Below are 115529 nucleotides of genomic sequence, written 5' to 3'. Positions count from 1 at the left end.
ACAGAAATGAGAAATGTTGCCCATAAAATAAAACATATTTTATTTCAGTTAACGTTTATTTTATTTAAAGTATGCAAAAATGTTTTTATGGTTTTAGTTTTAATAAACAACAATAACCCTGAATAAGAGTTGAAGATTAGAACGACTCCAATTTTATTTCTATTCATTTGTCAATTTTTGTTCGGCAAATTTGTACTATTTGTTTTATTGGTTTGCTTTATTTTATTTGTTTAATGTCTGAATTAATGTCCGCAGTTAACCAAGTCACCAATGTACCATGTAATTTTTAAAAGAAAAAGCTTTACATAGTGCAATGTAATGTGGCCTCTTACCCTTTTCATTTCTCTTGATATCCAGTCTCTGTAGTCCTGTTTATGAGCACTTTGGCACTGATTCTAGTCACCTCTCTTCGGCTGGTTTCCTAGACGCAACCTGATCCGGACAGAGTCTGACTAGCTGATAATGGAGCTGCTGATTAGAGGATATGAGTCTAGGTTTTGATGCAGGTGTCAATCCTTCACTCTAACGCTGTACCACAGGCAGAGCGCAGATGGGTGTAATGTCCCAGAAGACACAGCTTGATCATAGCCCTGCAGCTCTTCACTGCCAATGTTACATTATTATCTTTAGATGGGGGTAATTTCATGCGTGGGTTTAAACATCCAAAATTAGGCCCATACCATGGCCTATTTATAGGCAATATGCTTGATAAAATAGCCATAAAAAGGATTAGGCAACCTTATCCAAAAATACTCACTTTCATGTTCCAAAACCATAGGCTATGACTTTATTTGCTAATAGGGGTAGTAGGGCACTATTGACTAAACCCAGTAGTCTAGATAGGCTAATGTTATATAACATATCTATAAAATCTGTTGTTTTATGGGCTACTAAACTGTGGTTGTCATACTCACTAGGTGTTAATAAAGGCAAGATTGTATATTTAACTACTAGGCGGGCCTACTGTGCTCTATTAAAAATGTGAAATGTTTTGAATCGGATACTGCTACAATAAATTGTATAACATTTTTCGGATATATTCCTTATTATCTTTGAAAATTCCATATAAAAACTGAAACCGCCAATCTCTTTCATAAATTGCATTTTTCGTAATTTATCAAAGATCAACGATCTCTTCTGTATTTCTGGGCAGGCACAGGTTTAAACAGCCCGCCCCGCTCACGCTTAAGGACCCCTCAGCATCCGAACATGGCGGCGGTCACAAGGCTGTGCAGTGTCCTCCGGTTGTCATTTGAAGGTGCGTTTTGATTAGAACTCTTGTTGAATTAACTTTTTTTTATAACTCCATTGAGCGTATATCTTATGTTTCGTGAGAGATGATGTAATGAGTGTATAGATTATAAGAGGTTTGAAGAAACACTAGTGTGAACTTACTAGCGGTCCTTTGCAAGAGCAGAAGAAATCTATATTTTTACAGTATATGGAAGAAATATGATGATTTGCCTTATTAAAATCTTGTAGTAATACACAACTCTAAAACGACATATCATCATATAGGTAGCATAAAATATCTGCCCTAAATAAAAACCACCCTAGACATCCCGGCCAGAACTGTCTGTCAGACCACTGATATTATGGGTTACTACGGTAGTTATGTGTCATGTTATTGTTCAATTGTTATATTGTGTACACTGTGTCTTATTTATTTTATTTTAAATATGAAGTATGTGATGATATTGTGTGGAGAACTTCATGTAAGCACTGCAGTTGCTTAGTATGGAAAGTTTTCATGTGATGATAATATATACTACGACTAGTGTATTCAATAGAGCCGTTTCAGAAAATTTGATATCATATCTTTGGGCTTCTTTGTTTTTATCAGAAGAATAATTTAGTAAAATTAGTCGCTTTAACCTTAGAGCGAAAATGACTTCATTACAAGTTACTTAAAAGTCATTTTTTTCCAATACAACTTGAGTAAGTCCTATTCCCAAGTTCACAGACCAGGCTTAAAGGGATACTCCACCCTGAAATAAAAATTTTGTCATCATTTAGTCACCCTCAAGTTGTTGCAATGAGTTTCTTTCCATTGATGAAAGTCAATGGTGCCAAACAACTGTTTGGTTTAAATCGTTCTTCAAAATATCTTCCTTTGTGTTCAGCAGAAGTAATGGCGCTTTTCCACTGCATAGTACGGTACGGTTCGGTTCGGTACGGCTCACTTGTGGTGCTTTTCCACTGCATGGTACGGTACAGTACGGTTCGCTTCAGGTCGCTTTAAATGGTACCTGGTCTGTTGAGGTTCCAAGCGTACCGTACCGGTGCTAAAATGTGACGTGAAACACTGCAGATCACTGATTGGTCAGACAGAATCGTCACTACCAGCGTCACTACTAGCGTCGTGGATTTGCGACACGAGACACGAGACACTTTTTTAGCAGTATTTTGTTTTGCTGCCATCAGCCTCATTTTAAACACATTTTTCCGTCTAGCAGTTAAAAACAACCACATACCGAGAATCAGGAACACCATCCCCTCGATAGTCTCCATTGTTCCTGTGTTGTGGGTTTGAAAATGTGGCGCTTTTAAGATGATGTCATGGCAGTAGAGGCGCGCGCAAATAACGATCAGTCCCACACACTTTGAAGGGGTACTACTGCAGTGGAAACGCAAAGCGAGCCGAACTGTTCCGCGCCGAGTCGAAGTGTACTGGGCCGAACCGTACCGTACTATGCAGTGGAAAAGCGCCTTAAGAAACTCATACAGGTTTGCAACAACTTAAGGGTGAGTAAATGATTGGGTGATGTAAATTTTTGTGTGGAGTATCCCTTTAAGCCTAGTCCCATACTAAAATACATGTTTGAGCTGTCTTTACTTGTAAGCAATCTTGCACTATCTTAAAATGTGTCAGTGCCACAGTTTTGTCTCAATATGAACATCAGTAATGTTTTTTTTTCTAAGCCATGTTTTTAAAAGCTACTTAAATGTCCTAATTTAGCTAAAGCTTAATCCTGACTTAAAGGCACACTATGTAAGATATTTGGATCAAAATATCCCAAAACTACTAGAACAGTGTCATTAAGTGTACTTGCATTATCCGAAATGTTTCTAAGAATGTTTAAATCCAGAGAAATAATCAGTTTTAACCAGGATACGCATGTCCATGTGTCGCCTATCAATTACATAACCGATACCCTCAATTTCTGTTTACTCGATTTCCGTTTTATCTAGAAACCATGGAAACAGAAAAGACGCTTTAATATATTATGTGTTTTATTAGACAGGTGAGCAACTGTTTGGATACATTCATCGGCCAAAAGCTATTGTACAGCTCAACACAGCTAGTCTTTTTGTTTAAATCTTGTTTTCTTGACTTACTATGAGAACCATATTTACCATGCTCACGATATAGCTCACTGCAGCAAGTTTGATGCCGACCGAACGCACAGAGTAGCATTATAACAACTTTCATCACAGTCAAGTGTATCTAATATGATAAAACAGCGCTGTGTTACCTCACATACGCATGACCAAAAGAAGCGGAAGCGGTCGCCTGCTGTATAATAAAAGCTCCACTGCTCTCTCAAGCTGTATGTCCGGCTTGTCTCTCATTAGCAATCACTCCAGCGGCTTTCGTAATGTTAATATCTTAAATACATTACCAGTCATCCATGAATATGATTTCTGCCCGTGGCCTGTCGCATTCTCCACAGGCTGTAGAGGTGAAGACAACCATGATTCAGCGAAATCAAGGCATCATCAAGCTACGCCTTTGTTTTGAATAGTCGACCTCTAGTGGCAAAAAATAACTGTAGCATAAAAACAGGAGTTTCAATGATTAAAAGTGGGTGCATTGACTTTTTGTGACAAAGGTCAGACCTCCTGTTATGATGCAGATTTTTTTGAGGTGCACTTTTGTCATAAATTCATCAATTACTCTTCCTACATAATTTTTAATACGGAACAGGTGTAGAATATTTATTTAGAAGTCTTAGACCTTTCCAACAATATATAATTTGTCATAATTAGATTAAGATTTAATAGAAATATAGTAAAGTAAAGTTAGGCGTCCCGGTAGCGGGACGGTGACAGTTAAGGGTTAAGTAGGGGTATGTCCATGAGCTCAGGGGCTCCAGTTCGTCCTCGAGCCCTGTTTTAGCCTGCCCAAAAAATACAGAAAATAGCAATGGTGAAAAACTGTTTAACGGTCTAACAGAAACACAATTCAGTACATTACATCAGTGGTTCTCAAACTTTTTCAGGAGGAGGCCCCCTTGTGTAGGGTGAATCCTTTTGTGGCCCCCCAAAGGAAAACTCATAACGAAAACATCCTCAAACGTACAATTTTACTTACAAATTTTAGATTGTACCAAAAACAAATGAATTTGTACAATGCTGGAACAACAGTTCTGTTTTTAGCTTTATGTCTTTGAATATACAAAATTAGTTAAATTGTACATTTCATTAAATATAACATTTTTTTTAATAAAAAAATGGTTTTGACAGTTAACAGTAATATTTTCTGAAAAGTGCAACAAAAGTATTGAATACTGAACATTTGTGATGTTCATAGTAAAAGATAAACACTGAAACATTAATTTGCTTATTGTAAAAAAGTGCATTAAACTTCTTACATTAAGGTAGTAAATGACAGTGGCTCAAGTTTGGTTTTCAAATTTGAACAGCAATCTGTTTTTTCAGCAAAAAAAAAAAAAAATTCTACTCTACTTAAAGAAATACTTTTTCAATATAGAAGACATACAATTTTGTACAAGTTTTACAATATAAAAGAAATCATGCAATGCAGATTTCACATAGGACAATCCAAACTTACATACAGGTAAAATAATTTTTTTAAATAATTTCATATTCTAGAATTTCTTTGCGGCCCCCCTAGCGCCATCTAGTGGCCCCCCAGGGGGCCACGGCCCCCAGTTTGAGAACCGCTGCATTACATCACAGTTCACAGTCTTTGTAATATGTTTGCATATGCATTTCTAACATTTATATTGCGTTTATAATTTTCTTTTTTTATATAGAATTGCCTTTACAGGGACTTTAACAATGAGGTTTCTTTACAAATATAAATTGTTTTTTCGTTGACTTTAACTAGCTTCTTTGCATGAAGAACAACATAGTGATGAAATGTTTGTCCATTTAGGGCTCCTGTAGAAAGAAACATGTCAGTGCAAAATGGCTATTTCAGGGGACCCGCGCTGTATGTAGATAGAAATGGCTTATTCTAAGGTGATAAAAACATAACGGTTCATCATATAAGGTCTTTATACACCACTGAAAGCATAGATATTGCCTCTCTATCAACAGATCCTCCTAAATATTGCACAATGCACCTTTAAAAGACAACTCCAGTGCAAAATGAACCTTTGGTCTAATAGCACATTGGTTCATTGGCACATTGGTGATCTTCTTCTGTGGGGGTGGTGTTTTAACCTCTTTGACGTCATAGTTCCCCACTTTGCTGAGCCTGATGTCAATAAAAGCTTTTATTGGACTAACAAGGACGTTTTCAGTTTTGAAACTTGCGGGATATTCTTATAATATGATGACCTCTCAGATGTCAAAAGCTCAAGGAAAATTTGATTTCTCAGTTCATCACCCCTTTAAGAAATGTCCTGTCCTCTTGTCTCTCGTCAACAGGTGTCGGAGCACTGAGAGCTCTAGGGGATGGTGCTCACCTCTCCCACCTGGCAAGACGCAGTCCCACCCAGTATGCCCCAGTCACTGCTGCCCTGCAGCAGAACAGACATTCAAGCTTCTTCAACAAATGTAAGCATGCTATGATATGCTTTGTTTTGATGATTTTAGATTATCCCTGCCTGTACTGTACCATAAGTTGCACAATTGACAAGTTTCCAATCCTCATAGCGCAAAACATCTCGGGCCACCTTTACAAAGAATGTAAAGCCCCTAGATATTGTGAAATGGTCTGTAAAATCATGATACATTTTTATTGGTATTAATTACATCATATGTTGTTCATTCTATTAATTATTCATTTACATTTTTTTTCAAACATCAGGTTTATTTTTCCAATCTACTGGTCACAATTAAAACAAAAACATCTGCTTAACAGCCCCTTTATTCTAATACATGCAACATCTCTTTTGCTTGTATGCTTTCATAAGGACCTGCTGCTTGAGACATGAACGGTTTTTCATTAAAATTGTGCAAGCTTAAGAAAATAATTATAAAGAAAAATATGTGTGTGATTTTTTTTTTTTGTGTGAAAAAAAAACTTTTTTGTGTGTTTAAATCTTTTAGAACTGCATAGGGATTTGCCTTCAGCATCTCTCTTGCAGATGCTGTGGTTTAGTCTACCAGCATAAGTGTGTTTTTGAATGCTTCGGTTTTATTTGCGTTAGTGTTTATTGGGGATGTTTGGTTGTCAGATAGAATTATGAAATTTTTTGAACTGCTTTTGTTGGAATCGGATGCTTCATTAGGCCTGGCAGGCCTCTCGGTCTCATCTAATTAAGTCCTAATTAAATCTAAACAACATCAAACAACTCCCAATGTCCCAGATTACCCAAACCCTTGACACACGCACACACACACAATATGGATAAAATATAATTCTTGCATGGTAAAACCAACAACTGAAGTTACATTTTAGTGTGCACTGTGCAGTTGTTAAATACATAGGTTAAAACCAAGGGTTTTAGGGATACCAAGGGATTATTTATTCTTCACCTTATTTGAGCATTTTCGGGTGCTAATAGACTGTTAGTGATGTGGCTCTAGGTGTGTGTGATTTATTTTTTTTAATTCACATCCATTTATTCCCTTAGTGACAGCAGATGAGCTTTGGCGGGGTGTCTTAGCCGAGTCCGGTGCTGGTGGCAGAAAGGGAAGAGGAAAGAGAACCAAACGTAAAACGAAGAAAGATCTCAACAGAGGCCAGAACCTTGGAGAAGGTACATCTCAGTTTTGATAAATTTAGTACTTCTGTGCTAAAAACATTTTCAAATCTTACCTGACCCTTATTCAGTTTTAATAGTAGTGTACATGCCATGGCCATTTTGCCACTCCAAACAGGTGGTTTTAGCTACTGTTGGCTACTTTAAGACTTCTAAATTATCTCTGTTATAATTGTCTAATCCTCACCATTGTAGTTGACATTATCATTAATCAAACACTGTATAAGCATTAATAATATACATGTGTGGACAAGTAAATGCTGACGTACCAAATTTATGGACCTGTTTTTGCAGCTTACAAATGATCTGAGTGAACTGAGTGAGCTTGTGTAGTAAACTTTTAAGGCAATGTATGTCATTTAGAGCCGTGCTATTATGGATAAATTGAGAATCGCAATGTTTTGTCTAAAGGGGTCATGAACTGGCTTTTGAAATTTTATTATATTGTTGTCTGAGGTCAACTTATGACGTTCGCTTGGTTTTTGCATTAAAAAACTTCAAAATGAATAAGTAATAGTCTATTTTGTACCCAAGTTTTGAGCCTACCTGAAAAACGCTCGGAGAAATTGTTTTGAAAACGTCCAATGTTGTAAAATGGCAACTGGAATGATTCGCCCATACATGTTTAACCCAAAGTCCGTGTTTTGCACCATTCCTGTCAGATCCAATATAGATGGCACAGCACCGTTCTTTAATCTTAATCGGTCTGCTAATCCAGTCTTGTTTACAAAGCAATCCTCAGTGAAATGAAGCGAACGGACGATGATGTTTTACCCTCATCAGCTGGAACGTCATTAAAAATAAAGTTTAACCATGCAGTCCTATTGGAATCCAGAGGAAGCTTATGCAGCCACTGTCTTCTTCCACAACCAGGCACTGCACAATATTTTGTATTGATTGTATTGCACGATTAATCGAAATAAAACCGCATATGATTTGGCAAAGGCTGCGATATTTTTTGGCCAACTTTTCTATAGAGTGCAGTTGATCGGTAGTAAATTCTGCTCCATTTGAACGCCAGACACACACCGTAAATCAATGACGAGCTGCACGTAAAAGATAATCGCAGTCTTTGTGAAATTAGTTACTGTCCCAGAATCTAGAGTGAGAGAGCATGCCGAGACTGTGCTCCAAACCGCATTGCACGCACGGAGGAGAGGGAGAGAGCAAGAGACCCTACCTGCGTGCCTCATGAAGCGCATGTAAGACAGAGAGTATCCTGATTGGCCGGTTTCAGCTTTAAAAAAAAAAAAAATTTAAAATCGAGAATCAAATTGAACGGTGAACTTAGAATGGAAAATGTAATCGAATCAAGAATTTGGAGAATCGTGACACCCTAGTAAATTGCGATTTAATCATGCAGCTTGTTTCGTTTCCGGATAATTTAGCATTTTCGAAGTCACTTGTTGCTACCTACTGGTGTAATTGTAATTTAAACAATCTTTATTTAAAGTGTCGAGTTACTTTCAAAATGTGATTTACTCTCACTATCGTAGACATCAGTGTTTATGTGTTTGAAAAGACTGTTTGTGAAGACGTTTCATACCTATACACATGACAGCTGTTCTCTCTGGCTCAGTGGCAGCACCAACACAAAAAGTTTGCTGTGATCATACTTGTCAAAAGTTTAAAATTCATTAATCATATAGCCGAATCGTCGTCATTTAGGAATAAAAGCATGTGGGTGTTTGAATCAAGATTGTGATCTTTTAACGATTAATCATGCAGCTCTGGTCTGCATAGGACATCAAACATTAATGAAAATGCTGTTTAATAATAAACTAAAAAAAAAAACCTACCTTTATTACCAACAGCAGATTTGGTTTTCTCTGGACAGATTTAAGGCCAACACTAGATTTAAAATGGCTATAAACAGCAATAACCATTAGCTGTCCATTTCTTGAGGTGTTTGCGCCCACCATTCCAGTTAATGAATATCAATCACGGCTTCAAGTTTAGAGGTTTATATCTGCCGTTGGAATCTAACCTTCTTCTAAGCTGACATAACTAACTGACTGCCACAGTTATCGAGTGGCATTATTTACTTTCACTTAAAAAGACCTCAGGGGAATCTATCGATTTATTTTTCTCCCTCTCTCACACTTCCTCATGGAGGCTTTTCTTGAAAGAAAGTAGAAACCTATAGTAATGTTAAGTGCATGCACTTAAATCGTGTCTTGCGTCCTCTTCAGGTCGTGCTGGATACCTGTGGCCTGGTCTGAATACTCCGGTGTATAAGGATGGGTCTGTCCAGAAACCCTCGCAACGGGGAGAGGCAGAGCAGAAGGAGGTGGCAGCAGCCCTGCAACTCCAGAGGGATGAATGGGAAAAACGCAGGAAGACCAAAATAAAGAAAGAGAGAGGCTGGACCGGCTACTCCTGGGGTGGGATAAGCCTGGGCCCGCTGGATCCGGGGCCCAACGGAGGTGTGTGTAAATTTTTTGATTTGTCCCATTCTACTGACAATTCTTGGTCAAGGAGATGTATAGCTGTATACTTGATTTATAATGAATGTATTTGAAATGGGCAAACACTTTTTTTTAATAAAAAGGGTGTTTACACAATCTTTGACCATGTAGTAAGATGTATCTATACGCTTCGGTTGCTTTAACACTCAGACACGGCGAAACGAGATGCAGAAAGTGCAATCTCTTTGTAATTTACACAGCTGTTCATCTCTGTTCTGCCGCTCATCATCTTGCCGCGTAAATGTATTTTCTGCCATCTGATTGGCTGATGGGATGTAGGTGCAATCTTCAGTGGTCGTGGTGATGGATTGCCCAGCGACGGAGAGGCATGGAGTCTAAATCATGTTTAGATCTCTTCCAACAACTTCTCACCCCTGAGTCACAACAGCAACACCTCCTCCTTTAAATCGAGGAAATATGCTTGTCTCTCACAGGCAAAATGAAACGCCTCTAATGAGTTATTGCAGCAACAGCAGAGCCCTGGGGTTAGAGGTCATAACGGAACACTCACCTAATCTCATTTAACGTGTTTGCTGTCCCTGATGAAAAACAAAAACAGGCTATGTGAGCCCTTTTCACGATCTCAACCTGTGCTAATGACCTTTGGTGTTTATCATTATTTATAACAAGTTGTGACTGTGCTTTGTCCCTTTTTTTTTTCTTTTAGAAACTTACGAAGATTTTGACTCGCGCGTCATAGAGGTGAGTACGAACAGAACCATGTATTTTGTAAACATGAAACTGCATGCGTTTACCCCCCCCCCCCCCCTTAATTTTTTTTAACATTTTTGTAGTTTATAAAGGCCATTCTACAGATGAATGTTGTAAATTAACTTTTTTACAAACACTATGATCTTTGTGTTGTATCTGTCCCTGTTGAAATAAACCATAAATAAATTCATGGGTGAAAGGGAAAATACTTAATCAGGATTTGATTGGATTGTGAATTGTTATAAGTTAATATTGTTTTCCCGTACCTATGGCAAGAGATTGAGTTTTTGTGCTGGTTTGGCCTTTCTGGTAGATTTATCTACACGATATGCTGCATCTTGTTGTTGTTTATTAGAAACAAAAATGTTAAATTGATCAAAAGTGACTGTAAAGACATTTCTAATGTTACAAAAGATTTGTCAAATTCTGTTCTTTTAAACTTTTTATTTATCAAAGAGTCTTGAAAATATATAGTCACTGTTTCCACACAAATTATCTGTTTATAATTAAAGGAGAACTCTGGCGCAAAATGAACCTTTGGTCTAATAAAACATCGGTACCTAGTCAATCGTTCTCTGAGATTAGTTTTCATGATAATCGAATGTAAAGAGTTTTATCTCTAAAAACTGTTTAGCCATATAATGCTAGTACTGGGGGCATTTACTAAGTAAAATCGCTAGTTTATACAACTAACAAGGCTCAAAATAGCCCCACAGTAACATAATGAGGGTCCATACATGCAAAAAAACTAAGCATTGAGAACTATGTAAGTGTATAGACCGTTTAATAAGATACTTTGTAAAGACAGTTCACTTCATGAATATAGACAGGAACCATCTTAGAAAATAGTCTCTAACTATTAATCGTCGTTCATACAGTTCAGAAGTTCACTGAACTTCATACAGTTCAGCTCACTCAGCACAACGTTCGTGGTTTGACTTGGTGTGACTGTTTTCCAAAGATGGCGCCGCCTGTATACACAAAGTGAACTGTCTTTATAAAGTATCTTCTTAAACGGTCTGTACACTTACAAAGTTCTCAATGCTTCGTTTTGCATGTATCGACCCTCATTATGTTACTGTGTTAGTGTGGGGCTATTTTGAACCTTGTTAGTGGTATAAACCAGCAATTTTGTTTTACTTAATAAATGTCCCCAGTACTAGCATTATACGGCTAAACAGTTTTTAGAGATAAAACTCTTTACATTCGATTATCATGAAAACAAATCTCAGAGAACGATTGATTAGGTACCAATGTTTAATTAGACCAAAGGTTCATTTTGTACCGGAGTTCTCCTTTAAGCAGGACAATTACTTGATAAAAGTAAGAAATGTTTCTTAAGCAGCAAATCAGCATATTAGAATGTTATCTGAAGGATTATTCGACACTGAAGACTGGGGTAATGGTGCTGAAAATTAAGCTTTGCCATCAGAGGAATAAATGACATTTTAAAACAAATTTAACACTTAGATTTTCCCTTGGCTTCTTTTCACTGAAGTAGTCACAGTGTATTTTTGGATTGCTTAATCCACAAAGGATACACACTGTGTTGCCTTAGAATTGCCAAAATGAAGTAAAATTCTTCAAGAGGCAGCATCATTTTGCCTAGTCCCTACTATTTGGAAACAGCCTTTATGTTGAGAAAATGCCTTAAAATGCTGCCTAGAAAGGTAGCTAAATAGAGCTAGTGAGATGATGTCAAAAAGATGTTCTTTGGAGATATTTGCAACATTACATCTTTTTTGAATTCACAAGAATCGTGCTTATTGTTTGTTGTGTGTATCTCCCTCGTGTATGTGATTTCATGTGTGTATTTCAGAGCTTTTGAACCACTCTCTTATAAACTCCTAAATGGGAGGCAGTCGTTGCACAAAATCTGCTCGGCACAAAATTATCATGTAGTGTGTAGTATCAGGAGAATTATCTAATTATACACAACAATGAACATTTGATAAACAAATCTCTGTATAGAGCCCCTGGCTGGCACCACAAGACTCATTTGGCAGAGAAATGTTGCTGAGTTTAGAAAGGAAATCAGTACAACAATTCACCTCAGGTCCTCTGCTCTCTTTCACTCTTTTTGCTCTACTGCATTCTCTGTCTTTCTTTTGTCCTCTGATTCTTTCATTTACATAAAGCCTTGTTTGCAAAGAAGTGGACAGCTTTACAACCAAAGCATTTGAACACTGCAAAGAATCAAAATGAACGCTGATGATTTCAGGGAATCGTCCTCTTTTCTCTTTTTCTCATTTGCTGTGTTCCAGAACCTAGTGATCTGCCTCGTTGCTGTGGTAGATTCCCCTTAAGCACCTGCCCTAAGTTAACCTGGGGCGTCTCTTAAACTTTAAAAAATTTTGTGCAAGGTGGAAACGTACTTACTTGGTGTTAAATTAATTAATTCGATAATAACTGAATCAAATCCACCTTGGATTTTTTTTCCACTGTGCTTGTTACCATTCATTATAGGATTGCTTACTCTATAAAGGTTGCTTGCGATGCTGCCAAAAGGATGTATTTTGAGAGGTTGCGTAATTAAGTTTTTGAAACAGAATTCACGTCAGGAATGTTGCTGTGATGCCTTAAGAAAAGAAAAGAACTATTCTGTTGCTCTGTCTGGTCCCATCTCTCTCGTACAGTCATTTTGATTGATGTTTTAGGGCCACTGGCAAAAGTGACTAGAATGAACCACCACAGACTCTGAGTCAGACCCCCTCAGTCTTTTGCAGTGTCCAGCACATTAGCTCTGAGTCTGGAGAACAACATATCGCATGTGACCGGGCACATGGTGGCGTGTTGTCCTCGCGTTACCCCCAGAGCTTATGAGAGAACCCAGTACACACACAAGCGAGATTGCACAGAAATTACGATTTTTTTTTTTTTTTTTGCTGTTCTCCAGGACCTCCATCTCTGTGTGGATGCAGATTAATTTGAAGTGGTTTTGAAAATCTTGGTGACATTATCTGACATGAATTTAAAGTGCTGCGCTTTTCCTTTCCTCCATCTTGCAGTCTCTTGGGTGTCCTAGACATGACACAAGTAAAGTCTGAAAGAGCCCAAGTACTTATAAAGCCACATTAATTACGCCAAATAATTCCTGTAAACCCAAGGACACACAATGTCTGCCAAGAGGAAGGGAAGGGAGCCATGGTGCTCTAGAGCGGATGATACATGGGCAAGACTGAGAGAGCGAAACAGACAGAGGAGGGCAAGAGAAATGGCTGATAGTTAAAGGATGGTGATAAAAAGATGGTTATGAAGATAAATTTAAGCAAGAATTTTACAGTTTAGGATCTCATATGCAGTTCATCATCACATTCCCCTTTACTGCATCTTACACACCATTTCACAGTCACACTTTACATTGTCAAGTTAATTACGTTGTTATTGTCATACTACTCTTTAGATGCATTTACACCTTAAAATTGACTGTCTAATGCATTAAAAAAAAACTTACAAACAACCAATTTTAGATGTAGCAAGGCCAAGGAATCTGCAAATAATGCGTTTTAACTTTCGTTACAATTATTTCTGAATTAAACAAAATAATGAATGTTACTATAAGAAATATTACTCTTTGTAAAATTTTATTTTTTCTTTAAACAAAATTAATATAACAGTAAACATTTTACAACAGTAAGAATAAAATACTAATTCATTTCTGTTTTCATTTTGTATTGTTGTTGTATTTCCAATTGCAGTTGTAACCTGGTTAGTTTAATATATATATATATATATATATATATATATATTATAAGTTTACATTTATATATAAATAATATTCCTGAGCTGCAAACAGAGAAGGAGTGGTTGCATTTCAATGAAATTATAATTGCGGGTTAGAACAACGGTTGCAGTGATTGCATAATAACATGACCTAGACCAAGTACAGCTAATAAGCAGATGTGTACAGTTATGCGTCTATACAAACTTGTCATTATTTTGAACTGTTTGTGTTCAGTATTCCTTCAGATGAACAAATGTTTTGCTTTTACTGAAGGTGGTGTGTATGTTTGTCTAAGCAGTCTGAACAGATGGCATGTGTTTCAGCATCACACTGACCAAATGCAGGTGGGAGTCTCCCCCACCCATCTCTTCCTCTTTTTTTAAGTAAACATTGTTGTTCTTTTTGTCCCCTGTCATCATTTTTGTTTAGTGCTTCCATTTGAATAGCACTGTGCGCCATTACTGAGACCTCAGTGATCTAGAAACCGAGCAAATGACTACAGTGGATCTTAGTGTCACCAATCATTATCTCACACTTACTTAGATCGCTATTATAAAGTAGTCACATGTATTTCATTGGATGCACATATGCAGTGGTTCTCAACCTGGGAGCATAGAGATGCAGATGGGTTTGTGGATGATAGTTTACACACTTGGATTCTAGAAATAATTTATCGTTTTAAATAATATTTATCATTTATCGATGTTACTGGCATGCATTGCGGTAAAAATACTAAGTAGTAAAATTTGTTAATCTTAAGTGTATGGATCATTTGGGGTCAGTGTGATCTTAAGCCCTAAGTTTTGCAAGTTATGCACTTGTAATGAGATCCCAAAGTGTAGATTTTAATTGAAGTTGGATTTCAAAAAGTGACAAAGGGTTAAGAATCACTGATAAACAGGAAAAAAAAAAACAGCTGAATATGTGAAATTGAATGATACTGAAGATTTAGGACCACCCTTGGCTATCGTATTCATGTGAGCCACCATTGGCTGAAAATTTGTAACAATTGGCACAAGAGGGATGAATACAGTTTTTTATTTAGCGGTTTAATATAGAGATGTTAAACTCCCTTGTATTTGCATGCAGAACTACATCTTGTAGTAATGCTTTATCCTCACACAACCATCTCTATTTAATTATGAACTATATGAAAGCCAAATGAACCATGCAGTGTGGATAAACCATGTAAAGTATCATCTGTCGGTATAATACTTTATAATAAAAAAGAGGAGACTACTGCAGCTAAGGTTTTAAAGCAAGGCTTTCTTGCAGAATATGACGAGTATGTATCAACACAAATATAATAATGAAACAAGATATGGCACTTCAAAGGTTCGCTGGCTGCTGGTTTAGGACACAATCAGCTATACAACTTTTGTGCTTGAGGTTTGTGAACAATCCACCCTATAATGTCCTCTGAACATGTTTAGTTCTTGCCAGTGGGTGGCTTTTTCTTTCAGCACAAAGATCTCATCGTATCAATAATACTCCTACAGCAAACCTTACATAACCCATTTCAGTAAAGAGCGGGAGAAAGAATGCTTTTATTCTGTATTACTTTATACTATACAATTACACACAAATCTACAGCCTAGAGTGTGTGTGAGACGACGACTGCAAAATAATAAGGCTTGCACCTTGGAAACTATTTAATGGATTGCGTTCTCGATCCACCAAGTCGTGAGCTTAGAATTATAAGGTTCTATCTCCACTTTTGGTCGAAATTGAGTTTTTGACATAATCTGATCCATTAGGTGTTTATTAATGCCTGTGTGGTGTTATTTTTGTAAAAAAAAAAAAAAAGATTAATAGATAAAGCTATAATAGAAGATTATACTACATAACAGTTTTGCCTGCTAGGATGTAAAAACTTTGATGCTCAATATCTCAGCACTACCCTAAACGGAGATAGAACCTTATAATTCTAAGCTCACGAAGTGCTGTTGTTGTGCGGATGAGCGGCCGGATCGCATTAAGGGTTTTCTGTTAATATAGTGTCGTGTTAGTGGCCCCTAAGTTCATAATTTATGATCTTTACAACAGAAGTGAATCAATCAAAACTAAGTTTAGCTGTACAATAACTTTTATTATAGAGCTGCTGTAAAGCTGCTTTGAAACAGTCCATAATGTTAAAAGTACTATCAGAGGCGTCGCAAGGGCTGTGTGAACTGTGCAACCCCACAGGGCCTCACGCCACTAGGGGGCCTCACAATCCAGCCGGGTTCCACCCCCCCAATACCCACATACCCCCCCCCAGCCATCTATATATTTTTTTTTTTTTTGATGTGTAAATTTCATCAGGTGGAAAGCACTTGCTAATGGGAGTGTTTTCAGAGCACCCTAGTTTCATAGGTAACAGCCAGCCTGTCTTCAGAACACCCCCCTTTTTTTTGGATTAGCCCAAGCCACTGGAGACAGATTAAAGAAAGTACTAGAAGGCCTTCGTCTTGTGGTTTGAGTATTAATTTAATGAGCGTTTAATTTACTGTTAGTCCTCCTTTACCATGTCAAAGACGTCAGCAGTGTGGTAGAATTTTACGAAAATAGATAATGGAAAAAAAGTCGAATGCAAAGTTTGCTTGAATCACATTTCAAGGCCTCGCACACACCCCATCTACGACGGCACTGAGCACTATTAAATGAAGGTGACTTGACTTGCAGTATTTGACATGCGTTTGAATCATGGTTTGAATGGAGCATATATTAGCCTTTTCCAATGGGTTTGTACTGCCTCCTGCTGGTTGCTTTAAGGAAGTACACTTAACTGAAATTGAGCCCCTGCAGCTATTGACCATCATATGTGATGTTTGTTATTTGATTGACAGCTCAAGAGTGTGTTTAATGTCACAGCCAAAGAGAGCAGGAAGAGATCCATCAGTGCTCTGGTCGCTGTGGGCAATGGAAATGGAGTCGCAGGTAAATCCGGACACATGCACCTTTAATGATGATTCTCTAGGCTGAATTTCTTAATCTTAATTTTTTGTTGTTTTTCAGCATTTTTAGCAATAAATTCACTCATTCAATCCATATCATAAAAATGTATTATTTATAAACAAAATATAAGATTAATAATATAATAATGTATAAATCAAACATTATATTATGTTATTAATAATAATAACTGTTGTTGTTTTTAATATATTATTTATATCACACAGTAAATGGCTTATCTTTTTTTGCTATGTATTTTGGATATTGTTTTTTTCTGTTATTGCTAGTCTATGAGCTTGAACTAATATAATATATTATCAATAAATATTTATTTACACTCTGCAATTCCTGCGCTTCATTTAGTGAGAAAGCCTTGTGTGTTTACAGCAGGTGTTCTTTGTTAAAGTAGGCTCAACTAGTTGTTAAGACAACTCACTGACTAGTTTTGAAAATATGCACTTTTGCACTTCTTAAGTCTGGAGTATATGGAACAATGCAGTAGTTTAATATGAGGCTGGGAAAAATAAAATGGCCATAATCGGTGTCAATGAGCTTTTTTGTTCTCTGCAGGGTTTGCACTGGGGAAAGCAGCAGACAAGAACACCGCACTTAGAAAAGTAAGCCACAAGTCACATGCATACATTATTTCACGCCCACCCAAAGTCACATAACGGACGCTCATTGCAGGCACAATTCTCCTCTCGAACGACCTGAGGTTAAATTACTTGATTGAGGGCACAATAAAGACAGAACTGGGCTGTGAGCTCAATAACTACTCAGTTCCCATGGCACACTTTTGGCACACAAACAGATTTGAACCTTTAGCATTTCAGTGTTCGAGCTACCAAATCAGGTTACAGTGAAATCATCTTGACATTAAATATGATGCTTTGTTTCACAGGCAAAGAACCGAGCCATGCATTATCTCTACTACATCGAGAGATACAACAACCATACCAGTGAGTCACACTCTACTCTGTGTGCGTGTGTGAGTGTTACACACGTGTGTCATTGTCTATCACTCCTGTATATGTGCTTTTGTGCAGTTTAAGACGATTCTAGTAAGGATTCTACTGTCGCAGCATTTATCATTTACATATGTAGTTTTATGTTTGTATTTTGAGAGCCTCTTTTTTGGGGGGTGAGTGATGTATATCAAATTCATAACACTTTCACATTGATTTTGCTGGCAATATGAAATTAAGCAATGTCATTAATATTAATATTCAATTTTAATTTTTTTTTTAATTAAAACAATTTATCAGTTGTACAATAATGCAAAGAAAATGGTTACCTCATTTAAAAAAGAAAACTATTTTCTAAATAGTCTATTTTGTATTTATTTTACTAAAATTCCAAAGCATTTACACACAGAAAAATATTTCTATTTCAATTAAATTCTTTTGAGATCCTGAAATTTTATTTATTACAAAAATATTAAGCAACATGACTTTTTTCAGCATTAATAATGAGAAATGTTTAAGCAGCAAATCAGTATGTTAAAATGATTTATGAAGGATCATGTGACACTGAAGATGGGAGTAATGTTGCATTCAACTTTGTCATCACAGGAATAAATTACCTTTTTAAAAGTTACTGAATGGAAAAGTTTAAATATTTCACGATGTAACTGTTTTACTGTATTTTTAAAATCAAATTCGGTTAGCATAAGACTTTTCAAAAGCAAAAAAAAAAAAAACTAAACTTTTCAACAGAGGTTTATACTCGAGCAAGAAAGTGTCATGACTGAGTTTGCAGAATCCTCTTTCTTTGTGTTGTCAATGTCTATCTTTTCATCCTCATGTGCAGTATATCATGACATGGAGTCAACGTTTAAAAGGACCACACTCAGAATGAAGAAACAGAACAAAGGTAACTCGCACACAATCAATCATTGTTAGCAATTATTGTCAAGCAAATATATCAGATTTCCCTTCATGTCTAGTCTGAGCCACAAATTGAAATTAAGATGTTCGTTATTTGAGATGGAGTTATGAGTTCAGCTCTGATGTGAAAGCCCACGTCTTACCTCTGACACTTAAGAAATAAAACCTGGCGGGAACTGTTATGATTGGACCTGGAACTCGTCTCGCATAGAACCTGATCTGCTACCTTTCCCATCTGTAGACTGTCTTGTAACGCGCGTTTAATGTTGTTCTTGAACACAGCCGTGGGATCACACTTACTCTGGATGTCTGTTCTTTTACTTTCTCTCCTCCAGTGTTAATCTCACCCATGAAAATGTCAATTGACTATAAGGATTTTTAGATTTCAAGATAAAACTAGTTAAGCAATGTGAAGATAAACAATTTGAATAAAAATGTACCATTAATGAAAATGCCAAGATAAAAAATAGCAAGGCATTAATAATGCACACGGTTTGTAATGTACTACCTAACCACATATAATGGTCTTAGTTAAAACGTACTCCCAAAAAATGTAATTCTACCATCATGATGTTATTCCAAACCTGTTTGACAATTTTTTTTTCTTTGGAATATATTTTGAAGAATGTTGGTAATCAAACCAACATTTTGGTTACTGTTGACTTCCACTGTATGGACCAAAAAAACAGACCTGAAACTGTTTTGTTACCCACATTATTAAAAAGATCTTCTATTGTGCTCCAAAAAAGAATGTAAGGCATAGAACGAGTAAATGATGACAATTTTAATTCTGGATGGACTATCTTTAAGTTTTTTTTGTTAATTTAAATTGCGCTATTTTAGTCTCAATAAAATGACCTGATATTTATGAACATGACCATATTGACAAAGTCTTGACTAAATTTTGTTTTCAAAAGTAAAAAAAAAATTAACTAAATAAAAGCATGTAAAAAGATATTTACCTTCTCCCTCTATTTTTTTCTCTCTATCAGGTTATGGTCTCCATTGTCATCGGGCAGTGATCACTCTCTGTAAACTGATAGGGATAGAGGATATGTACGCAAAAGTAGAAGGTTCGGTCAACCTCCTCAACATCACCAGGGCTCTGTTCCATGGCCTGGCCAATCAGGTGAGAGATAATAACAGTACCATCACCTATAAGATCAGGGTTTGTACACATGTCAGTGGATTGTTTCATACAGTGATTGTGATTTTGCCAAGAATGGTGTGTCCCTGCATCAACGTCTTTGGTAGACTATTTACTGATTATTTGGTTAAAATATAGCAATGTTTACTTGTTGAAAAATACTTGCCATTGTTGTCATTTTAATGATAATATTTAACTGGTTATTAAGATTACTGAGATTTAACTGGTATATGTAAATGTTGACTAATGAAATTTTGGCGTTGTAATCACCTAATCCTACCCCTATTAATTACCTCTAAAGTCAGAGAGATATTATGGGTAAATAACAATGTTGTTTAATCCCCTACTCCATTCTTTACTCTTACACTAAAATCAGATTGATGGTTGATGGGAATGTTGTTCCAAGAACACGTGGTGGCGCCAGTCATGTATTTGATAGTGTGTAAGCTGTCACAACAAGATTTATTGTGTAATCTGAAAGGCTACTTCAAATGTGCAATCAAAGCAAAAAAAGTGCTAGTATACTTTCTCTCCAGTGGTTGTGGTTATTGTTTTTACTCAAATGATGTTCACCTGCAGGCTGCATTTGTGCTGTTTGATAACCCTTTTTTAAAATAACGGAAAGCATTCAGGCTAAATCCATGTAATTCCAGTCATCACTGCAATCCCGAGTCCTCTCTCATTGGATCCCAGAAGAAGTGGGAATTGTGCCGAAGGACACTCTAAACTGGCTTGTAACTGACTTTCTCTCCCCTGTCCCTCTATAGGAAACTCATCAGAATCTATCTGATAAAAAGCAGCTGAATGTGGTGGAGTTCAGGGCCGAACAGGGCCCTCTGCCCATCGTGGTGGCGCGACCGCAGCTCGGCGCCCGTAAGGAACCTGAAGCCGAGACCGATGTGCCTAACCCACGTCTGCACTGGGCTGATGTGAAGGCAGCACAGGGTGTTAAGAGATCAGTGTGGGCAGGGGTTAAAAGGACCATCTGGTGATCTGAACTGGGATGTCCTGCTAAAACGCACTGCAGGCTGACTCTTGTATTGAACTGACAACCGTTTGCTGGGAAGAGTGTTGGGGCATGTCATATGTGCTTGGATTGGAACCATGCTGCGAAACTACCATTTCACCAAACAGTAAAAGTCCAGAAGTAGCTCCAGAAATGTGTTGATGTCTCCATACACATGTATGAGGAGCGTGGAAGTGAATGCAGACTTTGTTCTCACTTACCTAGACATGACTAAAAACTGTAAATGCACCAATAAATCTACATTAAAACCCCTTTACATGTCACCTTTAGTGTTTTGTATAAAAAGCTTACCAGCTGGATGTGGGATTTTCCCTACATTACTAAAGTTCAGACACTTGAATGCTACTCTCAAAAGCTGATCTCACTTTAATAATAAAGAAAAGGAAAAAAATACACTTTACAAACTGCAATCAACATAAGTAAATATTGAGACCGTGTGACTGAGTTAATTTCCCGGTATCAAAATGCACAATTTATATAGTCATATTTACAGGCCAAACATTACCTGCCTCCGGAATTAATTACACAGGGAATTATGTCTAGTTTGTTTTCTTTTATTAAAATATCATGTCTTTCATAGTGTGCAGTAGCTAAATATAAAAAAAAAAATGTGTTTCTGTTACAAAGATACAAGACGTATACAAAAAACCCCTCATGTTTCTTCATCTGCATCTACACAGGGGGGAGTCATACAGATACCATTTTAAAAAGTTTCCCTTCTACCAAATATAAGAAAGCATCATCATTACAGAAGCAATAAGGTCAGAATAATCTATGAAAAGTGTAAATGGGATTATTCCATCATGATTGCTGTGGTTTTTGAGTAGAGGGTGCTCAGGACTGACCCCTGAGATTCTTCTCTCTCAGCCCCCAATAGTTTTACAATGTTTTTTAAATTGTCAAAATTATTTCCTTTTGATCAGATTCGTTGATTAGAAGGATTTCCACCGCAAAGCAGAAAGGATGCAGTGGATGAAGTAAAGCAATGTGGCAATATAAGAGAACACCTGAAGGAGAGAGAGGGGAAAAGGTCAGTCAAAAATTTGATCTTTAAACCGCTTTAAAAGTCCTTTTAAAAATAAAAAATGCCCATGAATTTTGGGATTTTCTAAAGATCACCTTTAACAGTGTTTATAAATGATTAGTGTTCCCTCATCCTCTCCTCCCAATTATCCGAAGCCTGAATTTTTTTGTCCAGAATGCTTATATCACTTCATTTGATATTTATTCTGTTTTTTAATGCATTTTTTGGAGATTTTTGTAAATTAAATTACTAGATTTTATCAATAATATAATTTAAGCACATTCTTCACATTATTACAACTTAAATACAAAATGCAATTATTTGTAGTATTTACTATGTTAATTTATTATGCAAAGAATTGTTATAACAACTTGACCAAAAGTCTCACACTGAGTGTCTCTGCTGAAAAAAAAAAATATTATTTCATGATCCTTGCCACTAGATGGCCTTATAGCTCTATAGAGCACACACTGTTGTTCAGTATGCATTCGGGTATGTTTTTAAACATTAAATCATTTTTAGTAAAGTTTTAGCATTTTTAGTTTTAATTGTGAGCCTTTTTAGGTTTGTTGTTCTGCAATGTGTTCAAATCTAACCTCTTCATACCTGTGTGCAGTCTGGATTGTGACTGATTGATTTTTTATTAAAAAACAACAACAACATCATTGCCCCGATTATATGAAAAAAAAAAAAAAAAAAAAACTATTCAACTTCAACATATAACAACAAAGTGTGTGTATTTTGTGCTTACCACAGCTGCAATGTCGATTTGATAGTACCTAAAGGGATAGATTCCTGGAGTGGCTAATTTCATGCCGATGGTCACATAAGCCAGGATCACTGAGGCGCTCAGATAGAACGTAACAGCAAGAAGGTGATAAATAAAGTCCTGTACACAGAAAACATCATCAAAGCCAGTTTGTTTATATATTAGTGGTTGGCCGTTATCGGCGTTAAAGTCAGACTCTTATCGGGCGATTAAAAAAATAAAAATAAAAAATCGCCGTTAAACTATTCTCAAAGTTGGGTTGGAAGCTGAGTCTATACTATGCAAGCTATGATGACTTTCACCTTGATATTTTAGCGCAGATGTATACCTTGCCCAATTGCTCTGTAGGGGGCATTTAAATTTAATACCAATATATTGGTAATGTCTTTTTATCCATACTCCCTTAATAAACGAGCCCAGACATAAGATCTATGTGTTTTATGTAAAATATGAGGGAAATGCACATCCGTAACGGACGTGACACAAAGAAACTTTAACTTTTAGGTGGAAAAAGTACCAAAAGTAATACTACCCACTGGATGAATGTGTGAGTTGGCTCTCAACAGAACATAAAATATTCATTTTTAATTATTTTTTGTGTACGTGTTTAGGCCTATGAGGGAAAAACATTGTTATGTGACAATGGGCTTTATGCACAGCTGCACTACTTCCTGAACTTCAGTCAGCTCCTTGTTTCCTGTCTGCCATTATTGGTCAAACTTGATTTATTCAGGTGTGCCTGATTATTATTGTTGTGACTACTGAGGTCAGACACACCTGGATTAATCAGTTTGTCCAATAATGGCAGACAGGAAACAAGGAGCTGGCTGAAAGAAGCGGCACTGAAAGACTGCTTTAAAACTTTCACAGAGACAAACATAAAGGACAGAGCCTTTCATTAAGGTGAATTTCGTTTTGTATTAATTGTCTCTTAATATTAATCAGTGTTTCATCAACCAATTGCCTGGATTTAATAAATAGCAGACAATAGATAGTCACGACACGGAGGGGCCGGCTCGTGACCTGGAGCTCATAAATGAACCGAAACAGCGTATAATGTAGGTAGGCCTACTTGCGTCAGGAGTACAGTGGGTGGTGTGAGTTGCGAATGTATAATGTAGAGAATAGTTACGAAAATGGAGAGGAAATATAGGCCTAAATCTGGCGCATTAAAAAGAAAAGAACGAGATAGTCTTTGTGTTATTTAACATAAGCTTATTTGGCTCAACAAGTGACACATTACAAATGCATAAAATCAAATGACTTGTTAGCAGAGGGGTGATGAAGCTCTGCCCCCACTGTACTGATAGTCTAGCTCCGCCCCCACTGTACTGATAGTCTAGCTCCGCCCCCACTGTACTGAGAGTCTAGCTCCGCCTCCACTGTACTGAGAGTCTAGCTCCATCTCCAAACTATTTCGATTTAAATAAGTCTACAATTAATACAATTATACTTTGTAATATATTATAATTATTTTTTGTGGGTTAGATAGTGGAAATAGATCCTTGAAATTATTGCAGATTACCACTTTTTTTCAGTGCATGTTTTAGTGTGCAACTATGTATGTATGTGTATAATTTTAAGGCCCCCCTCTCGACACCATAATAAAAATGTTCCAAAGGCCCAAATGATACACACAAATTCGCACTATAATCTGTTCTCTGCTCACCGCTGTAGCCCAGGCGCTGCTGTTTTTGTGCCCTCCACATGCGAAGATGATGAGCCAGAGGAAGGTCATCACAAAGCAGAAAACTGATACAAACATCACCCATCCCTGAGGGTTATTCTCAGTCACATGTGTGGATGCCACCAGGATCCATACTAACCCTCCAAACACCTGTAGGACAAACACATGCAAATTCAGTGTAGTAATTTGTGCATGCATATAGTGCAACCTACTTATTCTTAACACACATTAATGATAAACTCATTCCACATTGGGTGTCTTTACATAACACCCAAACCCAGAGATTCTCTAGAATAGACTAAAATGAAGTCTATAAAAGACTGTCTAGTCTCACATAGGCTTTTGCGTTTGTGCACGAAGGTACCTCACGTCAGACAGACTTCTGAGGCAGCGTAATGGTTAAATGATATACAGCAACATAGAGCAAGCTTTATGACAACAATAGTAATTTCTCCCTCGAAATTACATCATAAGTGGCAAACGTTGATTACACACAAAATGAGCTGCAACATTCAGACGACATCTTTATTTTTCAAGCTCAACTGTCACAGAATGGAAAGCACAGGATTATTTGTGGGATTTCAAAGGCAGCGAAGGTCTATGCTGGCTTCAAAAATTGATCAAAATGAAGGTATCTCAGGGAACAGGAAGTGAAACTAACATTGCATTTGGACCATGATTCAGACGTGCCTTAATGACTCACGACCTTGGAATGTGTCCTCTGAAGGTAGCATTTACCAGTTTTCGGATGCAGCCATAGTCAGTGGAGCTGAGGGTGTCTCCATCAGTTCCCTAGGTCGTGAATCAGTATATTGTGTACACAAATTCAGGCACTGGTAATGACAATAAGGACGCTGGCAGAGCCGCTCACAACACATTGGGACACTGATGTATCATTTATGTCGACATTACGTCCTCATCGTACAACATCACTACTGGCAATTATGAACTGACATTACATTTTGTTTAAGGGTACGTTTACATAACGATATGCTTAAAACATAGTTTTAAAAATAAAAGTTTTAAAAAGTTTTCAAAGTTTTCCATGTTCAGACGAAACCATCAAAACGATCCCCGTTCACATGGATCCGCGTAAACGACTAAAAACCCTGTATTCTGCTGCCAGGCCATTAGATGGCGATGAATCACTATAGATTGAAAACGTAAAACGCATACGTGACTTCAGGTCATTGTCTTCAGAAATTCGTGTTTTGGTTGCCTGAAAACGCAAACTCCTGAAAACGATTTTCAAAGTGCAAGTTTTTGGAAACAGTCTCTGTGTAATCAACAAAAACTCAATCTCTGAAAACGATAATGTCATATTCAATCTATAGTATTTCATCGCCATCTAATGGCCTGGTAGCAGAATACAGCATTTTTAGCCTTTTCGCAGATCGGTGTGGAAGGGGATAATTTTGTATGTCTGTATGCTGAAAACGCAAAGGAAAAGCTTCTCCATTTAAGTGTTTGTTGTGTAAACATTTAAAACGTTTTTGTTTTCAGGCACTCAAAATGGTGTAAACGTATTTTCTAAAACACAGTTCCAGTGGGATTGAATGTGAGATTGAATAAGTGCACTCAATAACGTCCACAATGGTTTCAGACACCTAAATAGCAGTTCCCTCTACTCAAATGCCCTATTTAAAGTTTTTTTTCTTTTTTTTTTTTTTTGCTAGTATGAATGTGTTAGCCTACTGTTATCTATAAGCTATAGTGCTCCAAAACAATGACAAAATTCACATTTTAGAAGACTAAACCCAAACCCTTGAAAAGGAAAATCAAGTAGGCCTATATCAGAAACCAACGTTAGTTTTACGTTAATCTCCAACAATGGACAGTGTAGTGGTTGAAAATGAAAATCGGTTCTGACTGACGTCCATCAATCAAAAGGCAACCACTGCAATCAAATCATCCCTGCCCTGACGTTCTACTCAAGGACATAGAAATGTAGTGGAGTAAAAAGTAGTGATGTCTTTCAAATGTAGTTGGAAACTTTCGAAGTTAAAGTAAAAAAGTTTCCAGAAAAAATAATAGTAGTTAGCCTACAGAGAGCTACTCAAAAAGTGTAGCATACAGTAAGTAAATGTAGGCTAGGCCTACTTTGTTACTGCATGCCCACCTCTGTTTTCCTGTTTATTCACTGATCTTAAGTTTTTTTCTCATTTACTGCCCTTCGCTTAAATCAGCATTTCATGTCCACGCATTTTATTACGGAGGCTATTTAGTATTTTTTAATCTCTAAATAAAAAATAAATAGGCAACATTTGTCTGACAGTGACAGGCATGTGCATCATTGGTCCACGTATTTGTGTTCACCATATCTAAAATGATCTAAATGGTCAACTGTAATGGAGACTCAAAACAAAGATCTCATCAAACTCAAACTCATCGTCTTTGTTTTCTGTCTCTTGCACATATCCTCCAAACAGACTTTCATTTGAGCTACTGAATCTGATATGACCTAAACTCACATTCATGCCCTTCAGCTTCTACTGAGCTCCGACAAGAACCACAACCACAAAACAAACTGTTTTGAACAAACAAACCCCGTTTTTAAACAGCATTCTTTGATCCATCGTTACAGTTTAATTCAGGTGTAAGGGTTCTGTAAATGTAGCCTAGCCGTGTGTCCCTCATTAACCTCGGTGTCAACTGCTGCTGTTGTGGAGGTGCTGGGCTGAGACCTCATATGTCACCAGAAACCCACAGTCAATTAATTAAAATGTAGGCTAATAATCGTAAAATGATTTTGTTTTGAACTTCCCTTATCCAACCGTTATCTCCTATTTAATAGCTATAAATAAAACGAAATGAAGTGGAACCACCAATAGGCTACTTAGGATAACATATCAAATTTGACCTGGAACTGCGCTATAGCCTGATATATAGGCCTATATATATATATATATATATATATATATATATATATATATATATATATATACACACACACACACACATTACATTTTTTTTTACTCTACAAATTAAATTAACCGAAGCCTAAAAAATATGTAGGCCTATTTCTATTTTTAAGCTTTTTTTCGCTTTACTCTTTTTCCATTACCTTCAAATGTTAAAATAGAAAAAAAAAATGCTTTTTAAAAAATAAGCATAAAAAGAAACAGGTCAAATATAAAATTATATAGCTAAAAAAAAAATATGACAGAAATATACTGAAAGATTAATATTTACCCATATTCATCTGATATATTTACAATAGGCCTAACTGGATTAAAAAAAAAAAAAAAATCCATTAAATGTTCCGTTCACGCACCAGTTCGGGCAGGTAGAGTATGTCCGGTGCCGTGGTGCAGATCCGGAGTCCACTGGGAAGGCTCGACATCTGTTGCGTGACCGCTGCCATCGTCGCGCTCCCGCTATCCTTCAGAGGAATGAATGGAGTAACGGAGCCACGGGTGCGTCTTTTCAATGTCCACTGGAGACCTGAAAAACCTGCTCTGTGTGAACACACCCTACGTGAGGAGAGCGGCGATGTACCTCTCCACTTTCACTGAGCGGGCTGTGATGTTGAGGAACGTTTCGTGTATGTGGGTGCAGTTTGGCAACGGGTTGACTAACACGGGTCAATCAGCTGCTCAGGTGTTCGCTAATTAATACACAGACACACTCGACTGAGTGGAAGGGAAGATGTTTACTTAGTAAATAGAGTCAAAAACAGTGAACAATGTGGCCAAATTATTGCTGTAAAATAAAGACAGATAAGGACAAGGAGTGTCCTCTTTCTTCAAAGGCATATAGTTTAACTATGTCGACATCATAGCTTTAAATAAACATGTATAAAAATAGGGAGAGGTCCAGCATTAATCAGTAGGCCTTCTGGGTGGAACACGATTGGTGCCCTTACGCAATATATATCTGTTGATGTAGATGCATGGTTTTCTAAAACATCCAGCTTGTAAAGTGTTTAAACAAAACACTTTATTTAAAAATCACTGGACAATATAAGAAGAAAACGACAAGACAGTGATCATCCATGCAAGCAACGGCTCGCAAAGTCCGTGAAGATGGGATGTCCATGATGCAAACGAGATGATCAACACACCTGGAAGAAGTGGACCAACTAATAATTTGAGTAAGAATCTGACTTAGCTTGATTCTATCATACATCTCACGTTTTGATTAATTACTGATTTATTCATAAATATTTCAGGTACATATAAATCGAAAAGAGTTCAATCTCTTTATATAGACTATAGGGACTATCACTACTTACATTATTGTAAAATTAATCTAGGGATTAATATTGAAGAAACTTGGGTTATAAAATCCTAATGCAGAAATGACAACCCCTGATGCTACAAATTGATTATAATTGCAACAGTTCTAAATAAAAGAGAATGTGTGGTAGCTTTGACCAGGTCCGAATATTCACATGCATTAATCCAATTAAAACTCTCCATACAGGGTAAAAAGAAAATCTGGCTAATCATGAAAGTCTGTAAAGTCATTAAAATCTAGCAAAATTTGATTTGGTTGCTTTTCTGCTGCTCTTCCCCACCCTCCAGAACCTTCGTCATTGCCCCGTCCCTAGAGTTCCTTTCCTCCATCTGGATTACACTCCTGGGCTTTGTCTCGCATGGCTCCTCCGTCCCTTGATTCTGCCTTGGGCTTGTCCCATGTCTCTGCTCTGCATCCACCACTTAAGCTCCCACCCTCCCTCTACAGTTGGACTACAGTTTCAGCATGGGGACGCGTCTTTCAGGAGGTGGGTGTAATGTAACTATTAAACTGTGTATACTAAACAACTATGCAACTATATAACTGTGTATACTCTGTTTTGGTTTGTTTCTGTTACATGCTTGTGTTGACATAGTTTCCTTGTGTGTGCCAGTTAGCCTAATTAACTCACTTAGCCTAATTAAGTTCACCTGTTACTCGTTTAGTTCCCTCATTTACTTCTGTGTATTTTAAGTCCTCAGTTTCCTTTGTTCAGTTGTTTGCTCTCTAGCTTATGTTTGGTTGTTTTGTTCCTGTGGTTCAGTAGTCATTTCTGAGAGTTTAGAAAAAAGGAGGGAGAAAAAAATCAAGTCAGAGGGTGCGTTTGGAAGTAACTGCGTACTGTCCGTAGAAACCGTAGTATCTGCGTACTGTTTAGTACTGCGTACTGTCCGTAGAAACCATGTGGTCATTCACTATGTGACTGGAGAGGGTTTTCTCCAAGCAAAGCATCCCTGTGTATTTTAAAACAACGGCTAATGTCCGGTCCATCCAAAGGACCGGATCCTCAAACACCTGTTTTAGAAACTGTGCCATCCCGCTCTATGAAGAGATCGGTGTACTCCACAGCAAGTGGAGGAGGGGCACCACTGTAAGCGACAGGGAATAATAGCTCTGGGAAGAATATTATGTGGACAACTTGGTAGTCATGTGACTTCGACATTTGTGTATATTTGCCAGAGTTACTTCCTGTGTTTTCAACTGAAGATGGTGCTTGGATTAATACCAAAACATGTTTCTTTTTATGTAGACCAGTCATTTTTATTTCCAATAGATATACACTTTCAGTACAATAACTGTTTGTTTTTCACAGCTCCAACACAGCTGAAATACATTCATGGCCATCAGATTGCATATAACCAGAATGTCAGAGGCATTGGAGGATTATAAACACTTCATAATCTTTGGACCAAAACTAGTCTTAGAAAAGATCAACTAATTCTCAGTTTAAAATCGGTTGTAGAATGTTCTGGAAGTATTTGGCCATGCAGAAGTGGTGCGAACATGTCTCTCCTCACAGTTTTATACTGAGCACCTCCTCAAGAATCCCTTTGTTGGTTGGTTGTTTAAAGATGGGTGGTTAGTTAAAGTAGGAGGTCCTGATGTTAAGCTGGTTAGTTGGCTGGTTAAGGTCAGGAACTATCCCCAATATTCACTTTATTGGTTTGAGGTTGGTTTGTTTGCTTTAGAGATAATCATTTTGACTGATATACCCATCTAACAAGGAACAAGCTCAGAACTTTGCTAATGTAGTGATGTTCCCTCAAATTTATGAATAAACATTCTTCCAGTAATGTTAATAGAATGTTTGTTCAGATTTATCTGGCCTTTAAAAATATTCTCAAAATGTTAGCACAAAAATGTTTTTATACATTGTTCATGCGAGAATTTTTTATAAAATTGTTTAGTTAGATGTTCGTATAATATTTTTTAAATGTTGCTACTTATTTCAGAGTGTTCAGATGGATAGCATTTAGCAACAAATTTCAAAATGATCAAATGGAATGGTACTGGAATTGTAACTTAATGGGATTATTAGCAAAATGTTTATAGAACATATTTTTGGTTACCTGGGTATTTTTCTTTACAGAAATATACTTTTTCACTAAATAGGGTTATCGGCTCTTAAAAATCTCGTTTACTGAAAATGGCCAACGCATTCTCAACCCAAGGCGTCACCTTTGACCATGCTTCAATATTTGACGTTTTAGGCGCCCTTTACGATGACGTCAGGGGCGAAAATTTCATCAAAATGTTGGGGGGGACAATAAACATAACAATTCTCAAGAGCAAATTTTGAAGGGGACACCAATAATACAGGCAAAAAAATACAGAGGAAAGCCTTACTACTATTATTAGTGTAGCATGGAGATCATTTCATTATACTTCTTAAAATTTCTTTCTGGTTTAAGCCAGCGGCGAATCTGTTTACATACTCTCCTCACGCAGCGCAGCGATTTCATTTCATTCATTGACTCATTCTTTAACTATATTAAATGATATTAACCAACTAAATCACAGTGAAAGCGTTACAATCTAAATGCACAGCGCATCCGGACTTTCTCACCAGTGTATGGCCAGCAATATTGTAATGTTTAATGACATGAAGATAATGTCTGTTCTAAGTTATTATTGTACTGTACAATTAAAAACAATCGTTCCTGAGTCTGCAGTCTGAAAACTTTACCTCAGAGCATCCGTTTACTGAATGAATTGAGAATCTCACCTGAAAAATCCAATAACACCAGCAAGTCATTCAAGCAGCTGATTTCTGTAAATGAATGCAAAACTAAATGCATATTGCAGCATAGGGCGAAGTCAGGATCCGTCAGTACTGATTTGAGACAAAAATAATTTAAATTGTATATAAAACTATGTAAATGGCGCTCTGTGGCGCAGCAGGGTTTTGAACACGGTCCTGAGCCGTTGCTGGGCGCCGCGGACAGACGCCGAACGGCGCCGCCGGTGTCATGGCCGACGTGGCGCTGCGCGACGCGACGCTACGCTTCTCGTCCGGTGTGCGACCCCCTTTACTGGAGTTCCACAACTACTCAAAAACTATGTTTTTCTCTCCCGCCACTGGAATGTGTGTGTCTGAGGTAAAAGGGACGTGGACCAATGCACTGTGAGGCAAGGGAGGGGGGTCTCAAAATCTTTAGAACGCTTTTTTCGATATTGCCCCGTTTGCATTTGTGTTATTTTATTTCTTAATTATTTTAAGAACATATCATTACATTATTTACAATACACATATTTTAATGTTTTTTTTGGGGGGGACAACCCTCAGATGGGGGGGGTCCTGACCCCCCCGACCCCCCCGCGATTTCCGCCTATGGATGACGTGATCCTACGGCGTCATCTAACTGACGCTAAAGGAAAGCGTCAGTTAGAGGACGCGGTTAGGTTTAGGTCTGGGGTGGGGGTAGGGTACACGCGATCCTAGGGCGTCATCTAACTGACGCTAAAGGGCGCCTTAAGCGTCAGATATTGAAGCATGGTCAAATGCTTCCCAAGGCGTCAGTAAGGTGACGCCTTGGGGGTGAGAATGGGCTGAAATGGCACCATATGGCCATTTAAGTCTACACTACTGCGCATTCAATAGGAAACAACATTGTTTGCAGTTAATTCAAATCAAACATTATAATTACATTTAGGCCTTGAATAGTCTGGCTCCTGTCCGCTAATGTTTGATTCAAAAGTTCCAGGCTACATGCAGGGCTGGCAATGTCGGTCCTGGAGGGCCACTGTCCTAAAGAGTTTAGCTCCATCCCTGAAAAAATCACCTGCCTGTAACTTTCTAGTAATCCTGAAGACTTTGATTAGCTTGTTCAGGTGTGTTTGATTAGTATTGAAGCTAAACTCTGTAGAACAATGGCCCTCCAGGACTGAAGTTGCCCATCCCTGCACTATAGGCTACGAAAATAGCCAGGCCAACGTAAACTTTTGAACAGGACAATCGGTGTAAATTGTTATTACAGCATTTTGTTTTAAAGGGCTGTTTAAAACAAAATATCACTTTACTGACCATCCTGCTCAAAGGTTTACATCTTCCTGGTGTTGCCTTGAGCATCAATGAGTGATATAAAGATTTGACTTTCACTATGAATGAGTCTTCCACAGCAGCAATGTCTAGCTTGTACACTTTACCCATGCAGTCCTTGTTTTGAGAGTGTGACATTAGCCAAAAGCCCTGCGGCACACAGATAAAAGAATACGGAAATGCCATGATATCCAACATCCTAAAGATATCAGAATACGGAACAAAAGTGAGAACATATGTCATGTCCAGGACTTTATAATTCATTGCCCTTAATAAACTATAGGCCACCAATACATCAAACACCTGGAACAAACATTATTGGTGATAATATGGGCCATCTCTTGCCATACGCAAGACTGTCCATGAATTTTCTTGCCGATGATATTTCCGGGGTAGGTCACCAGGTCTTTCCCTGACCCTCCACATGACATGGTTTGGGACTCCCAAATACACATTTACACATGTTTTTGGATTGTGGGGCAACTGGATCAGGAAACATGCTAACTCTAAACAGAAAGCACTCCTGGATTAGCGGGGGCTCAAACTAGGGACCTTTGTGCTATGAGGCGACATCGCTACCTATAATTAAACAGCTGGCTACCCAGATGACAAAAATATATTCTACAGTGGTATTGGTATAACAGTTTGAGGTTCACATCTGTTACAAAATACTATTCCATTCACACAGCAGCTTGTATGAGCCATTTAAATATACATTCCCTGTCCATCCGGCTCAGGATACTTCTGTGAATCCTGCTGCTGTTTTAATTAATAGGCGTGGCAGGAATTTCTTATGAAATGATGTCACCTGATAGCTCCAAAATAAAGCAGCCAGACATTTTTACTGGATAACTTTAGGATATATGTACAACAATGTCGCAATGCCTTTCTCTTGTGTTTCCATTGTTCTCAAGAATGAGAGATTACCTGTCCATATTGGCGTCCATCCAATTTGGTTTCAATCAAATACCACAGTGTTTTATTGACACATGGGAAGGGTTTTCTCCTCCCTTTTAAAAGTTGATATGCCTATTCATTTTGCTATCTTAACTAGGCACGGTTATAAAAAAAAAGGTTAGCTGCAGTTTAATATGTGCATTTAGCATTGTTTTTTCCCCCCTGCTGTTCACCAATAGACATGGGAAGCCCTGTAATAAAGCACAGTTAGCTCTATAAACAAACTAGTTCCATCACCATAATTTATTTCACTATATTTCAAGTATTAAAAACTTTTGTGAATGAAACTGATCTCTTGACACAAATCCTTAACTATCTGCTTCAGCAACTGTCAAAAACACAATACATTGCAATATAATTCGTCACAAGGTGTGTCACACAATAAAGTTTGATTAGCCAAGTTAATCCTAAATGTTTAGAGGAAATAACTGCTTTGACTCATCTGACACATAAAATGAACTGGAATCTCAGAAAAGCAGCAGTTTCCCCATAAACCATAATGTTAAAAGGTTTGAGACCACCAGGATTTATTAAATAAATTAGGTTGTGTAGATCATTAGTAAAAGAATGGATTTGATCTTACTGGTTGCATACTTTCAAACTCTGGAATGAAGAGAATATCAGGCATAGAGGTGAAAATCTGAAGAAGCCATTGCTTGTGTGTGGTAAAATTGAAGCCCAGACATCAACTAACTGACGCTTTTGACCATACGTCAACATCCGCCGTTTTAGGGCACCCTTTAACGTCAGTTAGATGACGATCCTGGGGTGTCATCCAACTGACGCTTTACCTTTAACGTCAGTTAGATGACACGGGTAGGTTTAGGTCTAGGGTTAGGATTACATAGAGTCATCTAACGACATTACAGGGTACCCTAAAACGGCGGATGTTGACGTATGGTCAAAAGCGTCAGTTGTATGACGTCTTGGGATGAGACTGTTTTAAACTGATACTAATCTGTCTGAGGCGTGGGGCATAACCTCCAACAACTCAGGATCAGAGGATGTAAGTGACAACAAATCGTCATTGAGCAGATCGCACTTGTCAGCTACTGAAAAATTAGAAATAGCCACACCTTTCTCTAATTCCTCAACCAGCTCCATTTGTTTTCCCTAAACGAAAGCAGAGCTCTCCCAATGCTCGCATTCAGCCCCCACTGAGCGTGCGTTCTCCTACATCAGGAGGACACGAATGAACAAACTTCCTGAAACGCTTTGCACTACAACTTCATGATGATTCAATACATTCACAAACAAACAGCACTTGAAGACAAAAAGGATGACATACTTTTATACTGAGGTTATACATCATGGGCTGTCGCCAGGTAACATCGTCGTGTTTAGACAGATGCTTTAGACACTGGTCACACTGGGGGCGTTCCCCATAGTGTCTTTTTAGATGCAGTGCGAGTTCCCATTTGAAAGGGATCTAAGCAGCAGTAATATAGCTTTTCACTGTAATTTATAAGATGATTTGTTCTTTTTTTACTTATGAAAAAGGTCAATTTAACAGTATTTTACTGTAAAATTTATTAAATGTCCTGTTAGATTTATTACAGTTTTACCATAGTAAGATTGGTTAAAATAACTTAACCAATTAACAGGTTTTTACTAAAGCCTTTTAGTCTTCTACTGTTAAAATTATGTTGAGTCTATGCAACTATTAATGAAATTCCAAGACAGAATTGTATGCTACATTGATGGGAAAACACATTTGGAGCACCATGCCTTTGAGTGAGCCCTTGAAGGAGTTGAAAGCAAATAAAGAGAATAAAATGAACTCCCTTCAGGGCCCTCTGTTTCCGATAGAAAATATTTACTATGTTGAAACAATTTAGGTGAATGTTTAACCTTCAGATCCAGTCAGCTCAGTTAACTAGAGCGGTGTGCGTGTGTTTGTGTGTGTGTGTGTGAGCATGATAAATGTTTTACACTGATAAAATGCTAGGTTTCACTAGCTTTTGCAATCCCAGACTAATAGAGATACACATCAGCTGGCCCAGGAGAGAGATGTCTGCAAACACGCACACACTTACAAACATACTCTCTCTTTCCCCAGGGTGAGAGGCTGTGTGTCGGACAGATCGGATCTTATGTCTGATGAAGACACACATACACACCTGGTTGCTCATGGGAACAGTTGTAGCATTGCACAGCTCCAAACAATACTTGTTTGTTTCTCTTCTGATCTGGTTACCTAACAATGACATTAAATTTTTATGAACGATAATGGTTTTCTTTTGCTACCTGTGGTAGCCATCACTTAAATATTAATAGGACTCTCAATCGATTAAAACACTGAATCCAATTAATTACAATATGCTGACAAAATGAAATGAATAATGCTTAATATTTTGAAAATATTTTAAGACATTAGGCTACTGTGGCACATGAAAACACTGAATAGATACAGGCTTCATTAATACTTGTACAACTGCAATCCAATGAAACTTTATTTTTCTTCCTTTTTTTTTTAAGTTTTTGAGATATGGAAGTCTGTTGTGAAATAAAATGTAAAATAAAATATGGTTACACTTTATTTAGATGGTCACTTTAGACATTCTACTAACTATAAGTAACTTTTCAACTACATCTCAACTAAGTGTCATTACAGTATTTGTAGGCTGTAGTAGACTGTCAGTAGACTGTTAGGTTAGGGTTAGGTGTTAGGGTTCAGGTTAGGAGAACAAGTTGACTTGTAGTTGCTAAGTTACTTACATTCAGTTGAATGTCTGTTGGGAGACCAACAAAATAAAGTGTTAGCAGATATTAAGCTGACAGTCTACTAATACTCTAATGATAGTTAGTTGACATGTAACGGCAAAGTTACTTATAGTTATTTGAATGTCTAAAGTGGACTATCAAAATAAAGTGTTACCTAAAATATAAAGTCACAATGTTAGTATTAAAGCCCCAAATGCAAGATGTAACAAGAAATGGTTACTGTAATGATTTTTTTTTGTAGTGGAACAACAGATAATGTCCTGGATCAAAATTAACTATGTTTACATTTAATTTTACAAATCCTTTAACCCTAAATCAGAACATGCATAATCAAAATATGGGATGCAAATACAGAAAATGCCTTATGATTTAAACTGTAAATTGGGCCATATTTTTAAGGACTTTTCATAGTGCAAAATCACATTGTGAAATATAGTCACAATTACAAGAATTATAAAAAAAACGTTCAAAAACGTTTTACAAATTGGCTTCTATATTAAAAAGAAGCATAAAAAAGCCATTTATGAAAATGACCAGCCCTAGGAAACAATACAGGTGCAAAAATGCCTAATATTTCACAAAATGAAACATAGAAGGCACGGCATGGATGACCTACGAACCTTGTGACCTTGAACATTGCTCCAATTGTGCCTGCAAATAGTACACCGTAATGTAATATATATCACTAAAAGTGGAGTGATTTCGCATGTCTCTTGTTGAGGGGGTTTGGGGAGTATAACGGATCAAATGTGATTTCGGGGCCAAAGCCACTTCTGAAAACACACATCTGCTTTTTTGATTAAAAGTGAATTTTGACTTCAGCTGTGTGACTATCAACACACAAACACATATACACTGATACAGACATTATTCTCTTTAATTATCTCCAGCATCTATCGTCTCTGTCCAGACAGTGTGTGTGTGTGTGTTGACTTTGGGCTCTAATGCTTTTCTATCACCACAGCAGCAGGTCACCCGGGCGTGTCATCTTACTAACTCGGGTTTCATGTACAGTGGTGAAATGTGAACACACTGGAATCCCTCCCCTTCAGACAGTCCTGAGACACACCTGCACACACAAAAGTAGTCAATCTTCCCCAACAATGTACTGATGAAATGAATCATCATACAATAACTTATTAAAGGCTTTTCTGTTCATGTTGACTTACAAACTGAGGACGGAAGAATTATTTTAACTTCTGCATTTCCAGGTACTGCCTCATGATCGGAATGAGTGCTGAACCATTAAAGGAACTTGATGCGAATGGATAGGGTGGAATTCTAACTGGTTGATATTAAAAGATGGAATGTGGTCAGACTAGTCTCTATTATTTCTCTATAAACACTGGGAGTGTGGAGACAGAAACCAACTGGGAAAAATACATTCCCTGGTCATATACTATTTTCCAGCACACACAGATAGACTGTTACAGCATAATTAATTATATAATGAAATATTCAATTATGAACATATATTTAATATTATGTATGAAATATTGTGAAAATTTAACAGATGCGTGTTTGTTTTTGTCCTGTTTTTGTCATTAGTTATAATAATAATAATAAAAAAAACATTTACTCACAAAAAGATAAAAAGAAAATATTTTCAAGAATGTTTCAACTTTGTTTTAGATGTTCAACCGAAAAAAGTAAGTCACACAGGTTTATGATGACATGATGGTAAGTAAATTACAGCATTTTAATTTGAGTCAACTATTACTTAAAGGGTTAGTTCATTCAAAAATGAAAATTGTCATTAATGACTCACCCTTATGTCAAGCCTGTAAGACCTCCATTCGACAGTGGGTTAGTTAGAATGTTTTGAAGCATTGAAAATACATTTTAGACCAAAAATAACAAAAACTACGACTTTATTAAACATCGTGTTGTCTTCCGGTTCTGTCCGCAGTGACGTAAAACGTTTTTGTTTTGTAGATTTTGTTATTTTTGGACCAAAAACTTTCATTTTTGGGTGAACTAACCTACCTTTTTGAACAGCCTATGACACCTTAAAATGCTCCCTTTGTAGGCAGCACACTAGTTCTTGGAACAATTTACTGCAGAATCAAAGTCTCAAGGAGTAACTAACTAAAAGTAGTTAATGTAGCTAAAAGCTAGCATTGTTTAAATTTATATTAGCTAATAAGCTAATTTTTCAGAAGCATATCTGATTCTTTAGCTGCTCTGATTGAAACTATATCATGTTATCAAAAGATATTCCACTAGCTTCAATGTAATTAGCAATTTTTGTTACTAGCTTGTAATGTTAAACAGTAGCTTGCCTGTAGTTTAGCTACCGGTTGTAAATAAGTAGTTTGTAACTCACATTTGTCAGTCTCTACGTGGATATTGGTTGCAGAACTATTTGTGACTATGGTGTACAGAACATATAAATATTTCTTACAGCACAGAAACATGTTACGTGTGAGCAGCAGCTAACTTATATAATACAGTATATGACTATAAGTCATTTTTTGAGAACAATTAATGCTGATTCATGTCTCCATCTTTATCTTGACACCACAACTTGGGATGGCTGGGTGAGGCGGTGTGTCAGACACAGAGAGAGAATAGGTACCGTTCTTTAACTGTGAAAGATGTTTTAAAGGAGTGGCATGTTTAAATAAGAATCTTCTATTGAAGATGGAGGGGTGTGTACTTAATCCATGTAGTTATGTGTGTATGTGTGAGAAACAACAACAAAAAAAGAAATAGGGAGGAGTTGTACTCAGGAGGTGTGGTACTTAAAATTAGGACATTATTTAAGGTATGGGCCACCACACACACACACACACACACACACACGATTTCCCCATCAACAGAAATATGAATACGTTTTCTGGCCAGAAAGTGAAAACTGAAATGGTTTTATTTATATTTGCAATATTTATATACATTTTGAAAAGACATTTTTCTTTTGCTATTGGACACTTATCTTTTGGAGGACCATGTTATAAGTCTGTCTCTAGTCAGTGCTGGGCTCTGCTGATGAGGTCATAGGTGACCTGTGTGATGTCAAAGGCTTGATGTGAACATTGGGAGGACAGCATAGTGTCTACTGAGATTTTTTGGGAAGGGCTGTAGATGATACGAGCACGTTGAGACTCCACTTCCTCATTCGCCCAGCAGGGAGTGGGCATCTCCGCAGAGTACAACAATGGAAACACACTGCCCATATAAACGCTCACAAACATCTGCTTTAACACATTGATATCCCTCTGCAAGACAAAGAAACACATTGTAGGCAAAAAGCATGAATACACTTTTTATAATCCTAGTACTGTGACAATTGTGTGACATTCTCAAACAAAATCACATACACCTTTACCTTATCAGATCTTCTCAGGTGACTCTCTGATTCAGTCCATGATTTCTGTAAAATCAGGTTCAAGTTTAATACTTTTTATAACACCTACCCTATATTACACTCCCACGTATATGATGGTATAGTTTTAGTTAATTTAATCTGAATTCATAATTTAAAACTATTAGTATGTTGATTGTTGTTTTGAAATAATTTATATGTAATTATTAATAAATAAAATATTTTTTATATTTAATGATCCACATTTATTATATTAATTCATTAATTTAATAATAATATAAACTTTTAACAAATTCTAAAAACGAAAAAAAAAAAAGTTATTTAAGGGTGGGGTGGTTCAGGTTAGATTATAGTAACTAAAGGTATATAGAAACGAAAATAAAAGGTGTTGAAATTTATGTTTGATTTATGTTGAAATTAAAGTTTAGTAAATGCCAAGTAAACATGTGGTTATGTAACCAGTCTCACCCTAAACGCATCCATCAGGTCTGGCTGATCTAGAACATCAGGGAAGGAGGCCAGAACTGAGCTGCAGATCAGATCTGGGATAGAGAACACAGAATCAATCTAAAGTTATTTACATTCACTTTACATTCGCATTTTCATTTCCATGTGTGTTTTACATCTACATTTTCATGCCAGTCCCTTTCTTACCAAAGAAAGTGCATATAGTGTTGTGATGTGACAGGAACTTTAGATGCACATCAAGCACAAAGACAAAATGTGTTTGTGTGTGTGTTACCTGCATTACACATGGTGACTCTGTCAAGTAAAAGAGCATCAGCGAGTATTTGCCTGTATGTTGCCAGGAGGTGCACTGTGGACAGACTTCCAACAATAGTGTCTGGCAACAGACTTATGAAAAAAAAAAAAAAAAAAAAAAAAAACATTTAGGGAAATAAAAATTTAGCTTTTCATTAATATTTATTTAAAAACAATGTGGAATCCTACAGCTGGCAATAAAAATTAGTATACTGCACATACTACTGTTCAAACGTTTTGGATCAGCATGATTAAAAGAAAATTTATTTAAAGTAATTATGCATTCAATTGTTAAAAAGTGATAGTAAAGACATTTCAAATAAATACTGTTCTTTTCTGATTATGGTTTCCACAAAAATATTAAGAAGCACAATTGCTTTCAACATTGATGATAAGAAATGGTTCTTAAGCAGAAATCAGGATATTAGAATGATTTCTGAACATTTTAAAAAAATCAGTCACACTTTAGATTAGGGTCCAATTCTCACTGTTAACTATTAACTATGACCTTTGTCTCAAACTCCTAATTTCTGGTTATTAATAGTTATTAAGGTAGCTGTTAAGTTTAGGTATTGGGTAGGATTAAATGACGTAGAACATGGTCATACAGAATAAGGCATTATTATGTGCTTTTATAAGTACCAATAAACAGCCAATGTCCTGTTTGTATACTTAATTACCATTAATGTATACTATGGTGTGAAGTCATTCTTACTTCAGAAGCACTCTGGTGCGCGAGTTTACTGATTTGAACTTAACAACAAGCTTTGGTATCTTCCTGGACAGCAACATCTGCTGAAATACACCAGTGGGATAACCTGAGGAGAGAACAGAAGAGAATGGCTTGTATGTGAGAGATCTATGGGTATTTTTGTGAGAGAACGTTACCTCTTTTGGTTGATGTGGTATCCATATCGGTGTCTCTCTCAAATGGTGTGCCACCATGAATAGTAAGCTCTTGTGTCCTGCACACATGCATATACTGTATTTTGTGAGCAAGTATGTAAGGAAACAATAGAACTAATGTGCATCAGTCAAATTGTAATAAGGGAATGTGTGTGTACCGTAAAGTAATGGGTGCTCCACTTTCATCAAACAGTTTAAGGAACGCCCAGCCACAGCTGAGGTCTCCTCTCTCCCCTGTGGACTGAAACAGAGCACATACACTTTTACACCTCCAGAACCATTGAGAAAAACAGAACCCTCTTGTCACTCCAAACCTGTATGACTTACTTTCTTCTGTGGAACACACACACATGCAAATTATATTATTTACAAACAAGTTTTTTGTCCACACAATGAAAGTCAATGGGCTCCCATGTTGTTTGGCTCCCAATGTTCTTCAAAATATCTTCTTTTGTGTTCCGCAAAAGAAAATTTTGGGGTAACTATCCCTTTAAAAAAGGACCTATTCTGCTTTTTACCTTTTTTTTTTTCTTTTTTTTTTACTTTTTAAAAATGTATAATGTTGCTGTTTGGGCATGTAAAAGGTCTGCAAAGTTACAAAACACAAAGTCCAATCCAAAGGGAGATATTGTCTATATGAGTAAGCACTGTTTCCAAACTCCTTGAACAGCCTCAATTGTAGTCTTGAGTTTTCTTCCGGTACATACACATCACAATATCTCATTTAAAGCTACAATATATGTATATATATATTTTTTTTTTTCACGGCTAGGGGTCGTTAACCTCTTACAATAGCAAAGGCATAGATTGATGACGCAGTGATAAGCAGAATCGTGTAAATTGCCATCATGCATAGATTTATGACGCAGTGATAAGCAGAATCGTGTAAATTGCCATCATGTGGATCTAAAAAGTGAATATATTGATGTTTTTAACATTACTGTGGTCTGAAGCAGGTCGCGATTGCTAATGAGAGATAGATATCAGCGCCACACCCAAGTCCCGCGGATATAAGGAATGAGGACATTTCATTCTAACAAACTATACGAACTATACACAAGTGCTGGATTACTAGGCATGCAGGTTTTTAACTTGTGAGTAGTAAACTGCATTTGAGTGTGTTGAAAGTTAAAATGCCATTCTATGTGTTAATTTGCTGGCTCTAACTAGCAGTAAGCTAGATCAACATTAGAATAACATACTGATCATATTCTAACATTTCATCATGTTGAGCTATACAACAAAGCGAAAACCAAGGAAAACGCGGATTTTGACAAGCGAGGGGCACTATTTGAAATTGTGAATTTCTCTAAATTTACAAATTCTTGGAAACATTTAGGATAATGTATGTACATAATTTAAAAAAAGATATACAACACAATAATTCATTCCCAAGGCATACACCGAAAAAAGGTACTGGGCCTGGCTAAGATGCACTAGAGGTGTGTTGAAACTCACTGTTGGCCCTGTACCAAATGGCACAATTCATATGCACTTTCGGTCTTGTGAACTTCCAATGATGTCCGTTAAGTCTGTGAGACTTGAGGGTGTCCCATTTGTCATTTTAGGTCCCCATTTGCGGTAGATATGCGCCCTTGATGCGCACTTCTCCTGAGCCCGCACTGAAGCGAGCTCCGCAGCAGACTTCTTCCTGACAGTCAAAGTGGCGTTACGTCACAAAAGTGCAGACTCGTAGGAAGACCATGAGTGCTTAGGGTGCCATTTGGGACAGGGCAGCAAGACACCTAACTCCAGCTCAGCTGCTCCCAACGAACTGGATGGCGCCTTGCATGGTGACACCGCCGTCAGTGTATAAATGGGTTAATGTGAGGCAAAATGTAAAGCACTTTGGTGGCCATTGGGTCTGTGAAAGCGCTATATAAATGCAGCAGTCCACTTCCAAAACACACTTGATGCGGTTGACCAATCACAACATACAGGTCCAGCTGACCAATCAGAGCATATTGTGTTTTTGGAAGGAGGGGATTCATAGAGACAGAAATTAAACAGAGCATTATTCCCAGACAAACTGGGAAGAGGAAAGGTGCAGCAATGAATGTAAAATATGTGCAAAATGTAAAAAGTATGAAAACCTACTCCAGGAGAACCCGAAAATCAAACGCAAGACTGTGTAAAAAGGGTAAGGCCTTTTTAATAGAGATCATTGTGTGCGTTTATGTAAATATATGAGAGGGTAGGAAAAAACAGTTCTTTTGTCTTTCTGAGGTTATATCAAGGCTATGTCCTCAGTAATCAGAGTTGGGTGGTACTGCCATATAATTGTTTAAATGATAAACTATTGCTTACATTTCTTATGTAGGTCACACCCAATTCAAATAGAATTCCAAGATCAGGAGATTCAGAGTCACAACGCAGGAAACAGTCACCGTCCAGTAGACAGGGAAGCATCCCAGTCATCTAAAATACACACATACAGGAAAAATGACAAACTGTTAGATTCCAGAATTGTATTTCAGAATATATTACCATTAAAACAATTTGAGTGTAAAGTTGAGTTGATAAATGAACATGAATTTTCATGTTTGCCCCTCTTGTGCCTGCTGCCTTCAAGCTTGCATGAGCTTCACAAGTATGTAAAACCTGATGGCATCTGTGCTTCATCGGAAGCAAGAATATCTGACTGTCAGTACAAAGAGTCACATTATCAATATCAAATATTTACTTATTTTCTTAGATATACTGTGAAACCTTAAATATATCTTTTTATTAAATGTCAATATTGTTTATTTTCAAGTTTAAGTAATATTTAAAATCCAAGATTTTCAATATGGCCTCAGATGTTTGGTCAAGTGTTTGTTTGGTACTTTAGTCTTACCCGTGGAGAAAAACTCCATGTCTTTTGGCTCTTGAAGTTGTAAGTGGCTCTGACTGTGTGAATGTTACTCAAAACCTGACGAACGAGAGAGAGAGAGAGAGAGAAACAATGGCTCCATATACACAGCATGTCAGACGACACCCGTTTACAATAAACATGGGGAATTTACAGGATTTATGGGTTTTGAATGTCCTGTTTACAATGACCTAAGAGACTCATTCAGAAACGTAAAGAAAAGATGAACTGTGTACAATGAACGTAGCACATTACACAATAATAGTCCACTTATTGTCTATAAACATGCACAGAAACCCTTCCTGGTCCTCTACCGAATACTTGAAATTCTTGACGATAAGTAATCAAATTCAATTCACATTCACAGGGAAAAAAAAGTTGTGAAAGACAAATATTGTAGAGATACCACGAATAAAACGATTAAATTGTTAACACTCAAGACTCAAATATGCGGTCTACTCATGCTTTTGGATTGCACCTGTTTTAATTGAGGCATCCCAGCCATTAATGCCATGGTTCTTTATTATTTGTTTTTTGTTACAAATGGACTACCCTGATTACTGTTCCACATGAGTAACACATGATGTCAGAATCATTACTCAAGCTTTTCCACGAAACATTTGTATGTAAATATCTCTCTTTTAAGGTCAAAAGGGGCAATCATTTTGGTTGTAGATGCACCAGTATGTATGTGTGTGTGTTACCTGGGTTCCATTAAATGCACAGAGCCGAACATGCCTGCTAAGGACCTGTAACCCGACCCCAGGGGGAGGGATCATTCTACAGCTCCACAGGGTCAGGGTTAAACTCACTCTAGATGGGCGCCCGTGAACCTGGGCAAACACACAGTCACCTTATAAATGTATAATAATAATAATAATAATAATAATAATAATAATAATGCATTGAATTTATATGGCACTTTTCTCAACACTAAAATAGCTTTATATATTGGTCAGGGGGAATCTCCTCAACCATCCACTTGAATCCTCATCACTATTTATATATGCATTATAATTTTTAAACATTATAAACATTATAACAAACAATATAATATTTTTTTTTCCTTCATATAATTAAATTAACATTTTGAAGGCAAGACACCCCAGGTGAATATGGTAAATAGCCTAATTTAACTAAAACATATCACAATACTTCCCCAGTTGGTTGATTACAATAAGAATTGCAAACATTTTTGTGCTCAAATATTGTTTCGAGAACAGAAATCAGAACATTGGATAAGCAAGGTTTAAAATTCTTGTTTCATTTTATTGTCATATTAGAGTTAAAGGTAAAATATGCAGGATTTTTGCAGTAAAATATCCAAAAACCACTAGGCCAATGTTATATATTTAGTTTATTTGATTACTGACAATATCCCAAATGTTTCCAACTATTTGTAAATCATGAGAAAATTGTGATTTTAACCAAGGAAAAAGGGGCATAAAAATCACCAGAACATAGATAGGAATAAAACTGTAACGTTTGGTGTAAGTGCTAATGAAGTGGAGATTTGAGACTCAAAGTGCAATAAAATAAACACATAAAAGTGTATTATGGATGTTTTCCTTCCACTTCTCTGAGACTTTATAAACAGCCAAACAGCCCAAAAAATAATCACAAAATTGGCCAGTGCATGAAAATAAAAAAATAAATTAAAAAAATCTATGTGCCTGTAGTGTCTTCCCTTTAATAAATGTAAATATTTTGTTAGATTTTTGTCAATGTAGCTAGTGTTTGCTTTGAGGTTAGGTACCTTGCCTGTGTCTGGGTCCATATGGAGATCTTGAAATGAGAGTTGTGATTGGCTAAGCTTGGGCTGAATGAAGTGACTTGCTCTGTAAGATGTCCCTACTCGGCATAAACACACATTCATGTATAATTCAAGTATAATATACTATTATAAAATCTGAATTCTTACCAGATGTTATAATGTAGTATATAAATCACACAAACTGCCTTCTGGTGAACTAAAAAGTGTAAATGGCCTTCTATGTATAGGTTTTTGCAAAATATAGTGACAGATAGTGACCTTCTTCTAGGTGTCTGGAAAGATTGGAAGGTCTGAAGCCTGGAGGGATGGCACCCATCGCTGACAGCACATCAGTAGCATCTATCTGCAGACACAACACAAACACGGTTTAGTTTGTGTCTGTTAATATATATAAAACATGGGTGCATTAGTATATAGATTATTAAATCGGAGTTATAAAAACGGAAGTTGTGATTTTTCTACGATATATTGTGAGTGAAACGGCTTCATGAACAAGAAAAATATGTAGGCAGTACTTGTTTTTTTTTTTTTTCCATTGGGAATTGGGACATTGGGAATTAGGAATATCCTTGGGATTGGATCGGTGAATCTCATGTGAATGACAAGTTGTCCCACCCACGTTAAAAAAAGAATTGAAAAGATAGGGAATGATGGAAATGAATGCATGTTTTTATATCTGTATGTAGGTATGAACGGTATATATACAGTATATTTACATTTTTTTCATTCTTCTCTTTTCATTTTTTCACATACAAGATTGAGGTAAACATGCACAACACAACCTAGCACCTACACTTCACATCTAAAACCTGTGTTTGTTTTCAGGTTTGTTTTGTATTTACGGTGCTGTCCTCCTATGTTTTGTCTTATGTCCTGTCATACAAATAAAAGAAAAATAGAAGAGTCGTTGTAAGAGGAGGGAAAGTTATTTTGATTAAAGATTACGAAGGCAGTTCAAGGCACAATAATGAAAAAAATGAATATTATTGTGCACAGATAAATTATTTTTAAATAATACTGCAGTATTCCATAAAAAAAATAAGATTAGTACATTTTGTTTTCATTGTGAGTTTAAGGACATAATTATCCAAATAAAATATACCTCAGTAACAGCCTTCCGGACTGTGTTCCAATTGGATGTTTTCCTAGTTGGAAAAGACACAGTATTTAATTATTTTATAAATAAAGACTTTATTTTAACTTAAACTTGTGTTTAATTCATCAACTGGAATAAATTCTGTACTATATTCACTACACTTTAACAAAGAAAAACCTGCAAAAAAACATAAGAAAATTGTTAAAACAATGCTGCTCTCTAGTGGAGAGAGAGGGGATATTACCTGGACTTTATATCAGACTCCTCCTGTTCCTCCTCACTCTCTTCCTCTTCATCTTCATTCTCTCTCTCACTATCCTTCTGAGAAGACTGAGAGATCAAATACATCTGCAGATGTCATTCACCTATGTTAATATATCTAAATACTGGTTTCCTATGTGATTGCAAAATATATAAAAGAGTTTAAAATATATGAAAAACACACACATAAAAAAACACTTGAGTTGTATCTGTGAAATTATACAGACCTTGAGGAAAGTTTTAGGCACCAGGCCCTTCTGGCCATTTGAGTTCTGAGCCAGCCACCATCCATCCTTATTCTTAGAGATAACTTTCAAAACCTCTCCTTTCTGACACAACACACAAAAAAATAATTTTCTCAATGCAAGAAAATTATTTTTTAAATTTAAGCATTTAATAACTAAAATAAGATGCATAGATGATTACCTGGATGCTGAGGTCCCCTTCCTCCTCTCCTGTAAATGCACTAAGAGCAACATAGGAAACAGTTTCCTGTCCTGTGGCAGTTTGACCGATATCTGTATCCTCGTCATCACTGTCAGCATCATCATCATCATTTTCATAATCATCATGTGCTTCTTCCTCTTCTGTATCTTCATCTTCAGAGCTCTCATCTTTTTCATCACTATTTTCCTCATCGCTTTTCTGTTCTGTCTGGGAAGAACTAGGTCCGGCTATCCTACGGCCAGAAAACAAATACACCAGTGCTGTTTGAAAATTCTTTTCCAAAGCATAAAGGTTTATCTAAAATTGGTTCAATGTTTTGCGTAATAGAATGCAAAAAAAAGGCTGTAAACTCCGATAGAATGAATTTATGAGGTTACTTACTCATCCTGAGGTTGCAGCTGAAGAGCTAGAGACTGCAGACGCTCATTCAAGCTCAACAAACGCTTCTCCTCGTCCCTCTTACACTGGTCATAGTTCCCCACTGGAGCTGGCTCATCTGCCTACACGCATGAAAAAATAAATAAATAAAATAATATATAATTCATATAAGATATATTGACAATACAAGTACACAGGTACACAGGCATAAAGATTTACTTTAGACAATTTCTTCAAAGTCTTCGTAATTTCCTCCACTGCGAGCTTTAACTCTTTGCACCTGGAATGCAAACAACATAAATCAACTTTGATATAGTGCTATGCAATTACGTTAGAACTCAAGTAACAGTTAAACCTGTTTTAAACCTTTAGTAGACGTTCAAAAGCAAAACAGAAGTCTTCTGTACCTCTCAAAGGCCTCAGTACAATCTGACGCATCTGGTTGAGCAGCATGCTGTACCAAAGCATCCACCTGCAGGACAGAATAGAATAAAGATATAATGTAAAAATCGAATGCGCACCAGCAAACGAACAAACATTCGCTCCGATCAGTTCAACCTTTCTCTTGATGACATCCGTTTCTCTTTGGACCGTCTGAAGTGGTCCTCTCTTTTTTAGAGGCATCTTCTATTCGTCTTCAACACAATAAGACAGCAGGTTTGACTCAAATGGTGTTTTAAATGCGAGATTTAAAGAAACGTCCCACTCGTGCTCACTGCTCAGATTTACTGAAACAAGCATAGACAGTATGGATGGAAACAAGACGCAACGGCGACGCCATCATAGACGCTCTGGATAAGTTGCTAAGATACTTTGCGTGACGTTGTTATTACCTCATCACTGCGCGCGCGATAATCTGTGAAATTTATTTTGAAACTTATTTTATTTGGTAAATTTCACATGACTTGTCTAAATCACGTTTTAATGTTTTTTTTTAATTATTATTATTATTTATAACTAGTCATTTAAATATGTGTAAGCAATAAGGTACGAGGCGGTTCCCTGGTTCCGCCCACTGATTTATGTAGAATGACATGTCATTATATAGACCAGTGGTTCCGCCGCTGCCGCTTCATTCCTGCTTTGGGCTGTGATGGTCGACTCTAATCTGATAAAACCATGGTAAAAAAAAAAATAATAATAAAAAAAAAATCCTGAAAAAGCAAGTGGAGCTCACTCACTGCAGATCCAAAATGGCGTCTAGCTCCACCTCTCTGGACGTCATGGGGCTGAGCTTGAGTCGGTCCAGCCGTCCAGCTTTGTGTGGATCTAAAGGAGAATGTTTGATTGGGGCTTTTAGACCCACCCATTACACCCATTTTATCACATTATATCTAGAGAGGAGGAGCTGGACTTCAAGTTCACACTCTGGCTCTCTGGAAAGTGCTTCCGCTTAATTAAAAAAATAAAATAAAAAATGTTTACCGAAAATGTTTAAAGCAGGGAATGCAGTTTTCCCAGTTTCCCTAATCCTAAAAAAAACTTTAAAATATCAGGGAAATTGAACTGTGACAATTCCAGGTCTGAAAAGTAATTTAATAAAACCGTAGGCCTAAGGTTGTTGGTAGGCTATGTAATATGGACATATATTTATTTAGACAATATAAATTAGCAGAAACAAGTTTCTTGATTTGAGGTTCTGTCAATTCAATAAATCAATGTAGGAAATATAGTTGTTAACTTTTCAGCTTACTTTTATTGGATCGAGATCTCTGAGAAAATGTCACAATAATAATATGCATATTACTTTTTTATTGAGTCAACAAACATTTCAATTCATTTTACGGCCATTTTACAGAAAAGGAGAAGGCACAGACATGGAAACACTATGATGTATGGCTTTCACAAACATTAAGGAAAATGTTTCTCATTGTTTAAATTCCTTAAAGATTGTATTGCTTTCCTCCAGAATGTAGACTGTCTCTGATCCCGGGCTTGCTCCTGCTGAGAGCTCCAAAAGAGGTGCTGTTACAGACTCATTCAGAATTCAGGGCTTTGATGACCAAAGTCACTAGAAAACAAAAAAGAAAACCGATTATCGAAACAAGGCATTTATCCTAAAATTATGAAAGGCGCATAATAATGTATCATCTCACCAGGTCAGTTAGTTAGCCAACATGATATTTTTTATCTCTCATGACAGGTCTAGCTTCTTCTGTGTTTCTGCGAGTTTGTCCTGTAATCGCTTTTTCCGCCAGTCCAAGAACTTTCTTCTCATTCTGTTTGCCTGCCAGCCTGCGACAAAACCCGCCGCAAAAGAAACGACTATAGCGACCTGTAACGTCCTCTCCGACAGATCGGCCATGTTCACCTCAGCAGCTACTACTGGAGGAAACACAGGACTGTAAACCGCGTGTGAAGGGAATCACGTGACATGAGCATAACCTGCTGCGCGACCGTGACGAAAATTTGTATGCCAACTGAAAAAAGACTACATCTACCACAACGATAAGAGTTGTAGGTCTTGTTATTATTATGCTATATTATTAAAATATATACTTTTAAAGAATTACAATTAGCCTACAGTCAGGGGGTACAATGAGTAAACCAAACAAACAAACAAACAAACAAACATAAAAGACAAACAAAGCAGTGACAAACGTTGAACAAAAATGTGATAAGCACTTTGCAGCTTTCTTATTTTTCAAACCTAGTATTGTTTTTAGGTATTGTTGAATTTCTGCTCTTAAAATAAAAAAAAGGCTTGTTTCCTCCATATTTACATTTATGAATACTAAATTTAGCTAACAGAAGAAGCGGATTATTAAGTAATATTCCTTATAATAAGATTTGTCATAAAAAAACAAAAAAACAAACAAATAACACATTTTTAAAGCACAGCTGGGCATGATATGAGACTTAATTAAAAAAACAAATCTGACCAAAACAAACTGAATGAGGACAACTCCAAAATAAATGATAAAATGTTTAATCATGTACAGTAGATCACAAAATATACAAAATTTATCAATATCATAATTAAATCTGTTAACAACATAATAATTACATGGGTAATATTTATAAAACGAGTTTAAGGGAAATTTCTTTGATTTTGTTTGTGATTAAATATTTATGAGGAAGTTTCCAGATATTATTCCAAACCAGATTATCAACCATTCCAAAATGATACAGCAGGTCTGGGGACAATTTCCCTTTGAAACAAAGCCTGTACATAACGATTTTTATTTTTAATAGGAAAGAGAAAAATGCAACCTAGCTACTTAAGTATCAGCAGGATCCAACCAGTATGGCGATAGCAACAGAAAGAAATTTTTAAGAAGCATTTTTTTTGACCAGAGGAAAGACCATCCATAACTACAACAAAATCTTTAGGAATAACTGGAAGATTATATTTAGCCTAGAAAGAAATTGAGAATAGGTCAACACACCAATAAGTCCTTCTAACAAAGCCTATCATTGCAAAACCAATTAATAATAAATAAAGATTTAGATTTATACAGAATGTACTTATTATTCCAGTTAAAACACCTGATTGGAGAGAAATTATGTTTATTAAATTCCAGGAAAGAAGCATCTGTTTTTAAAAATTGGGTAGTTAGATTGGTAACTGTTGTCACAAAGCAAAAGGAGTATCTAGAATCCTATAAAGCTGGGTAACCTGATGATTTCACAATTATTACAGACTGTTTTTTTCTCTTCGTATTCAAGAGTCAATGAATCACAATACTAATTTGTCTCACTTGTAAACTAATTTGTCTTGCCTGTTGATAATTTTCTGTATTCTCTGAAGGGCAGGATCACCTTTCAGGAGCACATTAAAGATAGTAGGCTACATCAACTAACATCATTTAAAACCATTTTCACAAAATTTACCTCTTTAACAGTGATTATTTCTTCTTCGGTTTCATTACAATTAGTATTTTTTTTAAGTAATGAGACGTTTCTGAAGGAATTTCCTCAATGGCTGAAGTCTGCAGATGAGAGGGATTCACGCCTTGCGGGTTGCTACGCAACAGCCGTCTTGTCACGCATGTGCGCGGTGCATAGTGGGAGTATCCGTGCGATGCTGAATCAGTGCAGGAGCGGAGGAGCAGAGGAGGCTGAAAATGGTGCAGCATCAACTAGGGGAAGAGGCGCAGTGGTCGCGCCAACGGAATTATGCGGCTCTCCTTAAACTCTCACTTTGAGATTTTACTCCGACGACAGAAGAACAGGTCAGTAGATAGTTTTTTTGTTTGCCAAAAGGTTTTTTTAAACAAAGCGCTGCTCAGTAGCAATCAGCTTGTCCCGTGTATGTTGGCACCTTGTCAATAGTGATGCTGCGCTGGCCCAGGTGCCCAACCGGGCACGCAAAAGCAAAATGTCACGGTCCTGACAAACTATTAAGGCACGCGGGCCCGAGTCAAAAATATAAACTAACCAATATTATTTATATATTATTTATGCTTAAGAAATCATGAATAATTTACATTACATGTCACATAATGCAGCTGTACGTCAACAGCTCACGTGGCCTGTCATTGGGAGATGTAGTTTTTCAGAAGTTACAATGACCAGTTCCGTTTATGTCTATTGTCTCATTGATGAACGACATATCCCAAAGTGCTTTTCGCTTCAGGCTCGAGCAGGGGAATGTGCTGATGATTGTTAGGCATTGCCCCAATGGACGGTGATTAAACGATGGTTTGGGGCGGGGCTTAGCCTTCAGGGCTCCTCATTGGATGAGACCCTGTTTGGGTGGGGTCCGTGCAGACGGATCCTTTTGGCACTGCGGAGAAAGAAGCTGAACTGAAGATGTCAAGAGACCGAGCCCACGCAGTCATGTGCTCCTGACATTTAGTTAGCTCAGAATAATGAAGTGCTCTCAGCAAATGCTTTATGCAAGAATGTCATCATCATTTTGTTAAATTGTAGGCTACGAGTTTTCCAGGCAAACAGGTGGAGAGCCTGCTGCATGATGAGACTGACGTCCTTTGATTTAATAATAAAGTCAGGTTTTTTGAATTAGGTGTCTTCCTGTGCATAAGATATTCAGCATAAAACACATTTAAATACATTTCAAACCACTGACTGAACATTATTAAATGATCTGCTAAGCATTAAGTTAGGCCTAGGCTATTGCAAAAAAGTGGTATAGAATATATAATTTTATTGTACAATGCTAAAAATTGTTTTAAAATAAAAAGTATGAATTACTTTATAATATATACTGTTACTATATATAACTGTTATACTTATATTTTTGCAAAAAATGTTTTTAGTACAAAAGTACAAATTAACTTATAATTTATGAATAAATAGGCATTCCCAAAATTCTTTGCATGATTGATTGAGTTGTTTAGATTTTATTTAGAGTTTGTTTGCTTATTTTTTAATCATCATGCTTTTTGTTGAAAGCTTATTTGTTACAAAGTGTTTATGGTTACCATAAAAGCTATTTTATGTAATGAAATATATTTTAGGGAGAGTAAAATACAGCGAACAATATGACGGTCTTTACCTTTTTATGTTTGTAAATGTTCTGGCGACCACAGCTGCCAGTTTTTACTACACATTGCCATAACATTACAGTACTATGCATTATTTAAATAAATTATACATTTATCTGACATTGAAGCATTTACCATACATGTATTTTTACCTTATATGTGTTTTTGTAAAATAAGTTGATATATATATTTTTTTCTGATGATATAATTATGAATAATTATGTATACTGAAATATCATGATTTGGTGTTCTGGATGTTAAGGGTGGAGAATAAGACGAGGTATTCCCTTAAATACCTACATGGCTATGCATTAACTTTCTCAGATGAAGGTGTCAGAAGAATTGTTAAGGTGAGAGTCTTTTCAGTTTTATTAGATCCATTTATAACCCATTGCATTCTTTAGAGAGAAATTTCAATATAGAAGGTGAGAGTTTAAGCATACAGAGTATGCGAATATAAACTGGAATCGCACTGGAAAAAATCGCTGTATCCATTTTTATATGGTTAAGTGCCTGTAACATTATGAGAGCGTGCTTAAGGGTGTAGTCCAGTTCTGACAGATAGGGCCTCTGTGTCTGACCGGCTCTAGTGGATACCTGATACTCTGCTGCAGACATTACAGAAATCTCGAAGAGGCGGTAGATTTTTTATTTTTTATTTTTTTCTTGTTCAGGGTCTTTGAATATGTGTGATTGTTTTCAGAATTCTCTGTTTTTGTAAACAACATGTTCAACAACGGTTTAAGAATGTTGGAATGAATGAAATGTACGTTATTTTGGCCAAATTTTTGCCTTTGTATGACCTTAAAAAGGGTTCATTGATTATGGAAAAAAGCCCAGGCCTAGATTATGACCTCCAGAGAAACATATGTCTGTTCCTTCTGGTGTCTGTATTGTATTCTTCATTCTGATAGACACAGTGCTATTTTTGTTGTTACTTGTCTTGCGTTGGATTGGTTTAGATACCTCTTTTGCGTTTAGAGCTTAAAGATGAATGTGTCAATTCATTATTATTTTAGGGGAATACTTTCATGTCAGGATTTAAACCAGGAAATACTCAGAAAGTTTAAGTAAAAAACAAATAAAAAGGTTATTATGAATGAATGAGGAATATGTAGGATAATTCATAATTTAAAAAAATAGCTGTTTCTATAATAGCTGTGACTCCACAGTGCAACATTTTAAAATGTTATATTGTGGCATGGTAGTTTAGCCATTGTGTGCTGTGTTTCAGGTAAATGGCAGGGTTTGGTAAAGTTCTGGCCAGCCGATGCAGTGCGTAGGGCCCGTTGTCCACGGCGACGAAAACATGAACGGGGCGGGGGAGCAGGTCGACATCTTGCCCCCCAACTGCTTGGTGAAAGAGCGCTGGAAAGTGGTGAGTGTGTGTTTGTCTCTATTCAGATGGGAGTGTGTTCATGGAATAAAGATGCCTAAAGTGTCTGTTCCCTTTGTTGCCTATAATCGCACATGACAAAATTCTCCAGATATGACAGCAGATTCTTTTAAAACAACTCAGTCTTCTCTCCAAAATTCTCCCTAACCATTTGGTTGTGGGCCAGTTCATAGCACTTCTCCTTCAAGCAGATCTCCTCAGAAATGATTTATGGCTGTTTTACTTTAATAATATCTTTGATGGGGATGGTGGTGGTCCGTAAAACAGAGTCTGACTCATTTGTTACTGGCTTAAACTTAATCCTGTCATAACTCATGTGATAAAGCATGTTTAAGTCAAGATTAATCGTTATGTTTAGCGCATGCTATAGAATTGTAATGCACAGAATTGAATTAAATCTTTCTTAGGTTTAGTAATACGCCCAGAGATCGGTACAGCTCGAATAACTACATTTTGTGATACAATTTATTGCATGTAAAACAAATCCAGCCTGTTACAATCCACAAAATCTTTTCTCTTCTGTGATTTTAACTGTTTTAGCTGAATTTGTCCTGTTTAGCTTAGGGGCTTACTCAGGTCATGTTCATTTACAATGTACATTAAAAATAAAGGTTCTTTATTGGCATCTTTGAATCCAAGAGGGAGCTTTAACATTCATTTTCATTGCACGTAAGGATCTTTATTTGTGGAAAAAAGGTTCTTTAGGTTATTAATACATTCTTTACAGAAATGTATTTGGGGAACCCAAAATGGTTCTTCTATGGGTTTACTTTGAAAACCATATTTGGAACCTTTTTTTTAAGAGGGTATATTGTGCGAGAACAAGCATGTGGAAGATGACACACAGGTTATATCAATGCTCTGCTATGACTGACCTTGCTATTGTTTGTGTATTCAGCTGAAGAAGATTGGGGGTGGAGGGTTCGGGGAGATATATGAGGCCCTCGACCTGTTGTCACGGGAGAATGTGGCTCTTAAAGTGGAATCCGCCCAACAGCCCAAACAAGTGCTAAAGATGGAGGTTGCTGTGCTAAAGAAGCTACAAGGTGAGGAGACTGAAAGGATGTGTATGTATTTAGTGTCATATTAGCTAATCAGTTAGCTTTTGGCAAACAGGACAGTTCATTGTGTCACTTGCAACATCATACTGTATGTGAGTTAAGCCAGCATCCATTTATCTCCAAGACACTTAGGGCCAGATTTACTAACAGCTTGCGCCAGTGCAAACCCTCTTTTGGCATTAAAAACTACTGTCAGTATTTACTAAAGACACGCAGGGAAAAATCAGTGCTGAAAAGGCAGGGACAGGGTTATTTTTGCAGCTGACCTTATTGCATATGCATTTGTAGGAGTTTCCCTTTTAGATGCATACATTTATGGGAGGAGAGTATTTAAATGAATTACGCAAGGTGAGATTTACTAAAGTTTGTTTGCGCCATAGACAGTAAAAGAAATGGATCCCATGGATTTCGACGGAGAAGACTGAAGCCTGATTATTGCACTTCCTGTCTGATATCTGAGCAACTGCGCAGGCTCAAATTGAGCTTAACGACAGTCTGACAGTTGTAAATCTTCTAGTAGCTGTGCCAAGACAAATCACCTAATTCCTCAAAAACGTTGAAATATTTTGTCCCATTGATTTTATGGACTCTCTATCTATGGGCTTCTCCCTTGACTTTGTGGCCCCATGTCCCCCCGATTGCCTCATAGACAGTAAAAGATTGCCTGCGAGGTTCTCCTCCTGTCTATACGGTAATGTCTCTATTGTGCGACAGAAAGTTGCATGGTTATGACTATGGGGCCGTAACGTAAGATACAAAGTAATGGAGCCTTTTATACATTGTCGTGTTCCTTTAGAAATAAATAATGGACAAATGAAGTCTTTGGACGACTCAGATGTAAAGTTATTCGCTGTCAAAGTGACGCCAAAATGAATGGGAGTCAATGGAATGCTAACAGCAGGTGAAGTTCTGCTACAATTGCGGCTCCCGCCAGGCTTCAGTTTCCGGCTGATGGATTACCCCCTTGGTTTGCGCTAGTCAATTTACTGGTGTTTACGCCATTATTTAACCCCCTCAAAAAAGCTTGGTAGATTGTGTTGGTCATTATGGAAATGATCCGCTTGCATCTGTGTTCTTTCATTTGCTCATCATCGGTAGATCATGTGCAGAACTTTCCACTCCCATTGTGCTTCAATGGGATTGCACTCTCACACTAATTTGCCCTATTAAAGTCCCTGTAGAGGCAATTATAAAAAAAAAAAAATCTAAACACATTATAAATGTTAGAAATGTATTGCTAAATCATATTACAAAGACTGTGAACTGTGAAGTACTGAATTGTGGAGTTAGACCATTAAACAGTTTTTCACCTTTGCTATTTTCCGGATTTATTGGGCGGGGCTAAAACAAAGCTCGATGACGCACTGGCGCTAAATCGCGAGTTACTGTCAGTACTATTTTTAGTTACTATACAGCCTACAATTTGCTTTTTTGTTGTTGCTTTTTCCACATTTATTTGTATATTTTAATTGTTTAATAAAGGGGCAAAAGTCATAAACAAATATCTGAAAATTAGTCTATATATATATATATATATATACATATATATATAAAGATATCGCGCAGCATTTGGTGTACAGTTCAAATTAAAATTTTGGTGTTCAGCTTTGTTTTAAAAATACAACAACCGGTCATTTTCCATTTTGCAATTACTGGTTAAAGCTGCAGTCCATTTGCGAATTTATCAACTTTACGTGTGTTGTACTTCAACACCCTTGACACGGCACAGCGTGGATGAACACAATGTTTGAGGAGAGTGTGAGGCTGTCAGTCACCGCGCCGATGTGGATGGCATTCAGAATCACAGATTACTCTTTTTAGAAGTATGACCAACATAAGAATTTTCATCTGAACTAGTAAGAAACGTCCACTTTTGTTCTGGTTCTGACATAGCAGTAAATCGCGCTGATTAAATCTAACAATTTTTGGAATGACTTATCGCGAGAGGAAAAAAAAACATTTTAGTCGCATAACATCTGTTATTAGAAACACTGTCATTTCACAATAGTTTTTTATTGACATTTAAAAAAAACGCAAAAGTTTTGCGCAAATCTGTAATGGAAACGCGCCTCACCTAATATCACCGCCGGCTGCTTTCCCGCGAGTGGGCGTGGTTTCAGCGCAGGCAGCGGACACGCCCCCAGCTTTTGAGAGCAGAGAGTAATACTCTTTTTTTCAAGATTTTTATAGTTTATTTTATGTACTTGCCGGCTTTTTTAATATGTGACAGTTCATCTGTTGTTAATATGCCCATCATAATGTTTTCAGATGTGCACATATGAAACAAACACAGACACACACTGTGACTTTCATGCCTGTCAAGGCAGTTAGCTTCAGCTGTAGTTCAAGCATACCACTGGGAGTCTGTATGACTAATGAGCGTGAAGAACTGAAGGAAAGTGGGATTACCACACTTTTTCTCCCTCCCTCTCTTTTTTGCTGCTCCCATATGTCTTTATAACCTTCATGGAGGACATGCTGGAATTCCAAATGTCACCGCCTCTGTCTGTACCTGCCTGCTGAATGTGCTTCGTATGTTTGAATTTGTGAAAAAGCTGTAATATGTGTGATTTCAGTGTAATATCTATGACATTACTACCTTCATTTCTTGTGCAGGAAAGAATCATGTTTGCAAATTTATTGGATGTGGAAGAAATGACAAGTTCAATTACGTTGTCATGCAGTTGCAGGTACAGTATTTTTTTAAACTTCTTTTTTAAGTGTGTGTGTGTGTGTGTGTGAAAGAAATTGCAGCTCATTCTCTCTTTCTTTAGGGAAGGAATCTGGCTGATCTCAGGAGGAGTCAGCCTAGAGGGACGTTCAGTATGAGCTCGACTCTACGGTTGGGGAAACAGATCCTGGAGTCCATTGAAGCCATTCACTCTGTGGGCTTCCTGCACCGAGACATTAAACCTGTACATCTCATTGTTTCCATCTCTTCTCTTTCCCAATCCATTTACCTGGCTTCTGCCAACTGATTCTGGTCTCCCTCTCTTATCCTTAGTCTAATTTTGCCATGGGCCGATTGCCGTCTACCTGTAGGAAGTGTTACATGCTGGACTTTGGTTTGGCACGACAGTACACTAATACAAATGGGGAGGTGCGGCCAGTAAGTATTGCTTTTGCTTTATTTTGTGGTACATTCTTCTTCCCTTTTTATATTCTCTCAAATACTATTTGTGTTAGTTTTTAAATGTTTTTATTTTTATTTTATTTTCAATGGAAATAGCTAAAAAATGACCTATTAAGCAATATTTTTCACATTTGTTTCTTGCATGTGCAGATTTTATATTTAGTTGTGATGCTTTATGTTTCAGGAGTTATTTCTAGGGATGCAACGATATCACATTTCTGGCCAATTCCATTAAAGGGTTAGTTCACCCAAAAAAAAAAAAAATGATCACACTATTTATTCACCCTCAAGCCATCCTAGGTGTATATGACTTTCTTCTTTCAGCAAAACACAATCGGAGTTATATTAAAAAATATCCTGGTTCTTCCATGCTGGGAGTGAATAGAGATTTTGAAGCCAAAAAAAAGTGCATCCATCCTTCATAATAGTAATTCGAATGGCTCCAGTGGGTTCATGTATCATGCATCCCTATTTATTTATTTTATTTGCCTTTCACTAATAAATGTTATTATTTGTATGTTTGAATTCATTTTTATGTTTCACTTTTCTCAGTTTTGTTTTGCAGTTCTATTTTGGCTCTCATGTTGAATCGCATGCTCCCCCGCCAAAGATGTTTGTCCCTGTTACCATAGCGACTGTCATATTGTGAGTTTTCCAAAATTTTGGAAAGATTCCTTCCTTACCCTCTGAAGGCTTAGAAATGACAAAATCCTCCCTAATGGTTGTGCCCTTAAATTTCAAATGGTGAATCCTGCAACATACCCCTTTGGGCATATCCACACAACCCTGCCATACCTTCTCATACTGTACCTGCATCCTGCACCTTAACTATCTATATGTATGAAACTTCCTGTGTCTTCAATTAATTGGACTCAATCAGGCCAAGAATCCCAAAAAGATCAAAAAGTTATGAAAAGTAGCTATAAATAATTCCTGTCGCTTCACCTTTCATTAAATTTCCTTTCCATGTTTGCTTTGTTTTGATTGTTTATTTACTTATTCCAACCAAAGTGTTAAAGTATAAAATGAAAGTGATATGAATTCTTATTATGAGACTCTTTTAAATGTTCTGTTTTAGCCCAGGACGGTGGCTGGGTTCAGAGGAACAGTACGCTATGCTTCCATTAACGCTCATAAAAACAAGGTAAGTGTAGTGTCAGCTTCAGAGAGAACACAATTCAAACATAATCATGAAACATGTTCATTTGGCTTTATGCATTACTGTATCAAAACTGTATGATTCTTGGCCAGAATAAGATACAATGAGATTGAGTTTTTTTTAAAGGTCCCATTACTATGAGTTCCCCTAGCCTGTATTATGGTCCTCCAGTGGCTAGAAATTTAAATCAGTGTAAACCGAGCTTTGGCTGTCTTTCTCTGCCTTTGAGAATATGAAAGCTCAGACGGGCTCATCTTGAATCTCCTCTGTATGACATCATACTGGGGAAAGATAACCTCCCCTTTCTCTGCTTTGCCCTGCCAGAGAATTTGGCTCGCCCTGAGAATTCCTTGAGAGATATCATGGCTTGCAAACGAGTGAAGCATGGCAGTTGATCAGTGTTCGGATGTACAAATGAACACAAAATTATTTTTTAGTTCCTTCATCCGAGCCTCTGAAGAAACAATGCGGGTTAAATATTTTTCTCTGGAAATGCGACACAACTTCTCAAAGTTTTGTATGGTCCAAACATTTTGGCGACGACTGTTTCCTCAAGTTAGGCCAATACAGAACTGGCCTGAAACTCTGAAAATAAATCGATCGAGCTACCAAGCAACAATTTCTGAGGTGTAATTTAGCCTAATATTTCAAGTTCAGTTAATCTCTCTCTCAACATCGTTCAATACTGTTTATGCATCAGTAAGTCAAGCCAGTGGTGACCAAAATATCAACTTGATCAAAGAACAATCTTTAGAGTTTATCTGGACAACTCGTTATGAAATCAATTGCGCACGTTACACTGCACAAAGAAGCTCTTACTGTACAGTATGTTCATCATCGAAAGCATTAGAGAGAGCAGAAACTGCATTGCAATGATAAAATATTCATTCTCGCGATCAACAGACTGTCATCAGCTTGCTCAATGCTCATCACGGCAACATTTTATGTTATGTTTAGCTATTTCATATGCAAGCATGTCAGCCAATCACAGCAGTGGCCAGTTACACTGAATCCCACAGCAGACACGCCCCTTCAAACAGAGCGTTCAAATCAGAGGCTAAAATCAGGCTAGGAAAAAAACCTTTTAACTAAATTAACTAAAAATACTACCATTACAAGGGAAACATTATAAAATAATAAAATAACCCCATGTCATGGGACCTTTAAAGACCAATTTTTTCCCCTTCTTAACAGGAAATGGGTCGTCATGATGATTTGTGGTCGCTGTTTTATATGCTGGTAGAGTTTACTGTTGGGCAGTTACCATGGCGTAAAATAAAAGATAAGGTAAGACATTAGCCAGGGATTATGAAGAAAATGGAACTGAATTGAGTGAATTAACACTTGTTGTACTCAGTCTTAAGAGCTTTTGTTTAAAATATTTAAAGCTTTCAGAGTTGTTAATTGTGTCTGTAATGTGTGTCTGGTGAACAGGAGCAGGTGGGACAGATTAAAGAGCGCTATGAGCACAGGATGTTGTTGAAACACATGCCTGCTGAGTTTCATGTTTTCTATGACCATGTACTGGATTTGGATTATTTCACCAAACCTGATTATCAGGTAAACCCTTCACACACACCTCTAATCACCCACTTCCTATGCTCTTACCTCCTCATTGAATTTTTGTGTGTGTTTGGCAACAATTAGTCATACCAACTGCTAGATGTTTGTACATAGTTTAATGAGCATATTGATTCAATTTGGGAAAGATTTTTTGTGGTCGTCAGAGAAAAAAAAAATTGAAGGAATATATATAGTGACAGTAAAAACATTTATAATGTTACAAAACATTTTTCTTCAAATAAATGCTGTTCTTTAAAACTTTCTATTCATCAAAGAAAAATAATTGGTTTCCACAAAAATATTCAGCAGCACCACTTTTGTAAGAGCACTGATAGTAAGAGTTGAGCATCAAATCAGCGTAATTGAATGATTTCTGAAGGATTATGTGACTAATGATGCTGAAAATTCAGCCATAACAGGAATACATCACAATTTACAATATATTAAAACAATTATACTGTATTTTTAATCAAATACCTGTAACTGAAACCTTGATCAGCATTAGAGACTACATTACAATTACATTAGAAAAATATGTGTACAGACCATATGTACAGACCATATGTCTGTATGTATGTGTGTATTTAATGTGTATATATATATATATATATATATATATATGTATATGTATGTATGTATGTATACACACACACAGCATATACAAATGTATTATTTTATGTAACCACTTTGAATAAAAAAGTAAAAGTCTTTCTTTTCTTCTTCCTGGTCTAGTTGCTAATGTCAGTATTTGAAAACAGCATGAAAGAGAGGGTGATAACAGAAAATGAGCCGTATGATTGGGAAAAATCTGGAACAGATACGGCCCTCCCCACCAGCACACACACACCACCTCAACAAAACACACGGCAAACTGCTGCCATCGTGGGGTAAGATTACGCTTACCACACTATCAGACTATTTCCACAATGGGATGGGATTCTGGACTCCGAAATGAAACTGGATTGACTCTGTTTTGACTTTGAAATGATTGTGATTCTTATATAGCTTTGAATGATATGTCTTTGAATTGTCTCTCTCAGGGTGGTGAATGTGACACTGGTAACTGGTGAATTACCGAGGGAAAACACTGATGATGTTCTGCAAGATGAACAATTAATTGAAGATGACCAAGAGAACGCCCCACCTGCTTTGATACCCAGGAGGCCTAGCGAACCTGCTCCAGCCCCACCTGCTGGTGAAGGATGGGATGAAACTGACTTCAATCGTAACAAACTCAGGATCAGCATCAGTAAGGTACATTTATTTATGTATAATCCCCAATTATTCAAAAATTCTAATTAGTTCTAAACATCAATTAAGTGTTTAAAATGGCTTTTCCTCCTAGACACAAGTAGCATCAGAAGATGGGGAAGAGCCTGGCGTTGGAGGGAGGTCAGTTTCCCCAGCGAGGGGTGGAGAAGCAGACGCTCAGGCCCGTCCTCCAAGATACCGGAGAGTAAACAGCCCAGAATCAGACCGCCTGTCTGCTGCAGAGGATAGAGGAGATGGTGGTGATAGACGGTAAAATTTATCACTCTATTCCTCTGGCTGACATTTAGCCTTCTAAAGGTTACTCGACCTCATGTGTATTATTCGTAATGAAAGCGTTCAAAAGTGGCTTTCTGAGAAAAAATAATGTAAGGTTTTTGATTTGTACCATAACATTCTTCTCTGACATTTCGGGTGGCCTCTGGGAATTTACTTAAAGGAAAGTGCATGCTTGTCTTATTATGGAAACATATGGCATTTTTAAGATCAAAATGGCTTGGGATGCCAAAAACATTTCTTAGGAAAAGTTAAATTAAAGATTAATGCAGTTTTTAATGGGTATAATGAAATATAATCTTAAGATATATTTTTTTCAACCCTTTTTGTTGACATTTCTGACTAATCAGAAATTTCTGACATTTCTGGTGGTAGGTAAGATTTGTTTCTTAGTTTCTTAATATTCTTTAGTGTCTTGTGCTTCTCTTAAGCTACATACATTTTTTGAATGTATGTAACATTGTGAAATATTAATACATTTTTAAAATAACAGTTGTCTTTTTTAATGTAATTTATTCCTGTGATGGCAAAGCTGAATTTACAGCAGTGTCACTTGATCCTTCAGAAATCAGTCTAATATGGTGATTTAGTGAATATTGAATATAAATAAAAAAAACAGTAGTACTCTGTAGTTAAATACTTTTAAATATATAGTTGTTCAGTTGATTCTGTGCCTTAGTCTTTGTGTTTTTTGTGGCAGCTCTCGTTTGGACATGCTGGGTTCTCCATCCAGGCACGTCTATTCTTCCCAGCCTGCTCAGATGTTCTCTTTAGATGCAGGACAGGGAGAAAGACTGGCCAGTGGCCGCCATGATGTCTCTGCAGACGGTGACCAGGAGGCCCACAGCAATGCCTTCATCCGCTCAGTCCCGCTGGCAGAAGAGGAGGACTTTGACAGCAGGGAGTGGGTGATGATTGATAAAGAAACTGAGTTGAAAGACTTCCATCCTGGGGCAGAGCCCACCACCTCAGGCACCACAGATGAGGAACCAGAGGAATTGCGCCCTCTTGAGGACCATGAGGAGAGACGAAGGAGAGGAGCGGTGCATGGGATGGGTGGAGCTGAGGCTGTTGTACGACCCAAAACTCAACGTGGGATGATGATTGTAGCAGAGGAGCAGGGGCTGGGACCAAGCCCCGCCCATTCACCTTGTCACTCGTTGCCTCAAACCTGCCCAAGAAGGAGGGAGTCGGAGCCGTTCGGACCTGATGGCCCGGTAAGTCACACCTGAGTGTTTTTGTGTGGGCAAGTGTGTAGGAACCTTATCACTTTATACTGTATGTTTGATGATCTTTAGCACCCTGATAACAGCTTTTTGAAAGCTTAAAGGGATAGTTCACCCAAAAATGAAAATTCTGTCATCATTTACTCACCCTCGTGTTGTTTCAAACCCATAAGACTTTGGTTAATCTTCACAACATAAATTAAGATGTTTTTAATGAAACCTGAGATGTTACTTTCACTCCATTGAAAGGCCAGGTAACCATAACTTTAAAGATCCAAAAAGGTTAAGGCGTCATAAAACAAATCTATATTAATCAAGCGGTTTCATCCAAACCTTGTGAAGAAATATGGAGAAATGATCGCTTTATATGATTTTACAGAATAATTTAGGATGAACAGATTCAAATTAATTTTAATGTATTGTTTTTCATGCATCACGCACACATGAGAACCAAGCTTGTGACTCGTGAATTTATGTGAATAAAAGCCTAAATAGAATCTGTTCATTATAAGTGATCATATGTCATCATTAGACTTGGATGAAACTACTCGATTCATATGGATTCATTTTATAGCCATTTTTGGATCATTTAAATTTTGTTTACTTGGCTTTTCAAAGCTGGAACAGAAATCTCTCAGGTTTAATTTGTTTTTTGAAGATCAACCAAATCTTTTGGGTTTGGAACAACATGAAGGTGTTTTTCGGTTGACCTATCATTTTAAGTCTAGTTTGAAATATAATTTATTGCATGTTATCGTTTTATCACTTGCCATTGGTCTGCTAGTACATGCTTGTTTTCAACAGTCTACATGAATTTACTACACAGCTCAGAGTGAAATAGGATATTCAACAACAACAAAAATTACTATAGAAAATGGGATGAAAGGATTGTCATTTCAGTGGAAGAGCAATTTTTATGTTTTACTTTTTGTTATTTATTTGTTATTTAGGCTTTTTAGAATAACACAATGAATAGATCAAATTAATAGTTTACTTTATAAAAAGTAAATATGGCCATTTTTGATTTCATGTTGTCTTTAAAAGCCTTTAAGAGAAAGACTACATGCTTCTAAGGACCCAACACCTGTCTAATTTATGGCTGTACTCTGTACACTGGCATAGATTTAATTATTGTTGAGAAAATGTCATGTTCAAGACTGAATTATTGTTTTTTGGTCGATGAGGTTTTACAATGTGTTTGAAAAAAATATCTTCAGCTCAATAAGGCTGCATTTATTTAAAAAAAAAAATATTATTACAATTAAAAACAGTTTTCTATTTTAATATATTTTAAAATGTAATTTATTCCTGTGATACAAAGCAGCATTTTTCAATAAATAAATAATAGTAATAATAATTGTGTATTCATAATCAGCCTGTCGGGGTTGTATTCACTATAACCACCTCGCTATACTTAACAAATAACAAACAAAACCTGTTTTAACAAGATTCGGTGAACTTTCTGACATTGTGAAAGTCATTTGCTGTAACCACAAATACCCCTTACTGGGTGCTCTAGTGTGTGTGTCTGTGTGTGTGTATTAGGATATACTACTAGCATTTGCTCCTAGCTGCTGAATATTTTAATAATGTCATTACCAGTACAAGAAAGTCTCATTTAAGATAGCTACTGATCACTTGTATAGCAAGATAATTAGCATACATTGTTAGTATATGAGTGTTTGTATGTCCCCATTATGTATATGTGAGTGTGTAATCATAAGGGTTTGTGTTGAGTTGCATATTTTAGGGTTCTATGGTTTGTGTGCGCGCGTGCGTGTGTGTGTTTGTGTGTGTGTGTGTGTGTGTGTGTGTTTGTGCACATTATGCTCAACAGTTTACAGCCAAGCTTAGTTTGCTCATTGGTCATACGGTCACCGTGATTTTGCCAAGTAAGACATGTTCCTGGATCAACATATTTAGTTGATCCTGGAACATCATTTCTATCTGAAAATGTGTATCTTTACTCCTAATCCTAACCCTCAGAGGAAAATGATAGGTGAATAACATTGATATAGAAGCACCTAACCCTGGTTGTAAGCCTAAACATGACATTAATCTTGTCCCCAAAAATCTGATTGGTTGATCGGAATGTTGTTCCAGAATCAACAAAGACGTTGATCAAGAAACATGTTGTACTTGGTGAAATCACGTTCACCTTGGTGGTCCAGGGGTCTGGCTCCTTCACAACATGTAGAACATACATTCACTCACACCTAAGCTTAATCAAGCCTGTCTTTAGCGTTTAGACAGATGTGGGCTGGTCTTGTCCTCTGAACGAGTTACAGCACATCTATGTGTTTGTACCACCCATTTGATATAATGTATCGTATATCACTTGTTTTTTATTGGTGTGCTTTTGTGTGCGCATCACACACCACACACACAAAAAAAGACAAAAAACACGATTTTTTTCAATACTTCGCGTTTTAGTTTTTCCTCAGCCTGATTCCTCTTTTCCTCCACTCTTATTGGTCTTTTTCAGTTGGAGGAGGACAGGCCACACCCACATCACTCATTCCCGAGGCCCGCCCATTTGAGAAGACTGGCGTCGTACGTGTTTTCCTCCAATACCATGGACACGGAGCACTTCCCCCACGACCCCGCCCTTGGGGCAGCGGCCATTCAGCGCAGCCGCTCAGCTGAAAGCAGCCCCGCCCACCGCCACGCCCATCGCAGACACATGCCCCTGTTGCAGGGCAGCCCCAGAGCCCGGCATTCTGTACTAAATATACCACGCCTACACATTCAGCAAATGCTGGCCAAACTTATGAACAAGACATGATTCACCCACCATCTACGTACACAGATGCACACGTGTGGTGCCGTTTTAATAGAAGAGGAGTATGGTGCCCGCTTTTGTGCCCATAGATGAAAAAAAAAATAATAATCAGTTGGAAAGCTTGGGCAATAAACTTGGACTGTGATTGTGAGATCCGTGTGCATGTGTGAGAGATTGTGTGTGTGTGTGTGTGTGTCAGTGAGATTTGAGATCCCCTCTAGCTACACTGAAATGTGGTATTGGATATTTTAAATTCAAAGGTTCACCCTAAAATTACAATTGTGTTATCATTTGTTCCAACCCCTATTTCTTTTGTGGAACTCAAAAGATGATATTTTGAAAAATGTCCGAAAGTCAGTGCTGTTTTTGGACCATATTGTTCTTCATTGCATGGACGAAACCAAATATCCGTTTTAATGTTCCACAGAAGACAGAAATTCATACAGGTTTGGAATGACATGATGACAGAATAGTCATTTTTGGGTGAATTTTCCCCTTACTTGGGACAATTGGAGAAAGATTCTCCAAAACAAAGCAATTCAATGCTGTAAGATGTATTTACTCATGAAGACACTGTACACTAAATATTTTGTAAAAAACAAAAACGAAAAAAAAAAAAAAACCACATTTTTATGATGTTTGCAGAGCTGCTGGTGTCAGTTGGAACAGGCACATAATATAATTTTTTGTTGTTGTTGTTGGCCTCTTAGAATCTCATAACACCATCGTGTTCTGTGTAAGAGGACAGATGTGAGGCAGGCCGATAGTGTGATTGTGTTTTCAATGTTGAATGTCGGCCAAAAGCAGTTACTTAAAAAGGGTGTGTTCACCTGCTGTGATAGGACACTAGAAGGACAGTGAGTGCTTGCTAAGCTATTTTTGCACAGTCTGTTCGCATCAATAAGATCTCAGCACATTTAGAACCTGTCAAATGCCACAACATGCACCTCCAGGCGGGATGAATGGCTTTCTTAAGCAAGCATGACAGAATTTGAACTGATGGATCTCTTTATATAGATTCTTAGATTCTTGAGGATCTTTCGTAGCCGAGAGAAAATGTGACATTAATCATATAAAGCATATGCAGGGTTCAAAGGCTTTGGACCTATAAAATAATGCAGTTGCTTGGATCCTCTGGCATTTCAAGGAGAGTGTTTTCAATTTGTAGAAGAGAAAATGAGTAAAGAAAGACAGAGAGAATGAGTTGTGTGTACACATGTCCAATGTGTGAGTAATAGGCCTGAATTAAATGCTTTGCATAGATAAAAGTATGTGGACACACATTTCTATTTAATGAATTTGGATGTTTCAGCTACATCTTTCACTAACAAGGCTGCATTTGGTCTACTTTTTTATCCCCTTCCCTCCGTTTACACGGATTGTGCATCATTGCTTACGTTGCGTGATTGCCCACTACTGGAGGAACCCTTGCAATGTGTTTAAATGCAATACTCCTTCTTCTTTTTCTTGTTCCCCTTCTTCTTCTTAATTTTCCGCACTGATAGAGGAAAGTCTGAACAATCACAACAGCTTAGAGTCTTTAACTTAATCCCTCTAGCGCCACCAACTGTCCAAATTTGCACTCACATTTATGCTAATAATGTTTGAACATTAAGGGCTAGAAACAAAACTAAAATATCCGCCATTTTGAATTTTCCAGAAAACCTACTTTTGCGAACTCCTCCTAGACTTTGTTTTTCACCAAATTTGAGTTCGATGTCGGCAAAAAGTTGTGGATTTAGTGTCAATAGATAAAACCATTTTCGTATTCTGCATCAATGAATTTGATGGCATAATTCCAAACTGTATCTGAGGCTGTATCTCTGGAAAAGATTTGACATATTGACAATATGTGTGTAACTGTCACTCAAGACTGACCACGCAAGTTGGTGTCAGTGCCACCTATTGGACAACAGTTATAAGCAATTATGTTATTGTATTTATGGGCTTTGAACAATTTTGCTTAAAACCGTCTACATGGTCTATGGATCTGCCTGAAACATACATATTGTGTAGATTTACCCCCTTGGTCAAAATCAAGGAGACGATTGCCTGTCCAAATAAACTTCGCTCACCCAGTTGACAAAGTTGAATGCACAATGGCTATGGGGATCCCCTAGAGGGGAAGTGTTTAGGGATTTCACGAGTATATGTCTAAAAGTGGAGTTAAACGCAGCCCAGGTATACAGCCGTTCAATCTCCTCCTAAACATTTTTAGGAAAATGGCCATGTTTTCAAAAATGATATGCTTAACAATTGAATTTCGGTTTGGTGTGTGTTTACATACTTTTGTCCATGTAGATAAATTGTGATATCACATTTGTCTTCCATATTAGCTATAAAAAGATATTTAAAGTCAGTATTACAGAAACATATGCATATTGCTTTCAGAGAGAGGGATATTAGGTTCTATGTGAACTTAAGCAGTGTTTGTCTGTGGGCAAGAAAGACATAAACAACATCCTCTATGTCAAGACATCTGACTAATAGTTAAGAAATTTAAAAAGTTCTGGAATAGAGATATATTAAATATATTATATATCAAAGTGCAATAGAAGTCAATGCAATAGAAGCGTAAAAGGAAGACTGAGCCTCTTTCTTTGGTTTTGTCACACATGCATTAGTGGTTTGATGCACACATGGAGACAATTGAACTTGACTATAATTTATCATTCAGCAAATGAATGTTGCCATTTTTGTTCCTGGGCCTAGACTTGACATACTACGTTAGTGTTTAAAATCACAATAGTCACATAAATCAATGCATAAAGCTTTTGAATGCAGAAGGGGAGTATCGGTGTCATAGAAATTAGATCACATATTGTGTAGTAATCAGGCACGATGCAATAACCTGACAAGTGTTGCGTTTTTTTTTTTACATACATAAATACATATTAATGTTTATTAATGTTCTGAATTAGCTTTTATTTTTATATTTTGTCATTTTTATTTAACTTATATTTTTTTGTTATTTTAGAACTTCAACTATTATTTAGTTAGTTATTATTTCAATAACATTTCTAATTTTTAATAGTTTTTTTTTTTAAATTTTAGTTAACAATAAAACACTTTTTCTGATGGTTGGTTGTGCCTGGTTAGCGCACATGAAAATTAAGTAGCATTCACACATTATTGAAATTATCGCTTTTTCCTCTGGCCTCAGTTCAGTCGAGATATACACATATCTGTTGGGAGATTGATTGTTTGTCAGTGTATTAATGTTTCAATTAAAATTGCCATGCTGTAGAAATGCTATATGACTCAATGCTGGATATCAATGTATATTCGAACCATCTTGCTGAAGATGTAGAATTTTTTCTTAAACTATAATTTGCCTCGCTGGGCCAACACCAAAAAAACACATGAATAAAGACAAATGTCATTATTTATGTAATATTGGTTTGGAACTCAGTGTTCATAGCAGTTGGCTCCTGGCATCTGTGCTGCTTTGCTTTGGGTGTTTTAATGCAATTTACACCAACCACTGTTTATCTGGATTCACCAATGCACTGTAATGTGTATGTTCAGAAGAGTTTGTAGTCTGAATTGTGTGAAACAGCTGATCCAAATGTCTTCCTAATGGAGAAGAGTAGCACAGATTTGAATGACTGTACATATGTATACAAAAGCTCGGCTGTAAAAGAACGCAGGTTTTTATTTGTTATGCAGGATAATGGTACTGGTGATAGTAATGATTTTTGCATCCCAAAGATAGTTAATTGATGAGGTATCAAATACACTACTATTTAAAAGTTTGGGGTAGACAATATTTTTTACGTTTTTGAAAGAAGTCTCTAATAGTCACCCAGGCTGCATTTATTTGACCAAAAATATAGTAAAAACAGTAATATTTTGAAAAGATTAACAGTTTTCTTTTTTATTATATTGTAATGGTAACTGAATTTTCTGTAGCCATTTCCCAATGTCACAGGATCCATCAGAAAATCTCTTTTTTTTTCTTTTTCATCAGAAATGATTCTAATTTGCTGATTTGGTGCTCAAGAAACATTTCTTATTATTATCAATGTTGAAAACAGTTGTGCTGCTTGATATTTTTGTGGAAACCATGATACATTTTTGGGATTTTTTGATAAATAAGTAGTTCAAAAGAACAGCATTCATTTAAAAAAAAAAATATTTTGTAACTTTATAAATGTATTTACTTTACATTTTGATCAATTTAATGTATTCATTCTAAATAAAAGTTTTCATTTGTTTTTTAAAAAAAATTCCCAAACTGACCCAAACTTTTAAAAGGTAGTAATTATACACATTTGATCAGATTTATCATCTTTACATTTATTAGATTTATTAATTTAATCTTGACAAGACAAATATCTTTTTATTGGTAATTTAAATTCTGTAAATTTCTTATAAAGAACTTAATTGCCCATGGAAATGTAGTGTATCCAAGCTGATAAAGATTTAAAGAGTCCTTTTTTTTTTTTTTTTACAGCATGAGATAACATGTTCAGATTTTAAGGAAGGTTGGAGGAAGTTTCACAATTTCTTCTCTGCTTTGCGAGACTGTAAATAATGATGTCCATTACTTCTGAATCTTACTGTTGTTACATGTACCATGTTTTATGCTAAATTCATTATAAGCCGAACAGCTTTTCATTGCAGTCCTGCTTCATGTCATTCAACATTCATGACCTCTCACATTCTCTGTCTCTAACTGGGTCAATCTTTGAGCTTGTCTGAACTCCCTAGAGACAAACCTTGAGCTCCAAGCAGCGTGAAACAGCATTTAGCAACGTCTATTTGTATAGAAAAATGTTGAAATGTATTCTTTTATCTATTTAATAACGTGCTGGGACAAGTCTAAAACCATGTAGATGGCTTCTCACACATCAGTATTGTTATGAAGAAATTTTAAGAAATTTTATGAGTCAAAATTTATATCAGACTTTTTATTGCTGATAAATGTCACGCGTCATCATCAGCTAATCCCAGACCTGCTCATAGAAGTGTTACATGTGTGAATCAGGGTCAAATTTCAACTGCAAGAGTCTTTCACAAATTTAGCTAGTGCAATAAACACCATAGGGACTATATAGTAGACTTAATAATATTATGTACAAGCATGTTTTTTGGGCTTTTGTAAAAGTATAAGTCTTTGGACAGATAGCTGAACATGCTGCTGTACTAACACTAACATTCCTCTTTCTCATTCGCTCTGTGTGTGTCCATTGCTGTACATACTGTTGGCTGAGCACTGTCTTTGAGTCTACACTTGAAATCACAAATGGGCTAAATCGTTTAAAAAATATTACACTGTAAAATGGACTTTTGTGCCTTTTTAACTATGTATGTCATTCTAAAAAGACAATCCTGCAAAGCTTGTATACAACCAAATCACAAGTAAATAATCTGAAAAATGACTAAATTGTGGTCTCTTCTCTCACAATGTGGTCCAAAATTGTATCTGTATTTTATTATGCATATAAAATTATATTTTTAATTACTTTATATATATATATATATATATATATATATATATATATTAGTTGTAATCAAAATTATTCAACCACCATTGCAAACCGCATGCGTTAAGTGCGCGCCTTACTACCTGTTGCCACCAAGTCTTGCTGCAGATATTTTGTTGTGACGAGCGTTAGTGCATTCGCTTTTTGTATCCTGTTCCTTGTTTGGGAAGGGAGATGATCCCTTCTCTTAACCGTTTGGACCATTCTATTGACTTACGTAACATACAGTCAAACATGACACTCAACAAACCTAGCCAGTTCAGATATTTCATGTGTTCTAGCTCAAGCAAACCTGGTGCAACTAATGAAGCTCTTGATTAGTTACATCTCGTGTGCTTTAGAGACAACAGACAACTGTTTTGCAGATTTGTGCTGTTTTGAGGGATTGTGTTCAGGAATAATTTTGAGTTGCATTTTCTGTTGAATTTGGGGTAACCCCATAGCTGAGCTATTTTCAATTGCTTTTGTTTGATTTGTTCATTGCAAACAGCTTAATGTCTGTAGATTTTGTATATAAATTAATACTTTTATTCAGCAAGGATGCATTAAATTGATCAAAAGTTCATTTTGTATTATAATTTTCAAAATTAGGAAATTTTGAACTTTTGATCAATTGAATGATACATTTTTGATCAATTTCAATACATACTTCCATTCATGATACTTTTATTCACCAATAATGCATTAAATTGATCAAAAATGAAGCGCAGCGTTAGTTCTGGCAGGTCACATCAGTCAAGCTTGCTTACCCTAATTAATTACCCTCCTCCATCCCCAGCTCCTCCTCTCATCCAGTCAGGGCTTGGCCTTCTGATATTCCTCTTCGATTCAGACTCATTTTTCTTGAATCATGTTGTACATTACATTATTGAACGTTAATGATTCCTGCAATACATTTATGTTGGTTCTGTTCTGTTTACCCTAAGGGGGGTTATTGCTGCTGTCCCTGCTCTTGTCCTTGCTAGGCTGCAGGGAGTTCTTGTCCAGAACAGAACCATACCACCAATCCAAACTGTATGCTGATTTTCAATCATCTTTGATGATAGTGGTCCTTACAGGAGTTGTATATGAAATTGCATTAAGCATTAAATTGATCAAAACATTTTTTATCTAATACTAATACTAATTTGAATTTGTCCAGCTCTTTTAACATTACTTCACTCATTTCTTTTTTTCTTGCATTGTTACAGGAGACCACGGTGGCTGAACCTTCGCCGTCGTCCTCTCAGATGCGTATGAAGCGAGTTGACTTTGTGTCCGGCGTGTTAATGTTTGACGATCTCAGAGAGGAGGGTGCAAAGATTGGAAGTTCTGGCAGTGACGGAAGCCCGCGCAGTAGTGAGGGAAGTCCAGAGGGCGCTGCGTCTACTCTACTTGCCCCCGCCCACCGGGACCACGACCAGGAAGAGGGCTCACGCACGCTGGTGCTTGTGTCTGCTGGTAACGGGCAAGTCTCACCTGGAGACGGGCAGGGAACACTCGCCGCATTGACACCACAGGGAGAGCGGCCCGTACCAGAAGAATCCGAACCCGGTACTCTTTCCTCCGTTGTTAGGTCTGAGCCCAGACCTATCATCATGACATCTGCAGCTGTAATCACCAGCGGTTCTTGCTCGCCACCTTTCACCAAGGTGGAACGCACTTTCATCCACATTGCTGAGACAACACATCTCAATGTCATGACAGCCAGACATCGCCCGCCTGGACTGGATGAGTTGATACCTAAGTGTGAGGCGACGGGTGGAGAGAAAGAGGAGAGGGAAGGGGTCAGTGAGCAAGAGCAAAAGGAAAGCAACAGAGAAAGGATTACAGTAGAACAGGAAGATGATGAAAGGAAAAAAGAAGAAAGTGAAGCTGAGAATGGCAGACAGGCTGAAGAAAAAGTGAATGAAAGTGGCAGAGAGGAAGCAGAGACTGTGTTTTTAGCTGAGTCACATGACCATCCAGAGACTGCATCCATTGAGGAGGAAGTCTCCAGAGAAATCAAAATGGAAGACGGACCAGAAGGTGTCGTGCCAGAAGTAGACCTGCAAAGGGAACAGGAGCAGGAAGAGTGTCAATCTCCGCCCCCTGAACACAACAGAGATACAGAGGTGGAGGATGAGAAGGACATGTCTCCACCAGAGGGGGAGTCACCCAATAGAAAGCCACTCCCACAGAGGCGGAGCCGTATTCCAGTTCTTATGTCGGAGGAGGAAACGGGCTCAGACAAGTCATCGCAGAGTCAGGAACAGTTGCAGAGAACTCGCAAAAGCCGACAACAACAGCTGGCCCGCCTCGTTCTGGAGCGTAATCAAACACATCTGATTCGTTCTCGCTCCGCCTCCTCGCCCTCCACGACACTCTCAACCACTGCATCTGAGGATGAAACCCACCAATCAGACGACTCTAAGAGAGGAGAAAGAGGAGCAGATGGGAGAATTAGGAGCAGAATCCCTCGGCCAGTCACACCCATCAGGGGGTCTTCCGACCAAATGGGGGGCACGACCCTCCTGCAAACCCAGAGATCTGTGTCTTTCATTCAGTACAGGTTGGTGGAACTGAATTGCAATTTAGAAGTCATTAATTTGAATCTACACTACCAGTTAAATGTTATTTTCTTATAAACCTTTCCTTATGGATGTGTGTTTGTGATATATGGATTTATATATCGGTCAAATATTAAATGTGCCTGCCAGAACCGATAGACTTGTGGGCAGTGCAATTTGAATCCCATCTCTTGATCCACTATATTATATAAAAAAAAATGGCAAAAATAAATATTTTATAAATTAAAGAAATATACATGTATCAAAATTATATATATATATATATATAAATTATATATCAATTATTTGTTAAAGCTGGACCTTTTTTTTGTGTTAATACATAATTCCCTTACTCCATGGGAAAAAAATATATAAAAGAGTAAAATAAACGATATATAGTATAATATAGCACATACATAGTATAACAAAACATATATATATAGGCTATATATTGTACTATTTTTTTTAAGCTGGACCTTTTTTTAATACATAATTCCCTAAAACTATAAAAGAGTAAAAAAAAAATAGTTTAACAAAATTGAATGAATGATAAATATATATAACAAAATAATTATTAGCTGTAGCTGTATGATTCTCTCCTGGTTCAACAGTACACTCTAATTGTGGGTTATAAAAAAATACAAACTGTATATAAAAATACACAAAATATATAGCTACTTTTATATTTTAGGACAGAGGCACTTTCTTGAAATTTCTTGCTCATAATGTGAAATGTAAAATTGTGAAAACGGAACCTCAGATTTAGCTTGGCACAAATTTACTGACAAACTATGCGAGGAAAATTATACAGACTATCCTATAATAGCTCTGAGTGATATGACTCATTTTTTCCTCTCTCCAACAGAACCAAAAGTTATGTCAATCCCAGGATTCAAAAGTCTGCAAGTCTGCACACAAATATCCATCAGCAGCCACCTAAACCTCAGCTCCGCCCCTCTAAAACACTTCCACCCCGTCCTCCATCTTCAGGCCCCTCCCACTCACAGGGAAGTCGGACCGCCACACGTGCTATTACTCGTACCTTAACTCTTAATTCCACTCGAAGCATTAGCACCTCCCCTCGGAGCCACGGCACCTCTCGCACCGACAGCCCCTCGCCTCAGCGCATTCGCCGACAGCCTATAGCCAATGAAACGCAACGACAGCCCCAGCAGCCCAGACCTCCTTGCCCGTCGCAGTCCAAATCCAAACCTCAGGACTCCACCCCCAAAAAGAGCAAAACCCACCCATCAACCTCATCTCAAAAAGCGAAGAAAGACCCGCCGGACACTAAGACTACTAGGAGATAATTACAATGCATCGAATGACTTAATTCCTCCAGATGATCTTCATCCTCAGCAACATCATCACAATCACAATCATCAGTGTTGGACTGCACCTCTCACAACACACAACAGATTCAACCAAACATGTTCGCTATTCAGCCAAGTGACTGCAGCAGCTACTGAAATACCTCTGATGAGGAGAACCTCTGACATTTATTCACACAGTAAGTGTACAAAACTGTGTGAGGGGAGAGCGAGTTGTCATTAATGAAGTGTGTTGGACTGATGAACACACCTCATATGCCTTAAACCTGCAAAGGAAATAATTGCTGCCGTCACAACAAAGCTTCCACAGGCTCTATCCTTCCGTCCATGGCGCTAATCCGCACTATCATGTTCAATAATACAATCAATCACATTGTACAAGTTAGAACCGGGTTTTACTGCAGCTTTAACGCTTTTAAATACATGCCATTTATTTTATTTGAATATCACTTCCCAAACTGTTCTTGAATAACATCACAATATCAGAAACTGGAAAAAAGAATAGCTTTATTTAAACTTAAAAACCTAATCAAATGTCCCAAATGTACTGATTACTTATCTAGTTGGTGTTTGGGACAGCCTTTTATATCAACTCAAGTCAATTACTGTGTGCTAAAATTTGTATTTATCTCAAACGTAATTATAATAATCATATGGTAGTTCTGTGCAGAATATGCGGGGGGACAAATGTCATATGATAGATAAATGTGGTATTAATACCTAAATTTAATCTTAATGACTAACATTGCTGCTACAGTTTGATGTCAATCATATATAATCATCTTGGCCCCGCCAACTGTCTGTGTTTCTCTCTCTGATCAATCCATCCGTGACACTCGTCTGCTAAATTTATTTATAACCGGATCCCGGACCAGCGGTATGCATTTGGAAATGCATTTTTTGTTTATTGTCTTTTGCAAAACTGTAGATAATGTAAGCAGTACTTTTGAAAAACAAATTTATATTTTTGTTCCAAAAAAACAACAACAAAAGTTTAATGGATGAAAATAGGATTAACTTAGTTGCATTTTTCTCAGTCTCAGACTGATCTGTATGCAACTTTTATAGTTCAAAAAACACTGGAGGAAGCCGAGTGAAGGTCTAAGAGAACATCAAAGCTTCTCAAAAATCACACACACCGAGTATGTGTGTTAAAGCAGCATGTCTGGGGTGTGTAAATGTACTCTAGGATGTTATTTTTTATGTAGTACTGCTACTCCCGAGTGTCTACAGCATGTGTTCAAAGGCCGGTAATCTGACGTGGAGTTTAAATGACTAATTAAGGTGCTATAAGAGTTTTCCTTCATGCCTGCTCTAGTCATTGGTGTTTTTCCCCATCCTGTGCTTGGAATAAAACCCGAATATCCATGAAGAGGGGAACAAATCTCCTTAGTGCACACTAGCCAGTGTTATTTGTGAGTTAACTTAAAGGGAGTGCTAGATTTGAACCATGCCCCATTGCAAAACCATTGCATGCTGTTGTTTGGATGAAATAAAAGGAAAATACTCTCTGCTGTATGTTCCAGAATGTTCCATCCGCAGAGAACTTTAAAGACTCTGCTCTTAGATATGAGGAAAGACATCTTCTCGTGGTTGGTCATCTCTCTTCAGAGTGTCGCTTAAAGAGAAATTGCATGAATTTGTTTCACAAATCATGACTGACTAACTTATACTAAGGAGCAACCTTTCTGAGTTGTAGAATTAAAAATTATTACAAATTATCAATGATGCCATTCAATAAATGCAAGTTTCATCACTGTTTCGGTTTTTGGTTTTGTATCTTTCTTTTTTTTTTCAGAAAAGAATAGTGGATGTTCTGCATGGGGAATCTGCATGTCCTAGCTGTTGTGAAAGTAAGAGTTCATTGAGTATCATCTGCACAAGAAGTGAGCAATAACAGAGAAGCCAGAATCATCTTTGATCTTAGTGTTCTTCCGACAAGTTCAGGCATTACTGGTTCAAGATGTTTCTGTTAACCATTCCACCAATTATTAATAACAGTGGTAAAGCAATAGGCTATAAAACGTTTGGGCTGCATTTATTTGTTCATAAATATAATGAAAACAGTAATATTGTGAAATATAAATGCAATTTAAATAACTGTGTTATTTTAAATTGTATTTTATGATGGTGATGGTAAAGCTGAATTTCCAGCAGCCATTACTCCAGTTTTCTGTGTCACATGATCCTGCAAAGAGCATTCTTATGCTGAATTAGAGAAAGTTCAAAACAACAGCATTTATTTGAAAAATTTGTAACATTATAATCACCTTTACTGTTTCTTTTGATAATGTCTTAAAACAATCTTACCGACCCCAAGATTGTAGTGTGTGAGTGTGTGTGTGTGTGTGTACCTCATAAATATGTGACACCATTATGTAATAGAATCTGATCTTTGTGTCCCTCAGACTGGTTCAAGGATTACGGCCAGAAATTTTTGGATCTGTTAGTGTTAACCTTTTTTAACCAACACTTAAAACATTAATTCACTGAAACATGTCATTTTAAAGTCTAATCTTTGGACAGAACAACCTTTTCGAGCACAAACTGTTGTTAAGTAGGAATTGGGGCAAGAAACTTTTAAACATTGTCTAATCTTGCCTCTACAGGTTTGGGTTCGGTCTGCTAGTTGAGAACTGGGATTAATAGGTCTTTTGTATACTCAAACATGGGATCATTGATTCTTTACAGACCATTCTCACCCCAAAGCCGTCACCTACTGTAACTGACGCCTTGGGAAGCATTTGACCACGCTTCAATATCTGATGCTTTAGCCGCCCTTTAGTGTCAGTTAGATGACGCCCTATAGGATCGCGTGTACCCTACCCCAGACCTAAACCTAACCGCGTCCTCTAACTGACGCTTTCCTTCAGCGTCAGTTAGATGACGTCGTAGGATCGCGTCATGTAAGTGACGCTAAAGGGCGCCTAAAACGTCAAATATTGAAGCATGGTCAAAGGTGACGCCTTGGGGTGAGAATGCGTTGTTCTTTACTTGGTCAGTTCATGTTGCTGAAGTGGTTTGTGCAATAATCTGATTGTATAATACCTGTCAGTGTTCATTATAGTGATTGCACGTTAACTGTTCATCATCATACTCCTGTCTGATTATTCTGATTGGGATTTCAGCGTGAAGGGTTTCTACAGCATATCCCTGTGGTCAAATGTCTCTCTCGGTTTCTTCTGAGGAGTTTAAAGCAAAGGCTTTAATTCTAAATTCTGATTGTGCTTGGTGTTGTATATCATGACAATATTGTAGAGACATTGTACTGTACCTTGTAGGGTAAATGGATGGATAGTGAGCAGAAATGTAAAAAAAAAAGTTACGCAACAGCCAAAAACAGCATATCTCTCTATGACTGAAGTATAGGCAGAGAGGGAGGAAAGATGAAGGGAGTTTGGGGAGGGACTTCATTTAGCATTTATTTGAAGTACTGTTCATTGTTATCCTCCAATATCTTTCTGTCTGTGTTTTGACTGCTTGTTGAAGCTCTTCACCATCACCGCACTCTACAAAGATCATCCACCCACTTCAATAGTCCAGCTAAGAGGTGAGTGTCTTTTCCATCTTGGATGTTTTTTTGTTTGTTTGTTTGTTGTTTATCACTGATGGAATAGTATCATAGTATGTTTAAAAGCACAAAAAGACAGACTGACACAAAATACCCATATGATTTTTAGTCAGTGTGATAATTTATTGATTAAAAGTCAACACCTTCACAATGGACCATTTCAATGGAAGCTGAAAGTGTTGATTAATGTGAAGTTTTTTTGTTGTTGAGAGGAAAATCAACTGGACAATTAACAAATACACATTTGCACTGTCTGCCATTATAAATAATGGAATGAAATTATGAAACCATTTACATCGAAAAAGTACTATTCTAAACTTTAATCAAATGTGTTCAGCTGGTGTGTGTGTGTCTCAACAGCTGTTCTCAGCATTCAAACAGAGTTCTGTACCCCCTGCGGTCCATTGCCTGCTATGAGGCTAATGTGGGGTGAAGGAATGGACTTAAAAAGAGTTCATGCTTCACAGAGTCAACAACCCATGTTTTTAACAGAATAATTGAAATAGTCTGTGATGAAGTTGTATCACATTCTCAACGATTTACTAATTGATTTATGATCAAATTATTTGTCTCTATGCTCTGAATTGTTCTTACAAGTATCTAATAATAAATATTATTTTAACCCTTAAAAGCATACCTCGGGTCTTTAGTGACCCGGGATGTCATTCTCCAACCCCGTCCCTAAACCTATCCATCACAGGGGTTAATTTCATTTATGAGTCTTCCCCTACCATCCTAGGAAAAAAAATATCGCTCCCCAGATGTAGATGTACATTTTGCTTCGTTTCGCTCAGACATTTAACGGCGTGTACATACACGCGGAAACAATTTTGTATCATTTAACCCGTTTAATCCAAAATTCTCATTGAACTTTTCTGGGATACTGATAACTACACTGAACAAAATTGTAAACGCAGCACTTTTGTTTTTGCCCCCATTTTTCATGAGCTTAACTCAAAGATCTAAGACCTTTTCTATGTACACAAAAGGCCTATTTCTCTCAAATATTGTTGACAAATCTGTCTAAATCTGTGTTAGTGAGCACTTCTCCTTTGCCAAGATCATCCATCCCCCTCACAGCTGTGGCATAAGTTCAGTGTAAGATTGCCAATAGGCTACCTGCCAATACCTGTGTTTTCAATTGAAGCACTGTGTTATACTACCGGTCACAATTGTGACCATTAACAAATTTACAAGTCTATATCAGTAGTAGACCCTTTAAAGAATATATGTACAAATATGATAGTTCTATCTGTTAATTAAGATGTTTTACATACTACTTTTTGTAGTAGTCTAAGGAAGACATCTTTTTCTAGATGTGCAAGCAGGAAGTGAACTGATCTGATCATCTGACCTTTCACACTAGTCACATGACATTAATAGATTTTAATCAAGGAAAACTATTTTGTCAATTTAAAGTTGAATTTCTTGCCCAAAGTCAATAACAACATTTTTAGAGCTTACAAAAATAAGAAAAAAGTTAAAGGATTAAAGGGGTGCCTTTACTGTCACTTTTGATCAATTTAATGCATCTTTGCTGAATAAAATTTATTGTTATCATTATTTTTGATCTCACTGATTCCAAACTTTTTCATAGTAGTGTAAATGTCATCAAATAACATGAACCTTTACATCAGTTATATCATATTGTTGTTTTATTGTCTGATATTCCAGGTGACAATGAACTTTGACAGCATTCTGGACAAGGCAGATGGGTTTGGCCGTTACCAGATTGCACTGGTCTTGCTGATGTTCATACCTCGCATCACCATCCCATGTCATTTCCTGCTGAACAATTTTATAGCCGGCATCCCATCTCATCACTGTGACATCAGCTCTTTGGATGCTAATGGGATCCTTGTGAATCTGAGTCGAGAAGAGAGACTGACTGTCAGTATTCCTGCACAGGAGAATGGGACTCCTGCTTCCTGTCACATGTTCGCATATCCTCAGTTCCACCTGCTGATGAACTCCTCGAGCAGCACAGAACTTCCTGTAGTGGAGTGTCAGAATGGATGGGAGTATGACAACAGCACATTCATCAGCACTCTCGCCACACAGGTAAAGTGTCATGACGGTGTATCCCATAGATAGATCCTTCTCTGCCCTCTCACCACTTTATTTCTCAATCAGTTTGATTTAGTTTGTGACAAGAGAGGACTGGCCAAAACATCAGTCACCATATTTTTTTGGGGAGTCATGGCTGGAGCTGTGTTCTTTGGAGTGCTCTGTGATAAGTAACAAAAACAATACCCTCCTTTAAGAATCTTTCAGCAGTGTGATATAGTAACACAGAGAGATAGTTTGAGTACACATTTTATATTATGAATGCAGTATTAATGCTCTGGAGGGTCATTGCTCATATATGTGTTGTTTTCAGGTATGGTCGTCGGAGCATGTTGCTGGTGTCCTATGTGTTATCTATAGTGTTCAGTGTTGCCAGTGCTTTCTCAAGCACCTACATCATGTTTGCTGCCTTCCGCTTCCTGACTGGATTTGCATTGACGGGAATCATCAACATAACTGTTGGCCTCAGTAAGTCTTCTGAAACCCAACTGCCTTAATTCTTCTTTGCTCTATATCTTTCCTCTCCATGTTATCCCTTCCAAGGACTCAGAGACATTAAGTCATTGTCCAGTCTGAACACTCTAGGCTATTAAAGTATTACAAAATAAGACAATGGCAAAGAAATGCCATGGGTCTGCGGATTTTGCATAGCGTATCGAAGTGGGGGACTTCATGATTTCATCGCTTGTTTCTGCTCCTTTTTGCCTGCATGTGTTTCGATCTGGAGATTATCTACTCTGCCTGAAGAGGCGTAAAAGCGCCTTCTACCATATAACAGTGGAAGCGTTGTCTGATAAATGACGACAAATTTCGTCAACGGCGAGAAAAGAGTTAAAAGCAGGGTAGGCAGTTTGTTTCTTAAACACTTTTTCCCAAATGTGTTTAAACTGTCTTTATATACCAATACATATCTAAAATATAAGTACTCTGAAAAGGAGTGTATAAAAATCGAGTGTCTGTTGTCCTCTCAGGGCTAAACACAGCTACTCTTTCCATTCGGAATGAATGCAATGATGGGCTGGGCGATTGTCACTCTCCCTCGCTGCCATGCCACATGTGCGCACCTGGTTAACTCGCTCATTTTGAAAGAGGAGAGGCACGTATCGGCCGGAAGCTACAGGAAGTCTCACAATTATGACAGAGAAAGAGCAGTCAAAATTCCCAGTACCACCTGTACCTGCATTTACAGTCAGTGCAGGCAAACAAGGCCAAAAAGGTGATGTCACTCCATGCAGTGCACTCCGCTCAGCGCTGTTAAACGTGTCCTCCAGCTGAGTGGTCGGCATCACATGTTCATGTGTTTTGGGGAGGAGAAAGGGTGGGAGTTTCTCTGTTGGATACGTTCAAAATCCAGCAGTTTTCTGCTAGTTTCTTAAATGTACCTGCCCTGCCTTTAATGATTACATTTGATCTGTTCTGCAGGTATTGAGTGGGTGGACACTAAGCACCGTACATTTATTGGGGTGTTCGGCAGTATTTCCTGGAGTTTTGGCAACATGCTGCTGGCCGGTTTTGCCTATCTGGTCACTGATTGGAGGATGCTGATAATTACTGTCACTTCTCCTCTTCTTCTTGCTACAGCAACCTGGTGGTCAGAGATGTATAGTAACGAAGTAGAACTACTTAAGTACTGTACTTAAGTACTAAAATGCTGTATCTGTACTCTACTAGAGTATTGTTTTTTTCTCATACTTCTACTTTTACTTCAGTAGATATTTTCGATGAATTTAATACTTTTACTTCGATATTTTTTTAATGTTCTGCTAGTTACTCGTCGTTACAATTATAAAAAAAAAATTACGAATCATTCGTTGCAAGTTGGCTTTCATGCTGCCTAAATCACACGCCAGTTTTATAGGGTAATGGTATTGATTGACACACACATTGACAACTAATGCAGGGGTTGTCGTGCAATTACATTTTTTTGCCGGCCGCCAAAGCACATTTGTATCCCGCCAAAGCGCCTTTTTTTTTAATTATTTTTTGAATAATTTGATTGCTAGTTCAAACTTTTGACTGCTTTCTTTAATAATTACATGACACAATACTTGTACTTTTACTTTTAGTAGTGAATTTTAAAATAAACTACTTGCAATACTTAAGTAAGGTATTGGCATAAGGTCATGGCATGTTGTAAGGTCATGGCATGTTTTTCCTCTTTCCGCTGGAAAGATTTGTCTTTTTTCTTTTTCTTTTTTTATTAATTTATTTTTAATTAAAGTAATTAAAGTCATGAGCAAAATGTATTCACTGTTACTTTTAATCAATTTCTTAAAAAAAAAAAATGTTTTGTTTAAAAAGAGGTGAATACTTTAATAGGTGGATCCCTGAATCAGCACGATGGCTAATAGCCAATGGAAAGGCTGAAACAGCCTACAAGTATCTGCAAAAGTGTGCTACTTTTAACAAAATACAAGACTTCAGTTCTAGAGTCAAGCCAGAGGTAAACAGGGTCTCATTTGCCATCTATGTTTGCCATCATTTAGATATTTGCAAATAACTTATTTAAACAGTAACACCATTATTTCTGTTTCTATCTAGTCTCTGTCCACTGTAGCAACTCAACAGGGTCACAGTTACACTTATTTAGACCTAGTCAAAACCCCACAGCTGAGGAGACTCACACTCTTTACCGGAATAGTGTGGTAGGTTTTTGTGTGTACTAATTTAAGGCTTTTATTTTAGAATTGAAGAAAGTTCCTCTTTTTAGTGAATATATGGAAGCAATGAGTCTACATTCGTCTTCCCTTTTTGTAGGTATGGAGTTTCTTCTACGTACTACGGCATCAGCTTAAACATCACCGGCTTTGGGCTTGATCTTTACCTGACACACTTCATTTATGCAGCCATAGAAGTGCCAGCAAAAATCCTCGTCTACTTTATTCTCAACAAGGTCGGCCGTAGAGTCACTCAGAGCGGGACACTGGTGCTCACAGGATTTTGCATACTCATCAACATCATCACACCTACAGGTTGAACACCTTTAGTTTCAAGTACACTTTAAATCAGTGGTTCTTGTCAAAAAATCACGACTAAAAGTTTCACGACTATGGTTCCATTAGGGTTAAGGTTAGGATAACAATGTTGGGATACATCAGCTTTTAAAAGGGGTGAGAAAATACTTGTTGATGACTTCAAAAGCCATACAGCAGACAAACTATTAATTTTGAACACTGGCCAAATCTGCAGGTGTCGATATGGAATGATCCAACCTTGAAAATCATAAACAAAATTATACAAGCCTAGATTTTTTTATGATTTTTTTATAGATATATTTTATGGCATAGGATGACATGTTTTCTCTGACCTCTTCTGTGTGAATGTCTGTGGGTCTAGAATTCTGGACTATTCGGACTGTGATTGCAGTGTTGGGTAAAGGACTTTCAGAAGCTTCGTTCACAACTGTGTTCCTTTACACCACTGAGCTCTATCCTACAGTCATAAGGTTAGACTCTACCATGTCCCTTTTCGAATTATTAAGCACTCTCGTTTTTGAAAATGCTTCTGTTATCTCCATTTCACGTCCATAGGCAGAATGGGCTTGGCTACACCAGTTTTCTGGCACGTTTGGGTGCATCCATTTCTCCTCTTGTCATGCTTTTAGAAGACAAATGGGCGGTCCTCCCAGAGGTCATTTTCTGCACATTGGCCATCTTTTCTGGTCTCATCGCTTGGCTTCTCCCTGAAACAAACAACGCAAGATTGCCAGAAACAATAGCAGATATTGAAGAGATGAGGTATCAGAAAAAGAAATGACTGTACAACTGTATTTGTTGTATTTTATTCTGTTATTTTGTTCATTTTTTCTTATTTTTAAATTCACAATCATTTACTTTGTTATTTCAGAAAGAAACCTGCGTCTATTTCACAACAGAGGATCAGAGTAACATTCCTTTAAAGTTGCCCATCTCTACAGACACTACGCAATGATATGCAAATCACTTCAAAAGCACAAAATCATAGTAACAAGTCTTATAAGCTGTACTTGACATTATATCCCACCTTGTAACTAATACAACTTGAGTCATGGTATACTGTTTTACTTGCCTCTAAGAATTGAGAAATCTAGTCTTTTTTTGCCCATGTATTACCTAATAGATACATTTTTTTTTTTACATATTCAACTTTCTTTAGTATAAGGAAGCATTGTTTCTGAACTTCTAGAGTTTTCTTTCAGAAACATACACATCACAGTATCCCACATTTAAATAATTCCTGCCCAAGTCATACACAAAAACTCCTGCCCAAGTCATACACATTGGTCCAGCATGGTGCTGGGTACAGAGTCACCATGAGTTATTCCATGGGGAGGTGACAGCCTGCCTTTCTCCAGATGGTCAGTGCCAGTCAGAAACATTCATATCAAATTGTCTTGAAGAACAAGGCCTGAAGATCCCTGCCATGTTTCATGATTAGCCAAAGCAAAGAATCTCTCTATGTAGCCTGTGTGTTTGTGTACTGTATATAAAGAGCTGTTCATCCAATTACTCAACTGTTCAGACTGATAGTTGCAACATGTTTTGTAACACTTTTTTTTGTAAAATAAATACAAAAATACACAATGAAGCAATGTATTTTATTCAATTTCATAGTACTTAACTAATATATAATCTATCAATTCAAGTAATCTATATATATGTAGCCAAGTATCATTCAAATGTTCACACTTTATGATAAGTGGAACATATCATTAGAATATTAAATGAAAAATAAAATAATGAAAATATGTATAGCTTGACTTTTACAATACCAAACTAATTGTAAATTTAATACATTTAAAACATATTTTGGGTTTGTCAGACTCAATCATGTGAATTTATCTCATTACATAAATGAATTAGGTATAACGTTTTTTTTTATTATTATTAACAATTAGCCTATGGCCACGTTTACACAAAGCCGGTTATTTAGCGAAACGAATATTTTCCCCCTCTCCGTTTTCAAAAATAACATCGTGCGCACACCCTTATAAATATGCCGTCGAGCGCCATCATAGCTATGCCAAACCTATTGGCGGCAGTGTAGGGAGAAGGATAAAGCCAATCAGAATCCTCAGAATCGACAAGAGAGAACCTAAAACCCCGTTTCTCCCAGTTCACACGACAACAAATAAACAACGTTTTCAGAAATCTCTACTTTGGCCGGAGTTTTTAGAAATAATCGTTTTCTGTGATAAAAACGGGGTTTTCGTGTAAACGAGAGGCCAAACCACAGGGAAATATCTGTGTTTTCCCTTCGTGTAAACGGGGCCTAACTTTAATCAACGAATAAAAAGTTTACCGGCTGTTTTGAAAACTAAATCAGCTCTGTATACACTTTCTAGATTTAATTTGTGCCATTTTATTCTAGACATCCTTTACAAAAATATGAAAAGATGTATAAGTAAAACGAAAGATAACAACCATAAACATATTTCCAGCAGGAAGCAGCGCCATTTTGCACATGCGTACAACAAAAAGTACGTGCCGTACTTGGGCATGGGCGTGGCTTCTGACGTAACACTTTGATGTGGGCGGGGTTGGATGTCCTCCGCAGGATGTAGCGAGCTGTACTTGACAGGTGCTGCAACAATGTAAAGTATGTGAATTAATGTTTTTTTTAACATTCAGGCATGAAAACTTTTTGTAGTAGACCCCAAAAACAAAATCCAGACTTGAAAAAGGGCACAATATGGCTTCTTTAAGTCTGTTTCCCAGAACAATGGACAGCACCTCAGACCAGGATTAGTATCTGGACTCTGTTGAGTGACAAACAGCACCTTGGACAGCTCCACATTTTCCATGCAGAGTCTGACTTCTGTTAGTTAATAAGCTGTGGAAGTGGCAACACTCTCATGTAATTGACAACTTGTCATTACAGTTTCCTCTCTCCTGTGCACACCACCTAACCTAGTTATTTTTACACTCTTTTGAATTTGATTTAAATGCTTTTTTCCTCTCTTTCTCACCTTTCTTGACACATTTGGTTAGTTTTTTTCCCTAGATTTTAATTTGCATTTCTATTTTTCCCTTCTTTAAAGCCCTCTTTGCCAATTCATCCACCTGCTCATTCCCTTTCACCCCTACATGTGGTGGAACCCACATAAATTGTATGTCCACCTTGATTTGTTATCCTTGTAACTGACTAAAGAACTTCATATAATACATTCTGATGGCTTTATGAGTGAAAAGACTTTAAATTCACAAGGACTAAGAATGAATCGGAGCACAACAGCACCTTTTCTTGTCTTGTTTTTTTTCACCCACCTTAACGCAACTAACACCGCCACCATTTCCACTGTGTTTACTCCTAAAAAATCTGATGTTCTTCTATTAATTCTTATTTCTTTAGCAGAAATTGCCACCCCATTTCCTGTCACTCCTGTCTCAGGTTTCTTAGAATCTGTATATATATATATATATATATATATATATATATACACATCTGTTATTGATGCACATAAATACACATAAATATTACTTACATAGAGCTTAGTGGTTGTGACAAGGGCAGTGTATTGTTTCTTTAGCTTGTTTAGCCGATAAACAATAACAGCAAATTTCAGCAAAAAAAATGTGTTTTTACATTTAAACTGTAATATATAAAATACAATATCTGCCTTTGTCCCCAGTTTGTCTATGTATTGTTCAACACCGTTGTCATTTATTAAGCAGGCCTTCCATATTTAAAACACTGTCTGTGTTAGATGTTAAGTTACGAAAGGAAAATGCTAATGATCTACACGCTTAATGATCTACATCATATCAGTGAATGTGTAAGTAGACTTATGGTTGGACAAGCTCAAGTCCATATCACCCTCATTGCTTCTTTAGAGCCACATCAGAAGTTTATATCAGCAAAGATGAAGTTTGAGAACCTTTTGGCTGAGGTTGGGGGGTTTGGAAAGTACCAGATCAGTATAATCGCCCTTTTGGTGATTCCGAGAGTCACACTGCCGTTTCACTTTCTGTTAAACAACTTTATCGCTGCTATCCCATCTCATCACTGTGACATCAGCTCTCTTGATGCTGACGGGATCCTTGGGAATCTGAGTCGAGAAGAGAGACTGATTGTCAGTATTCCTGCACAGGAGGATGGGACTCCTGCTTCCTGTCACATGTTCACGTATCCCCAGTTCCACCTGCTGATGAACTCCTCGAGCAGCACAGAACTTCCTGTAGTGGAGTGTCAGAATGGATGGGAGTTTGACAACGGCACATTCAAATCAGCCTTGGCTACTGAGGTAATTCACTTTATATGTTTTTTATTCAAATGCATTTTATACAGTAACTACAGTATACTTTAATTTTAAGATTATTATTGTTTTCACAGTCATTCTCGGCCTAAGTAAATGTTGAATTTGAAGTGTATGTTTGTTTTATGTTAACATTTTTGGGCTTTCCCCAAAACATTGGCTCAACAAAGGGCATGAGTTTGGGGCAGGGCTTTTTTTTCTCTGGCCAATGGCAGATGAGGGGTGTTTAAATTCTGTTTGGTAATGATAGCAGTGCAATAATTACATCAGATTTAAAAAAAAAAATGAGACTGAATTAGACATAAAGCAGAACTATATCACTGATCAAATGAAAAATTATGTATCTCTGATTTTGTATGTGTCCCTCTTTCAGTTTGAATTGGTGTGCGACAGGAAAGGTCTAAATAAAGCCACAGCCACTATCTTCTTTGTTGGTGTGATGGTTGGAGCAGCTATTTTTGGCTGGCTGAGTGACAGGTGAGACCTTAGACTATAGTCTGGCCCTTCAAGAGATGAAGTAAATGGTGATCTCATATAATCATTAGTTGAAGCAGTTCAACTACAGTCTATTGTTTTGTAAAGGCCACACCACATACTACAAACAGAAAGTATCTATGTACATTGAAGTTAGTTAAAGGGTTAGTTCACCCAAAAATGAAAATTCTGTCAGTATTTACTCACCCTCATGTTGTTCCAAACCTCTATTTGTTTATTTGTTCTCCTATACACAAAGGAAGATATTTGAAAGAATGTTTTAATCAAACAAATCTCATTCCCCATTGACTACCATAGTAGGAAAAAATACATAGTAGTCAATGGGGAATGAGATCTTTTTGATTAAAACAATCTTCCAAATATCGTCCTTTGTATTCAGCAGAACAAATAAACACATAGAGGTTTGGAACAACATGAGGATGAGTAAATACTGACAGAATTTTCATTTTTGGGTGAACTAACCCTTTAGTTAAGTATTTATAGACACATATTGTTAGTAAACAATATTAGTTTATAAATAAAAAATAACTGTTCTTAGTTACAATTTATTCAGAAAAATATTTTGCACAAACACAATGAGAGGTGAATAAATCTCATCTCGAACAAGGTTGAAAGTTGAATAATACATTTATACAACAAAAATGCTATGTAACATATCGAGTTAAAGTACATGAAAATCTAGATATATTGCAGGAATTCAAATGACTGATTTTTGTGAATCGCATGAATCATCCAAATAGAGCGATTCACTAAAATGAATCAGGCTTTCCAACACTACAATTCAAGCACTTGATTACATTAAGAACAGCTTAACTACTGTCAAGGTACTGAAAAACACAATTGGTCACTTCCCAACAATGCAGGCTACTTCCACATCTGTCAGTAACTACAACATAACGTCGACTGACAAATGGGGTCTCACTTGGGAGCCCCAATCACCTCTGAGATTTGCTTCAGAACCGAGTGGCTGCACAGTGATCACTCTTCCAATGACCATGCAACGAGAGTGTTATTGAGATCATTCTATGTGTAGAGGGGGCATTCAGTGGGTTACACCATAAAAGAGCTGTAAGTGCAGCGAAATCCCTGTGAGCACTTTAGTGCAAAGAGCAATTACTGTACATTCGGTGAGGGTCTTTTTAAAGATATCTTTCTGTCCGTGTGTTTCTGGATGCGGTTGTTTCCTGTCTTCATCTGATGAGAGCATGCTGAGGCAGCATTCATGGATGGCTACCTGCGAGGGCATGACCCTGTTGACACTGTGTTTTTGACATGGTCATAGTCTCTTTCCTCATTAAGACCTTAATTAATAATAATTCATTACATTTCATATGGTTTTTTCAGCACTCAAAGTGCTTCACATACAAGGGGGAAACCACCACCAATGTACAGCATCCACCTGGATGATGCGACGGCAGCCATATTGCGCCAGAACGCCCACCACAAACCAGCTTACTGGTGGAATGGAGACAGAGTGATGAGGCCAATTGGTATATACATAAATGGCACATTAGGAAGCCATGATGGACAGAGCAGAGGCCACTGGGCAAATTTGGCCAGGATGCCGGGGTTACACCCCTACTCTTTCGAAAGTCATCTTGGGATTTTTTGTGACCACAGAGAGTCAGGACCTCGGTTTAATGTCTCATCCGAAGGACGGTACTCTTTGACAGTATAGTGTCCCCGTCATTGGAGCGCCCCCTGCTGGCCTCACTAACACCTCTTCCAGCATCCCTCTCCATTGGACTCCCAAGTGCTAATAACACTGGACATGACTGAAAAAGGGAATTGAGCCCTGAAGCACTCTTCCCATGAAATAAAATGTAAAAGAAAAAGCAGCTACAACCACCTTCAACCATCTTCCCTTCTATCCCATTGGCACGGAGGACTAATATTCTGGGCTTACGTGGGGTACAGGGTAGGTTACGACTCAACGGGAGTATTTGCCAAAAGGGCACCCTACAGCTTGCCAGCATTTGCTTTTCCATCACTTGTAACAGAGTTCAGTGGCTGTGGGGTTTTCCATATAGACCCAATTTAGACCCCATTAATGGCCTGGGCCCTTGTCTCTTCTCCTCGGCATAAACCTGAATCAGTGGATGCTGCCATTTTATATACCCTTATGTGCAGGGGAGTGGCTCAGCATGCAAATTACACTCACCAATTCCATTGGCCATTTTTTGTACAAATGTATAAGTAATTGGGGCTCCCGAGTGAGACCCCATTTGTCAGTCGACATAACATTTCTGTTCCTTCCCCCAGTGAACAAGGGTTACATCAGTAACCAAGACGTCCTGTTTACCTAATTGCAGGTACGGCAGGAAACGAATGCTGATGATGTCTTACTTGATATCCATTTCATTTGGAGTGGCCAGTGCATTGTCTCAGTCCTTCATCATGTTTGCTATAATGAGATTCTTCACTGGAATGGGCCTTACAGGCATCAGCATAATCTCCATTGTCCTGTGTGAGTGCTCTACATGCCTGGACTTGGGCAACTAATTAATATGTATTTTGTAATTAATATGCTTATTTATGTAAATTCAATCACAATTACCAGATTACTTCACAATCATGCGGTAGCTCTGTCTTTGTTTCTAATTTGCTTTTTCATAATGCTCCTTGTTTTCAACCTTTTTCAACAAGTCATTTGTATGAATGAATCAATGAATCAATGTATATACGATTCAATGATTCGCTAATAAAGACAGTCAATGTGTCCGAATATGCTTAATTCCATTCGTATAGTATGTGAATAAAGTCCAGTAAAAGAGAGTAGTATGTCCAAATTTGAAAAACAGTAGGCAAAATTACACGGATGACTTAATCCTGCTGAGATTCTGGAAAGTTTCAAAAGTAAGTTTCAAACTAAATGTTGTACCAACTAGACAGAATACAATTTCAAACGGCATGACATTTGTTTAGTATCTGAGTGAAGATACAGCGTTTTTTTTTTTTTTTTTACAAATTGATTGAATGACTGATTCTATGACTTGTTTTGTTCCTGTATGAATCAGTGTTTTGAATCAGAGTCGATTGAATGATTGAATGGCTCACTCAAAAAAAAGGCACTTGGTCTAAAGATGTAGCTAACTTTGTAGAAAGTCACTCAAAGACACTCTTCATCTCTAATGTCATATCTAACGGACAGTCTGTTTTTTAGATAATAAAACATTATTGTTATTGTTCATCAGGCGTAGAATGGGCTGATATTGCACACAGGACAATTGCTGGTGTTATAATCAGTCTTGATTGGTCTGTCAGCACTATGATATTACCTGGCATTGCTTATCTCGTCAATGACTGGAGGACTCTGATCATCACGGTGACAGCTCCCCTCGGACTGGCATTGATCACATGGAGGTAAGATGTTACAATTTTAACGTGTTCAAAATGCTGTTTTGTTACAAATAAGGATGCATTTAATTGGTTTCTATGTGATTCGTTTGATTCTTTGTTCAAGTTTAATATGAAATGGGGCTCCACCCCTTTGGGAGTCATGGGGGAACCTCGGAGATAGGGGGAGTGAAAAGAGTTCCTCACTGGGGCACAAAATTCTTGTTTGATAGGTGGATCCCAGAGTCAGCACGATGGCTCATAGCCAATGGACGACTGGAAGAGGCCCATCTTTATCTGAGCAAATGTGCCACAGCTAATAACAGGCAACACAACCTCAGAGATATCAAACCAGAGGTAACCTTTTAATATGTGACATTTGGAAGGATCCAATTTTCAGCATTTTCCTAAAGCTTTTGAGAACATGACTTCCAGACCCTTGCTAATGTTATAATTGCTGAGGACAGAGGTGGCAAGAAGTACTCGTATCTGGATCTTGTGAGGTCTTCCAAGATGAGGAAACTGGCTCTGCTTACAGGAATCACTTGGTAGGAATGCTTTACCTAGGTTATAGACTTTATGATGGCTAATATTATGGTTTGCTGTTTAAATTCAAATCTGAGCAAGCTGGTTTACTAAGAGAATATATTTAAGTAAATTGTTTTTCCAGGTTTGGAGTGGCATTCACTTACTACGGTATCAGTTTGAACATCAGTGGCTTTGGGCTGAACCTGTACCTCACCCAGTTTATTTATGGTGCCATAGAGATGCCATCAAAACTGGTGGCCTATGTGTGTCTTGATAAACTAGGCCGCAGGTACAGTCAGGTGGGAACGCTGATTACAACAGGGGTCTGCACTGGCATCACAGTCCTTATTCCCAGAGGTAAAGGATCGGGAACAATCATTTATTTGGATACCACAATCATGTGTGACTGTGAATGTTTGTTTTATTTAGTTTATTCAGTTACAGAACAACAACATATTGGAATGTCACAGTCATAAAAGACTAAAAGTCATCCATATCACAGTCATGTGTTCAGCATGTCAATCATTTAAAAAAATTATCTTTGAGTGTGACAGCTTTTTGAACAAGAAAAAAAATGTAGGGCAGGACTTGTTCTCCAGGAATTGATTGGATTGTTGTGGTTTGCTATTGCTGTAATCTCATGTGAGTAAAAACATCATTGCTGCAAGAGGGAAGGGAAGTTATTTTGATTAAACTAGGGCACATGATGATTTTTTTTTAAATAATGCTGTGCATGGAAAAATCATTTATAATACATTCTGCTATATTCCTTTAAAAAAAGGGAAATTTGATTTCATGGTAAATTTAAAAGGTTTTTTAATGTCAAAATCAATTTTGTCAAGTTAACATTGGGGTATGTATTTTTTTTTCTAATGTTAAAATGCTTTATCTTATTCCAGTTTAATTTGCATAAAGGCAAATATAATTGAACCATTTATGGGCTGATTTCCACACAATGTACAACAAAATCAAAACATTGCTCTTCTGATTTAAGTGTACTACTAACAAGGTTTTGCAGGTTATTATGCAGATGTGATTACACCACCTGTCCACAATAAGCATTTTTTTTCTCCAATTTATACCAAGTAGCTATTTATTTAATAAAATACATTTTCATGTGGCTCTCAAAATATTAGTTACATTTTAGTTAAACATTTTAGTTATGCTATTTGTGGTGAATGGCTCAGGTGATGGCACAGACATTTCACACTGAACTTCACCTATAAGAGTCAAATTCGCCCGCTGTCTCTGTGTCCGTCTCTAGATTTGTTGCTGCCTCGTACAGTCATTGCTGTACTGGGTAAAGGATTCTCAGAGGCCTCCTTCACATGCGTTTTCCTCTATACCACTGAGCTGTACCCGACTGTGTTACGGTCAGTTTATCTTTTGCAAATGCTCTTGATGTTTGTGCATAAAATGCGATATTTGTTCAGCAAAGAAATGGGTTATTAACACTCTTTCTCTTTTGACCATATAGGCAGAATGGATTAGGATATAGTTCATTTGTTGGTCGTGTTGGTGTCTCTTTAGCACCTCTTGTGAGCCTCCTGGATGAGGTGTGGCTCCCTCTGCCACAGGTCCTGTTTTGCTCCGTAGCCGTCATTGCAGGCATCGTTGCGCTGCTCCTCCCTGAGACCCACAATGTGCGGCTTCCTGAGACTATTGAGGACATTGAGAAAACTAGGTGATTGATCATTTACTACTATAATACTACTAGAATAAAAGATAATAAAAAAAATACAGTCATAATATAGTTTTCATGATACTTAAAATATCTCACTGTGTTCAAAAGAAACTTTATTTATTATTAAAAAACATATTTTTTTGTTTAATTAACTTAAACCACTGTTTTTGGTTTTTTTTTTCTCAGGAAAAGATCAGTGTGTTCACAACTTGAATATCAGCTTGAAAATGAGCTCTACAAGGACACAAAATGAATCTAACCTGTAGAGAAGATGAATCTAATAAAAATCAAGTTCATCACTGAAGTCTTGGTCTTAATTTTCTATTAACTTACTCTTCCGCCAATCTACAAAGCCCTTCCCTGTATATAAACTCAGCAAAAAAAGAAATGTCCCTTTTTCAAGATAGGCCTAAAGTTTTTTAAAGGGTTTATACAATGTCTTTCGTGTTCACTTGTTATTGGACCACATTTCTGTTTGTCAAATGTCTGTGAAATTTGTTAATTTTTTTTTTTTTTTTGTACATACAAATATTTGCAAATAATAAGACAAGAAGAAAAGAACCTTGGAGGACCTTTTTTTTCTTGTTCAAACGTAGAGTTGGTTTTGGGTTTATGCACATGCTGAATTTATTTGATCAAAAATTCAGTGAAAACATCAGTATTGCAAATATTAGTAAATTTAGTAAAAATTAGTAAAACGTGTTTTATTTTAGTATATTTTAAAATATAATTGATATACCCTCCAGTCACACGATCCATCAGAAAATGTTCTAAAATAATAATGACTAATTATCAACTAATTTGGTGCTCAACAATTCTTATCAATGTTGAAAACATTGTACTGTTATTATATTAAGATTTTGTGAAAAGAACAGTGTTTAGAATAGAAATCCAACATAAATGCCTTTTAAGATAAAGGCCTTTGATCAATTTAATGCAGTATTGCTGAATAAAATTCATGACAAAATTCATGCTAAACAATTTGTCAGTTTAGAGAATAAAAGTGAGCAGACTATGGCTTGAGAATTTGAAAGAAGCAGTTAATCTGTGTCTGGATGCAAAGTTAGAGCTCAGAATGACAAAGCAAGAATGAACTTCTTTTATACAATTACCATAATGTAAAGTTTCAACCAAAGGGTTTAATTTTTACAAAGGTTCCTCAAAGCTTTAGACATCCCCTCTGTTAACCATTTCTTCACTTGTGAGTGTTATGATTGTGAGGTATGCACTCAACGTCCAGGTGAGACAGATCCACAACCAGGTCCAGCACAACAGAGCACAAAGATGACGTTTGAAGATCTTCTCTCAGAAATTAATGGATTCGGAAGATTTCAGAAGATGATCCTGATCATCAACTTCTTTGGTCGATTCAGCCTTGCTTGTCATTTCCTGTTAGGCAACTTTATCGCTGCTATCCCATCTCATCACTGTGATATCAGCTCTCTGAATGCTGACGGGATCCTTGGGAATCTGAGTCGAGAAGAGAGACTGACTGTCAGTATTCCTGCACAGGAGGATGGGACTCCTGCTTCCTGTCACATGTTTGCGTATCCTCAGTTCCACCTGCTGATGAACTCCTCGAGCAGCACAGAACTTCCTGTAGTGGAGTGTCAGAATGGATGGGAGTTTGACAACAGCACATTCATCAGCACTCTCGCCACACAGGTAGTCTCTTGCTTTTTATGTATCGCTGATTTATTGTATTCTATTCTAATTGTGGCCTCTTTCTCTCTCTTTCTTTCTGTTCAGTGGAATTTAGTGTGTGACCACAAAGCACTGAGCAGATTGACAACCACCATCTTCTTCATTGGGGTCATGTTTGGAGCAGCAGCTTACGGGAGCCTGAGTGCAATGTTAGTGCAACTAAACTGGATATAAACATTTATATGGGGTTTTTACCATCTCAAAATTTGCTCAATACATTTCTTAAAGGCATAGTTCACCATAAAATGAAAATTCTGTCGTAATTGACTTATGATGCTCCAAACCTATATGAGTTTCTTTTCTGAAACACAATCAGTTCTGGTAACCATTAGTTTCCATTATGGTTAAAAAAAATCCACAAAATTTCCAAAGAAGAAAGTCATACATGTTAGGAAACAAGATGTTGAGTAAATTCTGACAGTAAATGCTGACATTTTTGGGTGCATTTTGGTGACCCTTTAAATTCCAGTTGCATTAGAAAAACACGGGCTCAAAAATTAGTTTTTTTTTTTTTTGGGGTGGTTTGTACTAGCACTGATGTAGTGTTTCTACATGGATACATGTCTTATTATTCTACACAGGTATGGGCGTAAGCCAATGTTGTTGGTATCACATATATCAGGAATGGGTTTTGGGTTGTGTAGTGCTTTTTCTTCGTCCTTCATCATGTTTGCAGTGCTGAGATTCTTCACTGGATTTACCATCACTGGCAGTGTCATCATCTCTTCTGTACTCAGTGAGTAGGAGCATTGTATTTTAAATTGTTTTATTTTTGTGCAGTGTTTCTAAAATGAAACTCAAATGCCTCATTCATTCATTATCAGATGTGGAGTGGGTGAGCATTGAGCACAGAAAGCTTGTAGGGGTGATTGACAGCCTGTCTTGGACATTTGCTTTCATGAGCATTTCACTGATTGCATACTTTATTCGCGACTGGAGATGGCTGACAGTTTCCATCTCATTGCCCAACATTATTGCCATAATCACTTGGTGGTGAGTGTAAATAAACCAATACTAAGTTGATGTCTTAAAATATCTGTAAGTCATCCGGTACATATGTCTTTTCCAAGAAAGTCGCTTGCAGATCAGAGTGTAAAAGCAGTACATTCTCAATATGAAATAATAATTAATGTGAATAATTTTATAGGTGGATTCCAGAGTCGGCTCGGTGGCTGATTGCCAATGGGAAGACAGATAAAGCTTACAATTATCTTCATAAATGTGCTGTCATGAATCGTAAAAAAGAAAGCACTGCTAGGATAAACCCTGAGGTGAGAGATTACAGAAAGAAATCTAAAATGTTAGTAAAAATATCAGCAGCATATTTTTTGCTAGGAATGAATGGTACTGTGTAGGTAATTCTGTCTCAAATCAACCAAATTTCAGAAACTTTTTTTTTTTCAGAAACAATTTTGTTTATATTTTTTTTTTATGTAGAAAGACTAACATAAATAGTGATGAAAGCCAAAATATTAAAAGTCACAGAGTACACTATTGTAAAAGGGGTTCAAAATTTTCACCTGAGATTTGGAGCCAAATTATATGGGGGTTAAAATGACTTTATAAAGATGGCAGCATCATCATTTTTATTTTTACACAGAGATTGGTAGGTCTATTAGTCAAATCTGTTGACTTAGCAAGGTTTGTTGCATTGTACGCCAACAGTGACAGTTAAAAAAATGGCAAAAAGCTCTTCTAATTTTCTTTTAGATTCTGGTTCTTAACAAACTTTCCTTTTGGTATCAATCCCAGAGATATAGAGATCTTAATGTGGCTTCATGAGTAAATTTGAGTAATTTACTCACGAGTAAAATGATTACAAAAAAATTGTGCACACTTTAATTGTACACACTTTAAGTAGTCAAAAACCAAACGAGGATTACTGTCCATACAGATGACACTTTTTTTTCTTTCAAAGAGGAATAACTGAGGAACAATACTGTTATTTCTTAATCAGTGAATATATATCTGTGACATTTAATATTTTGGCTTTACTCACTATTTATGTTTGTCTTTAAAGCAGTGAAACTGAATATTGAAAAAGGAAAAATGTAGAGCAGGTTGAGCAAAAAAATAGAGAAGTCTAGTATACATCATCAGAGAGTCTGTCATTTCTAAAAAAAATAAAATAACACATTGTTTACAATGGTGTTAATTGTGTCTCTGTTTGTTTTCTTGCTTTTACTTTAGCATAGTTTGCTTACATCTGAACATCTTGTTTTTTCTCTCTCTGTCTAGGAGTTGGCTAAAATCATAGTTACTGGAAGAGGAAACAGGAAGTATTCATACCTGGATCTGATCAAGACTCCTAAGATGAGGAGGCTGGCTTTACTCACAGGAATCACCTGGTGTGTCAAATCACAATCACAAACACACACCACAGTGGCATCAGTGAAAGGGTGTTCAGATTAATCTAATTTTGCACGTTCCTGCTGCTTTCTAACTGCCAGGTTTGCTGTCGCCACTGTTGCCTATGGAATTAGTTTCAACATTTCAAGCTTTGGACTAAATATATACCTCACTCAGTTTGTGTATGGTGCAATTGAGATTCCTGCCAAACTGAGCATCTATTATCTGTTGGATAAGTTTGGAAGACACATAACTCAAGCTGGATCCTTGCTATTAGTTGGAATCAGCCTTGTGATTAACATATTCATACCCAAAGGTGAGAGACTTACAACTTATTGACTTTTTGACATGAAGAATGAATAACAATGTAGGTTTGATGAAAAGATCCAGTACAACAATGATTTATCTTGCCATTCAGATAAGAAAGTGGTTCGTACGGTAATAGCCGTGCTGGGAAAAGGCTGCTCCGCCACGTCTTTTGGTACAGTTATTTTATACAGTTCTGAGCTTTTCCCCACTGTTTTAAGGTAGGAAATCTAACTTCATGCTCAGTTGTATGCAAGTAAAACGTATCTCCAGCATCAACAACTAATTATATATGTATTTATTGAAATGTTCTGCTTCCTGTAGGCAAAATGGGATGGGCTATACTTCCTTCGTGGCACGTTTCGGTGTGTCTGTGGCTCCTCTGATCTTGCTATCGGATGACATATGGAGCCATTTCTCTCAAGTCATCTTGTCTTCTCTCGCACTCTCTGCTTCTTTCGTGGCTTATCATCTACCAGAGACACGAGGCAGGTGTCTGCCTGAGACTATTGAGGATATTGAGGGAATGAGGTAAGATCATGTGGAAAAACTATCTAGTATTGTTTCCAGGAAACGGAACCCTTAAGATTTAACATTTGCTTCTCATCTCAGGAAGGGTACTGATGGTTCACTACTACAGGATCAAAAAATGGAGGAAAAAGAAGGCAGTAGGGTGAAATGGAAAGATGATTTAATTTTGCAGAACACATAACTATAGCATCCATAGATCCATACAATTTCCTATTTATGTGTTACTGTGTCGTTTAAATAAACAATTTCAGGAGAAATTTGAAGGGAGGTGTTGCATGTTTTCTCATTGTGTTTACTGTTTTAGTCAGCATTGTGTGGACTCATTATTCCACATACAGTATATGCGAATAGTAAATAGAAATAGCTCAAAGGCTTTTCACTCGGTCATTCTCACACCATTGTTTTGATAATTAATTCATCAATATACTATAATTTGCTTTAAAGGAAAAAATGGTTTCACAAAGCCAGAACTTATTCCAGGATAAATGAAATGTTGGCCCTAGTAAATTACAGGACAACAAATAATTTGTGCCTATAAATATGTTTAATAAAATCAAGGCTTGGCATTGGTTTACTAACTTCTGGTATGATTGCGGAAGATATGTTGCACAACTTGAAGCTTGAGTTAGTGCTTTTCTATAAGTGTTTATAAAATGCAGATTGTTAGTGTTTATCTATAAAGAAGAATATTAATAGAAGTGATTTCTTTGAGTCCAAGTACACACAATGTTAAATGTCCAATTAAAGGCAGCAACATTGATTTAATCCTCTTGATACAGAAGTTTTATGAACCACAAATTCTTTGCACAATAAGCATGTTAGATAATAACAAAAGTAACTTGAGAATATGGTGTTTTATGAATTGTAATTAGAGACAAAGTTTGCCTTTTTTCTGCAAACTCCATTTCGAGGAAATTGATCAAAAACAGACTGAGATATGCACAAAACATCATACTAGCCAAACGTGAATGGCAATTGCTAACAAGATTTCATTGGTAAGAAAAGGTGTCAATGTCCGAACACATTAACCACATGAACTGCACACATGGTGAGACACTCTTATACAAACATTAACTACAACTTACAAATCATTCACCCCCTACTGACAAGCTACTATGGATGAAAGATCACATGAAGATATGGACACATACACACATTTAAAACACAGACATACAACCACAGCAGTTTTATTAATGACCAAAGTACAAGCTGCATCTGACTTCCAGTTACCAACCTTTGATATCCCATAAAAACTCAGCACATATACACCAAGCATTTTGTAAGAAGACACAGAGGGAATTCTGTGCATCAATAAAAAGCATGAAGTTTGATGATCTAATTACGGAGATCAATGGTTTCGGCAGGTTCCAGAAGATGATTCTTTGCATCAGTTTTGTCGGACGATTCACTATACCGTGCCACTTTCTATTAAGCAACTTTATCGCCGCCATCCCGTCTCACCATTGTGACATTAGCTCTCTGGAGGCTGAGGGAATTTTTGGGAATTTGAGTCGGGAGCAGAAACTGGCTGCCAGTATTCCAGTGCAGGACGATGGTACTCCTGCTTCTTGTTACATGTTTTCTTATCCTCAGTTACATCTATTGCCAAACTCCTCCAGCAGCACAGAAGGTCCTGTAGTGGAGTGTCCGAATGGATGGGAGTTTGACAACAGCACATTCATCAGCACTCTCGCAACACAGGTGAGATTTCAATGACGAAGGTGCTGCACTTCACACACTTAACGTTTTTTACCCTTACTTGCTAGGATGTGCCTGTATACTGAAAAATCCAATGAGTTAACTCAAATCATTTGAAGGGGTAACACTGTTTCATTTTATAATGAAATGTTTCATTTCAGTTATAATGTTTAGAGTTAACAGTTAACGTGAACTAACAATGAACAATATTTTCACAGCATTTACAACCTTAATGTTAGTTTAGATATTTACTAATACATTTTCACAGAGAAAATTGGTATCTGTTAAATTAGTTAATGCACTGTGAACTAGCATCAACAAACAATGAACGATTCTACCATTACAGTTTTTCTCGATTGTTTACACACATTTTCTGAAAGAATGCCTCATATTCTCAGAACTCTACACACAAATCTAAAAACACTCACACAATTGGCAAAACCCCTCAATTCTCCTGCAAAATGAAACTTTACATTCAAAACAATGTTATTTCTTCTCAAAATGGTATTTTGTTTTCAAATGACACACACAAACCATCATATAAATAGACATTTATAAGAACCAGTTAAACACTGATGTGCTCAATGTAAAACACTATGATCAATGGAAAACACTTCTTCTCCATTCATCATAATGACTTAGGCCTTTTTTGTTCAGTGTTACAGATATTACATACATAACTGTGTTGTAAAATATTTGAGAATATTGTTTTTTATACACAGAACACACAAATACACGGTAACAAATATATTTTATTTTTCCCACAAAATCAATGGGAGATAGATCCAACATTTTGTACACCCCAACCAACACAAAGTTGCACATACAGTGGTCTACATACAAAACAACAGAATTTCTTATGCTGTTACAGTAAAAAAAAAAAAAAAATGTCTGCTGCATCCTCTCTTTGGATTTGGTATTTTATGCCAAAGCTCTGATCGCTAATTGTAAAACTGTGTGAAATGTGTTTGCCCATGTGACGAGTCAGTTTGAATATTTGAATGGCAGTGTGTTCCTCATGAAAACAAGAGATTTTCTGCATGAGAATTGTGTGTAGTGTTTTGAAAAAAGTGTGTTTTAGAACTGCAATTTGAGTGGAAAGCAGGAATTGTGCTTGTAGTTCAGTAGAATTGGTTCAGGGGGTTGGTGAATGAGTTACATGTTGTGGTCATTGTGTCTCAAGTACCAGAAAATGTGTGTAAACAAGTGAGAAAAACTGTAAAAAAAAACGTTTTTGTGTAGTAACTCTACACACAAACCATTAAATGATTAGACATACACGCCAAACTTCGCAGATGTGAAAAATGTAAAACACTACTCTCACGTCTTTTGCTTGTTCATTGTGCATGAGTTTGTCATAGCACTTACATGTACATGTATGTGCACAAATACAGTGGATTTAGTATGTATGCACAATTTATGAACTTTATTGAACTGAACTGAATCAACACTGAACTGACTTGAGCTGTATAATAATTTTGGCTTGTTATGCTGCTTTACAACAGAATAGGGGATTATCACGCTTCCGGGTTTCATGAGCGGGATTTGTCAACTTTGTGCATGTCCACTTCCGATGCAGTTCAACAATGCCTGAGACGAAGGCTATATATGTCACTGCTCTGTTCCACTTTGTAAATCTAACCAACAATGCCAACCCTACTTAAGTTTTCATGGATTCCCGACTGAATTGAGTATAAGGAAGAAGTGGATTAAAACTTTCAAATAAAACAAGGTAGCACGTTTATTTGCAGCCGGCACTTTAGTGAATCAGACTAATTTACCAGGGATGACTTATAAATAAACTTAGTGTAGTCTGTCATCAGTTCGCCAGTGAGATCGGTAATTCAACGGAAGTGGCTGAATCCAGAAGTACTACGTATCAGCGTGATAATCCCCTATTTGATCATTTGCATCTGTTCTTGTGAAGCTGATTTTTTAAACAATATGTTGTGTAGAAATACTTGACTTGTATGGGTATTCAGTGCATAATTACAGAATATACATAAATGCTAGGGTAAACATTTTTGTTTTGATTTCTAAGTGATCAAATTGAGCATATTTGCTTTAAACGGAAATGCAATGGGGTAAAATAATTTCTTTCCCAAAACATTGAGGTTTGATTTCGATTTTTTTTTTCTTTTGTTACACATGATCATGAGGTGTAGGTAACATGAGGAATATGAATGTGGCATTTCAATGGCAGTGTTTTCCAAATGAAACACAAGAGCTGTTAGTTTTGAATAATGTGTCTAATGTATAGATCTGTGTTTAGCAATTGGTAATGTAAACCATACAATGCGCTAGCACGTTTGCAGACTTGGTTGAAGATAATGTGAAATGAAAACGTAATTTTCAAAAATGGGTAATGTGACAAATTAATGGTTGCAGGTTCATGCACATCTACATTTACGTTTTGAAAGTCTTCTAGTTCAGGAAGCAGTTCATCACAACAGTTATTTTAACAGTTATTTTCCATCTCTCTTCATTTCACAGTGGGATCTAGTATGTGATAACAGAGGTCTGAATAAAGCTGTGGCCACAATCTTCTTTGTCGGAGTGATGTTTGGAGCAGCTTTTTTTGGAGGCATGAGTGACAGGTGATGTTTCATTGAAAATAGATCTGTGTATATTTTATGAACACAGCCAAAAGCATGAAATGTTGTGTATAAAAAAAACATACCCTATTTGGCTTGTAGATTTGGGCGTAAGCCAATGCTGCTGGTGTCGTATATATCAGGAATGGCTTTTGCATTGGCCAGCATCTTTTCTTCCTCCTTCATCATGTTTGCAGTGCTGAGATTCTTTAGTGGATTCACCATCACTGGCATCGTTATCATCTCAACCATACTCAGTAAGAACCTCTCTCTCTCAGTGTCAATGCCTCATTATGATTGAAAGTGAATGTAAAACAAAGGAAAAGGGCCTTATCATATATACGTGTCTTTCTCCAGATGTGGAATGGGTGGACATTCAGCACAGGAGACTAGTATGTATAATTGACAGTATGGCATGGGCTGTTGGGAGCACCTCATTGTCTCTTATTGCGTTCTGTATCAGAGACTGGAGATGGCTGACTGTGGCCGTCACTTCACCTTTACTACTGTCCACAGTCCTCTGGTGGTAATGGGCCTTACATTTTCTTTCGGTCTAATTTAAAACACAAATTAGTCAGTACAGCGTATGTCTAAAGACATGCCCTGCATGTGTCCAAGTACTTGATTCTGAAGTGCTCATGCCACTGGAGACTTTACAATCCCATGAGGCCACGGGGCTGATTTATGAATGGTAGTGAAGCAATGCAACTAAATGCCATCGGTCACATGAATTCATCGATCAATCTGAATTTCATTCCTACTTCACATATTCATCCTATACAACACACTTTTTTAAAAAGTTGCTAAGTATATTTCAAACCAAATGTAGAATTTACTTAATATGCGTTTTCGAATGCAGCATCATTTTTTTAAAAGATGAAGTTTTAACTTGAGTGCCACGTTTTTAGAATGCTGTTTTATGCATGTGATGAATGCAGAAGACGCGAGAGCAACGGTCAAACTTGTCTGTCTAGAAAACCATGAAAAAGCAGAGGAGTGTAATGCAAAAATGCATTCTGTCTGAAAGAACCCTAACAATGTTTTATAGAGCAAATGTTTCTTATCTAGGTGGGTTCCAGAGTCGGCTCGGTGGCTAATAGCCAATGGGAAGGCAGAAAGAGCTCATTTTTATCTTCATAAATGTGCTGTCATGAATCACAAGGAGGAAGTTATCTCAAGAATCACACCTGAGGTGAGAGAAAATATATATTTTCAATTTTACAATACATGCTGGATTGACGCAATTTAAAACAACTATCTGTCAGTAGGCAACTATAGCTATGTCTTTCTTCTATAGGCTCTCTCTATCATAATAACAGATCAAGGAAAGAAAAAATATTCGTACCTGGACCTTGTCAGAACCCCTAAGATTAGGAGACTGGCTATGCTCACAGGAACCATTTGGTATGTAACATTCTGTAAATCAGTTTGCACTGCTTATGGTTCTTCTGTGTGCTTAATTAAATATAGAGCTGTTTTACTCAAAAAGCCTTCAAATCAGTGAGCAAAAATGAGCAGAACAGATGTCCATCCTATATGCAGATTAAAATCTAAATGTTATATATATATATATATATATATATATATATATATATATATATAAATATAATTTTTTCTGATATTTAAATTGAAAGGAGCATTTTACCCATTGCAACATTAATCTTTATTGAAAGTGGATCATAGCCTATATACTGTACAGTATGTAGTCGAAATGTAAAAGATTTTTTTTTTAATTTGGTGCCCTCTTGACCGAGAAAACACAGAAAATAACCAAGGTGCGCATTTGTCCCACAATGCACCGCATTGCACAGCTTAGCAAGCCACCAGAGTTTGAAGTTCATTTCACTCAAATTGTCTAGTTAGTTGGCTGTGGCGAGCAGGATGATCGAGGGCGAGGGACGAGGACGGCGCGCTGCACGAGGCCGGTGGCGTGAGTGATAATGAAAGACACCTGTAAGGCGCGCGCCAGTCTCGCGTCTCTCACGGAGGAGCGAAAGCAACAGGGAGCGTCGACGTTCCCGCCTCCTTCCCACAACAACTAACCTCTCATGGCCCTATCATAATCCAGAGTTTTTAAGAAAATCAGAGAAACTCAAAATTTTTTCTGTGCGAAAAAATAAGTTTCTCCAATCTTCTCAAAACTCTGGATTCTGATAGAGGGCCATGAGAAAATGGAGTCTCTAGACCCTTCCAGAGCTGAGATATTGAGATCCCACGTAGCATTTATGATATTATAAAAATCCCAATATCTCAGCTCTGGAAGGGTCTAGACTAGAGTCTCAATTTTTGCACTCAGGTCTAAGTCTCATGGCCCTCTATCAGAATCCAGAGTTTCAAGAAGATCAGAGAAACTCAAAATTTCGAAAACCAAATCAGTGGTACCCCTGTCGTTTTTTTATTTCGATGCGAAAAAATAAGTTTCTCCAATCTTCTCAAAACTCTGGATTCTGATAGAGGGCCATGAGACTTAGACCTGAGTGCAAAAATGGAGTCTCTAGACCCTTCCAGAGCTGAGATACTGAGATCCCACGTATCATTTATGCCATTGTAAATATCTCAATATCTCAGCTCTGGAAGGGTCTAGAGCCTCCATTTTTGCACCCAGGTCTAAGTCCCATGGCCCTCTATCAGAATCCAGAGTTTCCTGAAGATCAGAGAAACTCAAAATTTCGACCCCCCCCAAAAAAACGACAGTGGTACCCCTGTCGTTTTTTTTTTCTGTGCGAAAAAATAAGTTTCTCCAATCTTCTCAAAACTCTGGATTCTGATAGAGGGCCATGAGACTTAGACCTGGGTGCAAAAATGGAGTCTCTAGACCCTTCCAGAGCTGAGATATTGAGATCCCACGTAGCATTTATGCCATTATAAATATCTCAATATCTCAGCTCTGGAAGGGTCTAGAGCCTCCATGTTTGCACTCAGGTCTAAGTCTTATGGCCCACTATCAGAATCCAGAGTTTCAAGAAGATCAGAGAAACTCAAAATTTCGACCCCCCCAAAAAAACGACAGTGGTACCCCTGTCGTTTTTTTTTTTTGTGCGAAAAAAATAAGTTTCTCCAATCTTCTCAAAATTCTGGATTCTGATAGAGGGCCATGAGACTTAGACCTGAGTGCAAAAATGGAGTCTCTAGACCCTTCCAGAGCTGAGATATTGAGATCCCACGTAGCATTTATGCCATTATTAAAATCTCAATATCTCACCTCTGGAAGGGTCTAGACAAGAGCCTCAATTTTTGCACTCAGGTCTAAGTCTCATGGCCGTCTATCAGAATCCAGAGTTTCAAGAAGATCAGAGAAACTCAAAATTTCGACCCCCCAAAAAAACGACAGTGGTACCCCTGTCGTTTTTTTTTTTTCGATGCGAAAAAATAAGTTTCTCCAATTTTCTCAAAACTCTGGATTCTGATAGAGGGCCATGAGACTTAGACCTGGGTGTAAAAATTGAGGCTCTAGACCCTTCCAGAGCTGAGATATTTAAAATCCAGATTTTTACTTTTGGAACCTGGCTGTTGACCGCCTTCAGCTGCACTAGATTAGAAAAAATTTCAGACTTCATTGTTTGAATAATAAATTATATTTAATGACATTTCTCTTGCAGGTTTTGTGTTGCCACTATAACCTATGGTATAAGCCTCAACATCACAGGCTTTGGACTAAATATGTACCTCACTCAGTTTGTGTATGGGGCCATTGAGGTTCCATCTAAACTGCTCGTATATTACCTGCTGGAGAAGATCGGCAGACGTAAAACTGAAGCAGGAGCTCATCTATTGGCTGGAATCAGTCTTATGATCAACATATTCATACCCAAAGGTGAGACTAGCAAAACCACATGATTGCACATTATCAAGGAGCAAACCAGTCCTGTTGTTCTCGCATATCTAAAACAGCACGATTTCTTTTAAAAGATGAATAAACAAGACGTTAAGATTGCATTCGGCCTATATTTTAGACACCATATTGACAGTTACCTTGTTTTTTTGCTCTGTCGACGAAAACCGTTCCAAACAAATTAAGCCAAAGTAAAATGTTGCACATGAGCATAGTGGTGTATTGTTCCTGAATGAATCCGCGTTTTTTTATTGTGACAGAATAGTGTAGAGTGGACAGGAAGGGAGATGGGAGAGAGACGGGATACGGGACTGGGAAATGTCAACGAGCCGAGATTCGAACTCGGGTCATCCGAAGCACAAGGGCGCTATACTGTATGTCAGCGCGCTGCCCGTGAGGCTATCGGTGCCGTCGAATCAGCGTTTTTAAATGAACCTCACTCATAAGGACATTACCTTGTTTCATTCCTGAATAAATCTGCAATTTCAACAGTTGTACAAGTATGTAGGCTACATGTGATTAAATGACAGTCACTTGGGGAAACTACTAGAGGGCTTTTATTTGTTTATTCAGTCACAGACACCGTGCTCAATACCATTTCTTTCACACACAGATCAGTGGATTGGTCGTACAGTGGTGGCAGTACTGGGTAAAGGATTCGCAGTTGCTGCTTTTTCTACAATTGTATTATTCAGCTCGGAGCTTTACCCCACTGTTCTCAGGTAACGGAACATATTATTAAATATGTATTTTACACTTCAAAATAAAATCTTTAAATTACTTGATTTTTATATTACTATTATTAATAGTCTATTATTATATAAAATGTAATTATATTTGCATTATTATAAATATAACTGCACTGTTTTATTTTGCATTATTGATACTCCATTACTGATTAACAATGGTTCTTATTATTAACAATGTTGAAAACTGCTTAATTTCTGTAATAAAATTTAAAAGAACAGTAGTTATTTGAAATATATATATATTGTAACATTATACATGTCTTTACTGTCATTTTTAATAAAGCAGAGCTTTATTTTAAATCTTTCTTACCTCAAACTTTTAAATGATACTGTATCAAAAAATATTAAGCAGCACACTGGTTACATTGCAGCCTGGTCTCATTGTTAATACGTAATTTTACGTTTTTGCAAAGATAGAAAACGTACTTTTTAGTAGGCTACCTTTGGACAGAGGCTGAAACGTATAATATAGACGCATCTGCAACATTTAAATGTAACATTACGTTTTTACAGCTTCAAAACGTAAACTATTTACGTATATTCTATATCATAAAGATATCTGTTTAATTTCCCTTTTACCATTTTATAGATAAATGCAAGATCCCGTAACCCTAATCCCAAACCTAAACATACCCATTTTATACTTAATATAAAAAAGGATAAAACGTAGCGGACAGGTGTTGAGAAAGGGCAGTTTTATTAACAATAGCATTAAAATATATTTTGAGCCACCAATCCTACTCCTACCCCTAAACCTACCCATAACAATTCTTTAAAACTACATAACAAAGTACAATTAAGAAGAAAAACATAACTAACAGACATTGTATAATCACAATAATTTATTTTTTGCGAAATGTCAAAACCGATGCGATACCAAAAGCCGTTCACATGATGAAGCCTTGCTGGTGGCACATGATGATGAAATTTGGATTACATCAAACTAATAAAATTGATGTCTTTTGTGAATTTTTGTTGTGTTTTATAGGAGAAAACGCTTTATGTGTCTCAAGGTAAATAAACTATTACAAAATGGTTGAACGAGTAACGTTAAAGAATGTGTTTTATAGTGTATTGTTTAACACCATGCAGGCGAAACGAGCAACATGTTAATATGTATTATATCAATAAATGCGACTGAAAACTTCATTAATAACAGTGGAATGCAATAGAGTCAAAACATAATGCTAATATGCATAGCCTACATTGTGATATACAATGTACGTCGGTGGATTTGTTCATACGTAAATAAATTACGTTTTTATGCTGTCAATACGGAAATATTTTACGTTTTAGTACTGTAAATACCTCAGTATTACACGTTTCTGCGCATATAAAACGTAATTATATATACGTATGATAGAACGACACTTTACGTACAAATACATGCGTATTCTCATGAGATCGCACGTTGTACATTGATAGTAAATTGTAATAAAAAATATTTCTTGAGCAGCAAATCAGCAAATTAGAATAATATCTGAAGTATCATGTGAAACTAAAAAAAGTGTTTTGCCAACACAGGGACAAATTATATTTTTTAATATATTCAAAATATAAACACTTCTACTTCAGAATATTGTTTTTATTTTTAATAAAATGCAACCTTGGTGAGCATACGAGACTTCTTCTTCTTCTTGTTCCAGAATTTTGACCACAAAGTGCAAAATGTATGTCAATGCATAGTATATAAATAAAGAATTTACTTTATTGGGTCCTATAGGCAAAATGGGATGGGCTATAACTCGTTCCTGGCCCGTCTGGGTGTGTCTGTGGCTCCTCTAGTCCTGCTTTTGGACAGTTTCTGGGGTCACTTCTCTCAGACCATCCTGTGTTCTGTGGCATTTGTCGCTTGTCTGGTGGCTTGGCAGTTACCTGAGACAAGAGGCAGGTGTCTACCCGAGACCATAGAGGATGTCGAGGGTACTGGGTGAGTAAAGCAGCTATAGTGGACTTGTATTTAACACACAGCTGAACATTTGAGCAACTCTGTCAAGTCAAGCATTTAAAATACAAACCCCTCAATTATTCTAAGATTATTTAAGAGAATTAGCTTGAATATTAGGATCAATATAGGGACATTTAATCTCTATTTAAAACACTTAAAGGATACATGGAAAGTTGAAGTTGTGTTCATTAACCAAATCAATCATGTGTTTTTATCATATTGAATAGGAAAAATCTCATTAAACATCATGACAAGCAGGAGGACGTGGAGAAAATGAAAATGAATGAACCCACTGAAGACCACTAAGATTTGTGTACTTTCAATCCTTTTACCAAATGTATAATACAAACTGATGTTCTGTTACTTATAGTGTCAGTGGTGGAGGAAGTACTGAATCTCAGTACTTAAGTAAAAATACAAATAACCAGATAAATATTTACTTTAGTAAAAGTAGAAGTAACACAATGACAACCATACTTAAGTAAAAAGTAAAAAGTACCTGATTTTAAATGTAGGCTAAGTATTAAAAGTAAAAGTACTTGCATAATTTATTTTCTTAATGTCTATTTTCTAATGATTAATAAAACATTTAATTCTAACTCATTCAACCTAATACTCCTATAATGATGTTCAATAATGATGGGGGAAAAAAAAGTCACCATTTCTGAAACAAGCTTGCAATTAGGCAATATACACATCATGCTTATCCTTACTATATGTTAATAAATATGGCAGTAAACGCGATTAATTTATGGTGTAATTCTGAACCTCTTGGCTTGCCATGATCCTAACCAAAAGTATACACGAGGCGTTTCTCAATGTCAAGGAAGGATCCTCGGAAGCCGGAATTTCGAGGACGTCATCGACGTCCATCGAGGACTGTTCCAATGTCGAGGATCCTCAGAATTTCAAGGACTGAGTCCTTCGTTCGGAAAATATCCCATACACAGGAAAGGATGCATATGTGTAGCCTTCGCGCTCTTAAATCACCCACAATCCTATGCGCAGCTTTGCTATCTTGTTCAAAAAATAAAAAAATGTCGACCGTTAGCGGAGTCGGAGTGATAACGGCAATATGCTTTCAAATGTAAGCAAGTATAATTTCAGTTTAACCATTTATTTAATGTTTGTTAAACTATTTAACATAGATCGGCTAGATCTAGATCTAACATAGATAGATACTTAGGCTATTATTTGTATTAGATCGAGAGAGAGAGAGTACAATAATTTGATTAGACAAGCAGCTAATTCTAGAACGTGAATATGTTGTACAAGTTGTTAGCACTAGTAGAAGACCAAGAGCAAAACATTACCGACATAAATGCACAAAAACAAACAAAAAAAAATAATGAATAATTTCGCAGATTCAACCACTGTCTATTATGGAAGCTTGTTTCCGCTACTGAATAAAAATAGCGACTTTTTATCTCAAAATTGTGAGATATGAAGTCAGAATTGTGAGAAATAAAGTCAGAATTGCGTGATATAAAGCCAGAATTGCGTGATATAAAGTCAGAATTGCGAGATATAAAGCCAGAATTGCGTGATATAAAGTCAGAACTGCGTGATATAAAGCCAGAATTTCATGATATAAAGCCAGAATTGCGAGATATAAAGCCAGAATTGCGAGATATAAAGTCAGAATTGCGTGTTATAAAGTCGCAATTCGAAGAGAAAAAAAAACAGAATTGCGACTTTGTTCTCACAATTGTTAGTTTACATCTCGCAATTGGCTTTATGCCCAGCTGCACTACTTCCTGAACTTCAGCCAGCTCCTTGTTTCCTGTCTGAACTTGATTAATTCAGGTGTGTCTGATTATTGTTGCCGTGACTACTGAGGTCAAGCACACCTGAATTAATCAATTTGACCAATAATGGCAGACAGGAAACAAGGAGCTGGCTGAAGTTCAGGAAGTAGTGCAGCTGTGCATAAAGCCCATTCTGACTTTATAACACATAATTGCGAGTTTATATTTCGAATTTCATACATCTTTTCTCAGAATTGATACTCGCAAAATGCGAGTCTCAAGCCAATTCTAAGGTAGAATTGGCTTGAGACTCGCATTTTGCAAGTATCAATTCTGAGAAAAGATGTATGAAATTCGAAATATAAACTCGGAATAGTTTATATCTCGCAATTCTGACTTTATAACACGCAATTGTGACTTTATATTTATATTTATATATTTATTTATATTTATTTATATCTATATATTTATATTATATTATAACACCCATTTCTGACTTTATATCACGCAAATCTGACTTCATATCTTGCAATTCTGACTTTATTTCTCAAACTAATGTAAACTCGCAATTGTAAGAATAAAAGTCAGAATTGTGAGATAAAAAGTTGCAATTGCCTTTTTTATTTTTCATTCTGTGGCGGAAACAAGCTTCCATAGTCTTGCATAGCCTACCTGTTAATGCAACAGCTTTCGTGAACTGTCGTATTCAAGAGAGGGCCGCAGACATACGATGCGCAGAGCGGACTGCGGAGCGAGCGGGAAAACCTGGAGCGGATTAGCGGAATCAACGGAATGCCTCAAGTCTCATGGCCCTCTATCAGAATCCAGAGTTTTGAGAAGATTGGAGGAACTTAATTTTTCAACCGAAAAAAAAAAAAAACGTAAGGGGTACCACTGTCGTTTTTTTTTTCTGGCCAAAATTTGGAGTTTCGATATCTCAGCTCTGGAAGGGGCTAGAGCCTCCATTTTGCACTCAGGTCTAAGTCTCATGGCCCTCTATCAGAATCCAGAATTTTGGGAAGATTGGAAAAACTTAATTTTTCGCCCGAAAAAAAAAAAAAAGAAGGGGTACCACTGTCGTTTTTTTTTTTCGGGCCGAATTTTTGAGTTTCGATATCTCAGCTCTGGAAGGGGCTAGAGCCTCCATTTTTGCACTCAGGTCTAAGTCTCATGGCCCTCTATCAGAATCGAGAGTTTTCGGAAGATTGGAGAAACTTAATTTTTCGCCCGAAAAAAACAAACACGTAAGGGGTACCACTGTCGTTTTTTTTTTCGGGCCGAATTTTTTGAGTTTCGATATCTCAGCTCTGGAAGGGGCTAGAGCCTCCATTTTGCACTCCGGTCGAAGTCTTATGGCCTTCTATCAGAATCCAGAGTTTTCGGAAGATTGGAGAAACTTAATTTTTCGCCCGAAAAAAAAAAACGAAAGGGGTACCACTGTCGTTTTTTTTTTTGGGTCGAATTTTTGAGTTTCGATACCTCAGCTCTGGAAGGGGCTAGAGCCTCCATTTTTGCACTCAAGTTTAAATCTCATGGCCCTCTATCAGAATCCAGAGTTTTGAGAAGATTGGAGAAACTTAATTTTTCACCCAAAAAAAAAAAAAACGTAAGGGGTACCACTGTCGTTTTTTTTTCTGGCCGAATTTTTGAGTTTCGATATCTCAGCTCTGGAAGGGGCTAGAGACTCCATTTTTGCACTCAGGTCTAAGTCTCATGGCCCTCTATCAGAATCCAGAGTTTGGGGAAGATTGGAGAAACTTAATTTTTCAACCGAAAAAAAAAAACGTAAGGGGTACCACTGTCGTTTTTTTTTTCTGGCCAAAATTTGGAGTTTCGATATCTCAGCTCTGGAAGGGGCTAGAGCCTCCATTTTGCACTCAGGTCTAAGTCTCATGGCCCTCTATCAGAATCCAGAATTTTGGGAAGATTGGAAAAACTTAATTTTTCACCCGAAAAAAAAAAAAGGAAGGGGTACCACTGTCGTTTTTTTTTTTTCGGGCCGAATTTTTGAGTTTCGATATCTCATTTCTGGAAGGGGCTAGAGCCTCCATTTTTGCACTCAAGTCTAAGACTCATGGCCCTCTATCAGAATCGAGAGTTTTCGGAAGATTGGAGAAACTTAATTTTTCGCACGAAAAAAAAAACACGTAAGGGGTACCACTGTCGTTTTTTTTTTCGGGCCGAATTTTTGAGTTTCGATATCTCAGCTCTGGAAGGGGCTAGAGCCTCAATTTTGAACTCAGGTCGAAGTCTCATGGCCCTCTATCAGAATCCAGAGTTTTGGGAAGATTGGAGAAACTTAATTTTTCGCCCGAAAAAAAAAAAACGTAAGGGGTACCACTGTCGTTTTTTATTCGGGCCGAATTTTTGAGTTTCGATATCTCAGCTCTGGAAGGGGCTAGAGCCTCCATTTTGCACTCAGGTCTAAGTCTCATGGCCCTCTATCAGAATCCAGAG

At 37.1% G+C, this 115529-nt stretch overlaps 9 protein-coding genes across 13 annotated transcripts; 6 read left to right on the top strand and 3 right to left on the bottom strand.

Moving 5' to 3' along the window:
* Nucleotides 1-1140: 1140 nt before the first annotated feature.
* mrps5 (mitochondrial ribosomal protein S5) lies at nucleotides 1141-21048 on the top strand. Its single transcript, XM_039669729.2, has 11 exons — nucleotides 1141-1258; nucleotides 5620-5748; nucleotides 6771-6896; nucleotides 9092-9325; nucleotides 10035-10069; nucleotides 16631-16721; nucleotides 17307-17353; nucleotides 17638-17695; nucleotides 18546-18608; nucleotides 19615-19751; nucleotides 20537-21048. The coding sequence occupies exons 1-11, from the start codon at nucleotides 1210-1212 to the stop codon at nucleotides 20759-20761; spliced, it is 1194 nt and encodes a 397-aa protein (XP_039525663.2). The 5' UTR covers nucleotides 1141-1209; the 3' UTR covers nucleotides 20762-21048.
* Nucleotides 21049-21594: 546 nt separating this feature from the next.
* malb (mal, T cell differentiation protein (MAL blood group) b) lies at nucleotides 21595-27754 on the bottom strand. The gene is made up of 4 exons (XM_039669742.2): nucleotides 27551-27754; nucleotides 24259-24426; nucleotides 22572-22709; nucleotides 21595-21803 (listed from the first exon to the last, which is right to left on the bottom strand). Exons 1-4 carry the CDS (start codon nucleotides 27638-27640, stop codon nucleotides 21729-21731), a joined length of 471 nt encoding a protein of 156 aa, XP_039525676.1. The 5' UTR covers nucleotides 27641-27754; the 3' UTR covers nucleotides 21595-21728.
* Nucleotides 27755-39089: 11335 nt separating this feature from the next.
* Nucleotides 39090-48936, bottom strand: nphp1 (nephronophthisis 1). Of its 4 annotated transcripts, none has more exons than XM_039669789.2 (20): nucleotides 48594-48936; nucleotides 48443-48507; nucleotides 48255-48315; nucleotides 48039-48157; nucleotides 47637-47889; nucleotides 47438-47539; nucleotides 47194-47297; nucleotides 46956-46998; nucleotides 46112-46196; nucleotides 45836-45930; nucleotides 44784-44912; nucleotides 44065-44139; nucleotides 43536-43646; nucleotides 41387-41469; nucleotides 41211-41287; nucleotides 41038-41140; nucleotides 40303-40415; nucleotides 40029-40102; nucleotides 39564-39608; nucleotides 39090-39453 (listed from the first exon to the last, which is right to left on the bottom strand). In XM_039669789.2, exons 1-20 carry the CDS (start codon nucleotides 48657-48659, stop codon nucleotides 39205-39207), a joined length of 2052 nt encoding a protein of 683 aa, XP_039525723.2. In that variant the 5' UTR covers nucleotides 48660-48936; the 3' UTR covers nucleotides 39090-39204. The 4 variants fall into 4 exon arrangements, with proteins under 4 accessions (XP_039525723.2, XP_088976449.1, XP_088976447.1 ...); XM_089120323.1 differs by having other exon boundaries at nucleotides 47194-47267; XM_089120321.1 differs by having other exon boundaries at nucleotides 47194-47279; nucleotides 48594-48935.
* Nucleotides 48937-49772: 836 nt separating this feature from the next.
* On the bottom strand, nucleotides 49773-50398 carry lnc.lemp (lncRNA encoded micropeptide). Its single transcript, XM_039664523.2, has 2 exons — nucleotides 50132-50398; nucleotides 49773-50046 (listed from the first exon to the last, which is right to left on the bottom strand). Exon 1 carries the CDS (start codon nucleotides 50338-50340, stop codon nucleotides 50170-50172), a length of 171 nt encoding a protein of 56 aa, XP_039520457.1. The 5' UTR covers nucleotides 50341-50398; the 3' UTR covers nucleotides 49773-50046; nucleotides 50132-50169.
* Nucleotides 50399-52044: 1646 nt separating this feature from the next.
* On the top strand, nucleotides 52045-78457 carry ttbk1b (tau tubulin kinase 1b). 2 transcript variants are annotated; one of them, XM_039669799.2, is made up of 15 exons: nucleotides 52045-52210; nucleotides 54720-54863; nucleotides 55780-55927; nucleotides 58559-58632; nucleotides 58717-58857; nucleotides 58947-59051; nucleotides 60154-60219; nucleotides 61429-61521; nucleotides 61669-61794; nucleotides 62530-62684; nucleotides 62838-63051; nucleotides 63143-63318; nucleotides 64043-64559; nucleotides 74030-75369; nucleotides 76233-78457. In XM_039669799.2, exons 2-15 carry the CDS (start codon nucleotides 54756-54758, stop codon nucleotides 76675-76677), a joined length of 3708 nt encoding a protein of 1235 aa, XP_039525733.2. In that variant the 5' UTR covers nucleotides 52045-52210; nucleotides 54720-54755; the 3' UTR covers nucleotides 76678-78457. The 2 variants fall into 2 exon arrangements, with proteins under 2 accessions (XP_039525733.2, XP_088976446.1); XM_089120320.1 differs by lacking the exons at nucleotides 52045-52210; nucleotides 54720-54863; nucleotides 55780-55927; ... (1 more) ...; nucleotides 58717-58857; nucleotides 58947-59051 and adding an exon at nucleotides 59652-59720.
* A 1616-nt stretch (nucleotides 78458-80073) lies between these two features.
* On the top strand, nucleotides 80074-86902 carry slc22a7b.4 (solute carrier family 22 member 7b, tandem duplicate 4). Its single transcript, XM_039669811.2, is given in 12 exon segments — nucleotides 80074-80248; nucleotides 81944-82330; nucleotides 82403-82506; nucleotides 82650-82804; nucleotides 83759-83927; nucleotides 84656-84779; nucleotides 84878-84981; nucleotides 85094-85308; nucleotides 85673-85781; nucleotides 85867-86073; nucleotides 86183-86198; nucleotides 86201-86902. Coding segments are annotated over 11 exon segments (1650 nt in total). The 5' UTR covers nucleotides 80074-80248; nucleotides 81944-81949; the 3' UTR covers nucleotides 86267-86902.
* A 2129-nt stretch (nucleotides 86903-89031) lies between these two features.
* On the top strand, nucleotides 89032-95906 carry slc22a7b.1 (solute carrier family 22 member 7b, tandem duplicate 1). Its single transcript, XM_039669820.2, has 10 exons — nucleotides 89032-89558; nucleotides 89944-90047; nucleotides 92378-92532; nucleotides 93260-93428; nucleotides 93635-93758; nucleotides 93837-93949; nucleotides 94072-94286; nucleotides 95194-95302; nucleotides 95407-95613; nucleotides 95800-95906. The coding sequence occupies exons 1-10, from the start codon at nucleotides 89043-89045 to the stop codon at nucleotides 95864-95866; spliced, it is 1779 nt and encodes a 592-aa protein (XP_039525754.2). The 5' UTR covers nucleotides 89032-89042; the 3' UTR covers nucleotides 95867-95906.
* An 893-nt stretch (nucleotides 95907-96799) lies between these two features.
* On the top strand, nucleotides 96800-100770 carry LOC120477899 (solute carrier family 22 member 7). Its single transcript, XM_039669828.2, has 10 exons — nucleotides 96800-97278; nucleotides 97363-97466; nucleotides 97899-98053; nucleotides 98142-98310; nucleotides 98465-98588; nucleotides 99556-99665; nucleotides 99768-99982; nucleotides 100085-100193; nucleotides 100297-100503; nucleotides 100585-100770. The coding sequence occupies exons 1-10, from the start codon at nucleotides 96898-96900 to the stop codon at nucleotides 100682-100684; spliced, it is 1674 nt and encodes a 557-aa protein (XP_039525762.2). The 5' UTR covers nucleotides 96800-96897; the 3' UTR covers nucleotides 100685-100770.
* A 987-nt stretch (nucleotides 100771-101757) lies between these two features.
* Nucleotides 101758-111927, top strand: slc22a7b.3 (solute carrier family 22 member 7b, tandem duplicate 3). The gene is made up of 10 exons (XM_039669836.2): nucleotides 101758-102204; nucleotides 104695-104798; nucleotides 104898-105052; nucleotides 105153-105321; nucleotides 105864-105987; nucleotides 106093-106199; nucleotides 108395-108609; nucleotides 109241-109349; nucleotides 111100-111306; nucleotides 111552-111927. The coding sequence occupies exons 1-10, from the start codon at nucleotides 101824-101826 to the stop codon at nucleotides 111628-111630; spliced, it is 1650 nt and encodes a 549-aa protein (XP_039525770.1). The 5' UTR covers nucleotides 101758-101823; the 3' UTR covers nucleotides 111631-111927.
* Nucleotides 111928-115529: the final 3602 nt, after the last annotated feature.

This window comes from Pimephales promelas, chromosome 15 (assembly GCF_988280905.1).
Source record: "Pimephales promelas chromosome 15, fPimPro1.hap1.1, whole genome shotgun sequence".
In the NCBI taxonomy this organism is placed as follows: domain Eukaryota; kingdom Metazoa; phylum Chordata; class Actinopteri; order Cypriniformes; family Leuciscidae; genus Pimephales; species Pimephales promelas.
Note: the sequence above shows the minus strand (reverse complement) of the source record. Positions and strands in the feature narration are given on the sequence as shown.

Bases quoted from the DNA above. Each gene is read 5' to 3' on its own strand.
- slc22a7b.3 (XM_039669836.2), top strand. From the start codon at position 101,824: ATGAAGTTTGATGATCTAATTACGGAGATCAATGGTTTCGGCAGGTTC. The intron at 104,799-104,897 runs GTGATGTTTCAT...TTTGGCTTGTAG, and splicing joins TTTGGAGGCATGAGTGACAG to ATTTGGGCGTAAGCCAATGC. The intron at 105,988-106,092 runs GTGAGAGAAAAT...TTTCTTCTATAG, and splicing joins TCTCAAGAATCACACCTGAG to GCTCTCTCTATCATAATAAC.
- nphp1 (XM_039669789.2), bottom strand. From the start codon at position 48,659: ATGCCTCTAAAAAAGAGAGGACCACTTCAGACGGTCCAAAGAGAAACG. The intron at 48,158-48,254 runs GTAAATCTTTAT...TCATGCGTGTAG, and splicing joins CTTTGAAGAAATTGTCTAAA to GCAGATGAGCCAGCTCCAGT. The intron at 47,298-47,437 runs GTCTGTATAATT...TGACATCTGCAG, and splicing joins TGCCTAAAACTTTCCTCAAG to ATGTATTTGATCTCTCAGTC.
- ttbk1b (XM_039669799.2), top strand. From the start codon at position 54,756: ATGCAGTGCGTAGGGCCCGTTGTCCACGGCGACGAAAACATGAACGGG. The intron at 58,633-58,716 runs GTACAGTATTTT...CTCTTTCTTTAG, and splicing joins ACGTTGTCATGCAGTTGCAG to GGAAGGAATCTGGCTGATCT. The intron at 61,522-61,668 runs GTAAGACATTAG...TCTGGTGAACAG, and splicing joins GGCGTAAAATAAAAGATAAG to GAGCAGGTGGGACAGATTAA.
- malb (XM_039669742.2), bottom strand. From the start codon at position 27,640: ATGGCAGCGGTCACGCAACAGATGTCGAGCCTTCCCAGTGGACTCCGG. The intron at 24,427-27,550 runs GTGCGTGAACGG...TTTGTCCTACAG, and splicing joins TACTCTACCTGCCCGAACTG to GTGTTTGGAGGGTTAGTATG. The intron at 21,804-22,571 runs GTAAGCACAAAA...TCTCTCCTTCAG, and splicing joins AAATCGACATTGCAGCTGTG to GTGTTCTCTTATATTGCCAC.
- lnc.lemp (XM_039664523.2), bottom strand. From the start codon at position 50,340: ATGGCCGATCTGTCGGAGAGGACGTTACAGGTCGCTATAGTCGTTTCT.
- mrps5 (XM_039669729.2), top strand. From the start codon at position 1,210: ATGGCGGCGGTCACAAGGCTGTGCAGTGTCCTCCGGTTGTCATTTGAA. The intron at 1,259-5,619 runs GTGCGTTTTGAT...TCTCGTCAACAG, and splicing joins CCTCCGGTTGTCATTTGAAG to GTGTCGGAGCACTGAGAGCT. The intron at 17,696-18,545 runs GTGAGTCACACT...CCTCATGTGCAG, and splicing joins GAGATACAACAACCATACCA to TATATCATGACATGGAGTCA.
- LOC120477899 (XM_039669828.2), top strand. From the start codon at position 96,898: ATGACGTTTGAAGATCTTCTCTCAGAAATTAATGGATTCGGAAGATTT. The intron at 98,589-99,555 runs GTGAGAGATTAC...CTCTCTGTCTAG, and splicing joins CTGCTAGGATAAACCCTGAG to GAGTTGGCTAAAATCATAGT. The intron at 99,666-99,767 runs GTGTGTCAAATC...TCTAACTGCCAG, and splicing joins TTACTCACAGGAATCACCTG to GTTTGCTGTCGCCACTGTTG.
- slc22a7b.1 (XM_039669820.2), top strand. From the start codon at position 89,043: ATGCTAATGATCTACACGCTTAATGATCTACATCATATCAGTGAATGT. The intron at 90,048-92,377 runs GTGAGACCTTAG...ACCTAATTGCAG, and splicing joins TTTGGCTGGCTGAGTGACAG to GTACGGCAGGAAACGAATGC. The intron at 93,950-94,071 runs GTAGGAATGCTT...TTGTTTTTCCAG, and splicing joins CTGCTTACAGGAATCACTTG to GTTTGGAGTGGCATTCACTT.